At 45.5% G+C, this 144,179-nt stretch overlaps 1 pseudogene; it reads left to right on the forward strand.

Annotated features, from left to right (window-relative positions):
* The first annotated feature begins 62,233 nt into the window (after positions 1–62,233).
* Positions 62,234–113,042, forward strand: LOC128059175 (spindle and kinetochore-associated protein 3-like; annotated as a pseudogene).
* Positions 113,043–144,179: the final 31,137 nt, after the last annotated feature.

Consider the following 144,179-nt stretch of genomic DNA (forward strand, 5'->3'; position numbering starts at 1 on the left):
TTTCTTAAGATGAAGACGGAGTTCTTGAGCAACTAAAGGAAATGAAAGATTGTAGGCATCTTGTCATACAAAAGAGAAGGGATGGCGGAAGGAAACAGCATTGGGTCTAGCACAGGAAAGAGATGGTTTTGAATCCCCGCTTTGCTCCTACTCGCAAGGTGGTCTTGACACTTGAGTCTTTCGTTTCTTCATCTGAGCATTGTGGACTCACAGCAGTGCACAGAGAGATAGGCTGTCATCTGATGGGTCTCTGAAGGTCCACAGGGGCTGATGTGTGAACAGAGCTTGGTCACTACAGCTTTGTGGGTTAAAAATCTTGATTTTATTATTATCCAAGAGTATCTCAGAGATTGATTTCCACTAACCAGCTCCCTAAATAGCTCACATATACATTAGTCTCTACTTTTATTTGACTTGATAGAGGTAGAGTGAGATGGCAAGAGGCACGAGTCTTTTTTTAAAAATTTCTTTTATTTTTGACTTGTGCTGGGTCTTCACTGTGGTACATGGGCTCTTCATTCAGCATGGGGGCTCTCTAGTGTGGGTCACAGGCTTAGTTGCCCCATGGTATGTGGGAATCTTAGTTCCCCAACCAGGGATCAAACCCATGTCCCCTACATTGAAAGGTGGATTCTTTACCAATGGACTACCAGGGAAGTCCCAAGGTAGGAGTCGTGAGTTTTCTGTTTGATGCAGATTTTCCATGCAGCCAACTGCCTAGGAAGCCAAACTATAATAAAAAGCTTCCTGTGCTCAACAAACAATTTCTAATTACCTAAGATGCTCTAGACTTTGGGCTAGGTGCTGCAGGGGCAGTAGTAGCCACATGGACAGTTTCTTTGTGAGTATAATATTAGAATATTAATAACTGTATAGGTAAGTTTAGGAGCTTTGAAGTCAGCTGGTCCAACACTAATTCTTCTACTTGACGCATAACCTTGGGAAAGCCACGTACTCTTTCTGAACTCCATATTCTCTTCACTAAAGTGGAAAGAACACCCACCTCACTCATAGTCTCATTTTGAACACTATACTAAATAACGTATATGAGGTGTGAAGCACAGTGTCTGGCACGTAGACATGCTTGATCAGTGGTACTTTAGCAACTATTGATACACGGCTTTAGCTCGATGCTTAGTTTTGCAACAGGTCCTACCAGGTCTGCTAAACCTGGGCCTTTGTCGAGCTAACCTCACAAGTTAGTACTTGCTTGGGAACATCTGGCTTTCATTTTCTTTTTTCACTTGAAACATTCACTGACCTTTCTGATTATTACCTTTTTTCTTTAAATATGTTAATACTATCAATTAGACCAGGTTTGGTAGACACTTTCTGTAAAGAATCTGATAAATATTTTGGGCAAAAGGAAAAAGAACTGAACCTACAGAAGAAGGTGGGGGTACATGTATCAGATGGGGGTATGGGGGAACCCTTGTTGCTACAGAGGCATTCTTTCTCAGCCTCTTTCCTTGCACCTTCTCAGCCCCTACATTTGCATCTCTATTACAACCACTCAACTCTGCCATGGTGGAACAGAAGAAGTCACAGACTAGACGTAAATGAATGAGCATGGCTGTGTTCCAGTGAAACTGTATGGATATTGAAATCTGAGTTTAATGTAGTTTTAACAATTCAGTCATTAAGTCGAGTCCGACTCTGTGACCCCATGGATTGCAGCACACCAGGCTTCCGTGTCCTCCACTATCTTCCAGAGTTTGCTCAAACTCATGTCCTTTGAATGGGTGATGCTCTCCCTCTGTCACCCCCTTCTCCTTTCGCCTTCAGTCTTTTCCAGTGAGTTGGCTCTTTGCATCAGGTAACCAGTGTATTGGAGCTTCGGCTTCAGCATCAGTCCTTCCGATGAATATTCAGTGTTTATTTCCTTTAAGATTGACTGGTTGGATCTCCTTGCAGTCCAAGGGACTCTCAAGCATCTTCTCTAGCACCATTGGGAAGCATCACTTCTTCAGTACTCAGCCATCTTTATGATCCAGCTCTAACATCTGTACGTGACTACTAGAAAAACTGTAACTTTGACTATACGGACTTCTGTCGGCAAAATGATGTCTCTGCTTTTTAAAATGCTGTCTAGGTTTGTCATAGCTTTCTTTCTAAGGAAGCCTGATCTTAGTGAAAATGAAGGTGGTACATTAACTTTTCATTTGAAAAGATCTTCCTCCTATCTTGAGAGGTAAATTCAGCTCCACAAAGCACTTTAGAGAAATGTATACTTTACTGAAGATATTTTGGGAATACAGGGAGATGAATTCATGAGCCACCTCACACTGCAAAAACATAATAAAATACCAATTAGACATTCCTCTGACTCTCACAAAGTGTTGCTGATTTTGCCAGCTTTCTTATCTCCCTTTCTTCTCTTGCTTCAAAATCTTCTCTACTTTTCTGAGCAAGGCAGCTCAACATTTCTTATACTATTCAAGAGCATCTTTTAGGATCATTTTATTCTTCTAGATGTTGGTCTTTTAGATGATTTTTTGGTTAGAGTCTATTGATGGTAAACTGTCTCAGATTTGTTTAGCCAATATTTTTATTTTATTATCATTTTTGATAGATAATATTTCTGAGAACACAGTTCTAGATTGACAGCTATTTTCTTTCAGTCTGAAAATGTGGCTCCACTGACTTTTGGCTTCATTGTTTCTGTCGGAAGCCCACTGTCACACCACAGTCATTCTGTTATATGATCTGTTTTTCCTTTCTTGTTGCTTTCAAGATTTTCTCTCTGGCTTTGGGGTTCTACAGTTTCACAGAATGTGCTTGGTATGTGATATTATTTTAAAGATTTTACCCTGCCTGGATATATTATACTTCCTGTCTCTGCAGAGCCATGCCTTTCATTAGTTCTGACATTTTCTTAGCTATTAGTTCTTCAATCAGGGTCTCTCTCTCTCTCTCTTTCATTCTTTCTCTTCTCTCTTGTGTAAGTCTGCATATATATTAGAACTTCTCATTTATTCCTCCCTTTCTTTCTCTGTTTTTCTATTTCTTTTTTTGTGTGATGCTTCATTCTGTTTTCTTCAGATCTATCTTCAGTTCACTAATCCTCTCTGCATCCATGTTTATTTTGCTGTTTCACCTATTCATTAGTGTATATATACACATACATATCTACATGCATGTATGTATGAACGTATTGACCTCATGTGTACATATAGTTCTATATTTACTTCCATAAGTTCTATTTGATTCTTTGTCAGATTTGTTTGGTCACTTTTGATAGTCCCTTTTTAAAACTTGTTCATTTTTCAATCTTTCATTTCTTTTAACATTTCATGCATAGTTATTCTAAGTCCTACATCTCATAATCCTAATATTTGAAGTTCTTGGGGGCTTAAATCATGCTCGGTGTTTCTATTGATTCTCACTTATGATGGTAGTTACTTTGTGGTTTGGTTCTCTGTTAAAAACGTTCTGTGTAATCACACTCACACTATGGGAATCCTCATCTGACTGAGTTAGGAAGGCTTTGCTCTAGAGAGGATCTACATTTCTTCCTGCCAAGTGCTGAGGCCACTTTATTTTTTTTTTTTGTAATTTGGGCTTTTTAAGATTAGATGGGTAGAAAATAAATTTGCATCTGAAGTTCATATGAAACAGATTCATAGTTACAAATTCCCAAGGGAGCCATCATTATTATTTACAATTTTTTATTATTATCACTATTATTAATTACATTTTCCACCTGGAGCTGTGGTGAAACAGAAGGATTTATCTCTAACTTGCTTTTACCAGCTAGTGTGTTTTTCTAGCCCACCATTTTTCTGCAGAGATAGCCCATTTGAAGGTTCAAGCTCTGATGACTCTCAGGTTCCTCTCCCACATTGTATGGGTCCAAAGACCCCATTTCCTTGCATGACCATTAAGGGTTTTCTTAAAGTATCAGAGTAAATATTTTAAGCTTGTAGGCCATATGATCTCCATTGCAACTACTCAGCTCTGCTGTTGTAGCACAAAAGCAGCCATGGATGATACATAAATGAATGAGCATGGCCATGTGCCAATAAAACTTTATTTACAAAAACAGGTGGTTGGCTCACATGCTGTGGTTTGCTAATCTCTACTCTAGAATCCTGACTTTGACATTTGTTTCTCGAGCAGCCCCAGGTTTTGAATTTTCAGACTTTTCTGCTCATGGTTTATTTTGTTTTGTTTTATTTTACTTTATGTTTCTGTGAATATCCCTTATTCATCAACTCATTTAATATTTGCAATTTATCCAGCATCTCAGTGTTTCAAAATGAAAGAAGTTTTGAAATATCTAGTCTTCTGTATTTCTAATAGCAGAATTTAACAATATATCTCTCTCTTTAAGCTTACATTCCCTTTCAGCTAGGCAAAACCTGGTAAACTAGCTAAAGGACAACATTTATTTTTCCTTAAGCATCTCCTCCAATCCTTCAGCATCTTATTGCACCAATTTATAGCTCCTCTTCCATCCGAGAGTTTGTAGTCACAAGTTAGCAAGATTTCAGAAGAAATCTCCTAAGATTCTGACCCATCTACTGTCATGTCAGAAGATAGAGTAGAGGGCTTCCCTGGTGGCTTGGTGGCAAAGAATCTGCCTGCCAGTGCAGGAGACACAGGTTCGATCCCTGGTCCAGGAAGATCCCACATACTTGGGAGCAATTAAGCTTGTGCACCACAACTATTGAGCTTGTGCTCTAGACCCCAGGAACCACAACTGTTGAGCCCACGTACTACAGCTACTGAGGCCCACATTCTAGAGCCCTTGAGCCACAACAAGAGAAACCACCACAATGAGAAGCCAAATTGTGCAATGAGGACCAAGCCCAACCATAAACAAATAAATTAAATATTAAAAAAAAAAAAGAAGATAGAGTAGAAATTTTGGGTGTTCTATATGAGTGTGGCCTCCTGTAAACTCTTCTAGCCTGTTTACTGGGCCTCTCCTACACATCTTTCACTGATCTAGGGGCTGAGTTTATAGGTGGAGAAGAAAGAAAAACTCCTCTCTTGTACTTGGCATTTTAATGGGGATAATGGGAGAACAAATAAATGAATAAAACTAGAAAATATCAGGAAATGAGAGTGTTATGTTGAAAATAAAAGAAGTTGTTTTACTAGGGAAAGACTGGGAGGTTGTTTTTGTTTATTTTTTTGATAGGATGGTAGTGGAGGAATGCTTGGTGAGGGGGCAACATTTAAATCTGACTTAAATAAGATAAAGAACCAAGTTGGGTAAAGATCTGAGGCAGGGGAGATTAGCATTAAACATGGAGCAGAGTCTGTGCAGAGCCTGTACAATGGGAATTTTGGGGTATTTTTGGCAGTCAGAGAGAGTGCTAGTGTGACCAGCACTAGTGCTAGTGAGACAGATTAATCCAAAGTCAAAACAGAGAAGTCTCAGAAAGAAAAATGGGAATCTGAGAAACAGTGGAACAAACCCAGGAGTGTCCTGAAAAAGAACCCTGGATGACAGCTGTACAGCAGTGTTAGAAAACAATTGATCCAAATGAGTACAGGACGGCAGAGGGCCCAGGAAAGAGGCCTTTAATGAGAAAGGGAGTGACATTACACACACTGTATGACTAAGAACCTAGATTTTCAAGATAAGACAGGTGCCTGTGTCTTCTGTTAATCAGAAAATGAGAATCCCTTGGACAACAAGAAGATCAAATGTGTGTACATATAGCTGAGTCACTTCCTTGTGGATGCTGCAGTGGGTGATATTTATATAGTAACAGTAATATTATTTTAAAACATTTCTTACTGGAGTGTAATTGCTTTATAATGTTGTGTTAGTTTCTGTTCTACAATGAAGTGAATCAGCTATATGTACACACATATCCTCTCTCTCCCCGACAACCCACCAGACACTATAAATCTCTTAGAGGAAGACATAGGAAAAACACTGTATGACATAAATCACAGGAAGATCTTTTTTGCCGCACCTCCCAGAGTAATGAAAATAAAAACAAAAATACACAATGGAACCTAGTTAAACTTAGAAGCTTCTGCATAGCAAAGGAAACCATAAACAAGAGAAAAAGACAACCCTCAGAACGGAAGAAATTATTTGCAAATGAAGCAACAAACAAAGGGTTAAGCTCCGAAATACAAAACCAGCTCCTGTAGCTCAATATCAAAACAACAAATAACCAGTCAAAAAATGGAGGGAAGACCCACATAGACATTTCTCCCAAGAAAGCATACAGATAGCCAGGAAGCACACGAAAAGATGCTCACCATCTCTAATTATTAGAGTAATGCAAATCAAAACTACAATAAGGGATCACTTCACATCTGTCAGAATGGCTATTATCAAAATATCTACAAACAATAAATGTTGGAGGGAGTGTGGAGCAAAGGGAACCTGCTTGCACTGTTGGTGGGAAAGCAAATCAACACAGCTACTCTGGAAAACTCATAAGCAGAGTACATTATGGAAATGCTGTGCTGGATGAAACACGGTGAACTGGAAGCAAGATTGCTGGGAGAAATATCAACAACCTCAGATATGCAGGTGATACCACTCTAATGGAAGGAAGTGAAGAGAAACCAAAGAGCCTCTTGATGAGGGTCAAAGAGGAGAGTGAAATAGCTGATTTAAAACTCAGTATCCAAAAGACTAAGATCATGGCAGCTGGTCCCATCACTTAATGGCAAATAGAAGGAAAAAAGTGGAAACAGTGACAGATTTTATTTTCTTGGGCTCCAAAATCACTGTGGATGGTGACTGCAGTCATGAAATTAAACAACACTTGCTCCTTGAAAGGAGAGCTATGACAACCCTAGATAGCCTATTAAAAAGCAGAGATACCACTTTGCCAACCAAGATCTGTATAATCAAAGCTATGGTTTTTCCAGTCATGGAGAAGACTCTTGAGAGTCCCTTGGACTGCAAGGAGATCAAACCAGTCAATTCTAAAGGAGATCAGTCCTGAATATTCATTGGAAGGACTGGTGCTGAAGCTGAAAACTCCAATACTTTGTCCACCAGATGCGAAGAACTGACTCATTGGAAAAGACCCTGATGGTAGGAAAGGCTGAAAGCAAAAGGAGAAGTGGGCAGCAAAGGATGAGACAGTAATTAATAAATAGCATTACCGACATGACCATTCAATGGACATGAATTTGAGCAAACTGCAGGAGAGGGGAGCCTGGCGTGCTACAGTCAGCCGGGTTGCAAAGAGTCAGACATAACAACTGAACCAAAACAACAGCTATAGAAAACAGTATGGAGGTTCCTTAAAAACAACAACAAAAAATCCAGAACTACCATATGACCCAGCAACCCCACTCCTGGGCTTATACCCTGAGAAAAACCATAATTCAAAAAGACGCGTGTGCCCTAATGTTCATTACAGCACTATTTACAATAACTAGAACATGGAAGGATGAAATTTAGAGTCAACCCGAAACAATGAAGCAAGAAGGGCTCAACCATAGTTAAGGACAGAAGATAAACAGAAACCTCGATGCTGTAGCAGGGTTCATGGCAGCTAAGCAAGGCTGGGGGAGGCACTCACACTCGTCTTACAAAGCACATTTGAGGGGTGAGGGTGGAGGGAGAATTTAAATTTTAAATTCTTTGGCATGCTTTAAAACTTTAAAAACTTCCTGCCTGTGTTATTTTTATAACTTTCTTTCTACCAAGAATTATCCTTCAGTTGGACATGAACTTGGGCAAAGTCTGGGAGATGATGAGGGACAGGGAAGCCTGGCATGCTGCAGTCTACGGAGTCATGAAGAGTCAGACACAACTTGGCAATTGAACAGCACAACATCCTTCGGTTCTTTTATTTCGCAATATTTATGCAACATTGCCTACGTTTCAGATGCCACGTGCTGTAGAAAACTGGAGAACAAGACCAAAAAATTGTCCTTGCCCTCATGTAGCTTCTATTCCGGTGGGGGAGAATGGGCCCTTCTACGAGTACCCAAAAGACCTAAGGTAAAGAAATGAAGGGTCAGTAGCGTCTTGGCCATGCTTGCCAGCCCCCCAATTTCAATTGCACATGTCAACAGCTCCTCACTGGCTATCTTCACAGCAGATCTTGGTCCTGAGCTTGAGACCTGTGTGTCTACCTGCCTAGCAAGCATCCCTGGGCCTGCTCTTCTCCACCTCCTGCAGTTCTGTCAGAGGACTTCCTCCGCCCATCCCTTTTATTATCATCATTCATGGAGACTGCTTGTGTGATCCCAGGAATGGTCTGCTGGAGTTTTCCCAGTGTGGAGCCCAAACTTGGTCCCACAACAACCTCTGGTTCAGTGGAGAGCTCAGTACATAGTCAGGCTCTGTAAAAAAAAAAAAAAAAAAAAGGAGGAATAAGTGAGGGACTGGGATAGTTACTGTGACTTGACTTTGGAAAGAGCTTTCTAACATTGAGGCTCCTGAGGCCCTGGGCACAGCTGGAAATGTATTCTGCCCTTCTAGAGTTTAGAAGAGCTTAAAAATCTATTTCTTTGTTGACTTTAAAAAAAATACTTGTTTTTAGCCATGTTTCTAAATTACAGATGATTAGGAGATGCCCCCAAATCCTGGGCCAGCTCTCCTGGCTGATGGAGGTTTAGAGCAGGCTTGCAGAGACCATGCTCTCTGAGAACCCTGTGCCTCTCTGTCTGTGTGGGTGGGAGTGGGGGTGGGGTACTCTTTTAAGAGGCAGTGTTGTTCTGCAGGAGCCATAAGAGATGTGGGTTCTATTCCTTGGTCAGGAAGATCCCCTGGAAGAGGGCATGCCAACCTGCTCTAGTAATCTTGCCTGGAGAATTCCATGGACAGAGGAGTCTGGTGAGCTACAGTTCATGGGGTCACAAAGAGTCACACACGACTGAAGCCACTTAGCACACACGCACGTTCATTCGGCTCTCCCCACCACCCGCACACCTGTCACAGGATCACCCAGTGCTCCTCCCTCGACGATGCTGCTCTGCCCTGAGCCTGATAGACCAGTGTCCCAGGGGGTGTGTGTGACACACGCTCAGGCCGTGATCTGGCTCCTTTAAGAGCTCAGATAGGCTCCAGGAGTCTGGTGGCTCCTACCCTCAGCAGAGGCAGCCAGCAGCAAAGCCCAGCTGTCACCGGCCTGCGGGGACCTCACCGTGTTTACATGGATGGTCATGTGGTAGCCTCTCCCGGCTCACAGGCTGGCTGCACAGTTACCTCATCTGCAGTCCAGTGACCTCATGCACGTAAAATGTGGCAAGTGGGAGACAGGAACAGGACAGCCCTGCCTCTCCCTGAGCCCGGAGCCTGGGCGAAGCACAGGGAACCAGCTGGAGAGCTGTCCTCTCCGTAATTACACCCAGCCAGGGGCCGATTCATATGTCAAATGGACATGACTTCCAGGGGGTAGGGCTGGGAGGTGCCTGTGCAGAAATGCCTGCACCCACCTTGGGGAGCTGCTCATCTCATCTCAGGGGATTTGCGTGCCCACCCCACCCCCCAACACCCCCTCCCCCAGCCCCAAGGAAGGACCAGTGACCTCCGGCCAGGCAGAGCCACCATCATCCCCCCTCCCCGTGCCCCAGCCCTGAAGCACTTTGAAGATGTTGACGCACAAACAGGATGAGAAATACACCACAAAAGCAGAGAAGGGCATGTGTTCTCGTGACTTGGTGCTGGGGGGTGGGGGTGCGTCGGAAGCATCACTCAATATTGTGGGGTTTTTTTTATTGTTTATCACTTTCTTTGAATTATATTTGCTCTCCTCCTCCAAAAAAATATTGCATGTGATGACTAGGAATATAAAATAAATTACCTTTGCCATAGGCTGCTGGGTTTATTAGCCCCTTTCAAGCTCTTCACAATGTAAAGGACAGGCTGACCTAGAGTGGTCCCCTTCCTCCAGTCAGCTCCCTCTCCTCTCGGTAACAGGAGCTCTGCTATTTGTGCACTTAACAGCTTAACCCTTTGGACTACCCAGAGCTCTGTACTGTATTCTTTCTGAGTTTTCTTTTGGGAGAGTGTCCAGCTTTGGAATGGCACTCTAACTTTTAAGGCAGCTGATTCATATTACCTGTAATGTGGATATTAAAAAAAAAAGAAAAGTTTAGGAAATATAAACTGAAGAAACAACATGAAGTTTAAATAGCTTCAGAGGTCAAGAATTTGTCTGGATGAGGTCTGCACAATGAAAGTCTTGTCAAGGGGGATGGTTTACTTATTTTGAGGAATAAATGTTAATAAACTTACAGAGACTCCCCCGTCCCCTGCTGCCAATTACATGGAGTTCAATTAGCCAAACAGACGCCATTGTGCTTTTCCTTTAAATGCCTGGACAAAACCTGTTGTTAAAGGTGAGATCTAAGTCTTCCAGGGAGGGAAGCAAGCACTTGGCTGTAATGATCAGAAGAGCAGAGGTCATTGTTTCGATGGGGTGTTTTGCTATTTACTTGCAGTCACGCACTTGACACATTCTTCCTTATTTGCAAGGCCAGGGACGAGCTGGAGAGTGTGCGAATAATTTCCCCCAAATCTGGATTCCAGGACACTCCTCCTGCACACACATGAATGCCCTCTCCTTCAAACTGCAATCCTGCCCCCTCCAGCCTGCTCAGAGTCACCCAGGCTGCTAGCAAATGGTTTTGCAGGGCATGGTGAGCATCACAGAAGACCTGAAGCTGTCTGTTAAAACAATTACGGCTGTGTGTGTGTGTGTGTGTGTGTGTGTGTGTGTGTGTGCGTGCTTCTGTGGCCCAGTCCAGGGTGTGATGGTGTCCTGTGTACATTTTCCATATCGATGGCTGAGGAGGCTGCTTCCAGATGGTCGTACCTATTTCAAAGCCACCTTTTTATGCAGAAGGAAGACTGAGTGACCTCCCTCCAAGTAAATGTGTTTTGTAAGCCCTGGGAATGAGTGCTTAAAAAATGGTCCCGGGCTATATTTCATGTCCAGTCCAACGTGCGGTGTGTGCACAGCTGTCCGTGGCTGGCATGTGGTAGCATATTAAAAGGAAGATTACCATTTCCCATCCCCCCCTTCTGAAGGCTGGATATGCATATATGAAACTTGTGAAAAAAACTAGGCATAATGAGACGAGGAGCCCGGGTCTCCAGACACTCAGGCTGCACATCTGGAGTTTGCAGCATTCTAGAGATAGTTACTTATTCCCAGGAGCCACCAGTGGGGTGGGTATGGGAGCCTGGTCTCCATGGCAGCTCCCCTATCTCACTGCACCAGGTGTGTGCTATGCTATTTCTTGGAAAGGCTGTCCTCCGAGGCAGCGGGGAGGGGAGAGGATCAGAGAGGAGAGGAGGGGAAAACAGAAGGGAGGTAATTAGGCACCACCTTGCCCAGCGGAGCCGGCTCAGGCGGCTGAAATCAGGAGCGGGTATTGGGAGGGCGCTGGTAAAGTCAGATGATGCACAGCGCCGGCTCCCCATAGGCGCCTCTCCAGGCTCGTTTCTATGGGGACCAGAGAGGCCCGGGGGTCAGAAGAGACACAGATAGCAACACCAAATAGGACGGGCCTGGGGAGGTCCTAGCCACTTGCCTCCAAGGCAGTGTGATACTGGTTTTGAACTGACATCCTGAATTCTTGCTGGTATTTTTCCCAGTTAAGAAATTGGAAGTGTTTTCAAACCTCTGCTGGCTGTTATGTAGAACGAGGCTTCCTGGGGTGGCCTTTTTCTGGGCAGCTGACTGGGTGATTTATTCCCTCTTAATGGAGAGAGAAAGTGGGGAGTTGGGAGCTGTAGGGACCGGCTTACAGTAAGAGGTCAATCAGGAACTAGTCTGGAAAGTTTTCCCAGGAAGAGAGTTTGGTCTAGTTTCAGAGCTTCATGATATTGGTGGAATTTTTTTTTTTTAAGCTGCAAGACTGTGAGGTTCCAGATGCCCTGTGTAAAACCATGCCCCCAAGGGAAGAGCCAGGCACGGGAAGTGTGAGGTCCAGCTTGAGGCCACCCTAAGACAGGGCTGTAAACAGCAGCTGCTTCTATTGTGCATGCCAAGTGCTGCCTGTTAGTGGAGGTCGCCAGCCTCCTTGTTTCTTTCTCTTAAACCAGATGTGACCAACAGAAGCTTTGTCTGTTCCTAGGTGGATCCCAGATGGTGGGGATCAGGGGAAGGAAGTGGAGGGAAGCACGCAGGGGTGAGGGGGGCCCAGGTGGGAGATGGCCGTCTGCCCTTTCTTGGGGGCTTGATCTCTCTCTGCCTCCACATCTGATCTGCATTCCTGCCACCTAGCCCTCTAGGTGCCACCACTGAGGCCAAGTAGGGAAGTGACGCTGGGCATGTCTGAACCTGAAGCTCAAATGTGGGCACATGGAGGGCGCAGGGCACACTTGTGGAGGGTGGATGATTCCAAGGAGGACTTCGAGGGGCCATAAAGCAAAGAACTCCACGCTACTAGGACCCTGGAGACCCTGGTGATGAAACACGAGGGTACGGGCAGGAAAAGACGGAAAGAGACTTGCTCAGCCACATCTAGCACAGGGGTCATCAATTCTCAGGCTAGGAGGAGCCCTCGACCTTGGTGCCCTCTTTATTGTGTGTGTGCGTTTACCCTTTAAGAAACCATGGATTCGGATACTGTTCATTAATTCCTTCTTGCTTCTTTTTCCCTCTTGCTTTCCTTTCCCTGGCTAGAGAACCTTTCGGGATATGAATCTGTTGATCAAAAAAAAAAAAAAAAAAAAAAAAAGTACAATGTGAAAATTGCAAGTCAAGTTTTATTTGGGGCAAAATGAGGACTGTAGTCCAAGAGACACACCTCAGATAGCTCTGAGAAACTGCTCCAAAGAGGCAGGGGGAGGGTCAGCATATATGTGATTTTGGTGAAAAGGAAATACATGCAAGCAGGCACCTATTTTTCCAGAAGATTTCTACTAGTCCCATGAAGCTTTGCTAGTCACGAGAAACAGTCGTCACTATGAAAGATTTTAGTGCTTTTTCTAGGTATGGGGAGATACAAGAACTGGGCTCATAAAATTGGCTCTTGAAAATATTGAACTATCTGAAGACCTGTCCTGCCAGTTTTTCTCCCTGAGCACAGAGTGTCTCATTTCTGCTCTACACACTGAACTCCTTTCAGGGGTTATTGAAGGTCAGCAGCTGCAGCAGCACATAATTTAATCCTTGTAGAGGTGGATGGCAAGTGCCCACGCCAAGCGCCCATTTGTAGCTGACACATCAAAAGCAGAGTTTGAAATAAGTTGAACCCTAGCAAGCACAAGTGAGTCGGCCAGGGAAACACAGGTCCCCCGGGGCTCATCCTTGTCCCTATGTTAAAGAGTTGTGATCCAAGGAAATGACCCACCAGAGTAGCTGCTGTCTTCCTGTCCTCTACCTCTTGTGGAGAATTACCTCCCTGGGTGCTCGGCTGTCCCAGTGTGTCTGACTGCTCCTCCTGTGTCACAAGGCAGCAGGTTCTCATCTACAGCTGGTGGAAGTGAGATGGGTGTAGCCATTCTGAAGAGCAATTCAGAAATTGTGTACTACATCTTTTACATGCTATGACATGGCAGTCCCAACACACATCTAACAAACATGTCTAAGGATGCTCCTCACAGCATCCCTTTGGATTCCAGGAGTTGGAGGCAACATAGGTATCCATCATTAGGGGACTGGATAGATGTGGTGTGGTAGTAGTTTCTGGATGTAAAGACCATGCTATAATGAAGCAATGGATAAACATAGTTCTTTAGAAAGAATATTGAATAAAAAATGAAGACTCAGAACAAGATCTATAGCATGATATCATTTTAAAAATGTTTTTTATTGTGGTAAAAATCACATAATATAAAACATACTATTTTAACCTTATTTAACTGTACAGTTCAATAGCACCAAGTTACAGTCACATCACTGTATCATTTTAATAAAGTTAGGAAAAGCATACATACATGAACAATACTCTATCTTGAAGATATGTATGTTTCCAAGGGCAAATTAACACTTGGGTGTCTATTAGGTGGGGGGAGAGGAAGAAAACAAGTCATGAGGATTAATGATACAGGGGAAAAATTCAAATAAAATTAAAGGGAGAGGAGTTTATACTGACCAATTATAATAACGTTCCCAGGTGGAGCCATGGTAAAGAGTCCACCTGCTAAAGCAGGAGACATGGGTTTGATCCCTGGGTTGGGAAGATCCCCTGGAGAAAAAAAAAATGGCAATCTGCTCCAGTATTCTCGCCTGGAAAATTCCATGGACAGAGGAGTCTGGTGGGCTTTTAGACCAGGAGGTCATAAAGAGTCTGACATGACTGAACACACATGCTAAGAAAAAAAAAAAAAAAGCAAAAGCATGAAATGAAGAAATGATGAACTCAACTCTGTACCTGATTCCTATATATACAAATTTATCTCTATCCATCCACCAACCTGAGTAATACCATAGTTTCTGTCATAAGCAGTACTGTAGACATTCATGCAAGCATGTACAATCATCAACGATCGATCATCAGGCACTCTTTAAACCCATGCTATATGTTGGGCATGGTGGGGCCTGCCGAAGCACATGGGGTTGACCTTGATCTCACCACACAACTTGGAAATAGCAGTGTGCAATTTAGAACAGTTTATAATTTAGGCCCAGATGGGGAGAGATATCCCACATGTGCTGTGTGAGACTAGAAAAAAAACAGGAAAATATCATTGGTGAGGATGGTAGAAATCAGGAAAAATTACTGTGGAAAGAAGCTCTGTCCTGAGCCTTGAAGGATGGTGGGCTTGACTTGGAGGAGGGGAGGTGATCTTGCCCATGGAGCCATCAGGCTTCACAGATGGGCTGGTTTGAGATGTGGAGAGAAGCCTCCTGTTCATCCCCTGAGAACTGTGCCCCCCCATCCCCTAGCCCCATCCTCCGGGATCTCCAGGATGCCCGTCTGTGTAACTTCTTGGGAGCTTGTGCTGGGAGGGGGAGGGCACTGGAGAGTGAGATTTGGAATCTGGCCAGAAGGATGCATCTGCCACCCCTCTGCTCCCTTTCACTTTATTTTCCTCCTAAATTAGGGGCTGCCCCCTCGACTCCTGCGTCGCCCTCTCTTCTGTAAAACAATGAGAAACGGGCATGGCTTAAAGTGGCAATCCTACGCAAGCAATTACATGGAAAATTTCCCACTCTGCACACCTTCCCAAGATAATTTTTCAAGATCTTTTTAAACATCAAATCATACATGCATGAGTTTAAAGAGTCAACTAATACCATAAAGTTTGCTAGAAAAAACACAAAACGCCCCTTGCCCCTCCATTTCACCTTACTCAGGGGCCATCACATAGAGCTAGGTTGATGGAGTCCTTCTGTATCTATTTCTATGCGCCTATTTAATAGGATTATGTTGCTGCTTTTTCATTCTTCAGTTTCAGGCATTTAGGATTTAGCTTTCTTTCCTCTTCCTCCTTTGACACAATGAACATTTCCCATGCCCGCCTACCCAGTGGAATTCATATTATAATTTTGATTAAATGAATATTCAGAGTATGTTATTTAAAACCAAGCCATGGAGTAACTACAATGATTTTTTCCTTTTCCAAATAACTTTTTGATCTCTCAGGATTTTAACTGTCCAAGAGCTTCCCAGGTGGCACAGTGGTAAAAGAACCCACTTGCCAGTGCAGGAGACCCAGGAGACTCCTGTTGGATCCCTGGGTTGGGAAGATCCCCTGGAGAATGCCATGGCAACCCACTCCAGTATTCTTGCCTGGAGAATCCCATGGACAGAGGAGCCTGGCAGACTGCAGTACATGGGGTCATAAAAGAGCTGGACACGACTGAGCATACACACATAACATATAACTTTCCAAAACAATAGCAACTAGCCACATGGAGCTTTTGAGTACTTAAAATGTGGCTATTGTGACCAAGAGATTACTTTTTAATATTAATTAATTAAATATTTATTTATTAATTCCTTTACATCTAAATTAAAACTTGATGGCTCTTGGGAAAAACATTTAAGTTTTTGGTACATGAATCACTTTTTCAACTGCAGATTTAATGAAAACTAAATACAGCTGAAATCAAGCATTTCTGAGAAATTTCAGTATGCAAACTGAAATGAGCTATAAATGCAAAATACACACTGGACCTCAAAAGATTTAATACAAAAAATATAAAAATCTCAATAATTTTATATTGACTTTATGGTGAAATAATGTTTTGGATGTGTGTGTGTGTTAAGTTGCTTCAGTCGTGTCTGACTCTTTGAGACCCTATGAATTGTAGCCCCCAGGATCCTATGTCCATGGGATTCTCCAGGCAAGGATACCTGAGTGGGTTGCCATGTCCATTGAGTTAAATAAAGTATACTATTGAAATGAATTTAGTTCTTTCCTTTTTAAATGTTTATTTATTTACTTATTTTTGGCTGTTCTGGGTCTTCGTTGCTGCGTGCAGGATTTCTCTAGTTGCAGCGAGTGGGAGCCATCTCTGGTTGTGGTATGCAGGTTCTCATTGTAGTGGTTTCTCTTGTTGTGGAGTACAAGCTCTAGGGCGATCGGGCTTCAGTAGTTACAGCATGTGGGCTCAATTAGTTGAGGCTCCCGGGCTGTAGTCATTTGGGCTTTAGTAATTGTGACACCTGGGCTTAATTGCTCCATGGCATCTTCCTGGACCGGGGATTGAATTCACGTCTCCTGCATTGGTAGATGAATTCTTATCCGCTGGACCACAAGGGAAGTCTCAGCTCTTTCTGTTTTTAATATGATTGCTAAAAAATTTAAAATTACATTTGGGACTCTTGAGGCTGCCACTCTGAGTTATATTTGTTCTGTTTGTTTATTTATTTGGTTTTCCATGCATCTGTCAATCCCTGATTCCATGCCAGTGTTCCAGATGTCTCTTGAGATGAGCATTCATGTAAGACATCCTGTGTCTTCATCTTCTGGGGGAGTATGTCCAGGAGTCTCTGACAGTCTCTTGTGCTGACTGACCACTGTCATTCTGAGGTCCGCCTTCACTAATGGCCTGGGAAGTCTCTTTATCGTTCTGCTGTGCTGAAGCCACATCCTCGAATCTCATCTTCTTTCTCCTTGGTTCATTCCTTTGTTTTACTTTGTTTTATACTCTCCCACAGCTTCCTAAGAAAAAAGCATGTTGGCGGTTAATTGTTCCTATGTCTGAAAATGTCTTCCTTCTACACATGCTCTTGACTCATAGTTTGTCTGGATAGATAAATCCAGTATGGAGATCATTTTTCAGCATTTGGATGGCATTGCACCATTGCCTTTTAGCTCCCTGTGTTGCTGCTGAGAAATCCTGTCATTCAACTTCTTATCAAGTGTGCATGACTGTCTCTCAATCTCTCTTTCAATCCCTCTCCTTCAGAATCTTGTTCTCACCACTGTGGTGAAGGTTCCTGGTAATGTGAGTTGGTGTGGGTCATGCCCTTCAATTCTGGGAAATCCCCTTGAATTAATTCATTGGTGATTTCCTCCTCTCGGTTTTCTCCATCTGTTCTCTCTGGAACTCTATTGTTTGGATAAACAGATGACTGTTGTTCTATTTCCATCCTCTAATTTTCATGTCTTTTACATTTTCCAGCTCTGTCTTTTGCTCTCTTTTCTAAAAAGTTTCCTCAACGAATGTTCCAAAACCTCTGGTGAATTATTCATTTATTTAATTTCCAAAAGCTCTATTTTTGTTCTTTGACTAGTTTTTCTTTTTGATCGCATTCTGTTTTATGAGTGTGCTATCTTTTCCTCTATTTCCTCTCCAAGGACAGTACTGATTGTTTTGCTTTTGCATTTTCTTTTCCTTGCATAGCCTCTGTTCCCTCTAAACGCCCTCTCCTTCATGTGTTGTTCTCTCTCTTTCTTGGATTGTTTGCATGTTTGGTTGTTGTTCTTTGCCAAGTCATGTCCAACTCTTTGTGACCCTATGAACTGCAGCATACCAGGCTCCTCTGTCCTCCACTATTTCCTAGAGTTGGCTCAAATTCATATCTGTTGAGTCGGTGATGCTATCTCACCACCTCATCCTCTGCCACCTTCTCCTCCTTTTGCCTTCAGTCTTTCCCAGCATCAGGGTCTTTTCCAATGAGTCAGCTCTTTGCATCAGGTGACCAAAGTATTGGAGCTTCAGCTTCAACATCAGTCCTTCCACTGGTTATCAGGAAGGAAACAGGAAATCAGGGTTGATTTCCTTTCAGACTGCATGTTTAGAGTAGGGGCTAAAATCTGATTGGAAGCTGTGTGTGCCTGTGGGCAGGCCCTGCTGAGAGGGGCCTTCTCTGTAGGATGGCTCCAGGAAAGGCCTGCTTTAGGTCTTCCCCTTGAGCTGGTCAGATTTCTCAGAGGATAATTTATTTACCTCCTTTCTGGAGGGTTAATATCCTGGCTGTATGCATTCTGGGAGCTGAACTGGGGGAAAGGCCTTGGGATTTCAACATTCAGCAAGTTCACATTCACCAAACCTGCCTGTTTCTATAAGGCACTGAAGGCTGTTGTCAGCTGCCCCTGCAATTATATCTTTTTTGTTTAACAAACTAATACCTCAAAACTTTGTGGTTTGGAATGACCATTTTATTTTGATACTTAGGGTGAGAAGTTTGGTCGCTGGGCTGGGTACTGTGTCTCTTATCACAAGGCCTCGGTTGGTGCAGGTTGGGTGGAGGGTCCCCTCACATTCTGGCTTCTACTCCCATGGCATGGTCAGACTGCCCCTCTCTCTCCACCCCTGCCCCCACTTCCCCCATCCCCCACCCACCCCACCATGGTATCTCACTCTCCAGAGCCTCCTTGTAACTTGGGCTTTTCACAGTGTGGTGGTTTCAGGATGGTCAACCTTCCACATGGCTGCTGACTTCCAATTGACAGGAAACAAAAGCTGCCAGGCCAATCAGGAGTGATGCCAAACACTGGCCCAATGTCACTTCCAGCATATTCTATTGATCAGAGAAAACTTAGTCTCTCTGCTACCCATGCCCGGTTTGAAATATGTGAAGAGATAGACTCCTCCTCTTGATAAAAGAGGAAGGTCACACTGCAAATGAACGGGGGAGTTGGGAGATTTGCCATCGTTGGAAAATTTATAACTACCTGGGTTAAATTTAATTAAAAAAGAAAAATTCTAGTGAGCATGATTTTCACCAATAGGAATATCTATCACTTATTTCCTCTTTATAGCTATTCTCCATAATGTCCTTTCAACACTGTTGAAAATCTAAATGAAAGATTGTGTTACATTTATCTCCTGTTTTGGACTAAGTTATTTCATAGATAAACATTTGCTCTGAGTCTTCCAAAATGTCTTCTTTCTGTTTGTGTACTAAATCTTTTCATATGTTCTGTGATTTTTATTTCATATTTTGATTTGTTTTCCCTTTGGAAGGAGATCTCTATTCACTTTTGGAGATTTGAGATGGTTTTGTCAGCAATTGTATGGGTTCCTTTTCTCTTAGTCCCAAAGAGGGAATTTTAAGTTTTTATTTATTTTGGGGTTTTATTTTCCTTGCTTAGGGAATCTATTCAGCTAGGAAAAATTGGTAGCAGAAAACTGAGAAGGCATTTTTGCCTCAGAAATTCACTGCTTTCTCACTCCTTTGAAACCTCTGATAGCAGAGGGGCTGATGGAGGGGGTCCCTCCCTCGCTAGGTGTTTCTGGGTGGCCAACAGTTCCGTGTCAGGCACTGGTAGTGTTACTAACTGCGTTCATTTGCTGCCCACCAACTACTCCACAGTCCCATCTGCTTCCGGGTCAACTTTGAGAATTTCCTGGGTCTTCAGGGAGAATTTCATTCACTTGCTTCCTACACAGTTTTTCTTTGTCAGCATTAAATAGTGGTTGTCAGTATTTGGCTCATCATTTTCACCTGCACCAAATCATGCCAACTTCTTCAAGATTCTAGCCCCTTGATATCATCCTTCCTTATTTTACATCAATGTTCTAGACTTTTCTCCCTGCCCAGCACAACTCTGTGATCTTTCAGTGGGATTTGGGAAGGGAGGGGGCATTAAACATGTCCATTCAAATTGCCATCTGCAAGTGTTGTTGGTCTGTTTATTCTCGATTTTCGACAGCCAGATTATGAAGATGCACTTCAGAGATTGGATTATACTTCAGAGAGTGAATATCTTCTTTTCTATGGTTAAGAAGAGATGTGATCTGTCTCTTGATACATTGAGATGTTATTGTCAATCCTGGCTACATATTAATGTTGTCTGGTGGGGAGTAGGATGACAAAATGCTAATGTCTGTATCACATTCCCAAAGTTATTTGATTGGCCTTGTATGGGGCCAGCCATCAGCTTTCATAAAGCCTCCCTGGGTAGTCTTGGTACTGAGAGTGCTGACAACAATGGCTCTTAAGATGATGGCTGTGTGTCCTAAACTGTGAGGCCTTTGAAATAACAACAGGGGAAGGAAATCAGAGGTGGCTCAGAAGGTAAAATGTCTGCCTGCATTGCAGGAGACCTGGGTTCGATCCCTGGGTCGGGAAGATCCCCTGGAGAAGTGAATGGCAACCCACTCCAGTATTCTTGCCTGGAGAATTTCATGGACAGAGGACCCTGGTGGGCTATAATCCATGGGGTCTCAAAGAGTCAGACATGACTGAGCGATGAATACTTTCACTTTTCAGGAGGAGAAAGGAAGACATCATAGAGTTGGGGAAAAAGAGTGAGATTTAGTGTGTGTTCAATTGCCAGCTTCACAAGTGAATGTCTGTGTAACCTCTTGTTACCTTTCGGGGGGGCCTCATTTTATTCTTTATAAAATAGCGGTAATGACACCTACCTAGTGGCATTGATGTAAGAAGAAATTGCATGTCTGTGAAAGCAATTTGCTATTATTTTTTTAAAAAAAGGAAAGAAAGAAAATGTAATGTTAGAAAAGGTAGAGAAATGACATGGAAGAAAATAAAAATCATAAGATTGAGAACAATGGTATCTCTTTTCTTGGCGAACTGACCTTGGCATGAATCTAAATCATTTATTTTTGTTAATTTTTATTTTTCTGGCCTCATGGCATATGGGATCTTAGTTCTCTGACCAGGGATCGAACCTGCACACCGTGCAGAGAAAGCATGGAGTCCCAATCTCTGGACCACCAGGGAAGTCCCTAATCACTTATTTTTTACTGATGAGAAACTTTATGGGACATTCCAGGAAGGGGATCCCAAGGGGCCTCAGTTTAGGTCCCAGATCTCTGGTGCTTCCTTATCTGTAGGGACAGTGACCATTCCTGTGCTCAGCTCACAGATTTCACCCTCATTAAATGTGATTCATATTTCCTGCCCATCCTCCCAGAATAACATGTGCAACATATACTCAGGATTGGTGGACAAATGGTGCAACTGCTGAAAAAAATCTGGTAATCTTTGTAATAAAGTTTGTATGATGACCTCATGTGTCACCAAGAGCGATAGAGGTCTCCAGCAAGAAGTACCCATTCATCTCTGGACTCTGCCCGCTTAGGTCGATTCCACAGATAACACATTCGCATATTTAATTAATATGTGCTCAGTTCTGTTAGATTTTGTAAGAAAGCAAGGATCCTGCTGCTTCTTTCCTTTCCCCTTTGTAGTGAGTTAAATTTTGTGCCCCGCAAATATACATCCAAATCCTAACCCTAGTGGGATGTTTTCTCTAACACCAGCCAATTCTCTGATTCTTAAACACGCAAGCTGGGTGTTCAACAATTCAGTTCAACCCTGACACTAATTACCCCAAATTAGTACAGACCCCAAAATCTTGGGGCTCAGTTCCACAAGGCTGCCCCCACTTAATTTTTCTTTCTGGTTGCACTGTGTGGCATGTGGGATCTTAGTTCCCTGCCCAAGATCGAACTTGCACTGTCTGCATTGGAAGGATAGAGTCTTAACTACTGGATCACCAGGGGTGTCCCTACCCCCACATTAGATGCCAGTCACAAGTCTGCTTCTGACTGCAGCGTGCCAGGCTGCATATCCTTCACTATCTCCTGGAGTTTGCTCAAACTCATGTGCATTGAGTGAGTGATGCCATCCAACCATCTCATTCTTTGTTACCCCTTTCTCCTCCTGCCCTCAATCTTTCCCAGCATCAGGGTTTTTTCCAATGAGTCGGCTCTTTGCATCAGGTGGCCAAAGTACTGGAGCTTCAGTCCTTACAATGCATAGTCAGGGTTGATTTCCTTTAGCATTGACAGGTTTGATCTCCTTACTGTCCAAGGGACTCTCAAGAGTCTTCTCCAGCACCATAGTTTGAAAGCATCAATTCTTTGGCACTCAGCTTTCTTTATGGTCCAACTCTCACATCTGTACAAGATTACTGGAAAAACCATAGCTTTGACTAGATGGACGTTTATTGGCAAAATGATGTCTGTGCTTTTTAATATACTGTCTAGGTTTGTCATAGTTTTTCTTCCAAGCAGCAAGTGTCTTTTAATTTTGTGGCTGCTGCTTTGTCAGGCAAAGGGGGCTACAGTGGGCTAATGGCTTTGAGGGCCATTGTGTCCCCGCTTGGGGAAGACAGTGAGAAGTTTTACATTAGTGATCCAAAGAGGGCTTGGTAAGCTTGTGGCTGTTCTTCTGATGGGTTGATGGTAAGAATAGTAGGAGTCAGCATCATCAACCTTCAGGTCCCACTGGTCTGGGGTCTACATACTTGTGGGCAGCCTGCCATTGTTAATCATTATCTTCTCCAACCTGGAGGGGGTTTCAGTATCTACAAACCCATCAAAGATATTGTTGTGTGTATCCATTGATGGGGAAACAGAACCTTGTCCCAAGGCTGCTTTCGATGGTTTGTTTCTCCCTGGTGTCCCTGATTAACAACTGCTTGACTCTACCCATTGGAACTCGGGGAAGGTCATGGAGGCTGAATGAAGGCAAAGAAATGGAGGACACGGAAGCCCTGTGCCCAGGAGCCCCACAGGGCCCTGTGCGGTATCAGAAGTGACCTTGCAAAATGAGTTAGTGTAATAGCAACGGCACCTGCTGCAACACTAACGCAGCCTGTCTGTGCAGTTTCTAAATTATCCTCAAAGGCAGCACGCCCCGTGTGGCCTTGAGGCTGTGAGTCAGGTGTGTTAGAGATGTTCAAGGTCAAGTAAGTGGGTATTTTGGGGGGTCCTCTGTGTCCCAGCCCATGTGTTCAAAGCTTCACACAGGAAGTGAAGCGTGAGCCCATGTGGTGCATCCGGCCTAGTTGACCAAACCGGAACTGGGAAGGTCAGGTCTTATGAATGAAGAGACATGGCTGGGGGCAGGGAGCCTGAGAAGGGCATCAGGCTGCTGCTGCGGAGCAGCCAGGCACCATGTTCAGAAGAGACGGCTGTCTTTCCTTTTAGAAATAAACTGGGGGCTGCCGCACCTCACTGCAGGAATTTTGTTCCCCTCAGTAGCCTAAACATCTCAAGTCCAAGTGAACACTTACTTCCTCTTGTTCTATTGAATTGAAAAACATACAGTCCCTGCCCTTTTTCACTTCTGGTCAGTGGCCCAAGTTCCTCATTCAATACTTTGCGAAGCACACAAATACAGCCCTCCCCCCGGCCAGGGCAGGATGCGGGGTGGGGAGGGAAAAGCAGAACTGCCGACCTGGGCCCAGTGAGGTCTCAGAGCCCAAGAACCACACGTGCTCCAGCAGCCAGGTTTACAATGCTGGTGCTGTCTTCCTCAGGAGGTGAAGAAACGGGCCTGTTTCCTCTCCTGGGCCAGGGTGGAAGCTTCATTTTTTAAGGATCTTGATCTGTCTTTAACCATCACTTAACTCTTACCTAATCCCTGGAGAAGGAAAAGGCAACCCACACCAGTATTCGTGCCTGGGAAATCCCATGGACAGAGGAGCCTGGTGGGCTACAGTCCATGGGGGTCACAAAAGAGTCGGCCATGCCTGAGTGACTAAACAATGACAAGAGATTATTTCAGTGGGCTTTGCATGAACATCTATTTTAACTTGCTCTCAATTTTGTCCCAATTTTGAAATCATTTTATGTCCCTTCCTCAAGGATAGAATTGTATGGTCAGTAAAGAATTAAGCATGGGGAGTGAGCTGAGTTGTGGCCCCTAGAATACATGCACACATATTGTCATTTCAATTGAGTCTGACTTTGTGGGACGTCCTGGACTGTAGCCTGCCAGGTTCCTCTGTCCATGGGATTCTCCAGGCAAGGATACTAGAGTGGGTTGTCATGCCCTCCTTCAGGGGATCTTTGCCACCAGGAATCAAACCCGAGTCGCTTATGTCTCCTGCGTTGGCAGGCAGGTTCTTTACCACTAGACCACCTGGGAAGCCTAAAATATCAGGACCTGATCCCTGGAACCTGTAAATGTTACCTTATTTGAAAAAAGAGCCTGTGAAGATGTGATTAGGTTAAAGATCTAGAGACGGTAATATTTTCCAAGATTATCCTAAATGCCATAAAAAATTTCCTTATAAGAGAGAGGCAGGACTTCCCAGGTGATCCAATGGCTAGGAGTCCACCTGCCAAAACAGGAGACACCGGTTCAATCCCTGGTCCAGGAAGACCTGATATGCTGCCAAACACCAAAGTCCATGTGCCACAACTACTGAAGCCTGTGCTCTAGAGCCCGTGTTCCACAACAAGACAAACCACCACAATGAGAAACCCACACACCGCAACTAGAGAATAGCCCCAGCTCACTGCAACTAGAGAAAGCCTGCAAGCAGCAATGAAGACCTAGTGCAGGCATAAATAAATAAATAAAATAAAAAAATAGTAATTTTTAAAAAAGATCTTGAGATGGGAAGATTTTCCAGAATTATCCAGTTAGACCCTAAATCAGGAGTCCCAAACCTCTGGGATCTAATGCCTAATAATCTGAGGTGGAGCTGATGCAATAATATTAATAATAGAAATAAACTGCCCAATAAATGTAACACACTTGAATCATTTTGAAACCATCTCCTGTCCCACCCCTCAGTCCATGGAAAAGTTGTCTTCCATGAAACTGGTCCCCGGTGCCATGAAGGTAGGGGGCTGCTTCCCTAACTGCCATCAAAAGTGTTCTTCTAAGAGGGAGGCAGCGGGAGATAACACACAGAAGAGGAGAGAGCCATGTGAAGATGGGGACGGAGATGGGAGTGAGAGGCCACAAGCACAAGAATCCTGGCAGCCACTAGAAGAGGCAAAGATTCTCCCCTAGAGCCTCTGCAGGGAGAACAGCCCCAGGACCCCTTGATTTCTGCCCCATGAGACTGACGTTGAATTTGATATTGATCTATGAGAGAATAAATTTCTATTGTTTGAAGCCACCCAAGTTGTGATGATTTGTTACAGAGGCCACTGGAAGCTATCACAGGGACAGGGAAAAAAAATAATTTAGGCTTCCATTGTTAGAGCAGTCTGGCAAAGCGTCTGGATCTCTCCTCAGAAGAATGGTTTCAGAGCATAAGATAAAATACACAAGATCATGCCGAAAGCCAAGTATACTGATATACAGTTGTTATTCAGTCACTAAGTCATGTCCGATTTTTTGTGGCCCCATGGACTGAAGCACTGCAGGCTTCCCCATCCCTCACTATCTCCCCAAGTTTGCTCAGACTTCTGTCCATTGAGTTGGTGATGCCATCTGACCATCTCCTCCTCTGTTGCCCTCTTCTCCTCCTGCTCTCAGTCTTTCCCAACATCAAGGTCTTTTCCAGTGAGTCAGCTCTTTGCATCAGGTGACCAAAGTATTGCAGCTTCAGCTTCAGCATCAGTCCATCCAATGAATATTTAGGGTTGATTTCCTTAAAGGATTGACTGAAGAGTCTTCTCCAGCACCACAGTTTGAAAGCATCAGTTCTTCAGTGCTCAGCCTTCTTTGTGGCCCAAGTCTCACATCCATTCATGACTACTGGAAAAACCATAGCTTTGACCATATGGACCTTGGTTGACAAAGTGATGTCTCTGCTTTTTAACATGCTGTCTAGGTTTGTCATAGCTTTCCTTCCAAGGAGCAAGTGTCTTTATTTCATGGCTGCGGTTGCTAGAACATAAGAAAATACCTGTCTATAGCTTTGAGCACATTCATCAAGAGAATACATTTCAAATACATGCAAGTTAGAGCTGATCTCATTTCTGAAAAATGCCGATGCAAAGGCCACTGTGGTCCAGCTTGAGTTGCACACAACATCGTGGACTGGCCTTCAGGGGAGAAAGGTTGAGTTTATGAGTGGTCTACTGCAGGGTTTAATACCCACTGTTGTTTTGAAGAGGTGGCTTCCCTGCATAGCTCAGAGGTTAAAGCGTCTGCCTGCAATGAGGGAGACCCGGGTTCAATCCCTGGGTCGGGAAGATCCCCTGGAGAAGGAAATGGCAACCCACTCCAGTATTCTTGCCTGGAGAATCCCATGGATGGAGGAGCCTGGTGGGCTACAGTCCACAGGGTCGCAAAGAGTCGGACACGACTGAGCGACTTTGCCTTCGCCTTCGCTGCTTTGAAGTAGTGAGGAAAGTAAAGTGTTCCAAGATGTGTGCAGGCTCAGTCACTTCAGTTGTGTCTGACTCTTTTCGATCCTATGGACTGCATCCCACCAGGCTCCTCGGTCCATGGGATCGGATCCTCCAGGCAAGAATATTGGAGTGGGTTGCCATGTCCTCCTCCAGGGGATCTTCTAGACCCAGGGATTGAACCAGTGTCTCCTGCATTGTAGGCAGATTCTTTACTGCTGACCCGCCAGAGAAGCCCTTCCAAGATATGGTCAGTAACTGCGATGCAATCTGGTGTGCTCTGGTGATCCAGGCCCAGGGCTGCCACGTACTGTAGCTTGTGGCTGACTTTGGCCATCAGGGGAAAGACTGAACTTCAGAGAGTAGAGCTCAGGCTCAGACAGAGGAGGAAGGAGCTGTGGCTTGACTGGCCACAGGAAGAGTGGAGTTGGGGCCTGGGGAGGCCAAGGAGGGCCGGCCAGGCCTTCTGTGGGGGTGGCAGCCAGAGTCAGAGCTGAATCCCCAGCTTGCCGGCCCGGAGAGGCAGCAGCTCACGGGAGCTGGTGATAAAGCAGGCCCAGCAAATTGGACAAGGTGTCAGGTTGACTATGAAATATGATGGATTAACAGCCGAGGCTGGTGGTGTGACCTGCTTTCAGACACTTCATTTAGAAGTTATCATACTGCTGGGTGCTTCCTATAATTTGTGATGATGCTGATTGTGATAAATCGTGAGTTTCTGGCACACTCCCCCAGCCCGCTCCAATGGCTGAGCAGAGAAAATGTGCAGTTCTGTGGGAACATTCGTGCCACGAATGAGAGCGAGGATCTGGCCGTAACCACAGAATGCCCAGTCAGTGAACAAAGTAATTAAATTAAGCTAATTAAATCACAATAAAAATAATTTTAATTTAATTAATTTCTCTGCGCTGATTGAACATTATGTTGCAACCAGGAGATTCTCTGAACACTAATAGAATTTAGGGGCTGGAGCAGCGAAGTGGTGGTCACTGGTGTGATACGTGGGTTATTGTTGAGGGAATGAAATTAAATATGTCTAATGAGATGCCGAAATGTTGACGGAGCCACAAATACAAAATGCTTTTGGAATGAAGATAATGGGGTCTTTTCCTCTCTCGGCTTTCTGTACTAACTGGGGCAATAAACATCAAAATTGGTAATAATTTTAAAGGTCTAGATAAATTAGATGGTGCATAATTGCGTCACTTGTTGGAGTCGGTGGGAAACCTCAGTAGCGAGAAGTACTGGGGACAATTCCCTGTGTCGCCCCGTACCCCCAAGTCCCTGGTATTTAAGAAAGGGTCTAGAAGCATTTGAACTGGAATCCCATGGGGTCCTGAGTTAAGGACTAAACAAGTGGCAATGGGTTTTTAACAGCAGCATGAAAGACTGAGGGAGGTGTGTGTGCGTGCACTGTGTCTGACTCTTCGCAGCCCCATGGACTGTAGCCCACCAAGCTTCTCTGTCCATGGGATTTGCCAGGCAAGTACACTGGAGTGGGTTGTCATTTCCTTCTCCAGGAGATCTTCCGCACCCAGGGACTGAACCCGCGTCACTTGTGTCTCTTGTATTGGCGGGCAGATTCTTAACCACTGGCGCCGCCTGGGAAGTCCTAGCGAGGCATAGAGAAGGAGTTTCTATCTGCTAATAACCAGTTACTTCTTGAAAAATGAGAGCCATGTGTCCCTCCCCGCCACCACACCTTATCCCCAGGCTAAGCAGAGAGACTTACACTAGCTGGTACTCCAATATTTATTATGAAATTAAATTATTGAGTCCTCAAGGAATTTCTTCCTTTAGCACTTGAAAAATCAGGATGGATACTCTTATTCTGGGCTTGCTCAGACATGGTTCAGTTCCTAAGCAGGGGGATACTCACACAAGGTGACCTCTCAACGTCACCTCCCGGAGACTTATTTTGTCCTGTAAGCGGACCTGGAATCCTGAGAGTGTGGTAGCAGGCGCTCAAGTAATTACCAACTGTCACTTTCTAGGAGTCCTCTGCTTCTGATCACAGTATTATTTATCATGCACGGTATTTTAATTAATATTTTGTGTGTGTGCCAACATTTGAACTGGACCTCCTTGTGACTGGGGCGCCGCGTTGTTTGTTGAGTGGAGCAGCCTTCAGGATGCAGCTGGTTTCCCTCCCCAGCAGCCAGGAGGGCCAAGGGACCAAGCGGCAGGCATTTGCAAAAGCCTCTGTTGACCCAGCCCGCTCGAGCTGGAGCTCCGAGCTCCGTCCTAGATGCTTATCAGCTCGTCAGCGAGGAGGAGCCCTTTCTTCATCCAGAGGAGAGGGATGGAGAGTCCCCTGGGAGGGCCCTGGATCCTGAAGGAGGTACCACCAGGAGAGGGACGCGGAGATCAGCGGTGCTTGCGCGCTGCACGGCCGCCTCTGGAACCAGGGGTGTTCATGCGCCTTTGGAGAGTGAACTGGCACCTTTTCTGTTGTCTGTTGTCTCGTAATTGTGCAAACAGCGTGAAATCCAGGCTAGCGCAATGCTGCTGGTGCTGAGCTCCAGCTGGCCGTTCAGCTCGGCTCACACGATAACTGAAGACCCCCTGCTCCCCAAAACGTCCACCCACAGGAGGTGAGGGCAGGTGGCTCTTCTTCCCGGCAGAGTTGCCCCTGAGGTTAGCACATAACACTTTCCAGGAGATGTCTGTTGTTCTGAAAAGAGAACTTCCTGCTTGACCTGAGACCGTGCAAATCCTTTCGCCACCTCCGTTGGGGACCCCTCCCCCGCCCAGTACTTCCTGATTACCTCCCTCTCTCACAGGTTCACAGGTGCAGAAGGGCATCCTAACCCACCAGAAGGGACAGACGGTATGGATGGTACAAGTGGACTCCTCCATTTTTCTAGAACATTTTCCCCTTTCCAGAACCTGATTTTAGAAAGAGGCTACCCACCAACATGAAGCTTCATATCCGGGTCTTGCTAGTGAGAATTAAAACCCTAAAATTGGGAGTTTCCTGGTGCTTCAGTGGTTAAGACTCCTCCTTCCAGTGCAGGGGTGGGAGGAGTTCAATTCCTGGTCAGGGAGCTAAGATCCTACATGCCTCTCGGCCAAAAAACCAAAAATACAAAAAAGAAAACCAGAAGCAAATTGTAACAAACTCAATAAAGACTTTAAAAAAATAAATAAAACCCTAAAATTGGCTTGAGCCCCTTTCCCTCACTGTTATAGATTCCTAAGACCTAGTTCTATTGCTCTCACATTTTCTTATGTTTCAAATAATACTATCTGACTTTTCTTTGAGGTCAAAGTGGTACCTACCAATGCACTAAGCTCTTTATCAGCATCTTTAGTCTCACAGCAGCTCTGTCAGGTAGGTGCTGCTTTTATTTCCTTCTTGTAAATGAGGAAATGGTAGCTTTCGAAGTCCAATAACTCACCCCACCTCACGGCTAGTAAGTAGCAAAGTTGCTATTGGAATCAAGGTCCTCTTTTCAAAATCCCTCCTCTTCACCGTCCACTGCCTCGGAAATGAATCCACGAATGAGATATATTTTGTCCTTGTCCTTCCTCCTTCCTTCCCAGCACAGAGCTGCCGAGAATACACAAGTGGTGCATCTGTGCCCAGCTCCACAATCTTCCCCAAATCCGATTTCGCAGCCTGAAAAGCTATTTTACAGAATGAAGATTTTGGACCAACTAACAATGTTAGGACTTTTTTTTTTTTCTCCCCCCTCTTACAAAGTAAACTAGCACTTGCATCTATATTGGCCCAAGGATTCTGTTACAGGAAGAAATCTCTTGAAAGGATTCGACTCTCAGACCCTCAGAAGTCTTGAACATGGGCCCTGAAAGCCAGCCCAGCTCCTGCACGTGCCCGGTGGTCATGGTGCTCGGTGCGGTGGACCCTGCTTCCGAATTGACTGGCCTGTGCCAGCCGTGGGCACTGGACCAGCCTGCTCATCTCCACTACCCGCCTGGAGAGTTCTTTCTTGAGTTCCCTCTCTTTGATCTCACTTTCTCTCTCCCTCTGTTTCTTTTTTTTTTTTTCTTTTCTTGTTTTTGTCTCTGAATCAGCTTTGTCAACTCTCACCCCCATTTCTGCGCCAGCCCCTCACTCTCTGTCATTTTGACGGTGCCTTTGGCCCTGTTCTCCACTGTTCAAGTGGCCTTTGCCTGCTTCCTAATTCTCTGCTGAAAACAAAGAATAACAGAAAATCCCAGAAGAGGAAATATTTACCAGTTCTGAAACGGCTTGAATTAATGAAATGTTTGAGGGCATTGAGATTGAACCAGTGTAATTGTAGGTTGCAAAGTATAATAGTTGCTCATGCAGGGCTATCATTTTGTGCTACTTTACTTTCAGGTTTTTGTTAATCCAGTGGGTTTGTTGGAATTAGAGGGTTGCTGTGAAAATAAAAAAAGAGAAGAAGAAGAAGGCTAAGCAACCTGCTGTTGAGAGAACAGCTTTGTCAAATTAGCAGGTAGCTGCACGCTTAGCCTTTATCCGGCACACAATCAGGGCAACCTCTGGGCCTGGAGAAAGAGTATTGAACTGTCGACGCAGGACGTTTTTGTTGAAAGTCATCCTTTTGATTTCATCTTCCCAGACTAATGTAACAAAAACAGCCATTATAGGACACATTCATCTCAGTTTGATGGGGAGCGTGGAGAAGCCCCAGCGATGCCTTCGGTCATGAAGGTTTTCCAGCTGCCGGAAGTGACTGAGAAGATGACTGTCGATCCTGAGGTTGTCAGCATCTCACCGGATTCAGGAGGGTGGCTGTCACTGGAGCAGGCCCACTGGACACACGGTAGAAACACGTTCTGCTATTAGGAGGATATTTAACTTCTCAAACATTGCAAATTTCAGCCACAAAGTCCCTTTTCTCTAATAAGCAAAACTTTGAGGGGTTATCTCTAAGGAAGAAGAAAGGAAAACAGAGTGGAAGAAACTTGAACTTATTTTTCCTGAGCTGATGGCTGTGTTCATAGAAACAGAAGTGGAGGCAGGAACCAGCCCTGGTCAGAAGCGACCAGGTCAGCTTTGCCCACTCCCCATGTTCTCGAATTCCATACTCTGACTCTTCCAATTTATGACCTTGATGGGGACCAACTGCAAAGAAAAAGACCTTCACGTAACTTGAGAATTTAAGAGTTTTCTCACAAACAATAATGAAGCTCAAGGAACTTAGGCTGATTCTGGCATTTGGGACATCCAGACTTACTAAACCTTCTGATTTCTTTAACTGGTTGTAGCTTTCCAAGTTTGCTGTGACACGGTAAACACGACTGCCAATATTTATGTGTGTGGTTGCTACGGTGCTCTTTTCCAGTCCCTTGCTGAAGTAAAAGGATGGCTCTGTTGTTGTTGTTTAGTGGCTAAGTTGTGTCTGACTCTTTGCAACCTCATGGACTGTAGCCCGCCAGGCTTCTCTGTCCATGGAATTTCCCAGGCAAGAATACTGCAGTGGGTTGCTGTGACCTTCTCCAGGGGGTCTTCCTGACCCAGGGACTGAAACTGCATCTCTTGTGTCTCTTGCATTGACAGGCGGATTCTTTACCGCTGAGCCACCTGGGAAGCCCCAAAAGCTTCTCTCCATTGATTGCACTCTGCCAGGAGTTTTGTGCATGTGCGCTAAGTTGCTTCAGTCGTGTCCGACTCTTTGTGACCCCATAGGTAGCATTTTGCTGGGTGTTAGAATGAGACAGGTGAGTAATTGCAGATTGAAATTTGAAACACATATAAACATAATTAGTCAAACTGTACAAAGCATGACCTGAAATTTCTTTGAGACTGAAAAGGCTCATGTCTCATTGTTTTAATAATTACTGTTGAATTCATTGTATGTTATACTTTTTGTTTGATGCTGTGTTCATTGAGTTAACTGTCACTGAGCACTCACTGCAAACCAGGATTCATGTGTTGAATTCTGGGAGTTCACACACACAGGGCAGTCCCTGCCCTCAGGCCAGTTACACTCTAAGGTATAACTAAGGTGCTTCTAAGACCAGAGGAATGGTTGCATTGTTGTATGATAAGATGGCCAGGGGACAGTAGGAGCCAGGAGGGGAGCTGTAGATCCAGCCATGTGTGTATGTGTGTATGCATGCTCATAGCTTTTAGAAATGCATTGTTTAGAAGTAGGCTTCCTGGTGATGATGTGTAAAATAAATCTGAAAGGATAACTGGACTTGAGATAATAAAAGGGAAAAGGATTTCATTCTAGATAAGAGCAAGTGGCATTCAAGAGCTACAAATTACTTTGTTAATGAGAGCTACCCTTACTTGGGGTTATGGTGATGGATGGGAATGACGAAGTTGGCAGTGCTCTTTTGTTTCATTCCAAGGGGCTTATTTTTGGAGGGAAGGAAGAGGAGTGAAATGGGGGAGGGAGGAAGGGAGGGAAAAAGGAAGGAGGAAATGGCAATAGAAGTATTAAAGAATAAGAAAGGACCTAAGGCTTATTTTCTGCTTATGCTTGGTGATTTTTTTGTTAAGCCCATTATGTCTTTTGATGTTTAATCTGAAGTCGGTTTCTTCATTTATGACAAAGATCGATCCCTCCCACATCAATGGTCCCATGAGATGCGGGTATGGGTACTGAGCACACTCCAGGCACAGTGTTGATGTTCTGTTAACAGTGGTCATTATTATGATGATGAGAGTGGAGGATGGGTTGCAGGGGGCGGGATCTGGAGTGGTAAAGAGGCTGGGAAAAATGATGGCAGCCTGACATGGGCTGGAGAGGCAGCCGGTGGTGTGAAAGATACTTGGGGAGGCAGAATCCGGTGGGGGAGGGGGTGGCACAACTGGTGACTGAGGATGTCCTGCGGGGAGAGAGGAGAGTCAGAAATGCTTCTAGGCTGCTTCTGGTCGGCTGCATGGGGGTCTCTCTACTGAGATGGGCACAGCGGGAGCAGCAGGCCACATCTACAAAGTGAAAGACCACGAACACCCAAACCCAAACAAGTCCTCCGTCTGTAGAGCTTGTTTTCAAAACTCTACTCAAATCAGGAGCATATGAGGCAGTGTGTGGGTTGGTGGGTGGGACGCAGAGACATCTGAGTGGGGTGGGGATGCTCAGCAGTTCCTCCCAGGTGACCCCCCCCCCCGCCCCCTAAGGCCGTGCAAACACCTGCATCTCCTCCTCTTGGGCCTGCATCTCTCCAGCTCCCTGGCCACCTGAAAGAATCAAGCCTCTCTCTCTCCCAGCTCCCATCAGCCCAGGTTTATCACCTGGTCATGTAACCTGTGATGCTGGTGAGCTCTGATCCTCCCTACACACCGCCCCAGCGTCGTTGCATATAAATCTGTTGCTGGGGGGCAAAAAAAAGTTAGGAATCCTGCTTCTTTGTATTCTAGCCAAAGCAATAAAATATATTCCCAATACTAATACCGCAATTTAAATTTATTATCTTTGTGCTTTACAGTATCCATAGCAGTAAAATCTATGCCCAAGAGTACCATTACAATTTCCAGCTACTTAAGGAATTATTTTTGTTTATGTTTTAAAGCCACAGCAGTAAAATTTAACACCAACAATAATAATACAACTTTGTCTGCCCCTAAAATATGTCATAAATGATCCTTGGGAGGAGACTGTCAGAAAACATGTAAATGTTTCCAGGAGAAGCAGACTTTTCCATGGTGAGGCCCAGATTCTGAAGAGTGTCGAAAAGCACAGTCCTTTCCAATTAGCCAACAGTCTGGTTGAGCCTGGGCTTCCCAGGCGGCACTAGGGGTAAAGAATTCGCCTGCCAATTCAGGAGACATAAGAGATGCAGGTGCAGTCCCTGGGTGGGGAAGATCCCCTGAAGGAAGGCACTCCAGTATTCTTGCCTGGAGAATTCCATGGACAGAGCAGCCTGGCAGTTGAAGTCCATGGGGTCACAAAGAGTCGGACATGACTGAGTGACTGAGTGCAGCACACTGGTTGAGCCTACCTCCTAAGTGTTTCTTGCTGCTGCTGCTAAGTCACTTCAGTCGTGTCCGACTCTGTGTGACCCCCTAGATGGCAGCCCGCCAGGCTCCCCCGTCCCTGGGATTCTCCAAGCAAGAACACTGGAGTGGGTTGCCATTTCCTTCTCCAATGCATGAAAGTGAAAAGTGAAAGTGAAGTCACTCAGTCGTGTCCGACTCTTCGCAACCCCATGGGCTGCAGCCTACCAGGCTCCTCTGTCAATGGGATTTTCCAGGCGAGAGTACTGGAGTGAGGTGCCATCGCCTTCTCTGACCATCTCTGCTCAGCCCATTTCTTTCTACTCACTGCCCCTGGAGCTACGGGTGACACCATCATGTAGGGAACCCTCTATACTGCCTGGGGGAAACGTGAGTCTCACTGTCCATCCTCCCCGCCTCCAATCGGTTATCTGGACAACAGCTTGGATGACGTTTTCAAAGCACAAGTCTTGCCAGTTTCCAAGAAAACACGGTGGGCAGAAGACAAGTTCTATGATTCTGCAAAGACGCAATCAGTCAAATGCAAAATGTGGGAGTCTGAATGGGGCAAGGGACCTGGTTTTGCTAACAGATCAATGGCCTGAAAGAGAGAGAGGATGATGAGAGGGGATTTGGATGGAAGCAAAGAGGTGTCAGAATGATCAGTACAGGACTTCCTTGGAGGTCCATGGGGTGGGATTCCGTGCTCCCAATGCAGGGGGCCCAGGTTCAAACCTTGGTCAGGGAACTAGAACCCACATGCCACAGCTAGGAGTTCACATCCTACAACTAAAGATCCCCGGTGCCACATTCAAGACCTGGTGCAGCCAGTAAAAAAAGAATGATCAACACATGACCCAGCACTATCTGTGGGAGGAGTGACTCCTGATTCCAACAAGCCTCCTGTACGCAGACCTTCTGGAGAAAATCAGGGATGTCAGACCACAGCACAGGTATTAAGTGAGACTAAAGAACTGTGTTCATTTTGCTGGCATGTCCTTTTGTTCCTAATGCAGAGCCTCCATTGGTTAGAGCTCCGTCCTCGGGTATTTATAGAGGAAGTGACATGATGTCTTGTGTTTGTTTTAAAATACCGCAGCCGTCTCCTTCCCCAAAGTGGACGGGTGGTGTGGGTAGATGAGAATCAAAGTAATTCTCGATGCTGGGGAAAGGCAATGTGGGGTTCATTATATATTCCATCTCCCAGGTGGTGCTAGTGGTAAAGAACCTGCCTGCCAACGCAGGAAACATAATGAGACTCGGGTTCAGTCACTGGCTTGGGAAGATCCTCTGGAGAAGGGAATGGCAACCCACTCCAGTATTCTTGCCTGGATAATTCCATGGACAGAGGAGCCTGGTGGGCTATCGTCCATGGGGTCGCAGAGTCGGACACAACTGAAGCGACTTAGCATACAGCGTGCACTGCCTTTGTGTCAGGGACATAGCATAAATAAAAACAAAAATTCAAGTGAAGAGGCCAGATAAAGCACTGGTTGTTTTCAAGAGTACCTGATTTATTCAACAAAGATGTTTTTCCATCACCTACTTACTTCAGTTCAACAGATTTTTTTTTTAAACAAACACCTACTTCATACAGAATTGAATAAGACACAGCTTCTGGCCTCAGAAGCTTACCATCTGGTTGAGGAGGAGAGACTTACATTTGCAAAAAGAAAACTAATACTAATACTAATAGTCATACTCATACTAACACCAAGAGCTAAATTGACAATATGCAAAACAGTCAAAAACTATCACAAACAAAGTCAAGGTGCAGAACTCTGTGTCTGGTATGCTACTTTTTGAATATATAAAGAGAAAAATAAGAACTGCCAGTTTTATTTGCTTATGTGTAAGTACAGAAAAAGTCAGGAAGGCCATATAAGCAACTATAAAAAATCAATACCTATTTAGGAGAAGACAGGGAAGAGGTTTTGCTCATGTGTGCCTGCGTGCTATGTCACTTTAGTCATGTCCGACTCTTTGCGACCCGACAGGCTGTAGCCCAACTAGGCTCCTCTGTCCATGGAGATTCTTCAGGCAAGAGTACTGAAGTAGGTCGCCAAACCAGGGGATCTTACTGACCCAGAAATCAAACCCGAGTCTCTAATGCCTCCTGCATTGACAGGTGGGTTCCTTACCACTAGCGCCACCTGGGAAGCCCACATCGTCTCATACTTTCTGGTTTTTGAAGACATGTGAATGTATTGCATATACCAAGTTTAAAATAAAAAGTAAAATAAGCTCTCAGCTCCTCCTCCACATCAGACCATGTCTTTCCTCTATTAAAAACATTTTGGGAATTCCATGGTGGTCCAGACAGGATTCAGTGCTTTCATGGCTGTGGCCCGCATTTGATCCCTGGTGGGGGAACCAAGATCCTGCGATCCGTGCTGAGTGGCAACAAAACAAAACAAAACAAAACAAAAAGCTGTCAGATCCTGTAGTCCTTGGTGTATGCTGTGCAGTCCTTTCGGTGGCTTTTCAGGATGCCCATGCTCTGGCTTCTACATCCTCGTATCTCGTGCCTGTCACACAGATGCTGCCGGCTCCCATCTCAGCCCAGCACGCTTGGATGTGCAAAACCAAAAGACTCTTTGCTCCGCCTGGTTCATCTTCACTTCTGTCTGGCCTGACCAAGCCCCGATCATTCAGGTTTCCCTGAGATGCCGTATTCTCAAAGCAGCTCATTCAGCAACTTGCTTTAGATCCCATACATCTCTATTCTGCTAAGAAAATGTGTGGTGTTTGGAAATAATTGTCTCCTTTCATCTTTTATGTTACATGTGAGCTCATTTGTGTTTGACTCTTTGCGATCCCATGGACTGTAGCCCGCCAGGATCTTCTGTCCATATGATTTTCTGGGTAAAAATACTGGAGTGGGTTGCCATTTCCTACTCTAGGGGATCTTCCTAACCCAGGGATTGAACCCATGTCTCTTGTGTCTCCTGCACTGGCAGGTGGATTCTTTTCCATTAGCTCTACCTGGGAAGTCCCATTTGTGAGTAATTGACTCCTTCATCTTTTACACTCTGTAAGCTAGTCTCATGATCTCCCGTGTTCCATCACATATTTCCAAGCGTCCTGTCTTTTTGTTTTGTTTGTTTGTTTTCATCTACTTATTATTTGGCTGTGTTGAGTTTTGTGTTGATTCTAGTTGTGGTGCACAGGTTCAGTTGGCCCATGGCATGTGGAATCCCAGTTCCTGGATCAGGGATCAGATCCGTGCTGCCTGCATTAGAAGGCGGGCTCTCAATCACAGGACCACCAGCGAAGTCCCTCCAAGCCTCCTGTTTAGTTGGATATAGAATGTTTCAGTGAAGGGGCCACAGTTATAGAAAATAAAGACACGACCAGCTAGCATGTTTGTATAGGAAAAGATGGAGTTTCCATGAGGAGGAAGGTGGAAACTGTTAGAACGAGCAGAAAGGAAGTGGCATAAAACAAAGCAAGAGGCAGCTAAAGGACACTTTCTGCAGCAGAGGTCTTCCTTGAATCAAGGTAATGGAAGGCCAAGAGAGGAAACACCCAAGAGAGGAAGGTTGTGGGGGGGGAAATGCATGCAGAGAAAAGTCTTATAGTTTATTAGACAAGGAGCAGGGACCATCCAGGGCAGGGGGTGCTGATGCATGTTTTTGGAGGTCTGCGAACTTCTAGCAACTGCACAGAAACTTCCATAGAGATCTTTATGGTGCATTTTGTTGTTGTTGTTGAGTGAACTTCATAGCTTTTTAAAAAAATTTCTGAAAACCTAGAGATTTAGTGAAGTGAAAGTCGCTCAGTCATGTCTGACTCTGCAACCCCATGGATGGTAGCCTGAAAGTGTCCTCTGTCCATGGGATTCTCCAGGCAGGAATACTGGAGTGGGTAGCCTATCCCTCCTCCAGGGGATCTTCCCAACCCAGGGATTGAACTGAAGTCTCACGAATTGCAGGCAGATTCCTTGCCATCTGAGCCACCAGGGAAGCAGAGATTTAAGGTGGTCCGGTGGTTAAGAATCTGCCTGCCAATGCATGGGACATGGGTTCAGTCCCTAACGCTGGAAGATTCCACATGCGGAGCCTGTTCTCTAAAGCCCACAGGCCACTACTGATCCCTTGCACTCTAGGGCTGGTGCTCCGCAACAAGAGAACCCTTTGCAATGAGGCCACACACCACAACTAGAGAGTAGCCCCTGCTCGCCTCGACTAGCGAAAACCTGCACACAGCAACGAAGACCCAGCACAGCCAAAAATAAACAAATCAAAACATAAAAAGAAGGACTGAAGATCTTTTTAGCCTTAGAGGAACCAGCTGAACTGAGAAGAGAAAATCATGGCACCATGAATGCAGGCCTGCCATCTGGGAGAACCAGGAGGCAGACGTGGGGAGAGGTTCACAGAAAAAGGTGCAGCCAATGGGAGGAGGGCCGTGGGGTCAGTGAAGGTCATGGAAGGAGGAGCCCTGTTGCCGCTGGGATTGTGAGCATGTCGCTTGCCTCACTGAGCCCACTTCCACCGCTGAAAAGGTGGGTGCGTATTACTAAAACACCTTCTCATCTCCCTCACAAGGGAGTCATGAGGGGCTAAGAAACATTCCTAACATCTGGAAAGCTGTGGGCTTTTTTCATTTGTTTTTTTATGCAATTTTCCTTATATTTAATGTAAAAATAACTGCATGCTAAGTCACTTCAGTCATGTCCGACTCTTTGCGACCTCATGGGCTGTAGCCCACCAGGCTCCTCTGTCCGTGGGATCCTCCAGGCAAAAATACTGGAGTGGGTTGCCATGCCCTCCTCCAGGGGATCTTCCTGACTCAGGGATCGAACCCGTGTCTCTTACGTCTTTACCATTAGTGCCACCTGGAACAACAGCTCCACTGAATGGTGGGGAGGGGGAGGTCCTTAGCCTCTCATGGACCTTCTGGGACTAGGAAGAAGGATTTACAGTCTCTCCCCAGACTACAGTCTTTTCCCATTCAGTTTGGAATGGCTTTTGCTTTTTTCCTGTAATGTTCCGGGTATGGACATCAACCCAGGGGCTCCACATTCCAGAGCAGTTTTGTACAGCCTGGGCTGTTGTCCTGTCTGCCTCCCACCGGCTGGGCCCTGGACCTTACTTCACCCTGCACCCCGGGCCTCTCAGCTATGAAAGGGCAGTGACAGCTGTCCTGAGCTCATGGGACGAGGTGAGGATCACCTTGGTAGGACAGACGTGGAGCCCTGGGCAAGGACCCGCCGGTGAAGCTGCTCTGAGCTTGGCTCGTCTGAGTGGCAGGAGGCGGGCAAGCCTCGTCTCAGCCCCTCGTGAGGCTCTGCCCCAGCAACTTCTCTAGAGTTGCCCAGCGTGGGGGTCCACGGGGGTGCCTGCTCAGCCACGGGGGGCCCGCTCAGCCACGGGGGGGCCCGCTCAGCCACGGGGGGCCTGCTCAGCCACGGGGGGCCTGCTCAGCCACGGGGGGGCATGCTCAGCCACGGGGGGGCCCGCTCAGCCACGGGGGGGCCCGCTCAGCCACGGGGGGCCTGCTCAGCCACGGGGGGGCCTGCTCAGCCACGGGGATGCCTGCTCAGCCACGGGGGGGCCTGCTCAGCCACGGGGGTGCCTGCTCAGCCATGGGGGGGCCTCTTTTCTAGTGCTTCTCCCATGCTTAGGAGCTGGACACTCCACTGTCTGTTCAAGGCTCCTGAGTTCAAGCCAGAAGATGCCTTTTCAAGCCTGCTCTGCCTCCCCACAACTTTGATTATGAACAAGGTACTTTCCGTCACTGAGCCTTTATGACCTCACTTCTATTCTGAGTGTTCAGGCTGTTGAGAAGGTGCAGTCATCTCCTTGGGGTGCAAGGTACCACAGACCAGTGTGTGCTAAGTCGCTTCAGTCATGTCTGACTCTGTGTGACCCTGTGGTGGACCCTCTGTGTGACCGCCAGGCTCCTCTGTCCCTGGGATTCTCTAGGCAAGAATACTGGAGTGGGTTGCCCTGCCTTCCCTTCAGGGGATCTTCCCAACCCAGGGCTCGAACCTGAGTCTCTTGCATCTCCGGCATTGGCAGGTGGGTTCTCTACCACTAGCACCACCTGGGAGGGGCGTAAACAACACGGAAATATTCTCTCACAGTTCTGGAGTCTGGACGCCCGAGATCAAAGTGTCTGCAGGCTTGGTTTCTCCTGAGGCCTCTTCCCCAGGCTTGTGGGGGCCATCTTCTCCCTGCGTGTTCACATGGCCTTCTCTTGACCCGTGTCCTGATCTCTTCTTATACGGACGCCAGTCAGAATGGATTAGGATCCACCCCCTACAACCTTATTTTAACTACCTCTTGAAAAACTGTGTCTCTAAATACAGTCATATTTTGAGGTAATGAGAACTAGGACTTCAATATAGGAATTTTAGGGGGTGTGGGGGCACTCTTCGGCTCATAAGTTAAGGGAGAAACTGTGTATTGAAACTTGGCATAAAGCAGCCACTTGATTAGTGCTAATTTGGTATGTTGACGTGTTTTCAGAGTCACTATCATCAAAAAGAACACAAATAACAAATGTCGGTGAGGATGTGGAATAAAGGGAGAGCTTGTGCACCGCTGGTGGAGTGTAAATTGGTGCAGCCGCTGAGGAAAACAGTATGGATGTTTTCCAAAAAATTAAAAATAGAACCGCCTATAATAGAAAAAACAAAAACACCAATTCAAAAAGATACATGCACCCCAGCATCTGTAGCAGTGTTGTTTACAATAGGCAAGATATGGAAGCAACTGAAGTGCCCATCAACAGATGAATGGATAAAGAAGATGTGGTATATATATATATTTATGTATATATGTATGTGGTGCGTGCATATATATATATATTATTAATGGAATACTACTCAGCCATAAAAAGAATGCAATCTTGCCATTTGCAGCAACAAATGGATGGACTTGGAGGGTATTATGCTAAGTGAAATAAGACATAGAAAGGCAAATACTGTGTGATATCACTTACATGTAGAATCTGAAAATACAGCAAACTAGTGAATGTAACAAAAAAGAAGCAGACTCATAGATACAGAGAGCAAACTAGTGGCTACCAGTGGGGAGAGGGAAGGGGCAAGGAACTAAGAGAGATAAACGAGATACAGAGAACCAACTAGTGGTTACCAGTGGGGAGAGGGAAGGGCAATACAGGGGTCAGGAACTAAGAGATACAAACTATTGGGTATAAAATGAGCTACAAGGATGTATTGTAAAATATGAAGAATATAGTCAATATTTTATAATAACTATGAAAGTGAAAGTCGCTCAGTCATGTCCAACTCTTTGCGACCCCATGGACTATACACTCCATGGAATTCTTCAGGCCAGAACACTGGAATGTGTAGCCTTTCCCTTCTCCAGGGAATCTTCCCAATCCAGGGATCGAACCCAGGTCTCCTGCATTGCAGGCAGATTCTTTACCAGCTGAGCCACAAGGGAAACCCATGAAAGGGAAGCTTATAATAACTATAAATGGAGTATAGTATTTTAAAATTGTGAATCACTATATTGTATACCTGTAACATATAATATTGTACAGCAGCTATGTGGCGCACTGGTAAAGAACCTGCCTGCCAATGCAGGAGACAGAGGTTCTATCCCTGGGTAGAGAAGATCCCCTGGAGGAGAAAATGGCAACCCACTCTAGTATTCTTATCTGGGAAATCCCATGGACAGAAGAAGCTGGCGGATTACAGTCCATGAGGTCGCAAAGAGTTGGACCCAACTGAGCACACAGGCACACATACTTCAATATAAAAAGGAAAAAGAGGTTGATGTGTGTGGCTGCGCTCTATTTTGTTGAGGTGACTTACGGTTCATGAGTGGGTATGATGGCAGCTCTAAGCTGAACCGGCCTTGGGCTTCATTTCCGTCTAGCTCATGCCCAGCCTGGCTGCCTGCTGTGCCACCGCTGGAGAGAGGCACCAGAGGGCAGAACTGAGGATTTTTTTTTGGCTGTGATGCTGCTGAGTCAAAAATGAACTTGGTAAGTGTCCTCAGGCCACGTAGCACTAGGGGCTTCAGGACATCGTCCATCTGCCGTCGTACTGGTCGCAAGCCCTATGTCACTGGGGCACAGGTTCACAACAGTCACGTTAAGAATGAAGGAAGGACTTGTCTGGTGGTCCAGTGGCTAAGACTCCATGCTCCCAGTGCAGGGAGCCTGGATTCAATCCCTGGTCAGGGAACTAGGTTCCATATGCCATAACTAAAGATCCTGGGTGCTGCCACTAAGACCTGGTGCAGCCAAAAGAAAAAAAGAATGAAGGAAAATCCATCCTGAGCCATTGAGGTTACTGGTGACATCTTTACAAAATAGCCTTTCAGTGTTTGTTCAGTTAACACAAAAGCAAACAAAGACCAGTGGTAACAACAATCACAAAAATGATGAAAGAGGGAGAGGGAGCTGCCTGGTTCCAAAGATGAGAAAAGCAAAAGTCTCTGGAAAATTTCTGTCCATCCCTGCTTCTGTTCCAGGACAGGGCAGCAGCAGCTCTGGTTTTGGGCTTTTCCTCTCTCTTTTCTCAAATTTCCTGTTCCTAGTTTCCCACATCCCATAAATGTCATCACCCTCCATGGGTTCCTCTGAGTGATGCCTCCGTGGCTCTCTGTCACTCAGAATGTCCCACTGGCCAGGGTTCATGGCTCTCGGTAAGACCTGCCAGTTGGAAACCAGTCAGTCCTAAGGGATATCAACCCTGAATATTCAATTCATTGGAAAGACTGACGCTCGAGCTGAAGCTCCAATACTTTGGCCACCTGATGCGAAGAGCCAACTCATTGGAAAAGGCCCTGATGCCGGGAAAGATTGAAGGTAAAAGGGGAGTGGGGTGACAGATGGATAGATAGCATCACCAATGCAATGGACATGAATCTGAGCAAACTCTAGGGGGGCAGTGAAGGATATAGGGAAGCCTGGTGTGCTGCAATCCATGGGATCACAGAGATGAACATGACTTAGTGACTAAACAAGAAGAACACTTCTTCCAGAGAGAAGCAGGCAGAGGCTTTCAAGCCCAAGAGCCGTTTGCCTGCAACCTTTGACCCCCTCTGTGCTCTCTTGGTTAACGGCAAATATCATTGTACAAGAGACACACCACAGAGGTGAGTGTCCTCAGCTAAATGGGCTAAATGATGAAATGGAGGTGCAGATGTTTTTCTTGTACACAGCTCTGTCTATTCCAACAGCATAAATGATGAATTTGAGCCCCCCTCAAAATGAGCCCTGAAACCTCAATGGAGGTGAGAAAGAAATAAAATTTTAATTCTAGATTTTGGGGAAACAAAAATTTCTGGTTGTAATTTTGGATCCCCTTGATGGATGGATTTGCTTCAGGTGGGGGATGTCAAAGGCTCAGGTGTGAGTGGCAGGGGGAGGGCGGCCACAGCTGCAGTGCAGAGAGGCCAGATGGCTTGCCAGGAAGGAGAGATAACTCGGGGAATTCTAATGATGAGCAGCCCTCAAAGAGCTTTCAGAGAGCGGCCAGACGTGCTGGGGAGCCTGGGAGCCATTGCAATTAACATCTAGAAACAACTGTGGGACATGCTTGCCTAAAATATAGACCTGGGCACACCCAGTGTTTGGAGCATGCACTCAGGGCAAACGATCAAAGTGGTCCATGGATGTATGCAAATATGTACACATTACATACACACACACACACACACATATACACACATATATAGTACATGTTTGTTAAATGTATGTTGATGAGAAAAAAATCAAATGGGGAGGAGACTGGCAGATCCCAGGTTTTCCAAGTCTCCATATTCGATCCACTTCCCCACATTGCCACTGGGAACACGCCCCTGGCTGCAATCTGGGTACGGACCAACTTCTTGCTGCACCCAGCCCAGCCCAGGTGTTCTCTCTACCTTTTGTATGAGCTGTGCCACTGAGGAAAGGTGAGGCTGTCACCTTTCTCAAGCTGCTACTAGGCTCTCTCTCTTCCTGAGCTGAAAAGAGCCTAAGGTTTTTTGGTTTTGTTTTCCTATTAAATAGTATAAGACCACTTTAAATAGCCAGGTGAAGTGAAAATGTTAGTCACTCAGTCATGTCCGACTCTTTGCAACCCTGTGGACTGAAGCCCTCCAGGTTCTCTGTCCATGGGATTTCCCAAACAAGATACTGGAGTAGGTTGCCATTCCCTTCTCCAGGGGATCTTCCCAATGCAAGGATCAAACATGGGTCTCCTACCTTGCAGGCAGATTCTTTACTGTCTGAGTTACCAGGGAAACCCAAATAGCCAAGTGGTCATGGTCAGATGTTTTAGTATTTATGCAGACTTCATGGAAAGGAGCTCACAGTAGTCTCAGGAGTCTTACTAACCCTCAGGTTAGTGAGTGTGAGTGTGTGTGCGTGTGTGTGTAGGATGACAGGAAGTTGGGGAATAGGTTGGAAGGACGGCAGCATCTCTTTTTTTAAAAAACTGAGTGGAAATTCCCCAGAGGTCCAGTGGTTAGGACCTCTGTGCTTTCACTTCTGGGGGTGTAAGTTTGATCCTGGTCAGGGAACCAATGTTCCACCGGCCACAAGCTGCAGCCAAAAAAACCCCCCAAAAAACAAACAAACAAAAAAACAAGACAAGACTCTGAGCATCTGTGCTTTTGCATGGTTTCCAGTAAGAAAATATCTGTATAGTGGACTTCCAGTTGAGTGCTCTCCTGAGGAGACAGACCACATGAGGAGGAAGGGGGCCAGTTCCCCTCTTTTGCTGGCCATGCTGAGGCTGTTCGTTGACAAGGGTTTGAGAGGACAGGTAGAGAGGTGCTCGTCGCCCTGGGAGGATCTGCCTGCCAGCCCCAACCCACCCCCTTCCTGCTTCTCGCCTGTGCTGGTGTCATCTTCAAGCTGGACCACCCTTATCCTTGTCTAGTGAACTTATTTGACTTTGATCCCATAGCTGCAGGGCAGTACCAGGATCCCCAACCAAAGCCCACATGACGAGAGCTGGGCTGCCCCGGGGGTGCTGGCCCCGGAGTGCAGGATGGGGCTGGGGCTTCTTCTCCGAGGCTTTTCAGGGCTGCCTGGCCTGGCTGCTGTCACACTTGGTAGCCAGGAGACGGATGAGGGGACAAAAAGAACTCCTGCCAGGCTTGGGGTGTTACCAGAATTCTATTGACTGTCCCCGCATTTGGGTCTGTTCCTGGTCCTAGAGGAGAATCAGTAAACATGACCCCCCAAAGTCTCAGTGTGAAAAGGAAAAAACCCACAACATAGCAAGCTTTTCTTGGCAGCCTTTCACTTTACCCGTAGTACAGGTTTGCTGACTGTCTCATGTGGCTGCAGTTAAGTTGGTGCAGGTAGTCACTCCCCGGTGCGGCTGGAGAATCTGCCTGCTGTTTCCCTTTTCTGTTCCCCCTGCCCCTCTCCCATATCTATTTGCTCCCAGGGAATTCTACAACACGCAATGAGGATAAGAAAAGAACATGAGTCCCCAAGGTTCTACAGCCCACGGTGGTTTGGGCACCCAGGGGACAGTCTAGTTGTTAAGCAGCCATGATCCTGGGCTTTGATAGGTGTGTCAAAGACAAATGGGCACTTGGCATGGGTGCTTGCCATCCACCTCTGCAAGGATTAAATCATGAGCTGCTGCAGCTGCTGACCTTCAACACCCCCCTGAATGGAGTTCAGGGTAGAGAGCAGAAATGAGGAACTCTGCTCAGGGAAAAAGTGGCAGGACAGGTTTTCAGATGGTCAGGTATACTCAGGAGCCAATTTTATGAGCCCAATTCTTGTATCTCCTCATATCTAGATAGCACTGTAATCCTTGATGTTGAGGACTGTTCCTCACGACTAGCAAAGCTTCACAAAACCAGTAAAAACCTTCTGGAGAAATATGTGCTTGATGGCATATACTCCCCTATCACCAAAATCTCATATAGATCTCCCCACCCACTGCCTCTTTGGAGTAGCTTCTCAGAAGTATCTGAAGTATCATCTCCCAGGCTGCAGTCCTCATTTTGTCCCAAATAAAACTAAACTCTCAACTCGCACATTGTGCATTTTTTTTTAAGTCCACAGGTGTGTGAGAATGGAGGTGACAAAATAGCAGAGATGGTGGAGAGCAGGTGGGGGACAACCGATGGCAGCATTTAAGAGCAAAATCCCCTGCTAAGGAGCTCGTAGGCAGACCAGGGTGTGGGACGCATAGGACTCTGGCTGGTCTGTCCCTCTTGGCTCAGTGTGCCAGGCTGTCGGCCAGCGGTTACTGGGCGAGAGGAGCCTGGGCAGAGGATGAAGAGGAGAGGAAGCCATGTGGGCGAAGCTGAGCCAAGCAGAGAATGGGTGAGGGGTGAGAGAGGCCAGAAATCAGAAATGAGAGTGCAGGAGGGCGAATATGAGGAAGTGAAACCGTGGGGTTTGCAGAGAGGCATTGTGATTTGGGGGCAGGAGACCTGGGTCTCACCTCTGCCCTTTATGAGCTGGGGAGACTTGCAAAAGGGACTTACCCTCTCTGAGCCTCCATTTTGCTACCTTGAAAATGGAGCCAGTGATCATTTGCACCCCGTCTCCTTCAGAAGGCTTGTGGAAGAATTAAACGAAGACATGAAGGCTCTATAAGACAAAACTCACGCTAACACGCTCCTCAGCCAAACCGTTGGTTGGGTCAACAAATTGGATTGAAGGAAGAACTAAATAGAAGCGTAGAAAACAGAACATAGAGAAAAGATGATTAATCCAAGTAAGCGGGAGGGAGCCAGGTGGACAATTAAGAAAGAACCAAACGGTGCTGGTGCTGGTGGAGACGCCAGACTCACTCAAAAATGCAGAAGGAGTGACAGGGTCTATTGGTTGAACAGTGGCACCATGTTTAAGAGACTAGTGTTGGCTACTGTGCAAGTGAGTGGAGGCAGCGACAGGAGGAGGCGAGCAACAGAGAAACCCCAGGGTGGAAGTGGTGAGAGAAAGTCAAGCAAGAGTTTGCCTGAGGGAGGCTGAAGGCAGAGGCAGGAGATTGCTCACTGATGAACAGATAGACAGCAGAGCCATTGTGGGTGGGGTACCGTGGACAGACAGGCAGTTTGAGGCAGGGTACCTTAGTTGAAATTTGGGCTAGATGAAATCTTTATATCCAAAATGGCAATCTAAGGAATGGATGGGATCGTTTTCTTTCAGGAAAGAAAGTCTTCATTGATTTGTTCTGAATCCAATTATTTGGTTCAAACTGGAAGCTGAGTCATGTGTAAGGGAGAGTCCCATGTCTAACTTGAGAGAAAGGTCAAGCTTCTGTGATCCAATGCCATCAGAAGCAAAGGAAGAGCCTCGGCAAGGAGGTGACAGCATTGTTCAGCCTTTCAGGAGGGGAGCCAGTGAAAATGGGGTGATTGTAGTTGACTTAAGGGGTAAAAGTTGAGAGGCGGAGGACAACCAAGGTTGAAAGGGCTTCTCTGAGAGGCCCTTTTGTTCCTGGGTGAGACATCGCTACTGCTGGGTTCAAGGGGAGAGGGAAGGATGATGGATTGCCAATGAACCTATGAAGAATGAGGCAAAGCAGCATGAAACCATTTGTTTGGGCTTTATAGATTTTCTAATAAAAACGTCAAGGTTTTTTCACACCATTTTGAAAATGTCATCAAATGCAAAACAGCCCTCCTTGTGCCAGTGACAAAGGCTGCATTTCCAATGGTAAATTCCATCCTGAGATGCAAGCACAAAGTTTCTCAGGTTTGCCTCCAAGTCAACCCAGGGGTCAGGTCCAGGACCCTCCAGGGTGACCCTTCACAGTAACTGACCCCTCCCCATAGAGCCCAGAACTTTCCTGACCATGAAGTACTGGGGGAGGGAGTAAGGCTTAATGTTTGGGAACATCCCTGTGAACAGGTCCACTTCTGAGCTATGTTTGGGGACTGAAGTGTGTATCTCTGGGTTATTTCTGACTCAGATTATTTCTGATGTTGTCATTAAAAAAAAAATCTTTCAATGGACTTTCTTGTCTCTAGACTCCCCTCCTTGCCTCATACTCTTCCTTGAAATTATTATTTGTATTAATTATTATTATTTTAATGCATCTTTAATCAGGTGACATCCCAGCTCAAAGACTTTCAGTGGTTCCCCTTTGCCTATTTTTGGTTTTCATTTTCATAACATTTTAAGGTTAACCTAAGAAATCCAAAGATATTATTATTATGAAGTATAATCCACATTAGAATGATGAATGAGATATTTTATATCCTTTCTTTGTATTGAGCTTCAAACCCAGTGTGTGTTGTCCCATTATAGCCCATCTCAGGTGGCACTAGTGGTAAAGAACCCTCCTGACAATGCAGGAGATATGAGACTGGGGTTCTATCCCTGGGTCAGGAAGATCCCCTGGAGAAGGAAATAGCAACCCACTTCAGTATTCTTGTGTGGAGAATCCCATGGACTGAGAAGCCTGGTGGGCTACATATGGTTGCACAAAGTCAGACACAACTGAAGCAACGTAGCACACAGCACACACACAATTTTAAAATTCAATTTTATCAGGTATATTTCATCTGTGTTTAGATTTCCTAGGCTTGACAGTTGTAAGAGAAGATCCACAAACCCAGTTGTCTAAACATGCCTCAAACATTTCCAATAACTGAATCAAACATCCAGTTTTAGAGATGAATTTACATTAGTTAAGTCTGAATCAAAGAACAGAAATCTCACCCTTGTTGCAGAGTAGCATCCCACGGTAAGGCTGCACTCACTCCTCTTTGCCTTTTATATCAGTTGCAAACTCCTGTGACCAGCTTTCTGTCCCTAACTCCTCTGTAGCCTTATCTTCTGCAGTTGCTGGGCATGGACCTCATACTCCAGCCAAACGCACCCAGCCTCTGTTCCGCTCCTCCACGTTTTCTGTTCTCCACTGCAGGGCCTCTGTCACCCCCACCATCCAGGGCATTTTTCCCTTCACACCATCTTTGCCTATTAAAATCCTGCTGTTCCTTCCAGACCCCACTCCAGTACTCTTGCCTGGAAAATCCCATGGATGGAGGAGCCTGGTGGGCTGCAGTCCATGGGGTCGCTAAGAGTCGGACATGACTGAGCGACTTCACTTTCATGCATTGGAGATGGAAATGGCAACCCACTCCAGTGTTGCTGCCTGGAGAATCCCAGGGACGGGGGAGCCTGGCGGGCTGCCGTCTATGGGGTCGCACAGAGTCGGACATGACTGAAGCGACTTAGCAGCAGCAGCAGCAGCAGCAGCAGCAGCAGCAGTTCCTTCCAGATTTATCTCAGAACCCACTTCTTCCATGAAATCTGTCCTTATTTTCTGAACTGTGAGTCTGTCAACTGTGATTTCTCCTTTTTTTATACTTCAAAGCACACTGGGGCCAGGACTTCCCTGGCATTCCAGTTATTAAGACAGTGCCTTCCACTGCAGGGGGTCATGGGTTCAATTCCTGGTTAGGGAACTAAGATCCCACATACTGTGATACATGGCCAAAAGTTAAAAAAAAAAAAATCTTTTAAAAAAGAACACTGGTGCCTCTAATTAATCCACGTTGACCTATGTGTTAGTCTAATCCGAGACGCTCATCTCCTCAGCCCCACACATTTTCCAGCCCCTATACCCCATCACCTGCACTAAAGCCTCCTTGAGTTGCCTCCTCCTTGTGGGCCACAAGGATTAGGGGAGAGCAAAAGCTTTCCATTTAGAGTCAGCCTTCTTTTGGGGTTCATCTCTGTTAAGTTGACTTGGTAAAAGGGCCATAGATGGAAGAAAGAAAAGAAGAAAGTGGGGAGAGCAGTTGGGTTTTGACCTGGGTCTGCTCTAGCTCATCAGATGGGCCAAACCACATCTAACTTTGGGGGGTGTCTCTTTCCTGGGCCCAGAGGCAGATAGACGGTCTTCCTTCCCTGGCAGGTCCTCTGCAGCTCCGAGGAAAAAACTTAAAAGACAAAAAGGGGAGGGGGTTTCTGAAGGGACTCTGTCTCACATGTGGGGCTTCTAGTGGGGCTCATTCTAGGAGGGTCATGGTCCAAGCACTTCCTCTCAGATCCTCTGAGTGGGAGGGATACCAAACATAGGAAGGGCTTACTTCCGTGATCCAGGCAAACACAGGAATTACACTCCTTCACTTAAAAAAAAAAAAAAAAAAATGTATGGATCTGGGGCAAAGCCAGGGGAAGGCAGTCAGGGTCACCCATGTTCTGTGGGGATGCTGTGGTCAACTCAGCAGGCCTACCAGCTTCCGATCCCAGCAGCCGCCAAGGGTCTGTGGTTAGATTATCAAGTCTTCACAAGAGCTTTCCAGGGTGCAAAACACCTGGAGAATAATAAGATGAAAGGAGCTCCCGGATGGGATTCTCATGAGGGCAGGAAGTCGCTGCTAGGATAACAGGCCATACCTTAGTCTGTTAGCCCAGAATTTGATGGTTTAGTCCTAGATGGACCAGTGGTTCACGGTAGAAACCTGAATGCGTCCACCTCATGCCCAAGTTTTCCACATGTAGATGGGATTGCAGCCTGTCATTTCTGGCAACCTGGCCAAAAATGACTGATTTAGCTTCAGGCTGGAAAGAAATACAGCTCCCTTCCTTCCTCCCCTCTCCTCCTTCCCTCCCTCCCTTCTTCCTTCCTTCCTTCAACAGACATTTATTAAATGCCTGCAATAACCAAGAGGATATAGCAGTGAGCGAAACAAACTCCCTGACCTTATACACATGCTAACAATAGCTAGATAAGCAAAAATATTTTAATTATAAAAACAAAAAATATTTACTTAATAACATAATAAAAATATCATATATTTGTATATAATATATAATATGTATTATATGTAAATATAAAATAATAGATGAAATTATTATTTTATGTAGTGCTTTATATATATACATATCTCACACACACATACACATATATGAATGCATGCTCAGTCGCTCAGTTGTGTCCAACTCTTTTGTGACCACATGGACTGTAGCCCACCAGGCTCCTCTGTCCATGGGAATCTCCAGGTAATAATACTGGAGTGGATTGCTATTTCCTTCTCCAGGGGATGTTCCCAATCCAGGGATCAAACCTGCGTCTCCTGCATTGGCAGGCAGGTTCATTACCACTGAGCCACCTAGGAAGCCATATATATATATTTGGAACAGAGCCATCGATTTGAAGAAGCATCACCTGAGTCGGTAGCACTGGGACAGAGTCCTGGATGAGACAAGAGTGTTGTTGGGGGAAGTGTCACCTGCAGAGGAAGCTTTGAGTCAGTCCCCGTGGCAGCTGCATGACCCGGGGCAAGGCGATAACTTCTGGGAAGCTTGTTTCCATGGTTTAAAATAAAGCTTAAAGCTAAGCCCTACTGAGGGTGGTGGGGGAAGCTTCCCAGGTGGCTCAGTGGTTAAAAAAAAAAAAGGCCGCCTGCCAGTGCAGGAGCTGCAGGAGCTTCAGGTTCAGTCCCTGGGTCCGGAAGATCCCCTGCAAGAAGAAATATAGTATTCTTGCCTGGAGAATCCCATGGACCGAGGAACCTGGTGGGTTACAGTCCATGGGGTCTCAAAGAGTTGGACTCTACTGAGCGACTGGACATGCATGCAATGACCCTATGGGAGATTAAATGGAAGAAGGCCTGGGGCGGCCTGGCCCCCTGTACAATCTGGACCAGGTGGGTGCTATCTGGCTGAGGGCTCATCACCCCACTCTTCCTCAGGACCAGGGCACCCCTTAATCTCTCTGGGGCTCTTTCTTAATCCATACAAGGGGGAAACAACCCTGCGCTCCTCCTCAAAAGAATGCAAAAGGGCAGCGGAGGTAGCAAGTGCCAAAATGCTTTGACCCAGCTCTAGGATAAAGGTCTACAGAGAATTCGAGCACAGGGGAGAGGACGCCCTCCCCACGGGGGCGTGGAGGCAAGGCCTCCAGCACCTGGAAGGGTTGAGACCCAGATGGAGGGAGCCGGATTTGCCGGCCCGGGAAAAGGCTGGGACGAGAGCCAGTCCCGGGGCGGAGGCACAGCAGAAGGGCGGCTCCGGTGACCGCCAGGAAGCAGCAAAGCGGCAACACAAACAGGAAGCAGGACCGCGGATGAGGGGATGGGGCCGTGTGAGCGCCGGGAAGAGCCAGGCGACGTGGTGAGGGCGGCCGCCCCCGCTCCCCATGCTGGGGGAGCAGGAACGGGGATGGTGCGGGGGGCGGCTGTCAGCCCAGGGATCCGAGTGAGACCGACGTCCTTATCTAAGTACCGAGTAATACGCCTTCTTACTCTTCAAAAAAACAAACCGAAAAACAGAGAGCTGCTGTGTTGCTGTTCTCTTCCCCCTAACCCTGTCGGGAAAGGGTTTTTCTACTTTCTTCTTATCCACTTGGGCTTCCCCGCTGGCTCAGCGGTAAAGAACCTGCTTGCCAATTCAGGAGACTGAGGGTTCGATCCCTGGGTAGGGAAGATGTCCTGGAAAAGGAAATGGCAACCCACTCCGGTTTTTCTTGCCTGGGAAATCTCACGGACAGGTGAGGCTGGCAGGCTACGGTCCATAGAGTCCACAAAGAGTGGGATACGACTTAGTGACCCAACTTACCCACTTAGGCATCTCTCTTTCATTAGTGAAACAGCATTGCATCCCTGCCTGCCATCACCCTCTGCTGATTCCAGAGGCGGGGCACGGGGCCTGCCTGGTTATAGGAAACTGCCTAGAAGGGGCATCTAGCAGATGACTGACGCCCAGTGAGAACAGGATCTGCATGGAAAATAACAAGAGTGGGTTGCAGAGTGATTCATGGGACTGAGCACAGAGCGGCCCAAACTCCATCCTTTCTTCCGAGTTCCATCTCCGGGCTCCTGTCAGCCTCAAAATTGATAGAGCAGCCTGAAGCCATTGAACAGAGTTATGTGGGCAATCATCTTTCTAATTCTTGCACAGAGGTGCCAATACGTCAGGAGGACCCGGGCAAGGGGACAATGGGGTGGCTTTATTTCGCATGATGACAAGCAAACACTTGAATAGCAAAGAGCTCATGAGCTTTGCAGCAGCAGGGAAAAAAGAGAAGGCCCCCCGCATGGATGGCTGGCTCCACTCCAGTAGCCCTGCACAGTGAAAAAAGGGGGCTGCTAACAAAAAGGTCATTCAGTGGCTCCCTGATCAGCCTCAAAGGTAATAAGTATGGATGGAGCTTCCCTGGTGGCTCAGATGGCAAAGAATCTGCCTGCAATGTGGGAGACCCAGGTTTGATCCCTGGGTGAGGAAGATTCCCCTGGAGAAGGGCATGGCAACCTACTCCAGTATTCTTGCCTGGAGAAACCTATGGATAGAGAAGCCCGGTGGGCTACAGTCCATGGGGTCTCAAAGAGTCAGATATGACTGAGTGACTAGCACACGCACACACGCACACACGCACACGGATGGAACAGATGTCAGAAGATGGAGCACTATTTTGGAAAACTGCTGAGATATTTAGAAACAGCACTTTCTTATGAACCTGAGCATGATGCTGAAGGTCCTTTAAAATCATATGTCCCAGGTGCCACCTGTATCTAACATGGTGATAGGATGACTGCCGCGTGCCCACTGATACTGGAAGTGCTCTTAAGAAACAGCCCGGATTGATTGTTCTGGCACAAACAAATCACAGACTAATTTACATATTCCTGCAGCTGCACCCCAGCCCAGGCGAGGAGTTGGCCAATTCACAGTTGACTAGTGCTGCCTCGTTCCTTGCAGATTTTGGCATTTAACTGTAATTAAGATTTATTGTTCACTAGCTCACAGGTCAGGGCAAGCATGACAATACAGGTAACTTTTCTGTTTACTAGTAAAATGTCTGGCAGGGAGGGGAAGCCTCAAACCTTCCAAGCAGAACTTGACAGAAATAAATAGCACCTCTCCACTCCAGGACGGGCGCATGACCGATTTTAATCAGACACGAGGGTTCTGTTTAAGGGAGGGCAGGGAGAAATCGGCAAGAGCTAGTGAAGTGTGCTGTTGCTTTTGCACCAGAAGGGGATGGGCTGGAAGCCAAATCAATTATTGCTGATCTTCTGGATTTGGAGAACGTTCTGTCTGCCCAGTGTGGGAGGCCGGGATGGATGGAGACCTTGATGCCAACAAAGGTGCTGTGGAGAATGAGATCTGCCAGTGTTCACAGCCCCTCCTTCCTACCGAGAGGAGCATCCTTGCTCATCTCTCTCCGCTCTCAAGGATGCCCTTGGACCAAATCAGGTGGCTGGTGGAGGAGAGAGGCAGGGTTCAGCAGTCAGTGACTGTTCACCTGTGTCTGCAGTCTGTCTGCTGAGGTCCTGTGTGGGTGACCCGCGACACAGTGGGTGTGAATGAACCAACGGTCTGTAAGCAGACGGATGAAGAAGAGCATCACATCCCTCCTGGTTGATTAGAAGGCAGAAATGCTGACTCTAATGTCCTTCAGTCTCCTCGCATCTATAATTTATTGTCTATTATTGTTTGTCCTCCGTGGGGTCTCTTTGTCGGTGCCTATGTGAAATAAGAAAACATTACTCACGTGAACCAGAGATTTAGACCCTGAGCTTGCTCTGTTTCTTTTGCTTCCTGACAGAGGATGGAAAAGAAAGACAAACCCTTTGCTCTATAGTAACACCGTTGACTCCAGAATATAATTTGATATGATTTTGTAAACATATCTTTGTATATCATTCTAAACTGTACACCATTCAGATGGTGGCTTATGAAAATGCATACAACATTTTGGAAAAAAATTAAAAGTAAATGAAGGAAAAATTGAATGATTCCAGGGATCCTCCTGTTTCATGTTGTCTATTAATATTCCAGATACCAATTCATGGAAGTTAAAGACAGTTAATTCTGGTCTCAGCTATCCAGGACTTCCCCCATCACTTTAATTAGATGATGTTTGTTTTCCTTTTTACCAGAAAAGGATCTTGAGATTCTAAGAAGTATAAGAGAGGTTTTTGTTTTGATGTTATGAGGGGCTGTAAAAACAAGTATCTTCCCCAAAGGTAAAAGGGGGGGGCGGAGAATGGGTGTGAATTCATGTTAATGGTGGATAGAGACAAAATCTGAAGAAAGATTCAAAAGAAAACTTTACAAATATTTTACCAACCGAAGGTGTTTTCTAGTCCTAGACACCAGATTTCTAGTCTTGTGGAATTCAGTTCAGTGACAGTGATGCTAAATCACAGGAGAGGAAAATATAATTCTAAGAGGGTAGCTCCTAATATTTAGATCTGATTGTTAGCGGTGTTTTAACCACTTAAAGGAAACTAAGACCTACCTTTCACTAAAGTCACTATCACTCGTTTGATTTTCAGATCTTGCCAGCATTCCTCTAGCCCAGGGACACTGAGAAAGGCAGAGGGAGGCTCAAGGGAGTCTCAATTTGACCGTAAACGTGAGCCTAGTTTGCAGAGCCAAGGGCCTCTGGTCCTTGGTGATGCTCTGCAAGGTGATCTCGGGGAACACAGACATCACTCCAGAGCTTCCCGAGTTGCTGATCTAAGCAAAGCACGTTGTTAAACCTCGGCCTGGACTGCCCTGGACACACATGCACGTAGAAAATGATATGGACGATGCTACAACCATTTAACAGACGGGACATTGTGGAGCCCACTGCTCTTGCGTCCAAACAATGGGAGGAGGAGAGAGGGAGCTGCAGTGGCTCGCAACAGGGGGCCAGCTGGAGGAGGCTCACTCTACTCTCATCCAGGGGCTTTGTGGAGGAAGCGGGGTCTCAGGAGCTAGTCGAATGATTGCAGGAGACAGCTTGATGAAATGGGATGGGGCAGGATTCCAGGCTCAGGGACTCATGCCCAGAACGAAGGGAACTTGAAGGAGAGAGGATGCTTAGCTGAAGGGGCAGTGGGAAGAACTCCAAGGAAGGAAGTGGAGGAATGGGCTGTAATGTAGCTGAGTTGCTTATGCTCTTGATGTGTACTCAGTCACTCAGTCAGGTCAGACTCTGTGACCCCATGAACTGTAGCCCACCAGGGTCGTCTGTCCATGGGATTATCCCAGCAAGAATACTAGAGTGGGTTGCCATTTCCTTCTCCATGGGATCCTCCCAAACCAGAGATGGAACCTGCATCTCTTGTGTCTCCTGCATTGGCAGGCAGATTCTTTACTACAGGGCCAGAAGCCCCTCTTGATGGGTATAGGAGACCCTTACCCTCTGAACACAATCGCAGCTTCTCCATCTGTGCTGAAAATGTAACTACTTGTTATATACTTGTTTATAACAATGTATACCAGGTTATAACAATGTATATTTGTTATAACCTCTGCATTTACGCTTTGTTTCTTAAGAATAATATTGTGCCCATATTAGTCATCACATTCTTAATGCAATGGTCAAGAATGAGACAGCATTCATCAAAGAATGCCCAGATTAGGGAGAAAATGGATCAGAACCCAGGGAAAATAACTCCATTGTTTGAAAATTTTAAAAATGTGTTTAAAGAAGAGGAGCATGGAGTAATTATTATTTCCTGAGACACTAACCACTGGGAATTTCCTTTTACAAGGATAAAGGTAAACAGTAGTTTTCTATCTCCAAGGAAGAAGCACACAACTGTCAGAGATTTGGGGGTGCTTTAAGCAGATACTGTGGCAGTGGCGGTGGCGGTGGTTTGGGCTCTTCTGTTGGCTCAGTCGGTAAAGAATCCACCTACAATGCAGGAAACCTGGGTTCAGTCCCTTGGTGGGGAAGATCCCCTGGAGAAGGAAAGGGCAACCCACTCCAGTATTCTTGTCTGGGAAATCCCATGGACAGAGGGGCCTGGCAGGCTACCTCCTCCCCGCCAACGGGGGTCACCAGAGTCAGAATTAGCCCTTAAAAATACCGCAGGAATGTCAACACCCATCGATAGTGTGTGAGAGACTGGCTGCTATCTTCCAGTGCCCTTCCCAGGAATAGAAGTTATCAGTACTTATGACATCACAGGGGAGAGCTGATGTCCTGTTTTTATTCTGGTCTTCTCTGCCTGTGAGGATAAGCCCTACCCAAAATCAAAATCAAAATTGAACTCTCTAATCTATTTGACCACTGGCAACTCTTCTGTGAATTGCCTGTTCAACCCTCTTGCCCATTTTTCTACTAGGTGCTGTATCATTTATTATTTTGCAGAAGTCCTTTGTGTATTAGGGACACACAGTTCATGCAAAAGAGCTCTCAGGCCATTATACCCTGGCCTGCATTCAGTAGAACTGATTTTCTTTTTCTTTCTCTAATTTTATTTTATATTGGGGCGCAGTGGATTAGCAATGTTGTGTCAGCTTCAGGTGTACAGCAAAGTGATTCAGTTATAATATATCCATGTATCTATTCTTTTTCAAAATCTTTTCCCACTTAGGTTGTTACAGAATATTGAGCATATTTCCCTGTGCTATACAGTAGGCCCTTGTTGGTTATCTGTTATCTTCATAGGAGTGTCTCTGTGTCAACCCCAAACTCTCAATCTATCCCTTCCCCTCAGCCCTTCTCCTTGGTAACTATAAGTTTTGTCTCTAAGTCTGTGAGTCTAGAACAGCTTTACTTAATTTGCCAATGTTACAGTTTAAAAAGGCCATTTCAGAGTTTTTGTTTATATTTGTCTGCTTATTAATGAGATTGAACATTTTATTAGGAATTTATATTTCTTTTGCAAATATCCCTTTCTGCATTCTGGTGGGGAGATGCTGACAGTGTTTTTCTTACTGGTTTGTAGGATATGAGCCCAGGGTCTAGGATTTGTGGTAAATAATTTGTCACTCAAAATTTAGGTACTCAGGTATCTGTGAGCTTTTTTGCTCTGCTTGCAGGGGGACTTCTAGCTTTGTGGACAGAGTGGGGAGAAGGTATATGTTTCAACACTGATTTGTATTCTCCTTAAATTTAGAAATCACACAGAACTCTGCTAATGGGCCTTTCTGCCAGCTCGCACCCCATCCTCGCTAGCACCGTGCACTGTCATCCGCTGTCACTGTTAACTTCTCCCTATTTCTGGTCCCCATAAGATGAGATAAGCCACATGAAGCGCAGGGTCTGCGTTGGGGAGGGGCTTTCTGAGCGCATCCTGACATTTCATTAAGGTGCCAGCTCACACCTGGTTGGAATGAGTTCAGCCCGAGGCCCCTGAATCTGTGACATCAGTTTCCAGCCACACCTGTCCCGGGACGTCAGTCTTACAGGAGACCCAGGACTACTCTCCGGAGGCTGCATCTCAGCCCCGACAGCCGGCTCACGAGGACGCATGTGTGCTTGCGCCTTCCACTTCTCCGACAGCCTGTGGAAATGCAGGCTTAGCTTTGGCACCTCCCATCCCAGCCAGGTCACCACCAAGCTTCACGAATATGCAGGGGCTCAGCCCTGGGTGTGGGTGCCCAGTGTGTCAAAGCAACCCCACCGGCAAGGGTAGACTATGTCAGGACCCCTGGAGACAGGCATGAGCCCTTACTGTATACTCGGCACTTTGCGTACTTTTCATTTCAGCAACTCAGCAGAGTAGCCATTTGTGTTTAAAAGTGAAGCCATGAGACTTCCCTGGTGGTCCAGTGGTTGAGAATATACCTCCAGTGCAGGGGGTTTGGCTTTGATCCCTGCTCTGGGAACTAAGGGACCGTGTGCCTCAGGGCAACTAAGTCTGAGTGCCACAACTTCTGAGAAGTCCACAAGCTGCAACTGAGACTCTAGGCAGCCAAAAATAAATAAAATATTTTAAAAAATTAAAGTGAAGCCATTAGGAAATGAGCAACATTAAGAAAATCCAGCCAGGGTGCCAGTGATGGGTTTTGAACCCAGGTCTTCCGGCTGCAAAGTGTGCACATGGAAGTGCCCTGTGGTACCAGCCCTCTGCTGCTGATGGGCTTTCAGCCTTCAGGGCAGGTTCGGGGGCAGGTGGGGAGGGCAGAGATTCGGAGTCGGTGTCCTGGGGGGGACTCCATGACCACAGTTGGAACTGCCCACCCCCATGCTGCCTGCTCCCCACATCAGCACCTGTCTTCACTCTGTCCTTTGTTTACATTCATTATGCTGTCTGTTCACTGCCGTGTCCCCAGCATCCAGGAAGGCATCTTGACTTTGCAAACGAAACATGTCCTGCTTGCCCTGGAAGACGGTCGTCTGGAGAGATTTCCTGCAGACAGCTGTGCTCATCACTGCTCGGGGTTCTTATAAACTGCAGTCACAGAGGGTGGCACTTCCTGCCGGGGAGGAACCTCAGCCTCTCCCTGACCTCTCTCATTTTCCCTTGCTGTCCACCTTGGAATTCCTCTCTCATTTGCATTGAGGGCCTCGTTTTGCCTACCTCAGTACACCTGCCCACCCCTTGTCCACCTCCCAGTCCTCACTGGGCCATTTGGCTGCCCTCAGGCTGATCCTCCCCAGAACCACTCAGGGCCTCAGGCTGGCAACATTCCTCAGCTCCACCGGTCAATTACGTCATCGAGTAAATACAGGTGGAAGAAGCAGGGGTTCCTTCCTGGCCCCTTCCTAGACCCTTCCTTGAACGACATGATTCCCGTCCGCAGCTGCAGCTGACTCTGTGTTTGTGTGTGTGTGAGGGCGCCACTTGAGACCACAGCCCCTCCTTCCCCAGCTCCAGGCTGCATTCTGCCTCTCCCTCTCCCTCTCTTTCTCTCTCTGAGGCCCTCAGTCATCTTCTGACCAGGTTTTTAAAAGGGGAAGGATTGGGAAGCAAACCCAAACTCTGGTTTTTGAGTGGGCAGAAGCCTTTCACATGAAGAAATAGAAGAACGTGAATTAATAGCTCAGAAAACAATGGTAATATTTAATTAACCTTTTGGAATGGCTTCTCTGCATATGTGCACGTGTCAGCTCATCCTCAGAACAGAGGGACTGTGTGTGCCGCTGCCGAGATCAACAGGCTGGTCCGTGCCTTTCTTCCGTGGGGACCTCACGGGGGTGGAGTGGGTGGGGTGGTGGGGAGTAAGGCCCGCTCCCCTCCCCCGCCCCCAAATCCCTTGTTTTACTTCAAAAATGCATACAATCCAGCTGTCAGGGCTGGATGTGGCCTGTGGGGCTGCACAATTGAGGAGCCCGAGTTGCAGCCTGCTCCCCTCCCCTGTCATTGCAACAGACAGGCCGTGGGCTCCGGGGTGGGGGGGTTAGGTCTGCTTTCAGCAGAGATCAGCCCACTCTTGGAGCTCTCCCCAGGCCATGCATATCCACAGGACAAAGGGATTTGGCTCCTCCGCAAGTGTCCACTCTCTGGCTTTCCTAGTGATCTTTTTTCTTTAAAAGGCGGAGTGGCTCTCTTGTGGTGTGACAGGAGGCATCCTGTCATGCAGAGAGCACTGGGGTTGGCTCATTAAAACATCACCTGGTTGAGGTAAATCAGCGTTGATGGGGTTATTTAAAGTATTCTGATCATGGAGCTGGTGTGTCAGGCTGAGCAACTTGTTACTCCCATCATGGGCTAGATGGAAAGCCCTCCTTTCTTGCTCTGCACCCCACACCTGCTTTAATGAGCAAGTCTCACAAAGTGATCAGAAGCCTGAGTTGATAGGTGGTGAACGATAGTTTTCATTTTCTTTTATCAACAGCAGTAGCAGAATGAGTTGGGGAGGGTGGCATTTTGCTCTTTGGGACTTTCAGAAAATAGAGTTCTAACATCAAGAAAATGGATATGGAACACTTGATTTGTACTTTTAAACTGTATGTATCCATCAATCTAGCACTAAGATGCGTTTTGAAATCTTTAAAACATTTCTCTAACTTGTAAAAAAAGACTTTTGTTGTTTCTTTTATGTCCTTTGAACCATCGAGGAAAAAAAGTTTGGGGATTTTTAAGAAACGTGGCCAATCTGTTCAGCTTTGGGGAGAAATATTAAGGCTTATGAAGGCCTGGCTTCCCAGGTGGCTCAGTGGTAAAGAATCTGCCTGCCAATGCAGGAGGCACAAGAGACTCGGGTTCAATCCCTGGGTCAGGAAGATCCCCTGGAGAAAGGGATGGCAACCCCCTCCAGTACTCTTGCCTGGAAAATCCCATTGACAGAAGAGCCTGGTGGGCTACAGTCTATAGGGTCACAAATAGTCGGACACTACTGAAGTGACTTAGCGTGCGTGTGCACACGCACACACACACACACACGATACTATGGGGCAATGGGCTACAAACACAAAGAGGCTTTATTCATCTCTTAAGAGGTTGATTTGGGGCCAGGGAGGAGCCTCTTCACCAAAGGCATCTTCATGATGCTGAAAACCAGAGGCCAACAAAAGGCACTGAATAGCAAAGTCATCAGTGACTGATGATGGTGGAATCACCACCACGTGAAGGGACTTCTCTGCTGTCCTGGTACTCCAGCCCATCTAATTCCCTCAGCTGCTAAACTATCACATTCAGCGATTAGTACTCTCGGCAAATCTAAGCTGACTCCCAGGAGGTGGAGGAAGAAAACTGTGTATGTGCATACAGAAGACTGGAGCCTGTGTGTGTGTGTGTGTGTGTGTGGTGTGTGGGGTGTGTGTGTGGGGTGTGTGTGTGTGTGTGTGGTGTGTGTGGTGTGTGTGCGCACACATTTGTGCCTGCAAGTGCTGAGGGCCTGAGCAGTTTTCTGAGATTCCCCAGAATACAGAAGGCTTGCGGTGCATATGGCAGAGCTGACAAGTACACCAGAAGGTGAGGAAGTGGCTGGAAGCAACGCTAATGCCACTCCATCTGGAAAGAGGGGGACTGTTGAGTACGTCTGGAAAGCATTATTTCTGCAAATAGCTCAACCTCTATCAACTTTCAGGCAGGGATCCCAATCTGCTGCCAAAATGAGATCTCCCTGACGGCTCTGCGGTGGAAAGAGGCCGAGCGAGTGAGCAAGCGGCAGAAAGCAGGAGGTCTGCCGGGATGGCAGCCGGCGAAGGTACCACACCGCAAGCACCTGCCACGCTCCAAAAAGACAGCCGGGGTTTCACATCGCATTAGGCCGGGGCTGTGCTTGGGGAGGGCCGACCCTGGTGGGATCTGGGCCTCGGCAGCCATCTCCGACAATTTCTCACCCTTTTTGGGCTCAGAAAAGCCCCCGATACAGTTAGCCAAATGGCTTTCCTGCATCGATTTTTATCCCCTTGGGTATTTTGGAGGAAATTAAATCCATGTGTTTCTGATTCCGTTGCCATTAGCACGTGAAAATGCTGTTTTGTGAGAGTTATGGGATGCCGTGGGTGCCTTCTCGCGGTGCCGCTAAATGCCGTAAAACCGTCGAGCCAGACGCGAAGGTGCGAGAAGCCGGGTGCGTTCTGCCGCCGCCATTTCTCTGCCTCTCCCGGAAGGCGATGTGTTTTTGTCATTTGCATCCTTTCTGAATGTAGCACAACACGTCTTCTCGTGCCTGCTAATCATCCATCATTTCCAGTTTGAACGAAGACTTATTCGTGTGGATGATGAAAAACTGCCCTTAGCCACGAAGAGCTGGACAGGATTCCTACTGAAGCAGCCACCAAGACTGGGTTTGGTCTCCAAGTCTATGGGCTTTGAAAAAGGCCAGCTGAAATGCATCCCCAGAAAGGCCCTCGCAGGCTCTGGTCTGCAACGCCGAGGAGCAGTAAGCGTGTGCCGGTGGGAAGAGTGGGAGAGTCCTGGGCTGTGAGCACGGCGAGGGGCTTATCTAAACCCTGCTACTTCTGTCTCTGGTCTTTGCACTTCCGCCAGAGTAGTCATCTGGTCGGATGCCATTGGTCTAGGGCCATCTCTACGCTTGCCACTCTATGATTAAGAACTGGCCGCTGGACACTTCCCTGGTGGTCCAGTGGTTAAGAATCTGCCTTGCAATGCAGGGGACAGGGGTTCGATCCCTGGTCAGGGAACTAAGATGCCACAAGCCTCCGAGGGACTAAATGCTCCCTGTAACTGCTGATCCCTGTGCTCTAGAGCCTGAACCACAATTAGAGAATCCATGTTCCACAAAGATCCTGCCTGACGCAAGGGAGAGCCCATGGGCCACGACTAAGACTCAACGCAACCAAATAAATAAATGAATATTTTATAAAAGCCCCCCAAACTGCTCTCTGTTTGCCCTTAGTTAGCACATTCATTGTACGATTCCATGTATTCAGTCCTTAGTGTGTTCAGTGTTGAAGAGACAATGATGAAAAGCATGTTTCTGTCTGGAGGGAGGAGACTAATCTATGAACCACTGGCTGTGAGTCAGACCCAGGACTGGGGGCTTTATTTGCCAATCTCTTGTCATCTTCACAAGAATACTCTAGGCATTATCACCCCCCGCCCCATTTTATAGGTAGAATTGCAAGATCAGGAAGAGTAGACAGTTCATTCAACGACACAGTTTGTAAACGGAGGAGCTGGGATATACAGTCTCTTATCTCTGACACCAAAGCTTTGGTTGTTTTCTCTCCTTACTGTTTCTTGCAGTTTAATGTGATCAGTGTTAAGTGTCTGATCAGATGTATAAAATGTAATATTTTATGCCTGGAATCACAGAGGAGGGAGTCCTTAATTCTGTTGGGGAAGTAAAGGAGATTTCATGTGAAAAGATATTTGTGTTGGATTTTGTAGGGTGAGCAGGGTTGGCCAAACGGAGATGGAAGATGGGTTGGGAAATGACAGAAGGAATGGTGTGTGCAAAGTTTACAGGGTGATAATGAGAGTGAGGTGTTTCGGGAACTGAAAGTACATCACTCACCTCATTTCTGCAAAACTGATTAATGTTTAAACTGCTGAAACTGTTCTGGTCACATCTCTCCTGTGGATACATTTAAATCTCGAGTGTGCATTTTCTTATCAGAATGATAAGACCTCCAGTCTTCTTTGACCTCCAGTCCAGGCTCATTACTGCACCTGTTGGGCCAGGCAGGATGACTTCTCTTGAAGGGCTGGGGTGGATTTTGACTTTGACCTTGGTCAACCTTGATGAGCTCTTGGTGGAGAAGGAGTTCCCTAAATTTTCCTCCACTCATGTTATCCTCAAAGATGCTTCATAATTCACTTGCAGTGGAGAAAGTTGAAAGCACAGCTGGTGGCAATTTTGCTTTGAATTTGGAGGTTGTGGAGCAAACAGGAAATTTCATGCTACAGCCGTGGGGGAGGCCTACCGAGCTTTAGTAACTTACACGGTGTGTCCACAACCTGCTTCCCATGAAATTGCCTATAAGCGCAGACAACCGGGGGCTGGCCAGTGAGCGGCATGTCTAGAAGTCTCTCTGGATTTTATAATGAGGCCAGTTTCAGCACTTCATAAAACTGCATTGTCCTGTGCTTGGACAAGTCAAACTTGCCCTCTACCTGCTCCCTACAGTCACTTTGCTTTCTGAAGCAGTGTAATCGGCAGTCCACGAAGAGCTGTCTGATCCCATCATAAGGACTTCAGGAGGTCCTAGCTGAACAAACTTTCTGACCTTGGTCTAGAATTTAACCTGTGGCTGGAGTGCCTTTGGTGACATGTCTGTGCTTCTAATAATGTCTAAACTGATTCTTTGGGAGCTGGTATCAGCCCATGGTGAGAATCTAGCACTCCATTTAGACCTAGGGGAACTACTTTTGGTTCAGAATCTTCCCCTAAAAAATAAACTTCATCATCTGTCAAGTGAAGAGGTCAGACCAGATAGTTGTTAAGGACCTGCCTGCCTGCTCAGTTGCTCAGTCATGTGTGACTCTTTCCGACACCATGGACTATAGCCCTCCAGGCCCCTCTGTCCATGGGAGTCTCCAGGCAAGAATATTGGAGTGGGTTGCCATTTCCTTCTCCAGGAGATCGTTCAAGACCCAGGGATTGAACCCGCACCTCCTGCACTGGCAGGTGGATTCTTTACCATTGAGCCACCTGAGAAGCCCTGCTAGGGACCTATCCAGCTCTAAAATGTTCCGTTTCTCTTGTTCCAGTTGTTCGATAGGTTGAGAACCGTTGTTTACTCTCAAAGACAAGCTTACTTACCCAGGATCATTCTGAAGACCGTTACAGGTCCCACACCCATTCCAGCTTTCCCTCTTTGCTCCATTAAAGCAAATTCCAATGTCCTTGGCCATGTCTCAGGACAGTTTTCCCAGACATATCTTCAGCCACATGGACGTGAATTGCAGTAGGAGCCTCGCCACCATCCTCACATATCACTCTAGTTGTACCTCCCAAAGAGAATGCCAGTATGGTCTTGACTGCGCTGGGGCTGTGTGACTGGGTGTGGACATGGTCAGGTTCTGCCCTTCCAACCTTCCTTCTGGTTGAGCCATTTTGGGGAGCTTGCAGCCCACTCTCCCCTCCAGTTGGCACCTTTGGGAGTGTAGGCAGCGTTAAATATGTCACATACGTGGCGGCCAATGGTGAGTGTCCTGGATCCCTTTCCCCTCCTGGCTTGTGCAGAGAGAGACCTGTCAGGTGGCATGGAAACGTTGTTGGCAGGAACCATCGCTCCCTCTATTTGGGAATGAAGGACCATAAATGGTGGCTGCCTTCCAAACTGCCAATAAATAAATATAGAGAGTGTTGACATTGGTCTTCCTGCCAAAAGCCGGGCCGCTTCTGTCCTCCTCTGCGGGGTTATTGAATAGGCTGTTGAGAGGTAGCCTCTGATCTGTTTAGAAGCTCTCCTCCTCTTGGAGACTTTTCAGTCGGCTTTCTGGTCCTTCTTTGAGAGTAAGACAGTCTGTCCAGCATGAGCTTATTCATAATAATGGTCAGTAGTGGGTTGAAATGGAGCCATTTCTGAGGATGGACTGTTGTCAACAGATGTGTGCCCACGATCAGTTGCTTTAGTCCTGTCTGACTCTTTGTGACCCGATGGATCCTTTGTCCATTGGCTTCTTCAGGCAAGAATACTGGAGTGGGTTGCCATGGCCTCCTCTGGGGGATCTTCCCCACCCAGGGATCGAACCTATGTCTCCTGCACTGTAGGTGAATTCTTTACTCACTGAGCCACCAGGGAATCCCATTGTCAACAGATATTTAAGCTCTAGTTTGGAATGACCGCTGAACTCCTGAGAGGGTGGTGTCCTTTCAACATTCAGTGATCAGGAGAGATGGACTTAATTTCTTCTTGACCCGCAGACTCATAAGGGTTTTCACCTCTGTCTCCTGCGTTAGAGGATTTTGCACTTTGACAGAGTCTGAGGTCAGACAAGATGGTAGCCATGTTCTCCGTAAGAAAGTCACTGAGAGGAAGGAGCTTGCTCACTTTCGCTTGCCTAGGGTTTAAGGGGTGCCTGTCACATCATGCCCATTTTCTCAATCCATCAGTCATGTCTGACTCTCTGCAATCCAGTGGTCTATAGCCCACCAGGCTCCTCTGTCCATGGGATTTTCTAGGCAAGAATACCGGAGTGGGTTACCATGGCCTTCTCCAGGGGATCTTCCTGACCCAGGGATTGAACCTGCGTCTCCTGCATTGTAGGCAGATGCTTTACTGCTGAACCATGGGGGAAAGCTTGCTGTCACATCAGGGGCACTTAATAAACCTGTGTGAAATGAATGAATTAACTTGGAGTTTCCTCTCTGCCGTGATCTGCTCTCTCAGGCTGTTCCTGATTCTGAGTTACTCCAGAACTGTTCTCCCAGCATGTCTTAAAGCTTAAGAGTGGGTTCTTTCAGAGGCTTCTCTTGCCACCTACTCACGTCTGCCTTCCTTCTCCTCTGGACTCTCACCACCAGCATCCTGCAGGGTTCGAGCCTACCGCATACTCATCCTTGGCCTCTTCTGAAGCAAGGAAGGTCTCAAAAATTTACAAGGAAAAGGGAAAAAGCAGTGAAACATTTTAAACGAAGGGAGACAATGCGTGCCTACAAATCCCAGGTACTTTCTCCCTCCTTTTCTTTTTTCACATTGGCACCACTGCTGTCTTGTTCCTCTTTCCCTTCTTGAAAAATCTCAAGACTCTCCAATTACAAACAACTCACAAAATCTGAGAAACTGAGGAAAGAGAAGGCAAAGGATTAATAGAGAGATGAATAGCACAATGGCTTCATAGCTTTTCTTTGCTCAAGACCCAGTGGGGTTTTCTCTCTTGCTGGCTGGTCTCCTGGGCACAGCCTCTGGCCTTAAAGGGCCGTGCACACTTCAATTTTCCACCATTGTTTTGACAGCTGATGAGCAAAGGAATTAACCCTTTGAAGCCAAGTCTTCCATAGTTCGTTTGTTTACTGCTTTCCTTCAATGTATGATTTATCATCTATCTATTTAGGTATGATGGAAGGACATATCCATGTACACAGACACACTGTTACTGGATTTTTGACTAGTTTAGAAATTACTGCCTTCTTTACATAATCTTGTGGCAGCTGAATGACCCAAAAGTTCCTGTTAATGGTTTTGAGGCAAGACTTTTAGGTAATTAGGGAGATTCTAGTTTCCAAGAAAGGCTCATCTTTTCAGAATCCTGGTTCCAAAGAACTGTGGATTATTGGTACGAAAGGTTCAAAGGACAGCATTCAATTTGGGGACTGATACAGTTTACTTTATCAGTTTACTGATAAAGCAGATTATGCCTCACCGTAACAGTAAGGTTACATAAATGTGCCCCTTATATGTTTTCACACATTTTAAAGAATATAATAAGCATGTTTGTGTCTATAAACAGACATAAGACCACATGACTGTTGGCTTTTTTTCCCCTTCAGCTCAGTTCAGTTCAGTTTTTTCCTTAGGATACTTAATATACTTTCATTATTTATATTTTCTAATGGTGTGAAAGTACCCAGAAGGTGAGTGGCAAAGGAAGAGAGCTGTAAAAATGGAACAAATAAACACACTTAATTTTTAAAAAACCTGAGTTCATGATGTCTGACTTATATTCATGTTATCGCCGCTCTTGTTGCTTTTTGGTTTTTGTTTTGCTTCTTGACTGTTGTTGTTTTCCACCAAAGCTGTCATTTATCGTGAGAACAAGAGCAGCCATGTGTTGATTTTTCTGGATTCTTCTTGGACACTGTCCCAGTGCTAATGAAGGCCCTTCCACAGTGCTAAAGAGCTGGTGCCAAAATCACTTATGCTGAAAACAATAGAGGAGAGGGGTACACAGACAGCGTGTGCATCCCTGCACAGACGTGTACACACCCGAAGAGCTCTGAACCAATACGTGTGCCTGTGCATGCAGACACACACTCACATCTGTGCAAACACAGAACGTGTGCGCTGGAGCTACACGGAGGGGAAGGTGGGGGCTGCGTTTTTATAAAATGACTTTTTGCATCTACTTGTAGACAATTTTTGTGGATCAGAAGATGAGCAGAATTTCTAAGTTTTGCAGGGTCCTTATTTGTATTAGAGACGTATGTTCACCACCTTGGGCTTCCCTGGTGGCGCTAGTGGTAAAGAACCCGCCTGCTAATGCAGGAGACATAAGGGACTTGGGTTCGATCCCTTCGTCAGGAAGATCCTTCTAGAGGAGGGCATGGAAACCCACTCCAATATTCTTGCCTGGATATCTATGGATAGAGGAGCCTGGTGGGCTACAGTTCATAGAGTCGCAGAGTTAGACATGACTTAGCACGCACACATCTACCAACTTAAAAAATTTAGATGTGAAAGCAGCAGAGGCTAAGCTAAGTGCTTTCCAGGTACTTCTTGAAGTAGAATCCTTATCTCTTAATAAAACAAATAAGATCTTTAATAAAGATGATTAGAGATTATTCAAGATTTTTAGAGATCTTATTTTTTTTTTAAGAGATAAGGATTCTGCTTCAAGAAGCAGCTGGAAAACACTTAGCTTAGGCTCTGCTACTGTGCTTATATTAAGAAAGTCCTTAGCACTGAACTTCCAGTACTTTCGAGGTGGTGCATTGCCCCTAAATGGGAAATTTTGTAACTGGGCTCCCTCTCCCCTGCCCCGCACACCCGTCTGCCTTTCACCCAACGTGCAATTATTCTCTCAATTTGTTTACAGGATTTGGAGATAGGGACAGAGTTCTCTGGCGATCAAGCAAGCGAGCAATCGCTCTAAAGAGGAGCATTTAGAAGCCATAAAGCCTAAATGCCCTGCCATGCGTCATTACACCACAGTTATTCAAATTTAGTAAATTAAATTAAATAATCTCAAATAACTGGAGTTCGGGGCTTTAAAAATTCATCTCCATGGTGCCCAGTAGTCAATTTCCTTTATTATTATTGTTCATCAAGTAGAATTTATGTTTTTGAGGAATCAAAATCCTTGCTTTCCTCACCACCAGCCCAAGCGGCTCGGCCGGCTGAGGCGGAGGCCTGGTGCGCCATCTACCGGCCGATTCGGGCACAGCCGCGGGTTCCGGCGCTGAAAGCCGCGTGGCCGCATCGCGCTTGTCACTGTAAACATCACAGGCAGGACTGAGCTCTCAGCTCCTGTGCTAACTGCTCCCTGGGGCTTTGCCAATGTGGGTCAACTTGAAGTCGCGGGGACAACCCAGGGAGATTTGCTGTGGAGGTTGGAGGAGGGTTTTCTGTTTTGGTCTGGTCCCTGTTCCGCTGCTCCCATTCTTCTTTATTAAAGGCCAGATGATCTAATCAAACTGCTGTTTACCAGGCAGATCTGGAAAGCCATTCCTTCATTACCAAACACCAGTCTCTGCCCTTGCCTAGTACTGCTTTGAGAGGATACTGAAGCACAAACGCTCTGCTGATGTCATGAACATGATTTCCCAGATAAAGACAATGCCCAATCATGCCATGGGTTAAGTTTTAAAAAGTATTTTATTTCCAGATAATTTTTTTTTTTTTCCCTTTTAACATCTCTGAAACAGAGTTGAATTCTGGCATGGTCAGGGCAACTGCAAACCAGCCCTTGGTTTAGAGACACGTTTAAACTACGTTCAATGCAGTGATCTTGTTTAGCAAGTCAAAAACCATCAAGGGACGATTGTGTGTTTTAGAAGGGAAATCCCTTCAAAGCAACATCAAAATATTCCTCACTTCATAAGTCAGACAGAGAAGGAGAAATATCATGTGACATTCCTTATATATATGTATATATATATATGGAATCTAAAAAATGTTACAAATGAACTTATGAAAGAAAGAAAGAGACTCACAGACTTAGAAAATGAGCTAATGGCTGCCAGGGCTGGGAGGGTGGGGGAATATGGGAGGAAGGATTAGTTAGGCAGTTTCAGATGGTCATGGACACACTGCTATATTTAAAATGAATAACCAACAAGGACCTTACTGTAGAGCACAAGCAACTCTGCTCAGGGTTCTGTGGCAGCCTGGATGGGAGGGGAGTTTGGGGGAGAATGGATACATGTATATGTATGGCTGAGTCCCTTCCCTGTTCACCTGAAACTATCACAACATTGTTAATGCGCTATACTCCAATATAAAATTAAAAAATGAAAAGAAAAAAAATTCCTTACTTCAAACTTCTTAGACACCTTTTCTTAATCTAAGTTGCTTCTCCAAAGCTACATTAATGTGTCACGTACATGCTTTCACACTTTTTTTTAAAGAACATAGTAATCTGAGCATCCCAGCAAGGGTCCCAGGCAGAGGACACAGAGTGGATATTTATGTGCGAACTTCTGTTTGTCAGCCACCTCCTCTCCCAGTCAAATGGTTCATTGCAGGACAGATGGTGTTTGGGGTTTTTGCTGAGTTTGAGATGGTCTATTTTTGTGTTTTCTTGGGAAGATTTTCACTATTATTAATAAATTCAAATGGTGGCTCATTGGCAAAGAATCTGCCTGCCAATGCAGGAGACAAGGGTTTGATCCCCGAGTCAGGAAGATCCCCTAGAGAAGGAAATGGCAACCCACTCCAGCGTTTCTGCCTGGAGTGTCCCTGGACAGAAGAGCATGGGGTCGCAAAGGTTTGGATACAACTTAGCGACTAAACAGCAACAACAGTAAATTCAAATGAGACCCCAGAACCACCTCTTAAAAGTTAAGCTCACTTCACCAAGCCCCATGGTTCAGAGTGTTTTTTTCTCATCCTCTAAAGTGTTCCTCCCTCTCCTTAAAAGGAAGCCTCTCTCCCTACAGCACTGTTACCCGCAGTTTCTGAGTACTTTCTTCAGATGTTTGTGCAGGAAAAAAGTGTAAGGAAGAAGTTGCCAGGTTGGGAACAAAAGCACATAATTTATAGTCCTTCTGCACGTGTGAGGTTACAAATCTCTGGAGACCATGAGACCACTTCATCTTGCAAGCAAGAGTCAAAACTAAATAACAGCTTTCATTTGGTTCAAAAAAGGCAGACAGAATGGTGCTACAAGGGTTTGTTTTTGAGCTTGCGTTTAGTGCAGAAAATCTCAGTTTTAAAGAACCCAGGGCCAGAGAGCCTTTCTTCTTGCTACTCAGAGGAAAAACTCAGACTGTTTGGTCAGGTCATTAACCTTCAAGGTGGAATCATCTTTGCTTCATCTGGTGACTGAAGGAAAACTCTTCTATCAATAAATATCCTGACCGTGCATTTCATGTGGTGTCGATAATCTTGCCATTAGGATCGATTTTGTCGAAGTTGGGTCACTGCGGCAACGGTCCTATTTTCGGGCGAGTTCCCAGGGCTTTACCAACCAACCAGCACACTGTCTGGGCGCTGTGGCCTGGAGTCACCTTTTTGTAGGTTGGTCTCTCCCCCTTAGCACTATGGCTCTCTTTGTTGCTGTTGGTTGGTTTCGAAGTCATGCCGACTCTGCAACCCCGTGGGCTGCAGCACACCAGACTCCTCTGCCCATGGAATTTGCCAGGCAAGAAGACTGGAGTGGGTTGCTATGCCCTCCTCCAAGGGATCTTCCCGACCAGAGACTGAACTCGCATCTTCTGCATTGGCAGGTGGTTTCTTTACCACTGAGCCACCGGGGAAGCCCGTGGCTTTCTGGTTCCTATCTAATACAATCATTTGTTTCCTGGTTTTTTTCCTCTACTGAATTTAAAGGAGGTGGCAAAGAAACACCAGAGTGAACTAGCTCCTTCAAAGTCAGTCTTTCATCTCTCTGGCTTATTCTTTTCTGGAGAAAACCAGAAGCAAAGTGTCTAAAGGTTGTACTGCATGCACATGTGCTAAGTCGCTTCAGTCATGTCCAACTCCTTGTGACCCCATGGACTGTAGCCCACCAGGCTCCTCTGTCTGTGGAATTCTCCAGGCAAGAATACTGGAGTGGTTGCCATTTCCTTCTCCAGGGGATCTTCCTGACCCAGGGATCAGACCCAGGGATCAAACCCAGGTCTCCTGCCTTGCAGGTGGATTCTTTACCCAGTGAGTCACCTAGCAAACTCTCTTCTATTTCCACTTCACATATCTGGACACCAAAAAAACTTTCATGCTGACAAATCAAACACTTCAAAACACAGTGCTTTATGCATCTTTTCTGCAGACTCTTAAAATAATTTTGAACAGAGTTAAGCTCTACTGGGGCTTTCCAGGTGGCACTAGTGGTAAAGAACCCGCCTGCCAATACAGGAGACATAAGAGACGTGGTTCAATCCCTGGGTCAGGAAGAGTCCCTGGAGGAGGGCATGGCAGCCCACTCCAGTATTCTTTCCTGGAAAATCTCACGGACAGAGGAGCCTGGTGTGCTGCAGTCCAGAAGATCAAAAAGAGCTGAACATGACTGAAGAGACTCAGCGTGCACACATAAGCTCTGTGGACCTGCAAACTGTGTCCTTAGGTACTGCGGTCCCTCAGTGTCTGAGGGGGATTGATTCCAGGACCCCTCATGGATGCCAGAATCCGAGGATGCTCAAGCCCCCTCATTATAAAATAACATGGTATTCAAATATAACCTATGCATACGGACAGAAGGAACCTTGTGGGCTACAGTCCATGAGGTTGCAAAGGAGTCGGACATGACTTAGTGACTGAAACAGCAAAAACAACCACAACCCTCCTGTACACGTTAAATCAACAATACTTAATACAATGTAAATGCTATGTAAATAGTTGACCCCACTGCAAATTCAAGTTGGGTTTTGGAACTTTCTGGAGTTTTTTTTTGAATACTTTGCACCGGTGGTTCATTGACTCTACAGATGGGGAATAGGCAGATATGGAGGGCTGACTATCCTGCTGTACCTGTGTGTACCTCCAGATAGAAGGCTCAGGTGAGAGATTTTGCTAGTACTCTACAAGGTGAGGCCTCATCAACAAATGTTCTGTAAAGACTTGCCTGGTTCATCTTCTCATTTTCCCCCTGATACAGCTGTTTTTCCCAGAGGGCACTTTGTCAGATGCTTAATTCCTTGCTGGACACCATGGGCATGGAGTTTCTCCCATCTGGGGTTTGCAGTGATCTTGCAGAAGCTAAACTGGCTTGGTATCAACAGAACACAATGAGAACAGCCACCACTCCAGTACTCTAGTTGGATCTGGGTTAGTGGACATGAGGAAATGTCTACAACTTTTGGCTGGACTTGGTTTTTCTTTTCTTGTTAGTAGATAAATGTTTCAAAACCATGTCAGGTCATGAGAATTCCATTTCACTCAAGAGTGTTGTATGTATGTAAAAGTGTATACTACTCAAAGTGATTCTTAAAAGGGATGGGAAGGCAGAGGAGAAGTGGAGCAAAGAAACACCTTTTATGTGGACTTGTACTCAGTATACCAAGTTTTGAAAAAGTCAGGTATTATTATTAGTGTCCCTTTAAGAACCTGTGAGGTTACTAATGGATATAGGTCATGGTGACGGCCTTAAATAAACCTCCAGCAATAAACAAATCATGTTGAGTTTTCATCAGATTACCATCATCTCATGCCTGTTCCAATAGGGCAAGGAACACAGGAAGGAAATGAACATGATGGATCATATCCATCACGCTGTCATGACCAAGAGTGAGACAAACACTGTCTCAATGAGACTCATAGCAGCTTCTGATAGAAGCCAACAAGGATGTGAGTTACATGGACCTTGTACTTTACAGTAAACTACTGACTCGCCTGCATCACGCTGTGCTTTTCACACACACACAACTATGGAATAAAAAACAATTCAGTAGACACTAGGCATTTGCTATAGGGGTTTGGAATTAAATACTAAGACGGCTAATCAAATGTCAAAAGTTGGAGTGGAATTAATAAAATGAGTCAAATGAGTTTTCTAACTCAAAATTATATATGTACATCACCTCTGCTTTGGGTCTGTATCACAAGACCCCACATAAATTAAATTTATAGTTTGACCCCTTAAAAACAACTCTCTTTTGCTGTTAAGATCTTTAAGGTCAAGTTCACGAAGTGTCAGCGCCATGATGATTTACTGTTTTGTGTTTCTTTGCTGAATATTTTCTCTACCGTTTGTGTCTGTTTCTGCTCGTTCCCATTTGCACCAGAGCGAATGGATGGGCTGTGTATGTAGAACATTCAGTGTCTGGTTAGAATATGACAAACATCCACATGGTTTTTCATTTTTCAGTTGGCATCAGCATGTTTGAGGTGATATACTAAATATGTTCATATGAAGTCATCTGAGTTACAATAACACTCCCCTCAAAGTAATCTGATTCTAATGTTCACATTCTAAAATATGATCTTGTTTTGTGGTGAATCGACCCCTCTGTGATAAGGTATGGTAGGCAATCAAGAGAACATTTTCATGGCATAATAGATAAGATCCTGATGTCTTTCCTAGCCGGATGGTCCTTGAGATGAACGTGGTGTAAAAATATGATTCGTTTCACAGCTATAGCAGCTGCTCAGAAATCTTTACATGTATTGATGGACTAACAGGTGCAAACACAAGGTGACATCCTTAAAGACAATGACACGGAGGTATTGATTGGACAAATCTGTTTGGCAAGGCAGCAGTGATGTGTAGATAGGGGAGTAGGGTGCTAGGAGAAATCTCTGAATGCATACATTTGAAAATACCATGTGCAATTCACAAATAATAATAGTTACCACAAAGGCTCTGCCAGTGGCTTAAGGACCCAAGAAGTACATTTCACTTCATTTTATTTTGTAGTTTTATTTATTTATTTTTGGCTGTGCTGCATCTTTGTTGCAGTGCAGGCTTCTCTCCAGTTGTAGTTCGAGGGCTTCTCAATGTGGTGACTTCTCTTGTTGCGGAGCACTGACTGGCTCTAGGGCACTCAGGCTTTGTTGCAGCTCCTGGGATCTAGAGCTCAGGCTCAACAGTTGTGGTTCATGGGCTTCGTTGCTCCATGGCAGGTGGGATCTTCCTGGACCAGGGATCGAACTCATGTCCCCTGCGTTGGCAGGCTTCTTCTTTACCACTGAACCACCAGGGAAGCCAGCACTTCACATTGAAGAGAGATTAATTAATGCCAGATCATACAGTAATTCTTATGAAAGTCCTATATATATGACATTAAGGTATATAACAAATGAATTTATTCCCAATGGGATAACCATGAACAACAGTCAGTAAGTTAATAACAACAAGACGTTTAGGATCCCAGGCATTAAAGTAGTGAAGGTAGCAAATTCCTGGCCACTCTGAGGTGTCAGCTGGTGTCAAGATTAGTTCTGGAAGTTCCCTGGCCTTTTTTTTTTTTTTTTTTTTACAAATTTCTTTCTTTTTAATTGGAGGATAATTGCTTTACAATATTGTGTTGGTTTCTGCCTCCCTGACCTTCCAATGTGAGTTACCCAGGTTCCAGACTTCTCTGCTGGCCACTTTGCCTCAGTTGGGCCAAAAATGCTGAGAGTTCTGTCTTGGTTCTTTAGCTCTTCTAAGGGTGCTGGTTGCTAAGGAATCTCCTAAATATCACTTAGGAGATCAGCATCAAAGAAATGCTGATGAACTGAAGCCAATCACTGGGTCCTAGTTAACAAACAATTGGTGAAGTTTCGGGAATGGAGAGTTCTGCTCTTTGGTTGGTCTTTCTAATCCTCGCTGTCTGCTACGCAAGCTGATTGCGTCCTGGAGCTTGCCCTGGTCTTCAGCGGTGTCTAGTAGCAACCTCTCCCCCTGCTCAGGCTCACGATGAGGCTCAGAGACCTGGAGGGACTTCCCCAAGGGCACACATCTGTAAATCCCCAGCCGAGGTTCTTCTTTCTGGCCTCTGGCAGGGCACCTTGACCAACAGTGAACCGGTGTCAAATGGGGAAAATGAGAAAGTGTCTATTATACAGGAGGCCCCATTTGAGAAACCATGAGATCAGATAGTAGCCAGAAATCAGAGATTTCACGGAAGGCATTAATTTTCTGCCCCAGAAGAAGGGCTCTTGATTAGAGCTCCGGATTTTCGAGGTCTGCAAATAATTCAGAATCATTTCTGCTTTGCAAAAAGCAAAGACCTGAGCTGCTTGCAGCTGGTTCTTTATAAATTCACTTGATAATGCATGAGTCCATGAGAAGAACAAAAATAAAATCTAAATATCAAATATTAATAGGTTCACCTTTCCTGTGGCATCTAAGCAGGACCCTTTCTGAGAAGCCAAGAGAGTTTAAATTTCTTTGCATGAGGAAGGACCAGGAAGGGAGAAAACCTTCCCAGACAGGCAGGGGAGATGGAAAAGAATTCGGAGCAGCTGCAATGGTGGCCCTAGTGCTAGAGAACCCTCCTTCCAATGTAGGAGGCATGAGAGACTCGAGTTCAGTCTCTGCGTTGAGAAGATCCCCTGAGAAGGGAATGGCAACCCACTCCAGTATTCTTGCCTGGAGAATTCAGGCAGAGGAGCCTGGCAGGCTACAGTCCATGGGGTTGCAAAGAGTTGGCCACGACTGAAGTGACTGAGCATGCATGCACTGTGCTAGCATCTAGTGCAGGGATAAAAAGCTGACTAAGACCCCTGGACTTCCATAATTAACTTTTAAATTAATGTCAGTTCCTCCCAGCAGACTGTAGTTTTATGGAGGCAGGGCCCAAATCTGTTTTGTTTAATACTCAGAGGGTAATAGCTCAGTAGCTGTTGTTTAGTTGCTGAGTTGTGTCTGACTCTTTTGCAACCCCATGGATTGTATGTGGCCCGCCAGGCTCCTCTGTCCATGGGATTCTCCAGGCAAGTATACTGGAGTGGGTTGCCATTTCCTTCTCCAGGGGATCTTCCCAGCCCAGGGATCAAACCCACATTTCCTGCACTGCAGGTGGATTCCTTACTGCAGAGCCACCAGGGAAGCCCAATTGGTGCTCAGTAATATTTGTCAAATGCAGGAGGGTTGTACTAGTAACAAGGGCTGCTGTAACAAACCCCCACAAACTAGGTGGTTTAAAACAACAGCTCTGGAGGCTGTGTCTGCAGGCTTGTTCCTGCTGAGGGGCTGGAGGGAGAATCTCCTAATCGCTCCACCCCTAATGGCTGGCCGTGTCCATCAGTGCTTTGCAGCCTGAGGTTGCAGGGTAGCACTGTAATTTCTGCGGCTGTGGTCACATGACCGTCCTCCTTCATCTTTCCTCGGCATTTCCCACTCTGCGGGTGCCTGTCCCTATGTCTCTTCCTATAAGAACATCAGTCACATTGGATTAACGGCTCACCTGACTCCAGTGTGACCTCAACTTACATGTGGAAGGATGTGATTTTCTGTGAAGGTCACCTTTAACTGTGCCAGGGGTTAGGATGTCAACATATCCATTTTGGGGAGTGGGTCACGGTTTAACCCGCAACATCTGGGGAATAGCAGCAGGTTTCTGAGATGACCGCTTGGGAGAATCATGACCCAGAACCCGGTGTGGACAAGGACAGTTTCCAAGACCCGCTGTCCGTCCTCTGAGAAGTGGACGTGGGTCGGGCTGGGGGATGTCTAGGGCCTGTGTGAACACTCTCAGGTCCTCCCTGCTTCCTCGGCTCCTTGATCAGGCCCCCGCCAGCCTCCACCTGCTGCCTATGGCTCTCACTCCCTCCACTCGCCCCCTCCCTGACCAGGTATCCCCGACATCCTCCCCTGCTGTGTCCTTCCTTTCACGTGTCTGTTTCTGCTTCAACTCTTCCTGCAGCTGCATGGCCCCTGAGGAGGCTGAAGAAGGGACAGGGTGCCCACCTCTCTCTCCAGCTCTTTTTTTCCCCAAATTTGTTTATCTATTTGTTTTTGTCTGCGATGGGTCTTCACTGCTGTGTGTGGGCTTTCTCTAGTTGTGGCCAGTGGGGGCTTCTCTCCAGGTGCAGTGTGGGAGCCTCTCACTGCTACGGCTTCTCTTGTTGAGGAGCACAGGCTCTAAGTGTGCGGGCTTCAGTAGATGTGGCACGTGGGCTTAGCTGCTCCACGGCATGTGGGATCTTCCTGGGCCAGGGATCGAACCCATGTCCCCCGCGTTGGCAGGCGGATTCTTAACCACTGGGCCACCAGGGAAGCTCTCGCTCCTGATTCTAATGTGTGCCACGCAAAGGGCTCCAGTGGCCGTGAGCAAATGTCACCAGCTCTGGGGACTTCACTTTGGCCTCTGCAGTTTGACTAGGAGACCATAGCCAACATAGTGGCTCACACTTAAGCACTTGACATGACCCAGAGGGAGTGCTGAATGCTTGATGTGTATCCAGAGTCCCAAGCTAAGTAACTGGCTCCAGGTTAACTTGTACGTGAGAGGGGAGTTGGGATTTAACCCGGGTTTATCTGTCACCAACGGTTGACTCCTCAACCCAGACTTTCTGACTTCGAGGCTCCACCTGGCTCTGGTGAGGGTGTGGTCTCCCTGTGAGTGTCTGCCTCCCTGCAAGGCCCCTGCAGCCGCCCCAGGAAACTGGGTCAGTGGTGGGGAGAGGATGGAGGGGAGGGAGGTGGGGCCGGGAGAGCAGCCACTGGAACGTGAGTGGAAGTGAAACTTGTCACTTCTGGGCTGAGGTTTTTAAGAATCAATGATGACTTTACTGCTGTCGTTCCCCCGTCGGTCAGGAGACAGTAGCATCTTGAGATGAACCAGTCTAACCTACAGGGAGCCTTTGTGTTGGACTCTTACTGGGTGAGAAATACATTTTGATCACGTTAAGTCACAAAAATGCTGGTACTTATGTTTTTCCTTAGCTAACATAGGCTGTAAAGCAGGGCAGAAGATCAGGGTGATTTCAATTCCCACATGGCTCAGTCTGACTATCCAACTTCTACAAGTCATGCTAGGGTCTGTGACAGAGGGCCCTCTAACACCTCTCCCCTGTGTTGGAAAATATGTTTGCATCAAAGATCTCCTTAGTAATCACAGAAACCCTTGGAAAGCTCAGTGAATCTCTGACTCAGCCTGGTCTCTAGGGGCCCCATGGACTGCCAATTTGATGACAGGTGAACCCTTCCCTGGGCAGCCCTGGGCCAACCACATAAGACTCACACATCTGCCTCCAACTGGGACTTGCTACTAACAGTACCATGGTCTCTAAACACTTCATTCAGAAATAAAATTTTGGTCTTAGAGAAGAAACGCTCTTTTCCTGGAAACTTAGACTGTCTTGAGGAAGAAGGAAATGAAAAGGCATGAGGAACAAAGTATGAACTGACTAAGTATTTACCTAAAATGGGCTGAAAAAATCTCAAATTGACTAAATTATCATCAATTAGCAAGGGTAAGTTTTCCAGCATCAGTGGAATGGGGTAGCTCCAGAGATAGCTGGTTTGGTTTTAGAGAAATGCAGCTACTATATCTTTGCACAGATAAGGGCTCTTTATTGTTTTTAAAAAGATATTTTTATTTATTTGGCCATGCCAGGTCTTTGTTGTGACCTGTAGGATTTTTAGTAGCTGCACTTGGGATCTAGTTCCCTGACCAGGGATTGAACCCACGCTCACTGCACGGGGAGCAAGGGATCTTAGTCACTGGCCCTCCAGGGAAGTCCTGATAGGGGATCTGCACACACTTCATACTCATCTTCTCACAGATGTAGCTACTGGGAATGCTGGGCCAAGGTCTGCTCTCCTCCCAGGCTCTCAGAATATCCTGACAAAGCAACCCTGGGGGAGGATTCTGCCCAGAGATAGGGAAGGTGGCTGCCAATAAGACACTCCCTTGTTGGTCCAATAATCACTGAACACAAACTCTGTGCTGGGCTGCAGTTTCTCCAATGTGCTGGGGAGGTCTCTGCCTGGTAGGGTGGTTCCTTCTCTCTCTAAAGTCCCCACATCCCTGAGCTGCACTGGCCCGAAGACTTGGCCAAGGTTGGCTGCCATGAAGGCGGGGTGATGAGCAGTATAAAGATGTCAAGTTGGGGGCCAGGCTTCTGGGTCCAGACCTCAGCTGGGTTTGTAACTTTGGGCAAGCTAAGAACCCTTCAGGTTTCTGTCTCTTTCTCTGTAAAAGGAAGATGCTAATAATGCCTACTTCATTGCAGGGCCTCTCTGAGGATTAAGTGAGATCATTTCTGTAAGCTCCAGTATATGTTTGCTCCAAGTCTGCCAAATTCTGAGCAACCCAGTAAACTGTAGCTATTTGGGTGGATAGAAAGGACAGAAAAGTTCTTCCAGAAGAACAGAGCTGGATGGAATGGCAGCTCTCTGGGGGTGGGTGGGGGGACAGAGGACTGGGATGGGTGGGTTGTGGGCAGGAGGGTCACAGGAAGGTAAAGAAGGTGCACGTTTGCTTTGGCTCTCCAGTCCTGCTGCCCAGTGGCCACTGGGACAAACATTGGTGTTTGCTTGGCTCTTAGCAATGGCTTCTGCGACCATCTTCCCAGGAATGAACTCTTCCTCACCCGGTGCAGCCCACCTCCTGCATCCCCCCTCCTCCTCCATCCATCTCCACGCTAGGTTCAGCTGGAGCCAAATGCTAAAAGGGCAACATCTGTGGTTCTTTCGGAGCAAAAGGCACTAGAATAATTGTGTCCCAGTTATTCTAGAAATGTTCCCGTTTCTCTCTGTGCCTTTTAAGAAAAGTCATCATTTCCTGCCTTTGGGTTTCACATTGTTACTCCCTCATTAGTCTGCGTTTGGGGTACTAAATGAGCACAGAAATGCGCAGCAGACGAAATACACCAAACAAATCGCAAAGTTCACGGCTATTGTCTGCTTCCTGCTAAGTCGCTTCATTCGTACCCGACTCTTTGTGACCCTGTGGACTGTAGCCCACCAGGCTCCTCTGTCCATGGAATTCTACAGGCAAGAATACTGGAGTGCGTTGCCGTTTCCTTCTCCAGGGGATCTGCCCGACCCAGGGCTAGAACTTGTGTCTCTTGCATCTCTTGCACTGACAGGCAGTTTCTTTACAATTAGCACCATCTGGGAAGCGTTCCTCACGGCTCTTGAGGAACTTGAAATCTCGCAGTGTGAGTGGCATCAATAATTCAATACAAAATGGGGACAAGGTGCTGAATGGCTTTTCTTGATGTAGGACAGGTGGGGTTTCAGGAGGAGCTGAAGCAGGAAAACATGAATTGGCGTCTGTTCTAAATGAAACAAGAAAATGAAGGGAAAGATACAAAATTAAGATTTTATGACCAAGAAGAAGACTGAAGCTCTTCTGGACTTGTGTGGAAGGGTTCAAGGAAACCAAATAAGATAAAATCAGGGGGCAGTGCAGTGGGTTAATTTCAGACAAGGATACCTGATCTTCACAGATATTCAGAGGCATTGTGAGTTCAGATTAGGGTGAGGGCAGCAGGTGTGCAACCAGCCGGCAAGAGGCGGCCTGGAAGGAAGGAAGGAAGTCTGGACCTAGGGAGTGTGTGCAGCATTGAGGATGACAAAATGGTGCTGTGGGTAAGACCTGCTTCCATGCTGAGAGATGAGACTATGACCTGAGGGTGGGAAGGATGTCCCGAGGCTGAGTCGCGTGTTGAAAAATACCTGCCTCATGTTCTTCACCATTTGAGCCCCACTGGTGCTCTGTTTTCTTAGACCAAGTGGAAGCCAGGATTCAGTAACGGGCTGCCGCTTCTCCAGGGTTTGGTTATCTTGCCTTCACCACCTCCGTGTGTCAGGGTCTCTTTTTGAACCAGCTTTCTGTCACCCTCTGTGAGTAACGCCTGTGATGCAAGCCCGGCCATAGAACGGAGGCTGGGCAAGGCTCTGAAAACCATCAACAGGAGATGTCAGTGACCAGTTAGCTCTTCAGGGGTCCAGCCCCCTCCCCCAAGATCGCAGGCCTTTCAGTTGTTAAAAAAAAAAAACAAACAAAAAACAGGACACTGAATGAAGGAATCAGGGAATTGCTCCCCATGGCAGGAGCACTTTCTCCACTGGCAGGCCTGGGTGTGTGAGACTTGGGGAAGGGGCCCACAGGAAAGGCTGAGAATAGGGAAAAGCTACATTTCCTTCTTCCCCAGGCCTTCTGGCTCCAAGGGCTCTTCTGTCCTTAAGCAGAAGAGTTGCAGTGCAGAAGTCAATGCTGACCCCGGTGGGGAAACCTAACAGGGTGTATTCACAGCCATGTAGCTGTGGCTTCAAAATATTGAGTCGGCCAAAAAGTTTGCTTGGGTTTTCCCTCTCTTACAGAAAAAAATCCAAATGAACTTTTTGGCTAACCCAATACTATGGAACAAAATTTCCCCCAGCTCAGTGCTGAAAGCCGCAGCCTTTCTTTAGCTCTTACAAATCCGAGGGCTGGGGCTCCAGCTGGAAAGGGCTCTGACCGTAGGGTCTTCACCAGGTCCTCTGCTGGGCCAGCTCCCCCAAACCTCTTGGTCATCCCCAAGTTCAAGGGCAGAGGTCAGAGCCAGGATGGCATCAGGCTTTACCCTAGGGCCGCAGCTCAAGGGTCAGAAACCAACAGTTCTTGACTCAGAGCTGAGGAACCAGGAATGACCCTCCCACATGTGGGACACCCAGGAGTCATTGATTAAGAAGTTTTACCGATTTTATGACCAGTGCTCTCTCTTTTGCCATTTTGGGAGCTTCTTTGTCAAGGCTATTGCCAGGCAGATATGAAAGTGAAAGTGTTAGTTACTTAGTCGTGTCCAACTTTTTGTGACCCCATGGATTGTAGCCTGCCAGGCTCCTCTGTCCATGGAATTCTCCAGGCAAGAATACTGGAGCGGGTTGCCATTTCCTACTCCAGGGAATCTTCCAGACCCAGGGGTCCGACTCAGGTCTCCCGATTGCAGGCAGATTCTTCACCATCTGAGCCACTCAGATGTATAACTGAGTTATATATTCAGGTATAACTTTGAGTAAAACTTTTTCAGTGCAACTTAATTTTTTTACCTGCCATTGTTCTCTGGGGAAGTTGTGTTCAGTGGTTCCTGAAATAACTCAATCCAGTGGTTGCAAAAAAGCAGCAGAGACTAGAAAAAGAGAGCTAAACATAGGAGGTCCCCAAACTCAAGATATATCCAATAAATGCATAATAAATACACAATTTGTCTTGAATTTCCACATGTTTTAGGTAATAGAGTCTACTTTTTTTCAGGCTAATAATTGGACCTAATGCTTTAAATTTAAAGCTACTTCATCAGAAAAGGAGTCTGGAAGCTGAAAATTAAGTATTGAGCATATTATTTGAAAATGTATCTATGTATTTTTTTCATTTAAATGATATTTATTTTCCTTTTTCATTAAAGTATAATTGACACACAGCATTATGTATGATTCAGGTATACTACATAATGTTTAGTCTAAACATCTGTTACAGTACATAGTTATAGGGTATTTTTTTCTTGTGATGAAACTTCTAAGGTCTTCTCTTTTAACAACTTTTCAAACGTACAATACAGTATTATTAACTATGACTAGAGGCTGTATGTTATATCCCCATGCCTTACTTATTTTACAACTGGAATCTTGTACTTTTTGGCTGCTTTTACCCATTTCAACCAGCCCCCACCACCCGCCTCTGACAGCCACTATCTATTCTCTGTATCTACCAGCTCGTGTGTTTGTCTGTTTGTTTGACAGTTAGTGGGACCGGATAGCATTTGTTTTTCTCTGTCTGACTTATTCTGCTTAGCATAGTGCCCACAAGGTTCATCCATGTTGTCCAAAATGGACAGATTTTGTTTTTTTTTTTTACTGGCTGAATCATATTCACTTGTGTAAATATGCCACATCCCCTTTATCCATTCATCTATGGGTGAATACTGAAGTTGCTTCTGTATCTTGGCTATTGTATATAATGGTACAATGAACATGGGCATACACATAGATTTTTGTGAAAATGTATATTTAAAAAAAAATTAGTTTCTGATTTTTTTTTTTTTGAATACCTGGAAATTTATTTTTAAGGTTAAAATCTTAAGGATGCAAATTGTATCAAGAAAAAAAAAAAACCCCTGAAATTCTTGGTCTTTAGTCTTTTCTTTTGAGGAGAGCTTCAGATTTCCTATCCTGACCTCACACTAGGATGATGAAGTGGATGGGGGAGCGGAGAGTCTGAAATTCCTCCTTCACCAAAACTGGCCTGTTTTTGCGAGTTCAAAAATCAGTGTCATTTCCTACTATTGTTTGCATTTTCCAGTCTGAAGTTCTGTTTTTTGTTTTATTCTTTACAAAGTAGACTGATAAAATAAGGGCAAGACATCCAAGAGTAGTTTTGTGTTTTCTCAGGCTCACCACCAGGAGAGAAATTGCCAACACTTTGAATATGATCCTAAAGAATAGTTGTTCAGTGGCTGGGGCTCCTGTAACTGGCCCTGGGGATCTGACCTGTCTTACTGAGAGTATGACTGCACCTTCAAGGGGTGGCCAGAATTCTGAAAGGGGAATAAGGAAGGGCTGCTCAAGTGTAATCTTTAATATGAGCTCGGAGATGCAGGTGTCTGCCCAGAGGAACACAGGGACCAGTTCTCTAAGGCACAGGAGGCCTTCCACAGACTCATTTAAAGAATAAAGACCAGGCAGACACCCCAGCATTGATGACAAGTGACTTCTCAAGGAGAACAGAGTGCTAGTAAACACAGACCAGGGCTTCCCTGGTGGCTCAGATGGTTAGGAAGATCCCCCAGGGGCAGGCATGGTAACCCGCTCCAGTATCCTGGCCTGGAGAATCCCGTGGACAGAGGAGCCTGGTGGGCTACTGTTTGTGGGGTCACACAGAGTTGGACACAACTGAAGTGATTTACTGTGCACACATGCACAAATGCAGACCACAAATTCTTTTCCCTCAAATTCTTTTCTTTTTTTTTAAAAAATTACTGCTTATAAATACTATCTTATGTGTGTGCCAAGTCACTTCGGTCATGTCCGACTCTTTGTGACCCTGCGTACTGTCTAGCCCGCCAGGCTCCTCTGCCCATAGGATTCTCCAGGCAAGAATACTGGAGAGAGGTGCCATTTCCTTCTCCAGGGGATCTTCCCGACTCAGGGATCAAACCCGCGTCTATTATATCTGCTGTATTGGCAGGCAGGATCTTTACTTCTAGCACCACCTGGGAAACCCCATCTTATATATAAACTGGTTTAACTTGGCAACGATAGTAAAAACATGTGTTGGAATAAATTTTAATTCAATGACCTTTTTCGGTGCACCTGATGAATTTTTTTATGAGTAGATTGGTCTCTTTAGACCCAGCGTCATGGACTTTGTTGGACTTTCCTGGTCAGGCTCCTCCCTCTGTGATTTCCCGTTCATTCCGATCCTGCTCCTGCCCCTTCCCCACCATCCCCACCCTCCTCACCAACCCCACCCTCCTCACCATCCTCACCCTCCTCACCATCCCCACTCTCCACACCATGCCATCGAGGTCATGGGTCTTCACAGAGGATGTTGATGTCTTATCACTTTAAGTACACTTTGGAAGGCCCCTTAGGAGATGTTGACCCAGAACAAAGGGGGGTGGTAGGGTTGACTTTGTTCCCCCGAAGCCCTGAGGAGGGGAAAGAATGATCAGAGGAAATGAGGTCTTTGAAACTCCAAGATGGGGGTTTGAGAACAATGCAGCCTCCTGGAAACCTGGAGTGTTGTAAGGGAAGTTACCCTCTGTTACAGGAAGAGTGAGCAAGGCGCTGGGTGTTGTGGGACCTCTGGCCCGGGCTCACAGGACAGCTGCAAGGGGTTGGCTTCCTGGGAATCAAGAGACATCGTTTGGTGAGACTCGAACTGGAGGACACACAGGAGCCCCACTCTGCATTGTTCATATTAGAATGTAGCATTAAATTGGACCACAGAGTCGATTATGACTTGGCTTTTAAATTTTAAAAAGCTAAACTAGAAGGTTCTTTCCTTTCCCATCCCTCCCCCGTCTCTCCCTTCCCCCGCTTCCTTCCTATTTTTTTTCTTTAAGAGGAAGAACCAGTAAAACTTTTGGTCCATAGACGGGCTCTGACTTGTCCCCCAGCTCCTGCTCTCTCATTTTCTCATCATGTGCTCTTGGGCAAGGTACTTCTCTCTCTTTGCTCCAGTAATCATTCCTGTAAAATGTGACTGATGAAAATGGCCAACTTGTAAATGTTAAAATGAGGATTGTGATTTCTTCTGAATCTTTGGGAATAAAATACTTCTTTCAGACATAAATAACACCATACAATTTTGAATTCTGCCTTTCTGATTCAAGATTACCCTCAAACTTGATTTAAAGATATCCATCACTGCGGACTCTCCTGGTGGTCCAGTGGTTAAGACTCTGAACTTTGAAAGGGGCACAGGTTCAACTCCTGGTCAGAACCAAGATTCCACTTGCTGCGTGGCTTGCCTCCTGACCACCCCCCCGCCCCAGCTCCCCCGTCAGCCCTGAATTCCATCATTTATATACCTTTCTTTAGAAACGGGAATGAAGTGATTTGCGAATATAAGGTGTCATAACTACCAAAGTGTAGAATATGAATTCTAGTTTCCGTAACATGCTTTTGAATGCCCTTTTATCGTGGACATCCTTTTTTAATCCGTCCACTTGTCTATCCATCCATGCATCCCATCAGACCTCTAGCCGGCCATACGATGAGTATTTCCAAACTCCTGTCACATGTCTGACACGGAACTAAACTCTGGGCCTCTCCAACAAGGAAGGGGAGAGAGGAAGCCTCCACTGAAATCACAGCCAGAATACACAACTTGCATTCAATCAGAGACTGACATTTTCAGTATTTCTTCTCCCATAGCTCCTGCCTGCAGTGCAGGAGACCTGGGTTTGATTCCTGGGTTGGGAAGGTCCCCTGGAGAAGGAAATACAACCCACTCCAGTATTCTTGCCTGGAAAATCCCATGGACAGAGGAGCCTGGTGGGCTACAGTCCATGGGGTCATGAGTCAGACATGACTTAGTGAAACCACCACTAACATTTGTATAAAATATGCCCTATACTGCCATGATACCAAAGTCATGCATTTGAGTAGTAATAAGCTACAATACAAATAGCTGTGAAAAGAAGAGAAGTGAAAAGCAAAGGAGGAAAGGAAAGATATAAGCATCTGAATGCAGAGTTCCAAAGAATAGCAAGAAGAGATAAGAAAGCCTTCTTCAGCGATCAATGCAAAGAAATAGAGGAAAACAACAGAATGGGAAAGACTAGAGATCTCTTCAAGAAAATTAGAGATACCAAGAGAATATTTCATGCAAAGATGGGCTTGATAAAGGACAGAAACAGTATGGACCTAACAGAAGCACAAGATATTAAGAAGAGGTGGCAAGAATACACACAAAAACTGTACAAAAAAGATCTTCATGACTAAGATAATCACGATGGTGTGATCACTCACCTAGAGCCAGACATCCTGGAATGTGAAGTCAAGTGGGCCTTAGAAAGCATCACTACAAACAAAGCTAGTGGAGGTGATGGAATTCCAGTTGAGCTATTTCAAATCCTGAAAGATGATGCTGTGAAAGTGCTGCACTGAATATGCCAGCAAATTTGGAAAACTCAGCAGTGGCCACAGGACTGGAAAAGTCAGTTTTCATTCCAATCCCAAAGAAAGGCAATGCCAAAGAATGCTCAAACTACCACACAATTGCACGCATCTCACACGCTAGTAAAGTAATGCTCAAAATTCTCCAAGCCAGGCTTCAGCAAGACATGAACCATGAACTTCCAGCTGTTCAAGCTGGTTTTAGAAAAGGCAGAGGAACCAGAGATCAAATTGCCAACATCTGCTGGATCATGGAAAAAGCAAGAGAGTTCCAGAAAAACATCTATTTCTGCTTTATTGACTACACCCAAAGCCTTTGACTGTGTGGATCACAATAAACTGTGGAAAATTCTGAAAGAGATGGGAATACCACACCGCCTGACCTGCCTCTTGAGAAACCTATATGCAGGTCAGGAAGCAACAGTTAGAACTGGACATGGAACAACAGACTGGTTCCAAATAGGAAAAGGAGTACGTCAAGGCTGTATATTGTCACCCTGCTCATTTAACTTATATGCAGAATATATCATGAGAAACGCTGGGCTGGAAGACGCACAAGCTGGAATCAAGATTGCTGGGAGAACTATCAATAACCTCAGATATGCAGATGACACCACCCTTATGGCAGAAAGTGAAGAGGAACTAAAAAGCTTCTTGATGAAAGTGAAAGAGGAGAGTGAAAAAGTTGGCTTAAAGCTCAACATTCAGAAAACAAAGATCATGGCATCTGGTCCCATCACTTCATGGGAAAAAGATGGGGAAACAGTGGAAACAGAGTCAGACTTTATTTTGGGGGGGCTCCAAAATCACTGCAGATGGTGATTGCAGCCATGAAATTAAAAGACACTTACTCCTTGGAAGGAAAGTTATGACCAACCTAGATAGCACATTGAAAAGCAGAGACATTACTTTACCAGCAAAGGTCTGTCTAGTTAAAACTGTGGTTTTTCCAGTGGTCATGTATGGATGTGAGAGTTGGACTGTGAAGAAAGTTGAGCGTCGAAGAATTGGTGCTTTTGAACTGTGGTGTTGGAGAAGACTCTTGAGAGTCCCTTGGACTGCAAGGAGATCCAACCAGTTCATTCTAAAGGAGATCAGTCCTGGGTGTTCTTTGGAAGGACTGATGCTGAGGCTGAAACTCCAGTACTCTGGCCACCTCATGCGAAGAGTTGACTCATTGGAAAAGACTCTGATGCTGGGAGGGATTGGGGGCAGGAAGAAAAGGGGACGACAGAGGATGAGATGGCTGGATAGCATCACCGAATTGATGGTCGTGAGTTTGAGTGAACTCAGGGAGTTGGTGATGGACAGGGAGGCCTGGCGTGCTGCAATTCATGGGGTTGCAAAGAGTCGGACATGACTGAGAAACTGAACTGACTGAAGCTCAAATACATTGGCCACCTGATGCAAAGAGCTGACTTACTGGAAAATAACCTGATGCTGGGAAAGATTGAAGGCAAAAGGAGAAGGGAGCAGCAGAGGATGAGATGGTTAGACAGCATCTAAGAATCTGAGCAAACTCAAAGTGAAGGACAGGGAAGCCTGGTGTGCTATAACCCATGGTATCACAAAGAGTCTGACACAAATGACAGCAACTGAAAAACAACAAAAGCCCTTAATATTTTAAAATACTTTCCAATTTTTATTTCTTATTTTGCATAATATAAACCTTACCATTGTCACCATTTTTAAGTATGCAGTTCCATGGCATTAAGTATATTCACATTTTTGTGCAACTGTGATCATCCATCTCCAGAAATTTTTCATCTTTCCCAGGCTGAAAAAGTGAAAGTGAAAGTCACTCAGTCATATCCAACTCTTTGTGACCCCATGGACTATACAGTCCATGGAATTCTCCAGGTCAGAATAGTAGAGAGGGTAGCCTATCCCTTCTCCAGCAGATCTTCCCAACCCAGGAATCGAACTGGGGTCTCCTGTATTGCAGGTGGAGAAGCTCTGTACCAATTAAACATTAGATCCCATTTCTTCCTCCCCTTAGCCCCTAGTAACAACCATTTTCCTTTCTGTCTATGAAGGTGGTGAGTGTGGTAAAGAACCCTCTCGCCAACACAGGAGATAGAAGAGATGAAGGCTTGATTCCTAGGTCCAGAAGATCCCCTGGAGGAGGGCATGTCAAGACACTCCAGTATTCTTGCCTGGAGAATCCCATGGGCAGCGGAGTCTGGTGGATGGACTACAGCCCACTGGGTCGCAAGGAGTCAGACAGGATTCAAGTGACTTAGCTCACATAGAATAGCATGCCCTATGGATTTGACTACTCTAGGTACTTCATATCAAGTAAAATTCTACAATCTTTTTCCTTTCATGATTGCCTTATTTCACTTAGCATGATGTCTTTAAGGTGTCTTCCTTCCCTGGTGGTCCAGTGGTTAAGACTCTTCACTCCCAGTGCAGGGCACCCTGGTTCAATCCCTGTTCAGGGAACTAGATCCCACATGATGCAACTAAGATCCTGAGCGCCTTACCTGAAGAACTGGCGCAGCTAAAAGTTCCTTCATGTCACAGCCTGTGCCAGAATGTCAGAATTTTAAACACCTTGGTTCCCGAAAGTGATTGTTTCTCAAATAGACTGGAGGAAACTGGGACAGCCCTCCAGGTTGGGGGGCCCATAGGCAATGACTGACTGTAAAAGGGTTTGAAAGGCAGGATCTTTTGCATCAAGGTTAGGGGATGACTCTGCAATTCTGTCCGTGCCCTGGGGCTCCCTCTATCACACCGTGGATCAGGCAGTACTGGACTTCTCCCAAGACAACAGCCTCCCTCAGCTCTTTTCTCTCCCTTCCACGCCTCTCTCCCTTGCTTCCTCACCAGTTTTCCTTGTAAGGTGCCCCCTCAACAAATCCTGAGCATCTGAACCTTTGACCAAAACTTTTATCTTCTCCCTCCGTAAGTCCTTTTACCTGGGGAGAAGACACTCTGTTCATTACCCCGTGAACAAAAATAAGAACCCTGGGGAGTGAAGCTTCTAATAGCAGACTTTTTAGAACTGAAAGGTGCCATAGAGGGCAAAATGTATTAAACACCACCTCTTACTTTTTAAATTTAAAATTTTTAAATTGAAGTATAATTAATTTGCAATGTTGTATTAGCTTCAAGTATACAGCAAAGTGATTCTACATATGTAATTTTTTCAGATTCTTTCCCATTATAGGTTATTACAAGATATTGAGTATAAATCTTTGTTGTTCACAGTAGGTGCTTGTTGTTTACCTGTTTTGTATAGACTCTCCAAATTTCTAATTTAGCCCTCCTCCCCACCCTGGCTATCCCCTTTGGTAGCTATAGCTTTGTTTTCTATGTCTGTGAGTCTCTTTCTGTTTTATAAATGAGTTCATTTGTATCATTGTTTTAGATTCCACAGATGAGTGATTTAATATATTTGTCTTTGTCTAATTTACTTCACTTGCTATGATAGTCTCTAGGTCCATCTATGTTCCTGCAAATGGCATTATTACTTCTTTTGTGGCCGAGTAATATTCCATTGTAAGGGCTTCCCAAGTGGCTCAAAGGTAAAGAACAGAGCTGCCAGTGCTGGAGGCATGGGAGATGTGGGTTTGATCCCTGGGTCAGGAGGATTCCCTGGAGAAGGAAATGGCAATCCACTCCAGTATTCTTGCCTGAGGAATCCCGTGGATGGAGGAGCCTGGAGAGCTATAGATCATGAGGTCACAAAGAGTCAGACAGTTGGTGACTAAACAACAAGAACAATATTCCATTGTATGTATATAGTTTTTATGTTCTTTAATGGCAGCATAATGCATGTACTGAAAAGCACACTGAAATATACACCTTGCTGAATTTTCCCAAGAACACCGCAGAAAGAAGAGGAAGGGTACAAGGTGTCACAGACTCTTTTGTAACTCAGCCTAGAAACTGCCATCACTTCCACTATCAAGTCTGGGCTAAAACTTGGGACACAACCCATCTGTAAGTGAAGGGGAGAGCTGGATATGGGTAAGAATAGGAATTCTATAACAACGAGCACAAATCTGGCAAAGCCATTTTGTTCCCCACCGAGTTTTCTTGGGTCTATCAGTTTTTCTTCTCTCCTTCAGTTTTGGTGTCTAGCTCAAACCATCCCAACCCAACACCGACAAGTTGAGAGATTTTGCCTTTATTATATTCTTTCCAATTATGAAATCCAAAGAACTTGATTGATTTGTGTTCAATATCACTAAACGATAGAAAAGTCGCCTTGACTGCGATTTGAGGTTCAATGTGAAACAAAATGGTAGCTAATAAACATTCTACTCGGCATATCTTCTGTAATTTTTAATGGCTCGCCGTGAAATTTTGCATATGGTTAGAGACTTGAAGGACCCATGATGATACCAGAAGACGTGCATCATTTAGAGGCTCACTGATGATACCAGGAAAAATGTAAAGATAATTACAGATGCTTTGATATTAATGCACATGGTCATAATGACTGCCATTACTAGATCCAGGGCCACATTCCATAATGAGCCTTCTTGGGGGACTGAGGGTTGCATAGAGGCGCCAGAAACACTGTTTCTATTAATGAATTCTAAGCTGTGACAATGGCAATACTGTATTATTCTGGGAGCAAATTCTGCTGAATTCACAGATAGGTGACATTGTGTGGGCCCTAATGTATATGGAGCGCTCTGTTGTAATAAGTCTGCTATTATCTTTAGCACAATAACGCTGAATGTGCCCGGACGCATAAGTAGGCGCTGTTAGTTAAGACTGGACTTAACTCTTTGCGGTCTGATTTCAGCAGCTTCTCACAGCCCTATTGGTGATTTCCACCCTCAGAAATTCCCATTCTTGTTTTCATTTTATTTTTTGCTGCATTCACTGTCTCCTCCTTACCTACTCTCAATCCTTTCTTTCTTTCTTTTTTTTTTTTTAAAGTCATTATGCTGAGTAATATTCTATGTCAGCCTAGAGGGGCGGGTTAGGGTAGGAGATGGGAGGGAGGCTCAAGAGGGAGCGGACATATCCATAACTATGGCTGATTCATGTTGATGTATGGCAGAAACCAACACAATATTGTAAAGCAAATTATCCTCCAATGAAAATAAGAGAACTTTTATTGAATTTGTTAACAATATTGCTTTTGTTTTATGCTTTGGTTTTTTTGGCCCTGAGGCATGTAGGATCTTAGATCCCCTACCAGAATTCAAACCTGCAACCCCTGCATTGGAAGGCAAAGTCTTAACCTTAACCACCAGGGAAGTCCCCTTATGTGTATTTCTATAACAACCGCCTTTTGCATCCAAATCCTTCTCTGTTTGGAAATAGGTATTTGCCCATTGGAGCAGAGTGTTGAATTCTGTTTGTATCTGGGGAGCCCGTGAGAGAGGCCTTCCTGTGCTTTGTCTGCACCTCCCATCCCATCCCCTAGCCTCTGAGGGGCTCCACAGGGCAGGATCATTTCTCCCAAAATAACGCATCCTCTAAGCCACGATGACACCCTGGGCAGCAAAGGGACAGTAAACATCACTGCTGATTGGAGTGGCACTCAGTTTGCTGGCCCCACAGAGGGGCCTGGGAGGCAGGAGAAACACGCTGGTTCTCGTTGGCCTGATCACACACGGTGCCCAAGGGCAGGTGGACATACAGTGAGACACTGCCAGGAGGGGACACAGGGCCAGCCGGGGTGGACGCAGGGTCCTCAGAGCAAAGTGCCTTCTCCTCCACGATCTGCTTGAGGATGTCCACTTAGGGGATCAGTCATGGAGCACAGCAGCCTTTGGTCCCTTTGGCCTTGCGCCTCGACTGGCCGCCTCCCTTGCCCAGGGCCTGCAGCTTTGGCATTGTACGGAGGGACGTGGGAAGCAGAGCCTCCTGCGTCCCTGGGCAGCATTTCTGTCAACTGAAGAGGCCATTTAAGCAAAACACTTAATTACCTTTCTGCCTCCCTGCAACCCCTGGGAAGGTCTGAGCCAGTCAGATAATGAGCTTAGAGGGCAAGCAGCTGAGACTTCCATCAGGCTGAGGAGTGACCCCTATCCCATTCCATCACCAAGTAGGGAGCAGAGAGTAGGGAGCAGAGAGGGGAGGAAGGGGCAGGATGAACAGGCGCCGCTGCAGCGCAGCTTCATCATTTCACCCATCACGTGGCAAATTCCTAGGATATTAGAGAGCTGCTAATTCATAGGTGGGGCTTCCCCTGTGGCTCAGTGGTAAAGAACCTGCCTGCCATGCAGGAAACACAGGAGATGTGGGTCAATCCCTGGGTCGGGAAGGTCCCCTGTAAAAGGAAATGGCTACCCACTCCAGGATTCTTGGGGCTTCCCTGGTGGCTCAGATAGTAAAGAATCTGCCTGCTGTGCGAGGACCTAGGTTCGATCCCTAGGTCGGGAAGACCCCCTGGGGGAGGGCAGGGCAACCCACTCCAGTATTCTTGCCTGGAGAATCACAATCTCATGGACAGAGGAGCCTGGTGGGCTGCAGTCTCAAAGAGTCGGACATGACTTAGTGACTAAACAATAGCAACAATTCACAGGAAAGGCAGCCAGGCCTGGCCTTGGAAATGCAGTCAACTTTCAATAGGATGGTCTTGGGAGAGCCTGCAGCTGAGCACCAACACTGTGCGGCCACTGCCACTAACCCAACCCTCCGGGCTCAGATTTCTGGCTGATAAAATGAGGACTGGACAGCGGACCCTCGCTCCACAAGGCACCTTTGGATTCTGTAATGCCAAGGGAAATTGCTCCAGGTACAGTCGGGTTGGGAAGACAGGGCCTCCTCCGTGCTGGCAGCCGGCCTGCCTGCCACCAGGTCTGGGGGACAGTGTGGCTGTTTTCCTGAGTATGTGGGCCCAGCCAGGGAAGCTGCCCTCTAGGGCTCACCAGAACCAGGCCACTGGGATCCTTCCTGAAGAAGCACAGTCAAGTGAGAAAGAGAAAGAGCTGAGCCTTTAAGGTAAGGGCAGGCACTGGCCTTGGGGAAGCCAGGCGTCTTCAGGCATCCATCAGTCCTGGCTGGAAGAGGACTCTGGATCGCTTGTCTTTGGTTAAGCTCACTGGCTGTGTGGGCTCCCAGCCACTTGGACCTCGGGGTGTCTCATGGGTTCTGTCCTCTGTTTCCCCTGCCTGGCCCTGGCCTCTGCCTAGTGCCAGTTCCACAAAAGACTGATGCCACACACAGACTCTGCCCACTGCCTGGCCCTCCCCAGCCACTGTCCACTGGGGCCATCCCATGACCGGAGGGTCAGCCCACCGACGTTTTCCCTGCTGGTCTGGGCTCTGGCCTCACCTCTCCTGGTCGGATATTACCACTGTGTTTTGGCCTAGGTTGTGACTCTGTGTTGTCCCCTGGTCTCTGCAGTGAGAGACCTAGAGGCTGAGACAGGTGAGTGGTGTGAAAGGGCCTTCCAGCCAGTGGGAGTCAGACTGGGGGACTGAGCCAGTCACTCTATTTCATTCATTCCCCACATCATTGAGGACTGGCAGACCAGCACTAGACACACTAGAACACAGAGAGAAAAAACATCTCTCCCTTCATAGTCCAGTGCTGGGGAAACAGACAGGGACAAAATCAGTATGCAAAAAAATTAAACCAATCAATAGGTAAAAATATTAAAAATAAAAAGACTGATGCTGAAACTGAAGCTCCAATACTTTGACCACCTGATGTGAAGACCTGACTCACTGGAAAAGACCCTGATGCTGGGAAAGACTGAAGACAGGAGAAGGGGCCGACAGAGGATGAGATGACTGGATGGCATCACCAACTCACTGGACACGAGTTTGAGCAAACTCTGGGAGATAGTGAAGTACATGCCTGAGCAACTGAACAACAACTACAAGTGAGTTAGAACATAACAACTCCTGTGGGGAAAACGACATCAGTGAAGGAAGACAGAAAGTGCCAGCATCAGGAAGGGTTCTGCACTTCTAAAGACGTGGTCAGAGAAGGCCTCATCGAGGAGGAATATTTGATTCAAATCCGATGGACTTAAGGAAGGAAAGAGGACTCTGGGCAGAGGGGAAAGCAGGTGCAAAGGCCCTGAGGCACGACTGTGCTCTGTGAGAGGAACCTCGAGAAACTGGTGTGAATGGAGATGTTGGTCGGGGGGTGGTGGCAGAGCTTATCAGAGGGGTGATGGGGAGGGGAAGGGTGAGGGTGGGGGCTCTGAGGGGCTGTGCTGATGGCTAGATGAGGTTTATTCTGAGTGATTGGAGAGTCCCTTCAGGAGCTGACCCGAGTAAGTCATCGTCTGACTGTGTTGTGGGTTCATTCTGACAGCTGAGATGAGAGCCCTCTCATCTTGGTCCAAAGAGGACCAAGGAGAAGACGGCATCCAGGTTGGGGGTGTTGTGATCATGCTGCTGAGGCATGACATGACTTGACCCAGACTGGCCAAGCTGGAGGAGGTAAGAACTGGAGTCCAGACAGCCTTAGAACAGCCCGATTCACTGACTGCATACACGTAGCGTGGAAGCAAAGATGTAGGGGGTGGATTTTTGGCCTGAACCACAGCGAACCTGGAGCTCTCCATCCTCATGACAAAGAGAGGGCTGGAGGGGCAGTGTAAGTGAGGGGCTGAGGGCTGCATAGACCCCAGAGGATGGTCCATCACCACAGACAAGGAGCGGAGTCTGAAGCCCATGAGAGGAGAGTCCTCCAGGGATAGACTTGGTGCCTGAGGCACAGAGTTGGCATTCAAGTTAACAAGGCAGGATGAGGTTAGCAGAGCAGGGGTGCAGCAGTGCAGAGAGAAGAGAGTGGTCAAGGCCTGAGCTTTCGGCCTCCAGTGAGAGCAGGTCAGAGAGCCGAGGAAGACCAGAGAGAGAGACTGGAAAAGAAAGGCCCAGTTAAGAGGGAGACAGGACAAGGGGCTGAGCAGGTTGGTATCTTGGGTGGTTGTCCATCACAGCAAAGATAAGGCCTAAGGATGATAGCTGGTCCCAGCAACGTGGAGGCCATTGTTGAGCTCAATTTTGTATAAAGAAAACCCTTCAATACTCTAGCTGTAGCTCCAGCCCCAACCTTAGCCTCTTGGAGAAGGGATGGGTCCAGGCCTGGCCGACCATAGGGATCTCTTCCCTTGGCTTTGGTGCTTATTCAGGTCCAGCCTGGCTGGTCAGACCACACTCTGGCCTTTTCCTCCTGGAGTTGTTAGGGCAGGCAGGCCCATCCCCTGGAGTTGCTAAGCTGTTGGGGTGAACATCCCTGCCTCTGGCAGAGGCTTGCCTGTCGGGTGGACCCACTCCTTCTGAGATGAAGAGCCAGATACCTGATAGGAGCATCTGGACTGGGCCTGGATCCAGCCCTGCCTGAAGCCTGCTCCCTCCTTGGACTCCTTGTCCCTTCCCAGCCGGTAAGCTCTATTTTAAGCTCCTTGGAATCATCCTCTGTCCCTTGCCTCCATGGGGATTTCTCTGATGCCCACTCCTGGAGAGAGAGTGTGAGGAAGGGCATGTTGCCAGCTCGCTGACTGACCAGCTGGGTCTCTGAGCTGCTGGGCTAAGACTCTGGCCATCCTTGAGGGGGGCGACCCTCTCAGTGAAGCCTCACTAAGTAACCCCCGGATTCAGGACTTTTCTCTGCTGCTTGGAATTGCGTGGCAGAGGCTGACCTGGGCAAGACCAGACAGGGTCACCTCCCCTCTGCCTGTGGCAGCTTGTGACTCAGGTCTGCAATCGGGAGCAGGTAGGGTTACAACCAGAGATACTAGGCGAGGGTATCAGGTTCCACCTGTGACCCAGGAGGTGATGTCCTGGGGTCACGGGATTTGTCCAGGTACTGGGAGTTCCCTGGGAGATTATGAAAATCATGATGGGGACTGCCACAGGCCATGGGCCCAGCATCTGGGGAATGCAGATGAAGTAATGGGAGACCAGGGCCTGGGAAGCTGTTGCTAAAACAAACTGACTAATTCTGCTGGCTGACGTTTCTCTGGCTTGGTGCTTTTTTTAAAGGGCCAGCCACACACTCATTGCAGTGTCTTAAAGACACTAGGAACAGAGCGTAATCCACTGGTGCTGGCTTTCAGTGCTGAAGATCCAGGGTGCCACCTGGGGCATCTTCTCCATGTGTTTTTACCCTTAACAGGTCTGAGTGCAGAGGGCTTGTTTGGCTCATCTCATGGCTGTCTCCTATGTGGCCGGATGTGTAAGTCAGCCCTGAGAGAGTCCTGATCTTCTCTGCACCCTGACCAGGTAAACGATGCCCCAGTGATAATTCCTGGTTACCTGGGCTGAAACTAGAACTTCAGAGAGCCCTGGGTATCAAGACCCTAAGGTCTTGATATAAATCCCATTCATCTAAAATCATTGCATTGTAACATGTATACTATCACGTAAGAATCGAATCGCCAGTCTATGTCTGACGCAGGATACAGCATGCTTGGGGCTGGTGCACGGTGATGACCCAGAGAGATGTTATGGGGAGGGAGGTGGGAGGGGGGTTCATGTTTGGGAACGCATGTACACCCGTGGTGGATTCATGTCAATGTATGGCAAAACCAATACAGTATTGAAAAGAAAAAAAAAATCATTGCCTCATTGCATGTGTGTGTGTGTGTTAGTCGCTCAATCATGTCCAACTCTTTGTGACCCTGTGGACTGTAGCCCGGCAGGCTCCTCTGTCCACAGGATTCTCCAGGCAAGAATACCTGGAGAGTGGGTTGCCATTCCCTTCTCCAGGGGATCTTCCTGACCCAGGGATTGAACCCTGGTCTCCTGCATTGCAGGCAGATTCTTTACCATCTGAGCTATCAGGGAAGCCCTATTGCCCCCTTGCTTGTTCCTATTTCAGGATTCCTTGTTTCCTTTGAGAAGACTTCTCTTTCACACCAACCCTTTCATCATCTAACGACACTGAGCCTTCCATCCAATCGTATATATTTTTCTGCCATCATGGAAATGAAGGAGAGCAGCTCAACCAACCTCACTAACCATAGAGCCACCCACTTGGAATCTGTAGCTCTTGACAGAGGAGAAGGCAATGGCACCCCACTCCAGTACTCTTGCCTGGAAAACCCCATGGACGGAGGAGCCTGGTAGGCTGCAGTCCATGGGGTTGCTAAGAGTCAGACACGACTGAGCAACTTCACTTTCATGCATTGGAGAAGGAAATTGCAACCCACTCCAATGTTCTTGCCTGGAGAATCCCAGGAACGGCAGAGCCTGGTGGGCTGCTGTCTATGGGGTCGCACAGAGTCTGACATGACTGAATCGACTTAGCCTTGACAGATGCAGAAACAAAATCTACTTATTGTTCAGATAATTAGGCTTCCCTGGTGGCTCAGCAGTAAGGGATCCACCTGCAATGCAGGAGTGCAGGAGACACGGGTTCAATCCCTGGGTCAGGAAGATCCCCTGGAGAAGGAAATGGCAACCCACTCCAGTATTCTTGCCTGGAGAATCCCATGGACAGAGGAGCTCAGGAGGCTCAGTCCATGGGGTCGCAAAGAGTCAGATACAACTGAAGTGACTTAGCACAGAGCACACTCAGATGACTGGAGATAGTGCACGTTACCAGACTAAACACGCTTGCAGGAAGGGTGGATTTAAAGTGTTTAAGGAAAAAAAATGTTTTAAACACCCTCAAGCACTTTAGACCAACACATTGCACCCAAACGATGGGTGCCAGGTCCACAAAAATCGTCTGGATTCACAAAAGCAGGGTTTTGAGGATTTCTGGAGGCAGCTAGTGTTCATTCTACTTTTTATTCACGGCAATAAAACTACCTAAAAACCCTATCATTTGCTCTTTAAGCTAATTTCCTTTGGCCTTCTCCCACCATCATCTAAAAAAGATCGTTTTAATTTATGACTTAACCCTCCAATGAGATATAAATCTTTTGGGTACCACAATTGGATGCTGCTTTCTAAATCAGATAAAGAAAATGTTTTCGAAATTCTTTCCACACTCCCTGTAGTTGGGACATAAACACAAGAGAAGAAAGTCCTGAGGTTTAGAAGTCCGTAGGTCTTTCTGTTTTCTGGAAGAGTGGGTTTTATTCTCCCAGGTCTTGAGCTTTTTGGTTCCCATCCTGATGCCAGGAAGGTGAGCAGAATCTGTCTTTGATTGTGTTTGTTAAGGAAGTATCAGCTGCTATAGCAGAAAAATCACCCCATGGTAGCTGCCTTACATGTCACAAGTTTGTGTCCTGGTTTCCGGACAGTCCAAGGCTGACTCTCCCAGCCAAACAGCTCTCCACCTTATCTGTGGCTTCAGCAGGTTCAGCATGCGGCTCTTGATACAGTCCCTGGGGTCCACTCATTCCCATGGCTGGAAGAGAAGAGGGCGTGGAAGGTCACAAGTGATTTGTGATCCAGACCTGGGATTGGTGTGGACCAATTCTGCTCATTATCCACTGACCATTTGAACTGTGGTGCTGGAGAAGACTCTTGAGAGTTCCTGGGACTGCAAGGAGATCAAACCAGTTAATCCTAAAGGAAATCAACCCTGAATATTCACTGGAAGGACTGATGCTGGAGCTGAAGCTCCAATACTTTGCCCACCTGATGTGAAGAGTCGACTCATTGGAAAAGACTCTGATGCTGGGAAAGATTGAAGGCAGGGGGAGAAGGGGATGCTAGAGGATGAGATGGTTGGATGGCATCACCGACTCAATGCACCTGAGTTTGAGAAAAGGCTGGAGTGCTGCAGTCCATGGGGTCACAAAGAGTTGGACATGACTGACTGAATGAACAACAACAGTCCTCTGTCCAGAGCAGGATGGATGCTGGACCACAGACAACCACATCTCCCTGAGAAGGATGCAGCTTAATTGCATGCCAGCCTGAACTTGTAACAATAGCGTCTGCTTTCTGTGACCACAGTCAAGAAGCTTTTGGCTCTGCCAGTGGCCAGACTCTTACTCCAAAGGATGTGGGAATAGTTGCCAGGGTCTCAAGAGAGGGTATTAAATTAATTTCCTTGGTTTGCCACTGGGTTTTGCTTACCTCATTAGCTTCTAGATTGGAATTCGACATCTTAAAATCTCAGTCTATAATAACAGAAAAAGACAGCAACCAAAAAGAAAGGAGTCTGTAGCAAAAGAAGTCTGCCTTTCCCTGTTGTGTATATATATATATATACACACACACACACACATATATAAATCATCTGAAAATGAAAGTAGTAAAATAAAATAGTTTGGTGGTATGGGGCAGGCCAGATCAGTCTCTCTTCCTGTCTCTACCTCTGTCTGTGAGACCGGGGTACCATTTATCACTGAGCACCTGGCCCTAGTCGTAAAGAACCTGCCTGCCAAGGAGACTCAAGTTTGGTCCCTGGGTCAGAAAGATTCCCTGGAGAAGGAAATGGCAACCTGCTCCAGTATTCTTGCCTGGAGAATCCCATGGACAGAGGAGCCTGAGGGTGTGCAGTCCGTGGGGCCGTAATGAGTCGGGCACGACTGAGCAACCAAGCACAGACACACACACACACACACACACACACACACACACACACACACACACACCCTGACTCTCATGTTTCAGGATGTCAATCCTTGTCCAGATCCCCAGTCCCTTTCCCCCATGGCTGAGTCATCTCCTGCCCTTGGGCTGATGTAGGAAAAATTCTCCAGCCCACCACATGGTAGCTGGGGAGTTTTGGCAACTTATTTTACCTTATTTGTTCCGTGAAGATGGGGTCAATAATTCCTATCTCACGGTACGTCGTAAAGGTGAGGGCAGATAGTGAAGGAGCAATCACCTCTACCAGTGTCACTACCAGCCTCCTTCCTGCCTGTCTCCACGTGGGGAGAGGAGACCTCCAGGGCCTTTGTCCGGATGGTGGAGCTCCTCTCCTCCCCACCCTCCACTGCCCAGGCTTCCTGCTTCCCCCAGACTCAACTGCTGTGAGTTCTTTCCATTCAGGCAGAAATCAGAGGGTCTGAGGGTGAGAGGGAATCTGAGCCAGACAAAGAGGCGATTACCCCCACATGACTGCCTACTAAGAATTCTGGCTGGAGAAAGGGCTCTTCTGCAACTTATTTTTTTGCTAATTCTGCCCAAAGAACCCAAGAGGGAAGACCTTTGGTCCACAGACTGCCCTGGTCTCATTGTCCTGGTGTAATTCAATGAAGCCAACTCCGGTGTTTACTATGCTTTATCTCTTCTCTCCTGTATTTCCCTGATTTATCAGCAGCTGTTAACCCCAGTTAGCACCAGTTCGGTTGACCAAGTCCTGCTAACGCTAGCATCTTTTACACACACACACACACACACACCCCTCCAAGAAAAACCTCACCTTTAAATGGAGGGTGGGTGGTACCCTGTGTTTCTCGGGTGAGGCCTGAGTATGTGATGGAGAAAAATGAAAATTGCTCCTCATTACCTCCACCCTGCTCTTCTAAACTAAGTTTAGGAGAATCAATTATAATCCTTAAATCTTCTCATTCTTACATGGGCTTATTTCTTACTTAGGTCTGGTATCCCACTTTGAGCCAGTCAGAGGAAAAAAAAAAGCCCTTTGCACTGGCAATACCACACTCTATGCACCCACAAGGATGAGATTCTGGGATCCATCAACAAAAGCCCTGGCTGCTTCCCTAGTAATCCTAAAGATCAACAGAAGAAATTGCTTGAAGTGGGTGGATAAATTCCTTAGAATAATCCTGCCCAAACCCTTCAGAGTTCTTTTACAATGCCTTTATATCTCTCAGCTTTCACCTAGGAAGAATCCAAAGTGTCACCAAAAAGAATGTGCCAGGCTGTTGAGAAGGAGCATGGCAGCTTCCAAAGGACTTGGATTTGAAGACATCTATTTGAAGAGTACTTGGAGAACAAGTCCCATTGATGCTAACTGGAATGCTGAGGGAAAGTTTTAGCCAGGTTTCAATGGGATGGAGAGATAGTCGCTTTTTTCACCCTGTTGAAAATGTCAAGGGAGGCAAAATCACCCGGTTGGCCAGGTCAGCTTCAACCCTACTAGAAACTTGTCTGGTGGGCTGAATTGGAATGAGGCCTGGGGCCAGCAGGCTGCAGTGAAAGGTGTGGTCTGGCAGGCAGAGCTGAGGCAAGTGGGCCAAGTCCCTGGCAGTGGGCATTGTGGACTGCACGCTATGGGTGGGAAATTTTCATGGCATGATGTAGGGTGGGATGTATTCACTGCAAAGAACAAGACCAGAGATGGAAGCTCGGTTGGTGCTTGAGAAGCACATGAGTTCGAGTCAAGGCCAAGGGCCAGATCCTTCTCCAAGTCTTATTTCTAAGCAGAAATCTTCCTACCATAGTCTCCCTTCCTCTGGTCCAGAATATCCCAGACTTCATAGTAACACAGCAAAAGAAGCTAGCTGGAGCAGATACTTCTGACTGACCACCAAGTTCTGTTATTCTCATTATCAGTTGAAAAAAGGGCACATCCTTTTAAAACTGAAATAGAATTGACATACAGTAAAGAGCAAATTCCATGGGCTTCCCTGATAGTGCAGTGGTAAAGAGTCTGCCTGCGATGCAGGAGACGTGGGTTCACTCTCTGACCCGGGAAGATCCCCTGGAGAGAGGAATGGCGAGCCACTCCAGTATTCTTGCCTGGGAAATCCCATGGACAGAGGAGCCTGGCAGGCTACAGTCTATAGGGTTGCAAAAGAGTTGGACCCGACTAAGTGACTAACACTTTCCTCTTCATACTCAAGAAATCGACGGTCCAATGGAAGTCTTTTGATTTTGGTTTGTCTCTAGCCAGTCTGGAATTAGAGAGTTGTCAGTAGTGTAGGGACAAGATTTTGCTTTCAAAAGATCTTGTCTTTTGAAAGACAAGATCTTTTTTTCAAAGAAGCTGGACATGTGCAGAGATATGGCGGCAAATCAGTGATTTTCTCTTGATATTAAAAAAAAAAATCACATTAAGGTGAAACTGAACTTTTCCCCCTCTGTCTGCCGTACGAGAAGAAGGTACCCATGTATTGGTACATACAAACCTGTATTTGATCTAAATCTTCCCAGAGTAAGTGAAAATGTGTCATTACCATTTATTTAGGTTCTATTTAGGTTATTACAATGGGCCATAAACTCTCGATGCATAAACACCTGATGTGAAGAGCTGACTCATTGGAAAAGACTGATGCTGGGAAAGATTGAGGGAAGAAGGAGAAGGGGGTGATAGAGGATGAGATGATTGGATGGCATCACTGACTCAGCAGACTTGCATTTGAGCAAACTCTCAGAGACAGTGAAGGATAGGGAAGCCTAGCTTGCTGCAGTCCATGGGGTCACAAAGAGTTGGACATGACTTTGCGACTGAACCACAACAAAACTCTTGATATAATCCAGCCTATTTAACTGATGCTTAAAGATGAGGAAACAGATTCAAAGAAGATAACTAACTTCTCATCACCATGGAGACAATGCGGGACAGAAGCAAGTTTGAAACCCATCCTGGTGCCCAAAGGCCAAGTCCCCTCCTGAAAGCTCTGCTGCTTTGTATTTTGATTGTTCAATGTGTTGTTTCGGGCTTTTGATTTTTACATGAGAAATAACCTCCCAGACTCTGGTTCTGCTCTCACCACCTCCTCACCCCCAGGCTGGAGACTAGCCTCTATTACTCAGAAGAACTTATGAAACTCTGTACTTCTTCATATTCAAGCATCAGCACGTCTGACTTTTGTTTTCAGTCCAGAACCTGCTCTATTTTCACAGAACAAAATTCCAGCTCCATTCTGAAAATGAAATGACAGCGGGTCCCCAGAAAACAAGCCAGATCCTGGGTCCCCCCTTTAGCACAATCCAAAGTCATGGTTTTCTGGTTAGGTGCTTCCAAGGCCTGTCCCCTTGATAAGGGCTTTCAGACAGACCAAAGCAGGGGAAAATGAAAGAGACCTTTTCTTTTTCTTGTTGTTCCAGATCAGATAACGTTGCCTGATTAGTTCCTCCACTGTGAATTCACACCGCATGTACCCACATGCCAGCCCTCTGCTAAAGGCCATCAGCTGTATTGCTTCCTGCACAATCATTCATATTTGCCTCATGCCTTCCCTCCTCCACCTCTGTTTCCTGCTCCTCCCCATGAAGCAGCAAAATGCCTGCAAAGAAAATGTGTCAACAGGTAAAATTTATAGGAGTTTCCTGGCCCACACAGAAACGTGAACCACAGGCCTCCCCAAAGGAGATATTTTCTTACCCAAGACACTTATCCTCCTGAATACACTGTGATTCATTCACATCTGAGTTCTCCAGAGACACCAGGTATCTTTTTGATAGAATCAGAGTGTGGAGCTCCCGTTTGGGAAGAGTGACTTTGATGAGGGCCAGTTGGGATTATTTAGCTGTGGTTACAGAAAAACCCAACCCAAACTGTCTTAGTCAAAAAGGGAATTTATTGACTCAGACACGGAAAAGAGAATGCTAGCTACAGACAAGACTCAATTCAGGGCTCAGACTTCTCAGTGGCACCTGCCTAATTTTAAAAACTTTATTCCTTGCTCTGCCTTCCTTTGTGTTGACTTCAGCCTTGGATTTTATGGCAGAAAGGTCCCCACTAACCCACTTATTCTCTTATATTTTATGCCAAGGGTTTTATGTGACAGTCTCTTCCCCAGAAGACGCAGTGAAAATGTCATTGCATTTCATTGGCTCTGACTAGGTCACATATGGTCCACGAAGATCGAAGGACAGGGAAATGAGACATGCTGATTGCTTAGACCTGGATCACAAGATCCACCCTGAGACTGGGTGCGAAGTCCACTTTAATGGGACGGCATGGAAATCAGGTACCGTCACCAGGAAGACTCTAGTAATGTTCACTGCATTGTGTGTTGCCTTATAACAAATGATGCATGTATATTATATAATGTTTAATGTCCACTGTTGAAGTCAGCTGCGTACCTTGAAAGTAGATAGAACCTGCTCATGTAAAATAAGAATTTATGCCCAAAGCCAGGCTAGTTGGAGAAAAGGTTATTTGCTATTTAACTTTCAGGAGTGAGCCTAGAAAACATGCAAAAGTTCTTCAAAGTCTACAGCAGGACTGGCTTGCATTCTTAAAGCACAATGAGCCTCTGCCGGCTTCATAGTGAAAACTATGGCAGTGAGCCTTTCTTATTGGTTTCACTGAGTTTTTGTTTTCTAAGAAGACTGTGATGTTTTAAAAATCTTTGTAGCCTGGTTAGGCTGGTTTTACAGGACTGAAAGAGTTTACGGCAGAAAGTTGAGAGGTGTTTGGAGGTATTTTGACCATACAGACACCAAAAGATATTCCCTAAAATATTCTTTCTTCCAATCATTCAACTTTCTCATTTGTCTTTCTAAATAAACATCTGGGATTAGGTTATTCATTGTTCTTATCAACTCTTAATGATAAATATTCATCCTTTTAACCACTGAACAGTTGTTATTGGTTATGTACTTCCTTAGATCAAACACTTGGTTGACTATATCAGATCTTCTCTAAGCACTTCACATGCATTATTTCATTTATGCTTCATAACTATTCTATGGCATAGAGACTATGATTACCATTCGAATTGTATGGAAGATGGAACAGATATAGAAGAGTTTACATATCTTGCCCAAGGTCACATAGTTTGAGCCAAAGATTTTAAAACCATACTATATAAACAGATTTTGCCCCTGCCCCCCAGGATATGGCATAGGAAGACGTTGTGCGTACTAAGTCACTTTAGTCATGTCTGATTCTTTGTGACACACTGGACTGTAGCCTGCCAGGCTCCTCTGTCCATGGAATTCTCCAGGCAAGAATACTGGAGTAGGTTGCCATGCCCTCCTCCAAGGGATCTTCCCGATCCAGGGATGGAACTCATTCTCTTGTGTCTCCTGCATTGGCGGGCAGGTTCGTTGCCACTAGTACCACCTGGGAAGCACACAGGAAGACAGACCTATAAATAAACAAGTGCATTTGGTATTGTACTTGCTGTGATAATGATGTGTACAAGGGACAGTGAAGAAGAGAGAGAGAGAAAGCAGTCATTTCCCTGGTCAGGGCTGGAGGATTTGAAACAACTGAGTCTTGGGAAACGTTCTCTAGAGGAGCTGAGGTGGATAAGAAGATGTTTTCCATCTGGAAGGTGATGGGGGCTGAGAACAGCATCGCAGAAATCAGAACCCGAGCAAGCAAAGCACAGATGCATTATGGGAGAAATGCAAGCTACCTGGCCTGGGTGGAGCCTGGGGTTCAAGAAGGACAGACATAGCAGGACCCAGTCCAGGAAGGGCCTGGTTGGGACTTGGTCAGGAGACAATGGGGAACTGTTGAAGGACCTTAAGGAAAAGGTACTGTACTGTACTCAGTCACTTTAGTCATGTCTGACTCTTCGCAACCCATGGACTGTAGCCCACCAGGCTCCTCTGTCCATGGGATTCTCCAGGCAAGAATACTGGAATGGGTAGCCATTCCCTTCTCCAGGGGATCTTCCCCATTCAGAAACTGAACCTGAGTCTCCTGTGTTGCAGGCAGATTTTTTCCCCATCTGAGCCACTAGGGAAACCCAAATGGATTATATGCATATGTGTATACCTACATAATACATTTATGATACCCATATGTCTGCATACCTACAAACATACACACACATATTAGTGCTATGACACATGCACATGTATACTGTCATTGACACACAAAGTGTGTATTCACTCATTGTATGTATATGTATGTACAAGCCATATATTTTGAGCACACAAAAAATTTCCCAACAATAATCCAAACCATTTTTTAAAAGCTCCCACTTTGGATTCAGTAGCTTCCTCCAGGCCTCGTGCTATTTTTTTTTTTTTCTGGTAAACAAAGTTTTCACTTTTATTTATTTCCTATTTTTCCCATTCAGTTTGCAACAAGACAAGAGTGACTCACTCAGCACAAAAATGACTAAGTAGCTACCACGCATGTATCCGTGCTCAGTTGTTTAGTTGTATCTCTTTGCGACCCCGTGGACCGTAGCCCGCCAGGCTCCTCTGTCCATGGGATTTCGCAGGCAAGAATACTGGAGTGATTTGCCATTTCCTTCTCCACGCGGGACACTATATATATGGAAGCAGGCAGAGTTGTATAATACACCACAAGGAATCTTTGCAAATAACTCATTGTCTGATGTCAGCAAATCCTCTATAACCTTTTTCTGTTTTTAAAAGCAAAACATTCACAGGCAACTATGCTCCATATTATGTAACAACCTAATTGGGAAAAAAATTTTGAAAAAAATAGATGCATGTATATGTATAACTGAAAGAAGTTTAATCTGTATGGAGGATAGGGAAATAACACTCTGTTTATTGTAGATTTGGAGCAAAACTCAGAAACACTTAATTAGAATATTGTAAGCAGAAATCACTTTTTGTTTCAATTCTCATTAATGATATTTTGTGAAGGACAGGGAAGCCTGGTGTGCTGCAGTTCATGGGGTTGCAAAGCCCGACACAACTTAGCAACTGTACAATAAAAACAACAAAAATATTTTGTAAATTTTTAGGCTACTTTGCTCAGCAATGACAGTCTATATAGTACAATTTAGTTTTAAGTTATATGTGAAATCCCAGTGTGTCTTAGCTATTCAGGACACGAATGCTCAGAGGCAGCAGAAGTGTGAGTGACCCTCATGCTATTTAAATATGGCGGTGACCCCGGGGCTGCAGAGCAGAGGGAAGATGGGAGTGCTAACTGTCCATCCCCCACACACAGCAGTGGGTGCAGAGCTGGGACCGTGGTCCCAGTAAGAGGTCGCCTTCACGCCTATGATGCCCGAAGACAGACCCGCAGTCCCCCTCAGCAGCTGATTAGTTAGAAGACTATTTATAGACCTCAGCGCTTTTCTCAAGACTCCTGCTTAATTCCTGCCCTCCCCGGCTCTCAGCAGACAAACTCACCTTGTGAGTCATTGAGAAAATTGAGGTCATGCATGTACTTTCTGGTAACTTCCCACCCTTTACCTACAATTTACCTACACCCACTTCTGTCCTCCCAGCCTGACCTCCAAAGGTAAGGTGGCCCCCTCCCAGGCACGCAAGCCTCTCTGGGGGATCTGCGTCCTCTGGGCTCCTGGGTTCATCTCCCACTGCTTTCCCTTCCAGAAAGCTCTCCAATTTCCACGTTCATTTCCACCATGGATGCCCCTCTGCCTGTGGAGAGGCTGTGCTCTCATCGGTTTCCTGGACTCTGAAGTAGCCTTCTGACCTGCCTCGCATTTCCATATGCCCTCTTCCACAGCAGCAGCCACACGGCATCTTTTAAAATGCAGGATCATGGACAATTCCCAGCATACCAGCGCCAACTCTCCTACATTGCATTATTTCCAGAAATCACATCAGAATATAGGTAACTACTGGTGATATTGTGTGCATGAGTGCTCAGCGGCTCAGTCCTCTCCCACTCTTTGTGACCCCATGAACTGCAGCCAGCCAGGCTCCTCTGTCCATGGGATTTTACAGGTGAGAATACTGGAGTGGGTTGCCATTCCCTTCTCAAAGGGATCTTCCCATCCCAGGGATCCAACCCATGTCTCTTGCATCTCCTGCATGGGCAGGTGGATTCTTTACCACCAGTGCCACCTGGGGAGCCCAAGAGTTGTAGTAAATCCTCTCTACTTTCCCCTTCCCTCCCTTCTTTTCCTCCCTCCCTTGGAAAGTAAGCCGTTTGCATTTGTGAGTAGCCATTAATAAGTAACACAGTTCTCAGGGTCCACCTTAGAGCAGATGTCTTGAGCCAGTCACCAGGCTTCCTTCCATGTGCCTTGTCAGGCACCTCCCCGTCCTCCCCATCCTTCCCCGGCTCTGCCCTCAGCACCTCTTGAAAATTAGGGACGCTAGCACCTCCTTGGTTGCTACCTATCTTTGTTCAGTCTTAATGTCCCTGGTCCCTGCCTGTTTTCAGACGTCCCAGCACACGGCTCCCTTCCCCTCCCAGCACTAGAAAGGTTTCTTTTCCCCTCCCTGGATGTCTCTTGCTCTGACTTCCTCTTGAATGCCTGTGTTTGTGGGATTCTGAGCAGAACCCCTCTCTCCGAGCTCTCCCGGCTTTCTGCGGGTGACTTTATCCCTTGGCATGTTTTGTGTATAGTCCTCATATCATGCTTATTATCCTCATCATTTTAGTTTCATCCGCTGAGTCTTCGAGAGCTGAAGTTTGTCAGCAATGAGGTTTGCTTACTGGGCTGTAGGTATTAATCCAAGAAGAATTACAGCTTGGTTTTTCTAAAACCTTTCTTCTTGTTTTATTGTCAATACTATTAATATATTCCTGAGGACAATGAAGGTTTAATGACATGTTGAGATAAAGCAGCACATTTTCTCAAGTCTTCAAGAATATCTGGTTGCAAAGAAGGCCTTTCACGCCTCCCGGAGCCTATGGCATTTCCGGCGCTGGGATTCAAATGGGCACGGGTGCTGAGGTGGAGAACCAGGCTCTTCTGTGGATCTGATCTCAGGCTTTAGTGGGAAGCTGTGCTCTCTGGCCATCCCCCTGGATGGGGAGATGGCCAGGTTGCAGCTAGCGCTGCACAGAGAGGACAGCGACTTTGAAGATTGTCCAACAAGAGTTTTACATGACCTTCACTCGGAAGTACGAACTCTGAAGGATGAAGTCAATATTATTCTTGATAAAGCAAGCTTGCAAAGTCAACAAAGCGTTGGTTTCATAAAGGCAACAAAAATATTGATGAAAAAGAATTCAGTGGATATCATGAAAATAAAAGAGTTTTTCCAGAAGTATGAATATAATCTACATGCCAAGAAAAATTCAGTGGTTGAACAAGGAGTCGCTGACTCTAAACCAGAGTCCAGTTCAGGTCAGTTCAGTCACTCAGTCATGTCTGACTCTTTGTGACCCCATGAACTGCAGCATGCCAGGCCTCCCTGTCCATCACCAACTCCCAGAGTTCACTCAAACTCACGACCATCAATTCGGTGATGCTATCCAGCCATCTCATCCTCTGTCGTCCCCTTCTCCTCCTGCCCCCAATCCCTCCCAGCATTAGGGTCTTTTCCAATGAGTCAACTCTTCGCATGAGGTGGCCAGAGTACTGGAGTTTCAGCCTCAGCATCAGTCCTTCCAATGAACACCCAAGACTGGTCTCCTTTAGGATGAATTGGTTGGATCTCCTTGCAGTCCAAGGGACTCTCAAGAGTCTTCTCCAACACCACAGTTCAAAAGCACCAATTCTTTGGCACTCAGCCTTCTTCACAGTCCAACTCTCACATCTATACATGACCACTGGAAAAACCATAGCCTTGACTAGATGGACCTTTGCTGGTAAAGTAATGTCTCTGCTTTTGAATATGCTATCTAGGTCGGTCATAACTTTCCTTCCAAGGAGTGAGCATCTTTTAATTTCATGGCTGCAATCACCATCTGCAGTGATTTTAGAGACCCCCAAAATAAAGTCTGACTCTGTTTCCACTGTTTCCCCATGTTTTTCCCATGAAGTGATGGGACCAGATGCCATGATCTTTGTTTTCTGAATGTTGAGCTTTAAGCCAACTTTTTCACTCTCCTCTTTCACTTTCATCAAGAGGCATTTTAGTTCCTCTTCACTTTCTGCCATAAGGGTGGTATCATCTGCATATCTGAGGTTATTGATAGTTCTCCTGGCAATCTTGATTCCAGCTTGTGCTTCTTCCAGCCCAGCGTTTCTCATGATGTAATCTGCATATAAGTTAAATAAGCAGGGTGACAATATACAGCTTTGACGTACTCCTTTTCCTATTTGGAACCAGTCTGTTGTTCCATGTCCAGTTCTAACTGTTGCTTCCTGACCTGCATACAGATTTCTCAAGAGGCAGGTCAGGGGGTCTTGTATTCCCATTTCTTTCAGAATTTTCCACAGTTTATTGTGATCCACACAGTCAAAGGCTTTGGCATAGTCGATAAAGCAGAAATAGATGTTTTTCTGGAACTCTCTTGCTTTTTTGATGATCCAGCGGATGTTGGCAATTTGATCTCTGGTTCCTCTGCCTTTTCTAAAACCCGCTTGAACATCAGGAAGTTCACGGTTCATGTCTTGCTGAATCCTGGCTTGGAGAATTTTGAGCATTACTTTACTAGCGTGTGAGATGAGTGCAATTGTGTGGTAGTTTGAGCATTCTTTGGCATTGCCTTTCTTTGGGATTGGAATGAAAACTGACGTTTTCTGGTCTTGTGGCCACTGCTAAGTTTTCCAAATTTGCTGGCATATTGAGTGTAGCACTTTGACAGCATCATCTTCCAGGATTTGAAATAGCTCAACTGGAGTTCCATCACCTCCACTTGCTTTGCCCATAGTGATGCTTTCCAAGGCCCACTGGACTTCACATTCCAGCATGTCTGACTCTAGGTGAGTGATCACACCATCGTGATTATCTGGATCGTGAAGATCTTTTTTGGCTCTTCCTTCTGGTTGTTTACTGCTTGGGGTGAGTTTGGCAGAACTTGGGATACAATGCACTACTCAAATCCAAAATCAGAAAGTTGTGAACTACGCGGTGACTTCTCAGAAATAGAAGTGCTTAGAGCACTAATACTACTTGACTAGTACATTTTATCCCAAGTTCTGCCAAACTCACCCCAAGCAGTAAACAACCAGAAGGAAGAGCCAAAAATTTTAACTCCATTTTCCAAATAGTCACTAGTAAAAACTCCAAAATGTGCACTAATGATGGATGATTTTGAGTGTGTAACTCCTAAATTAGAACACTTCGGTGTCTCTGAATATACTATGTGCTTAAATGACGATTACACAATTGGACTTAAAAATGTGAAGACTAACAGTGAGGAGACCATAGACATAGAAGAAGGGCCCAATGATAATGTCTTTGTCACTCCTGGCCTTAAGACCCAGCCGTTGGAAAAAAATGATGCTGAGCACACCCATTCTCCCTTCTGCACTGGTTTGAAAGTCCCTTCTGCAAAGAGCAGCACGGCTTTGGTATCCACAAATTATCCATTATCGAAAGCAAACTGTTCATCAAATGATTTGGAAATGAAAAAAAGTACATTGTTAGTTTCAAATTCAGGCAAGTGCTTTGAGAATTTTGCAGGTCCCTCTTCTCCTACGATTTCTTCTTACGAGAATCTTCTCAAAACACCTACACCTCCTGAAGTTACTATAGAAGATTCCAAAAGATATTTGCCAGATTTTGTCAAAAGAAAGCTGAGCACCGAAGAATTGATGCTTTTGAATTGTGGTGTTGGAGAAGACTCTTCAGAGTCCCTTAGACTGCAGGAAGATCCAACCAGTCCATTCTAGAGGAGATCAGTCCTGGATGTTCTTTGGAAGGAATGATGCTAAAACTGAAACTCCAGTACTTTGGCCACCTCATGAGAAGAGTTGACTCATTAGAAAAATCTCTAATGCTGGGAGGGATTGGGAGCAGGAGGAGAAGGGGACGACAGAGGATGAGATGGCTGGATGGCATCACTGACTCGATGGACGTGAGTTTGAGTGAACTCAGGGAGTTGGTGATGGACAGGGAAGCGTGGCGTGCTGCAATTCATGGAGTTGCAGAGTCGCACACGACTGAGCGACTGAACTGAACTGAACTGAACTCAAACCTAGTGACTCTGGTAGCAGTTAGAATGGTGTCACCCAGCAAACTGTTCCTTCCTCGGCGTGGAGGACAGAACGTGTGAGATGCTGGCAACAAAGAAAACCGGTGAAGAAATGATGTGGGTCCATCCTTCCATTATAGAAACTGAGCAGAGATGAAAGCAAATCTGGTCTCATTTTGCTTTTGACATTCCCCTACATCTTCCCCCTTTTGAAAAACTGACTCATATTAAAGATGAATATGGTCACTGATGTCATAAAATGCTTTTTGTTAAATATGATTTAATCTAACCTGTCTTATTGATGTGTAGATCAGCTACTCACTTTTGAAAGATCATTATTATTTCATTGATTTCAAGTTTACCCTGCCTCGTGAAACTGTGTGGTTTAAGTAATATTAGGAAGCAGGATAAATAATCTTTTAAATGTAAAAGTTACTGTTTGCCACTCAGATGAGACCACCTTCAGTCTTCTCAGGGCTGGACAGTTGTTGCTAGAGCTGGGCTTCTTCCTTGGGACTGTCTCTGCCCACTGTCTCCTCTGATGACTGTCCCAAGTCTTCTACACCTTTTATTTCAATAGTGCTCTTTAAGACACTGCTGTTTACAAAAGACAGCCTAAACTGATTCAGAAAAAGAGGAATTTACAGGCCTCGGTAGCTGAACTGAAGTGGGTGTCCCAAACATTTGGACTTAGACATTCGCCTGCTGTCATGTCAGGATGGATGTTTTCCTCTAACTTGTCAATTTCATCCTCTCAAGTCAGCTCTTCCCAGCACATGACTGTGACCTCCTCAGACTCCCATGTAGCTCAGCGCCCAACAGAGCCCGAGCCTCTCCCTCTGGAAGATCCTGGGCGTCCTCCTGAGTGGGTGCTCCTCTCTGGACGGTCAGCTGTGCCTGTGGACCTGTCTCTGAGAGCGTCAGGCTGCCCTGTCCATGGAGCCCAAGAGCCTTATGATCTACATCAAGCTGATTCAGCAAAGATTATCCTCTTTTTTGGTTGTGCCTTGAAAGTCATATGGGAAGACCCATCACGTTGTGTCTCTTCATTTTGTCAGAAAATTGTCACTTAAAAAAACTTATTCTCTGTCCTAGGAACTACTGTGTAGTTATAATTTAAGTTTTACTAAGTATAATGTTACCTTGGTTTTCAAGGTAAGCTCTGGTCAACCTTATAGTATATGATGCTAACTCCCAAACTGCATCAACCTTTCGTACACTGTTTACCGTGGCTTGGTATATACAAGTCCATAGAGTGGACAGGATTGCTTAAGGAGGAGTGAGTATATTCACAGTGTACTAAGGACTGAATCCAGGAGTTCTCATTTTAGAAGATGGAAATGGGCAGAAAATCTAGCAAAGGATATTGAGAAGCAGCTAGGGAAACAGGAAGAAAATATTTCAAGAAGAGTGATCGATTCTATCAGTATAATTGAGAATTCAAGTAAAAAAAGACAGAATTACCGGACTTGGCAAAGTCACTGTTACTGACAGCACTGATGAATTCTGATGGAGTGCTCAGGACTAGTGTCTAGAGTTGAGTGGAGAGGTCGGAGGTGAAGAAGCAAAGACAACGAACTGAGATGGCTCTTTTCATGAGTTTTGCTCGGGGAGGGAGAGAGGAAATGGTGTGACAGCCAGATGGGGTATGAGTGAAACAGGAGTGTTGGAGATGGGAAATAAAGAACATTATATGAAAAAAAAAAAAAAGAATTTCTGGTTGTTTCCCATCCTCCACCCCCTGCTGACCTTAAAATTTGCTCCTCAAGTTCAGAGGCCCGAGTCCCAAACAAAAATGTTCTCATGCCTGAGCCCTCTACTTTGACCTGTGCTGAGTGGTGTCACCAATCCCCACTTCTCCCTTATCATCATCAAGCCTCCTTCAAGCCTTCCTTCCCATCCCCCTGAAACAATTATGACAGATCAGTCTGGCACCTCTGCGTTTATCTGGATAAAAACGTATAAGCACCCTCCAGTGCTGACAAGGTGCAACCTCTGCAGAGGCTGCCAGAGGGGTATCAGAGTTGAGCCAACAGGACCATTTCTCAGATGCATGAAATAGATCCAAATGAAAATGAAGTGACTTTTACATCCGTCACATCTTCCTAACTTTTTGCTATGATTGAAGCTACTCGAAGTATGATGCAAACAAAAGTATTTCCCAAATTATAAGCTAATTTATTTATTTATTATTTATTTATATATCTTTCCTATAAGAAAATCACTCGATTTTTTCTCTTTCTTTTTTATGTTTTAAATTATGAAAGTATGATACCGTATTTACAGGAGACTTGGAAAACACAGAACAAGGGTACATATAGTTCCACTATTATATTAAAATCACTTTTCTAAGTAGATAAACTAAGATTTTTAGTTGGAGTTTCAATATCAAACTCTCAGAAATGAATAGAACAAATAAACAGAGAAGTAGAAGGATAGAGTAGACCTGAAAAGCACTATGAATCAATTCAACATAACTAAGATTTACACAATTTTCATACAATAGTAGGATACACATTCTATTCAAGTTCCCATAGATTATAAGCTAGGAGACACTGGAACATATCCAGGGACATGAAACAAGGTGCAGAAATTTCATGGTCTAAAAGTATTGAAACCATACTGAGTCTGTTCTCTTAACACTGTGGAATTATGTTAGAAATCACTATCAAAAGATATTTGAAAATAACGCACATAGTACAATGTGCTTAGTCGCTCAGTTGTGTTTGACTCTTTGTGACCACATGGACTGTAGCCCACCAGGCTCCTCTGTCTATGAGGATTCTCCAGGCAAGAACACTGGAGTGGGTTACCATGCCCTCTTCCAGACATAGTACAGTGAACACACCTAAATTGTGATTGCTCATGAATGTGAATGATTGGTTGAGTACTGGTTTCCCTCATTTATCCTTGCTCCCCTTTCCCACATGCTCTTCTCAGAAAATACCCAGGGTGTCCTGGGCCATATTGACTAAGCATTGCTGCTTTGGTTACCAATGGAATATGGTGGGCTCCATGGCTTGGACCACAATGCCTCCTTCCCTGCTTCTTTTTATAGTTCAATCAATTCAAGTTCAGAGTACTCTGTTTTCACATATCCTATTTAACTTCCTTCTTCCCCTACATCTTTCAAATCTTTCCAAATTAGATGAGAAAAAAATGTAATATTTGATTTTCTACCAAGAGTTTGAGGCTACGGAATGAAACGAGGACTGGTACCATACGTGATTCTCACCGAGTTTAAAATCTAAAGTAGAGAATTATTTATTTTGGATTTCCCTGGGAGTCCAATGGTTAAGAATTCATCTGCCAGTGCAGGAGACCTGGGTTCGATCCCTTGTCCAGGAGGGATGCCTTATGCCACACCACAACTAGAGAGTAACCCCCACTCGCTGCAACTAGAGAAAGCCCCGTGCAGCAGCAAAGACTCAGTGCAGTGAAAAATAAATGAATAAATTAAAAAAAAATATTTATCTCTATGGATGTCTATGTATCTATGTACTCAATGTGAAATAAAACAAGGAGGGTACTCTGATCTGATTCAAAAGAAAGTTCTCTTAAGGAAAAATCAGTTCTACACATTTCTTTCTTCTTTCATTTGTTTGTTCTCTCTTGCTTTCTCTCTCTCTCTCTCTCTTTTTTTTTTTTTTTTGGCACCATTTTACAGCATGTGGTCTGTTGATACGCTTTTGCCTTATTTACATGACCCTGTCCTATTTTTTAGTTTCACACAGGGATGGAAAGTGTGTGCTTGCCTGGTGGCAGCCTCTTTGTCTCCCACTTGCCTTTTCCTCCTCTCTGTGAAATCAGATCTCTGCAAGAAAGGGCCAAGATCACAGCACGTGTTAGGGAACGCACAGAGTGACCTGTAATCTCTCTCTCCTTCTGTCCTTCCATTTCCTGTCTATGGAACAGATCAGCCTGAATTTTTCTGCAGCACTGGCAGGATCAAAAGTCAGGCAAAGTTGAGCTGTGTTCCACTTCTATTATGAAATAATCATCATATCTGCATCTGTGTGATAATACAGGCACATATGCCCATGAAATTATCTACCTCCTAAGCATCCATTCACGCTGGGAGAGGATGATGAATGTACCAGATGCTCCCATGTCATGGTGAGCTCATGGCGATGGGTGGAGCAGGGCAGCTTGCCAGCTGTTTGGGTGGCTTCATCAGGAGAGTGCGTCAGCTCAGTGGCTCCTGCTGTATCACCCCGATACCCGTTCTAATATGTCCCATTGGAAGAAGGCCAGAGCCCTGACACTAAGATTTAGGCCTATTTTTCATCTTCTGGCAATCATGCTTTTCCTCTCTTGTCCTCTCCCCTTGCAAACCTCCAGCTAGGCCATTACTGTCTCCCCAAGTGCTACTAAGCCTTACTCTCAGGCTAGGGCTCCTGTTTCATATGGTTGTATTTGGTCCTTGAAATATTTACCAAAACGTATTACTGGGTTTGGGCCAGACCTTGGCCTAGAAACCAGATAATCTCCTTTTCCCAGAATCAATAGCTTTCATCTATTCCTGAGCTCCTAAAAGCCAGCAAGTCCTCCAAAATGAAACACTCGCCAAACTTTTGCCAGCAGACCGAGGCCTGAAGTCAGAGCTGGATGGGGAGGAGTGTGAGAGCAAGCTCCTTGGATCAAGCAAAGTGCTTGTCCAGGCTCCCCTCCTGCAGCTGGCAGACCATCGGCAGCCTCAGTGGACCCTGGACTATGCTGGAGCCACGTAACGACGCCCGGGGCCTACGAGTCTGTGCCGTTGGTGTGGCCTGCGGTTGCCAGCTCCCGGACTCTGTCCTCCTCCCACAGCCTTTGTGTTCTTGAGCTAGACTGAGCTGGCTTGACTTGAGATCAGACCGGCCCTGCAGTCCTATTGTTTTAACAAGTAGTGCTGGTGGCGGGGGAAGCTGAGGGGCGTGCTGATCTGAAGTTTTAAATAGAACCCCATCCGGACTCAGGACTAGATCCTAGATAGCATCTGTGTCCACATGGTCCACCCAATAGGGGTGCTTGTCTAAAGGGCGCACCAGGCAGCTGATAAAAGAAGCTGTGTGTTACAGGCTGTGGGAAGGAGAGGGGTTTATTTGTTTGACATTCTGCAGTGTGGTTATTTTAAATATCTGGGGGACCAAGACATACACACACACACAGGAATTGCTCCCCTGTGCTGTGTCATGAGGCACCAGTGATGACTTTGTTCCCTAATTTGGAGTGGGATATTTGGGTGCTGTGTTTGTATATTTGTTTATCTGCCATCTCTGGCCACAGGGCCATGGCAGGGAACAGGGTGTGGAAAGAGATAGTATCTTGGTCAGAAACTATGGAAATTTCTAGTTGTAGCTTATACCTATTTTTTATGGCCATTTTGATTTGTGTTACCTGCTAGGTTTTCTATAGAGTCTGAAAGGCATACAAACTGTCAAGATTCAGAGTGAAACCTCAGAAGATTTAATTTAATTCATTCTAAAACTGGTTGTATTTTTCACTTTAACAATAAATCTAACAAGTTCAAGGACAGTTGTTGAACTCAAGAATTATTCTTCCCTCATTTTTGATGCTGGTCTGTGAAATCCACCAGTGTAGAGACCTCAGGCATTTTTGTGTATATCGGGCCATTCTTTTTATCTTACTTTAGTAACTACCGCAAATGATGTTTCCTCTGAAATTTTCTAAGAATTAGATACTGTTAGGTCAAAAGAGTTCTCTGCAGGCACAGCTCACCTTATTGCACTTCACAGATTATTGCTTTTTCATAAGTTGAAGGTTTGTGGCAACCTTGAGTAAACAAGTCTACTGGTGCCAGTTTCCAGTGGTGTTTGCTCAGTATGTGTCTTTGTATCCATTTTGATTGCTGATGTTGTTTAGCTGCTCAGGTCTGTCCGACTCTTTGCCATCCCATGGACTGCAGCATGCCAGGCTTCCCTATCCTTTACCATCTCCCAGAGTTTGGTCAAACTCATGTCCATTGAGTCAGTGATGCCGTCCAAACATCTCATCCTCTGTCGCTCCCTTCTCCTCCTGCCTTCAATATTTCCCAGCATCAGGGTTTTTTCCAATGTCAGCTCTTCACATCAGGTGGCCAAAGTATTGGAGTTTCAGCTTCAGCATCAGTCTTTCCAATGAATATTCAGGGTTGATTTCCTTTAGGACTGACTGGTTTGACTTCCTTGCTGTCCAAGGGACTCTCAAGAGTCTTCTCCAGCACCACAATGCAAAAGCATCAATTTTGATAATTCTTGAAATACTTCAAATCTTTCCATTACCATGTTTGTGATGATGATCATGATCTTGGATGTTACTACTACAAATTTCTGAAGGCTCAGATGATGGTTAGCATTTTTTAGCAATAAACTGCTTTTTAACTAACATATGTAGACTAGTTTTTTTAGAAATAACACTATTACACACTTAATAGACCATAGTTTAGTGTAAACATAACTGTTATATGCACTTGCACTAGAAACCAGCAGATTTGTGAGATTCACTTTCTTGCAGTGTTAGCTTTACTGTTGGAGAAGGCAATGGCACCCCACTCCAGTACTCTTGCCTGGCAAATCCCATGGACAGAGAAGCCCAGTAGGCTGCAGTCTATGGGGTTGCTAGGAGTCAGACACAACCGAGTGACTTCACTTTCACTTTTCGCTTTCATGCATTGGAGAAGGCAATGGTAACCCACTCCAGTGTTCTTGCCTGGAGAATCCCAGGGACGGGGAAGCCTGGTGGGCTGCCGTCTCTGGGGTCACACAGAGTCGGACACAACTGAAGCAACTCAGCAGCAGCAGCAGCAGTAGCAGCTTTACTGTGGTGGTCTGGAATCAAATCTGCCATGTCTCTGGATATGCCTATGCGTTTTTCTCATTAAGTTCAAATTTTTCAAAACCAATATCCTTTTATATGATAAATATTCAATGTTAAGATGAACAGCTGCAAATTCAAATTAGCCCAGTTAGGGGCTATTTATATTTGAATTTTCTGAAAACATTTGTGAAGGTTGAAGAAAAAAAGTAGGTAGGAATAATTGACCTAAGATCAAAAGCATGCCAAAGACTAAGGCATTATTTCTCTGAAAGAGGTTATTTGGAAAACTCAAAACATCTGGTTTATATTATAAAATATAAGCTTCGAAAGAGTAGCAGTCTTTGAGACATCAGCTTTTATATTTCTGGAATTTTACAATCTCTCTGTTCCCTGTTTCTTTAAAAACAAAATGAAACGTCTGTTTTACTGTTTACATTGGTTTCAATTGGGGAGGGGCAGTGGTGTGAGGCAGGGGGAGTCATGTCACTGATGATATTAAAGGAGACCTGTGAGATTTCTTTCTTTACTTTTCATATCTCAATTCCCTGGCTGTTCAATTGAGTTCCTGAGGTGCTGACAGCTGGTAATACGCTAAACTGCAATCCACTTTCCCCAAGTTATTGATATTTCCTAACTGAGGTTTAATGGTGTGACTTGGCTTAGGTGAAAATGTGCCAAGGTCTTGGGTCTCCTGTGTTTCATCCAGGTTTGTTATAGTTCCAGGAACGTACTTGCCAGAGGCTAGAAAAACCATGTCACCTGCCGGTCCTCCCAAGGCAGATGGCTGTCAATTGCCTATACTCTCAAAATGCCTCTACACAGACCAAAAAAGGGATTTAGCAGTAATTCTTTCTTTTGGGCTTTTTGTCCTATTGACAAAAGCTGGTGCATCTCAGAGACTGACAATTTCAATTTGGCAAAGTTAATAGCTATTTACATTATAGAAAATCGTCTTTATTTATTTTAGAAAAAGCATTAAGAAAATAAAAGTAAAAATATCTGGTGGGCTTCCCTGGTGGCTCAATGGTAAAGATTCTGCCTGCCATTATAGGAGATGTGGGCTTGATCCTTGGTCTGAGAAGTTCCCCTGGAGAAGCAAATGTCTACCCACTCCATTACTCTTGCCTGGAGAACCCCACATACAGAGGATCCTGGCATGCTACAGTCCATGGGATCGTTAAGAGTTGGACATGACTTAGCAACTGAACAACAAATATCTGGTGCTAGTTAATACTGATGGCTGCATGGCACTATGAACGCATTAAATGTCAGTCATCATGAATCTTACATGTATTTTATCACAATAAAAAAATCAGTAGAGAAAATTTATCTTGCTCTAGCAGCTGAGAATGTTGATGTTGACTATCACTGTAGCTGTGTGGTTTCTAGTGGAGGTTAAGCTAGTGGGGCTAAGGGGGAATATTCCACACCTGGACTTATATATTGCTGGCACTAAAGCTTATCAATGGCAGGTGGTAGATAATTTGTATGTATATATATATGGTATCTTAGTAAAGTAATTTCTTCACAATAAGGATTTAACAATTGAAAAACAGTGTGAAGTCCATAATTTATAGTAATTTGTTATTTTGGGGAAATTAAAAAGCCTAACAACACATATTGCGAGGCTCACTGACTGCCAGTATCTTTCCTGGTTTGTTGTTGTTTAGTTGCTAAGTCATGTCCGAGTTTTCTATGACCTCATGGACTGTAACCTGCCAGGCTCCTCTGTCACCTACACCAAGCACATGTATAGTAATATTCATGAAGTGATTAAAAACTTTGTTCCTTTGAATAAAATGGCCATTAAGTAAGAGAGAAAATGGAGTTAACGTGTGGAGAGTTGGTCAACACATAACTTTTGACAGAGATGTAACGAAGGAGGAAGAGGCAGGTGGGGCTTCCTTGGTGGCTCAGCAGTAAAGAATCCATCTGCGAGCAGGAGACATGGGTTTGATCCCTGGGTTGGGAAGATCCCCTGGAGGAGGGCATGGCAACCCACTCCAGTATTCTTGCCTGGAAAATCCCATGGACTGAGAAGACTGGTGGGCTGCAGTCCATGGGGTTGCAAAGAGTCAGACACGACTGAAGAAGTTGAGCATGCATGCATGCAGTAGGTAGATGAGCATTTCTGAGGTCTACTATTTGAGATTCATCTGATCCCCATTCCTTCTTTCCCTTGTGAATGTCAGGGGTATTGTATCATCTATTTTATCCAATACATCAGAACCATAATGACTGTGCTGAAACCCATGAGTTGCCTTCTTAAAATAACACGATTTCAATTAAAGATATGTTTGCTGAGCGTGTACTGTTTGCAGAGCATAGTGTTAGATGTTATGGAAGAAAATGGAGATTGGTATGGCACAGATTATCTCAAGGAACTAGAAGTATTATAGAAAAGGCAGGTGTCTGAAGGACAATCACACTCTAATAAAAGAGGGTGTTAAATGCTGAAAGTGAAAGTGACCTGGAGGTTCACAGAGGAGAGAGAAAGGGCCACAAGAACTAGCTTTTAGTTGTGAGGTCATGGTGCATGTGGTGGGTCCTTTGAGAAAGGAGATGGTGTTGGAACAGTGGCTAAGAATTTGGCAAACTGAGAAAGAATTTTAAAATGGCAGAATTGAAAAGATAAGGCAAAGGTAAGGAATAGAAAATGCCCAGGTGTTGGGAAAATGCTGTAATTTTAATTTGGCTGGCAGAAGGTTGTTTGTAGGGAATCAGTAAGAGTTAAGATTAGGAATGGAGGTTGGCTCTACACGTCAGGATGAGGCATGTTGTGTTTAATCCAGAAAGCAATGGAAGACACTGACAGTTTCTGAGGAGGCAGTGACATGATCCAAGTCATGCTTCACTGATAGTGAGGACTGAACTGGGATGGTTTGAGAAGAGACCTGCCGAGCGGAAGCTGGTAGAATGCCCTGTGAGGAAGAGAGAGCAGAAGGAGTCGGGACCTGGGCCAGGCTGGAGGCAGCAGGGGAGGTGGGGGGGAGAAAAAGAGAAAAGGCAGAATCTACATTTGGTTTGGCAACTAATCGGGTCCAGGTGGATTAAAAAGAGTTCTGGAAAGATGGCAACTTGAATGTGTCCAGGCTTCTTCTCCTGAGCCAATGCTTGCTGAAGCCAGCAGGCATGCCAGGCTGGAGGGTATGAGGCTGGATGGCCTCGTCTCTGGTGGATTCCAAGGTTGAGGCAGGATTTCTGCTTCATTTGTTTGACAAGAGCCTGGAGTTAATCGGGAGAGCCTGGGTGAGGCAAGTAAATTGTATCTTGGTCTGCAGAGATAAAAGTATTCTTTTTATTTTTAAAAACTTTTTATTTTATATTGGAGTCTAGCCAATTAACAATGTTGTGATAGTTGCAGGTGGACAGCAAAGCAACTCAACCATACTTATATAAGTGTCCATCCTCCCCCCAAACACCCCCCTCATCCAGACTGCCACATAACAGAGCAGAGTTCCCCTGTGTTAGACAGTAGTGTTCTTATTGTTGGTAGAAACAGAAGGGAGGATCCTTGCCTTTCAGTATGGCTTATAAAAAGCTTAGAAGTCATTATTCCAGTCCTCACAGCAAGAAAAAAATTAACAAGCTGAAAATCGACACCACTTATTAGATCCATCAGAGACCAAAGTCAAAGGGCAAACTGCGCCCTCTGCACTATAGGCAGATTCAGAGGATCACAGTTTATTGGAGCAGAGGTGCTGAAGCAGAAACCTCCACAGGAATCAGAACCAGGTTCCTTTTACCTAGTGCATCATACCCAGCTTTCAGCAAAAAATTACAAGACATACTAAAAGACACAACACACAATTTGAAGAGACAAAGCAAGTATCAGAACCAGACTCAGATATGGCAGATGTTGGAATTATCAGACTGGGAATTTAAAACAGCTATGATTAATAGGCTAAAAATCCTAATTCAAAAAGTGGACAACACGCAAGAAGAAATGGGTAATATAAACAGGGAGATGGAAACTAAGAACCAAAAGGAAGGCTTGAAAAAAAAAAAAAATGAAGGGAAAAACCAGAAATGAAAAATGCCTTTGATGAACTCTCCAATAGTCTGGACACAGCTGAGGAAAGAATCAATGATCTTGAAATGTCAGTAGGCACTTATGAAACAATGCAAAGAGACAGAATGAAAAAGTTCAAACAGGATATGCAGGAACCATGGGACAATTACAAAAGGTGTTACATATGCATACTAGGCAAGAAGAAAGAGAGAGGAATGGAAGAAACCATTGAAACAATGATGATTGGAAATTTCTTAAAATTAATGATAGACACGGAACCACAGAGCCAGGAACTTCAGAAAACACCAGGCAGGATAAATACAAAAAGGAAAAAAAAAAAAAAAACCACTTAGACATAGCACATTTAAATTTTAGAAAATCAAAGATAAAACAAATCTTTAAAGAAGCCCCAGGGTGGGATGGGGGCTGCAGCAGCAGCAGCAGCAGCAGCAGCAGCAGCAGGGTGGAATGGGGGAGTACATTATTTATTTATAGAAGAGCAGGAATAAAAAGGGCTTCCCAGGTGGTGCTAGTGGTAAAGAACCCACCTGCCAGTGCAGGAGAGATAAGAAACATGGATATCATCCCTGGGTTGGAAAGATCCCTTGGAGAAGGAAATGGCAACCCACTCCAGTATTCCTGCCTGGAGAATCCCAGGGACTGGTGGGCTGCAGTCCATGGAGTCACAAAGAGTCGGACATGACTGAAGCAACTTAGCAGGGATGTGGGGATAAGAAGTAGTGATACATCAAACTTTTATTCAGAAACCAGACTAGACTTGGATTGTTTACATGTCACTCTTGTGCTGGAAAATAGGCAATAATGTGCTTCGGCTACTGTGAATACAGAACTAAGACCAGGAATTCAATGCTTAGCCAAAAATTATGATTAACTGACAGAATGAAAGGAAGATATTGGTGGATTTGTAAGGATTTAAAACTCTTATCACCCAGTGGGATGACTAATTTGTCTTGGTATGTCCAGAACTTTGTCCATCTTAGCACTGAAAAGTCTGTCTCCTGGAAAACCCCTAGTCTTAGGCAAATGAGACAACTGGTTTCTGTAAAATATTACACAAGAAGAAAACCAGTATCAAGTGAAAAAAAAACAAAAACGACTTTGAGGTGGGTAGTTGTTATCAGTCAGGAAAGATTTTGTGCCCCCTCTTTTACTGGAACCCCTCTTTTCCTTTCCTAGAATTTGATAGTATCTGGAACTATTTTGGGTTGGGGGAGGTGAGAATTCAGGTACTGGCATTTAGGGGTGGAGACCAGAGATATTGCTAAATATCCTATCCTACAATGCACAGGACAGCACCCCTACCCCCCAAATGAAGAATTGTCTTGTTCAAGATGTCAGTAGTGCCAAGGTTGGGAAACCCTGGATTCAGGGAAGGTAATTAGAAATGGAGAGAGTTGTGAGTCCAAACCTCACTGCAGTTACATATAGAAAACTTAAATGTAAGTGGAGAATCAAAGATTGTCTTGGGACGTGCACTGTAAGAGCTAATAAAAGGTACTTGAAATGAAAAAGGTGAAGTGGGCTTCCCTGATGGTCCAGTGGTGAAGAATCTGTCTGCCAATGCAGGGGACATGGGTTTGATCCCTGGTCAGGGAAGATCCCACATGCTGCGGAACAACTAATCCCACGAGCCACAACTACTGGGTCTGTGCTGTAGAGCCCACTGAACCTCTGCTACTGAAGCCCGAGTGCTCTGGACCCTGTGCTCCCAAGAGAAGCCACTTCAGAAAGAAGCCCTGGCACCACAACTAGAGAGTAGCCCCTACTTGCCACAACTAGAGAAAACCCACGAGCAGCAATGAAGACCCAGCAAGGCCACAAAAATAAATTATTTTTTTAAAAAAGAGGTGAACTGCAGAGAAATCCTCATGGTACAAAGCTACCTCTGCAAAATCTAGTCACTGAGGTCAGGACAGGAAGCTGGTAGGTAAGGCATTATAGTGTTTTAAAAGGGATGACCAGTGACCACTGGGATGGGAATGGAACCCATCAGGGTCTAAAATACCTTAGAGAAGAAAATTGTAGGTATCTTGTTGTCAGTAGGTCCCAGGAAAGGGACTCTGTGGGATGGAAATGTACTTTGGAATTTCCATATTAACAATGGGTCTAAAAGAATAGAGCAGCAATTTGATCAGATCTTTGATAAGAAGAGATGTGGTGTAGAAGGTCAAGGGATAGCAAACTCCTGCTTGCCTTAGTTTTGCCAACTGAGGTTCTAAGATGTCACTGTTTTATTTCTATAGAATATAATTCAGAAATCCATGACCTTTTAATACATACATGAGATTTAGTTCAAGGTCCTTAATGAAATAACACAATAATAATTGTTTCTTCCCCCTCATCTCAAAACTCATTCACTGTATCTGAAATTCAGATAATTTTTTGCACAAGTATACTCCAAATATTTCCTGGGGGAGGGCGTGGCACCCCACTCCAGTATTCTTGCCAGTGCAGGAGAGATAAGAAACATGGATATCATCCCTGGGTTGGAAAGATCCCTTGGAGAAGGAAATGGCAACCCACTCCAGTATTCCTGCCTGAAGAATCCCAGGGACTGGTGGGCTGCAGTCCATGGAGTCACAAAGAGTCAGACATGACTGAAGCAACTTAGCAGGGATGTGGGGATAAGAAGTAGTGATACATCAAACTGAGAAAACCCATGGGCAGAGGAGCCTGGAGGGCTATAGTCCATAGGGTCACAAAGTGTCGGATACAACTAAAGTGACTTAGCACAGCGCAGCACCCCAAATATTGGAGAAGGAAATGGCAACCCACTCCAGTATTCTTGTCTGGGGAAATCCCATGGACAGAAGGACCCTGGCAGGCTACAGTTCTTGGGGTCACAAAGAGTAGGACATGACTTAGCAACTAAACAATAACAACATCCCAAATATTGCAAAACTACCATAGCCCATAATCCAAAGCAATATGTTTTGAACAGCTAGATATGATCATTCAGGAAAATGGCTATATTTTTTAAGTTAGTAATTAAAAATATTATTCAAATATAACACTAATGTTTTTAAGCAGCAAACATCTTCTAGAACTTTTAATTCCTGTGCCCTTTTAATTATATTTTATTTTCCCCCAATTTAACATTTTCTAAGAGATCTTGATCTTGACTTCCGTGGCTATTTTCTAGACTATAATCTCCAAGATTGTCAAGGAAGTGCTAAATAGTCAAAGCAGTAAAAACAAATAGGATTTGCATGGTGCTTTACTTCTGTATCCATCTAACATTCACCATAGTGAAGCAGGTAATATTATGCCCATTTCATAAATGAGGTCCAAAGTTATTGGACCTCATCATAAGCTTATGATGGTTGCTGTGATGCGTGCGTGCTCAGTAATGTCCGACTCTTTGCAACCCCACGGACTGTAGCCTGCCAGTCTTTACCACTAGCACCACCTGGGAAGCCCATAACAATGTCTTTATCAATTTTCCTGTCAATAGACAGCTGGATTATTGACATTTTTGCCATTATATGCCACATTGTCTTAAGCATGTTTAAAGGTGCCTATTTGCAAGAGTTCAGTTGGGGCATATACCTAGGACTGGGATTACTGGGTTGTATGGTATCACTCTTTAATTTTTGCCAAATTGCTTTCTGAAGTAGTTGATTGCCACTTTTTCAGTGTCCACCTTACCAGGAGTGGGGCCCTGACTCAGGAAAGACAGTTCTTGATGCCATTAATTTCCAAAGCAGTGATTAAGAATTCTCTAGGAAGCAGGTTCCATGGCTTCATGAACCATCCTGCTGTTTGTTTGGGATCCTAGGAGGAAGCTCTTCCTAATGCCTCCTGTGTCATTTGAGCCTCCCTCCTTTTAAGAATTATTCTCTGTTTATTAATCATAAAAGCATCCTCCAGGCAGTCCAGCTTTTACTTTCTAGCATTCATTCTGACTTTTCCTATAAGGATATATATCACAGTTGAAAGGTCTTTCAGATAATATCGTGTTCTTGTGTATAACTTGAGATTTAAAGGTCTGACATGCCTTAAATCCACAGTTAAGAATGTGGAATGATTGCATTCTGTGTGTATAGTGCTTTATAATAACGTAGATAGCCAAGTCCACCCTCTAGAAGTCACGTTTCCCTCTCTTTATTAATTATCCTGTCCGTGTGATCTGTGGCAGGCTGAATAATGGCTCATAGGCTTTGAGAATGTTATTCCAGCAGGCACACTGCCACTTGGATGGAAAGGGACATAAAGAGGATGAAATAAAGTAAGGCTGGTGGGCTCCCCAAACTCCACAGGTTGGAGACAGGCTGGTAAAAGTACTCAGCTGCAAACATGCAGTATCCTTCAAGAAAAAGGGTGGAGTTGCGGACTGAGAGCCACAGAGAGTCATTCCCAGGACCTAAAATGTCATGGAGTTTGCCTGGTTGCATGTGGATATTCACTGACTGAGACCCATGTACTCCTTTTCTTCTTTGGTTTTTACCCTTTTTGAATGGCACGCCTGTAACTGCTATCCTATGTATGTCCCATCGTTGCTATTGTGGTGCTGAAGACTCTTGAGAGTCCCTTGGACAGCAAGGAGATCAAACCAGTCAATCCTAAAGGAAATCAACCCTGAATACTCATTAGAAGGACTGATGCTGAAGTTCTCATACTTTGGCCACCCGATGCAAAGAGCTGACTCTTTGGAAAAGACCCTGATGCTGGGAAAAATTGAGGGCAGGAGGAGAAGGGGGTGACAGAGGATGAGATGGTTAGGTAGGATCATCAACTCAATGGACATGAGTTTGAGCAAACTCTGGGAGTGAAGGGCAGGGAAACCTGGCGTGCTACAGTCCATCAGTTTGCAAAGAGTTGGACACGACTTAGCAACTGAACAACAACAACAACAACAACAAAGGAGGAGTCGGAGACAGAGGAAAAGGCCGTGAGAAGCAGGGATTGGATTGGTGTGGCCATTAGCCAAGGAATGTCAGCAACCTCTAGGAGGTAAAAAAGAGAAGAACAAATTCTTCTCTTGAGCCTCTAGAAATGACCAGATTCTGTTGACACTTTGATTTAGACCCTATGAGGCTCATCTTGCTCTTCTGATCTCCAGATCTGTAAATGATACTTCTGTGTTGTTTTAAGGTATTACGTTTGTGGGAATTTATTACACAGAGCAGCAATAGGAAGCTGATACACTGGCTCTTAAGCTAGGGTCCTTAATTGGTCTTGTAAATTCAAGAACATGAGCTAGAACTGTTGTATGAAAAGACATGAGAGAAGAGACCTTTTCCCTAAGCAAGCCATTTCGTTAGAAGTGGTCAATTTTCTTTTTCTGAAATAAGACATCTTTAAAGGTACTAGAAAGAAGTGACTAAATTACAAAACCTTTTATAAAACAAATGTTCTATAATCTAGCAGATCCTACCTGGGATAACATACTTCAGCTTTTACTAAAGGTCTAAACTGACTCCATTTAAAAAATCCTCTCTCTAGAAAAACTACGGCCTCTTGGGAAAGAAACTAAGGATAATGTATGACATTATTTTTGCCAAAATGACAGCAAGATCACATTATTGATATTCTTGTGAAATCCTAACAGGGAAAAATGCCATGGTTAAAGCTTGAGAGGTGTTTTTGATGGCACTGGTTATTTAGGACAGGTTTGGGCAGATCTGGCAAAACACTGAAGTTGAATGTATGTGCTTTTGATTTTAGGAAGAACACTCTGTAAGCTGAGGTCTTCATTCCCATGTTTACTTTCTTGTTTTAATTGATGAGCGATGCAAGCATACAACATTTAATTTATTTACATTTAGTATACGAATGCAGATTCCTTCACGCTGGAAATTCTTCAGAGGGAGAAATTTGAAGATTCTATTTAGACAACTAGCTTATTAGCTAGCATTTTGTCTGTTAGTGTCTGACCTTTTTGACTAAATACCAGTTTGCTCTGATGGTTCTTATGTCGTCACAGACCAGTCAGGAAACCAGACATGTGGGTTACACAGGGGATGAGAGGTTTGAGAACCGGTCAGGGGCAGCAGGGAGACCCACCAGGCAGCAGGAGGTTGCCTGCTCCCTTAGCACTAGAGGCCACAGGGGTGGCATGGTGAATAGTTTCTATGGCTGCCGTAACAAACTGCCATAAACTAAATGGCTTATGATAACAGATTTATTATTTTTTTGCTTTTAATTTTTTTTTTGACCAAGAGTCATGTGGGATCTTAGTTCTCAGACTGGGAATCAAACCTGGGCTCCTTACATTGGAAGTGTCAGGGAAGTCCCAACACAGATATATTGATTCTTATAGTTTTGTAATTCAGAATTCTGCAGTGGGTCTCCATGAGCTAAAATCAAGGTGTCATCAAGGCCATGTATCTTCCTGGAGGCCCCAGGGAGAATGGTGTGTCCATCATCTGGGAGGCCACTTGCATATCTTGGCTACTGACTCCCTCTCTCCATCTTCAGGGCCAGCAATGGCTGGGTTAGTCTTTTTCATATCACATCACTCTGACACCATGTTTCTGCCACTTTTTCTGCATTTAAGGGCCCTGTGTTTACATTGTGTGTGTGTGTGTTCAGTCATGTCCAACTCTTTTTGACCACATGATGGACTGTAGCCCACCATGGGATCCATGGAAATCCATGGGATTTCCCAGGCAAAAATACCGAAGCAGGTTGCCATTTCCTCCTCCAAGAGATCTTCCTGACTCAGGGTTATAACCCTTGTCTCTTGGTTCTTCTGCATTGGCTGGTGGATTCTTTCCCACTTGTGCCACCTAGGAAGCCCTTGGGATTACATCAGGTCTCATCTGGAAAATCCAGGCTAATCTCCCTGGTTTGAGCTCAGCTGACTAACGACCTCTGTTCACCTTGACTTTCTGTTGTAACCGGTCACGCTTTGGGGGAAATTAGAACATGAGCATCTTTGGAAGCCATTATTTTTCTTGGTGTTCTTGGGGCTGGCAGCGAGGGCGATACAGTGGAAGCTAGGCCAAGGCAGGAATTATGATCATAGATGGTGAGGTGTAGACAGAGGGAAAAAGAAATTCCTTGGCCCCACCTTGCAAAATGGGACGTTTTTACTAAGTAAGCATCTAGTGCTAAAGATCTGACATCTCGCTTTTCCTTTAAAAAATTTTTTTTTTACTTATTTATTTGACTGTGCCACACCTCAGCTCTGGCAAACCCAGGCCCCCTGCATTCACACAGAATCTAGTTCCTTGACCCGGGATCGAACCTAGGCCCCCTGCATTGGGAACGTGGAGTCTTCACCACCGGACCACCAGATAAGTCCCTCCTTTTCTTTTTTGTTTTTTTTTAATGTGGAATTTCAGAATTTTTTATTAGCAGCAACAGAGTGTATTGTTCTTTTGTTTTACTTTGCTGTATATGGGACAACTATACACAATTTTATGAAGTGTACCAACGTTATGGAGAAAGAAAGTGAAAGTGAAGTTGTGTCCGACTTTTTGTGATCCAATGGATGGTACCAGGCTCCTCCATCTATGGGATTTTCCAGGCAAGAATATTGGAGTAGGTTGCCATTTCCTTCTCCACAGGAGAAAAGACAAGCCCTATTGACATTGCTATATTGACCACACACAAATCCTTTCCTTAAGTCAGGTGAGAGTCTGAGTTGCTTGTGTGGGAAAATCATGTGATTAGAGCCATTGTCCATTGGAGTTTTTTGTGACAGCAGACAGCATCACAGTTTGTAATCCAACGTCTGTCTCTTTAGCATTCTTCCTGGATGCAGGCTGAAAGAGGTCAGTTTGGGTGTGTTAGCTTGTTCAACTCCCCCCCGCCCCCTTGCCCCCTCCCCCCAACACACAATACTGGGAAAAGATAGCTCAATATAATGTGCCTATTTAAAAAAAGTCTTTTATATCACTCTGTAGAAATTACAGCAAGTGGAATTCCAAGGATCACTGCATGAAGGGAATGTCAATGTTAAATCCATAGATAGTCTCTTTGGTACCGAGTATCATAAATTAAAAGCAAGCCCCAGGGAGCCTGGAAGAGGAAATGGCAACCCATTCCAGTATTCTTGCATGGAAGATTCCATGGACAGAGCAGCCTGGTGGGCTACAGTCCATAGGGTGGACTGACATGACTGAAATAACTTAGCACACACATACACACCAGAGAGAGGGTGAAGAAGGAAATAGTGGGGCGCCAAGTTGATCTGTTTGTCTTTCTTTCTGGAACACATTTGCTTGGTTGTTTTTTCTTGGGGCCCTTTTCCCCTTCAGAAGAAATTGCCACCCTTTCCCGCCATGGTTTCATGGGCTGTCTTAGCAATGTTGTCTCAGCAGCTGGCTGCTGTGCCAGTGTCAGGGATGGCAGCCACTGGGTGACTGGGTGAACGGCCATGCATTTTCACTGGAGAAACAGGGACGGAAGGCCTGCCTTTGTCATCGCCAGGATAGCTCCAAACGTGAAACTCCACCCCAGCAGTGTGCCTGGGAGAGTGGGGTGCCAGTCACCCGGCCACTGCTTTTTCTCTTTGTGACCAGCTCTGTGCACGACTAGGTCTTCTTTGAGGGAAGGAAAATTCATCTCTCTTTTCTTGTTGTCATCCTGGATCCAAATTTGGCTTGAAGTCTAGAAGTCAGAATTTTTTTTTTTTGGCCGTGTAGCATATGGGATCTTAGTTCCCTGCCCAGGGATCGAATCTGTGCCCCCTGCATTGGAAGCGTGGAGTCTTAACCACTGGACCACCGGGGAAGTCCATAGATGTCAGATCTTTAAGTGGACCCTCCTCTGCTGGAATTTCCTGTGGATATAGCGATTTTCTGCTCTGAGATGATTTGTGTCAGAAATGGGACAAGGGTATGGAAATTGTGTTTTCATCTCTCTTTTTCCTTTGTCCATCACTCCCAGTGCCGTCTTTCCCACTCAGCAACGCAGGGCAAGGACGCTGAGTGTGTCCATAGGTGTTATCTCCTTCCTGTGCCTTTGTTGATAGTGGCAGAGACCACAGCTAGCATTCCCCAAGCTCTACACACCCTGCTAAGTGCTTTACTGCCTGATGGCAGCTTATCATCAGAACAACTCACAGGCTATTACTATCACCATTGTTTTAAATGTGAGTAAACTGAGACTCAAAAGGCTGGGTAACTATTACCTGAATTATGTCTCCCCCACCTGGCTCAGAGGTTAAAACGTCTGCCTGCAATGCAGGAGACCTGGCTTCGATCCCTGGGTCAGGAAGATCCCCTGGAGATGGAAATGGCAACCCACTCCAGTATTCTTGCTTGGAGAATCCCATGGAGGAGCCTGGTGGGCCCCAGTTTATGGGGTCACAAAGAGTTGGACACGACTGAGTGACTTAACTTTAACTTTTCACCCCAGGTGGTGCTAGTGGTAAAGAACCCGTCTGCCAATGCAGGAAAGGATTTTGGTTCAATCCCTGGTTTGGGAAGGTCCCCTGGAGGAGGAAATGGCAACTCACTCCAGTATTCTTGCTTGGAGAATTCCATGGGCAGAGAGGCCTGACGGGCTACAGTCCATGAGGTCGGAAAGAGTTGGACATCACTGAGGTGACTTAGCATGCAGGCATGCACACCCCAGGTCATAGGCTGAATCCCCAGTGCCTCAGAATATGGCTGGGCTTGCAGATAGGGTCTTCAAAGAAGTAATTACGTTGGAATGAGGCCATGAGGTTGGACCCTAATCCAACATGACTGGTGTCTTTATAAGAGGGGATTAGACACAGACACCAAGGGAAGACCACTTGAAGGCAAGGAGAGGGCTGCCATCTGCAAGCAGAGGAGAGAGGCCTCAGACAACAACCCTCCTGACCCCTTGATCTCAGACTTCCAGCCTCCAGAACTGGGAGAAAGTAGTTTTCTCTCATTTAGGGGTCCCCTCACCTTTGGCTAAGATCAAGTGGTGGCTCAGACGGAAAGCGTTTGTCTACAATGTGGGAGACCTGGGTTCGGTCCCTGGGTCGGGTAGTTCTCTGGAGAAGGAAATGGCAACCCACTCCAGTACTCTTGCCTAGAAAATCCCATGGACGGAGGAGCCTGGTGTCCATGCGGTCGCAAAGAGCTGGACACGACTGAGCGACTTCACTTTTTTTCACTTTTCACCTGTGGTAACCTGGCTTCCCTGGTGGCTCAGAGGTTAAAGCGTCTGCCGCTAATGAGGGAGATCTGGGTTCCATCCCTGGGTCAGGAAGATCCTCTGGAGAAGGAAATGGCAACCCACTCCAGTATTCTTGCCTGGAGAATCCCATGGATGGAGGAGCCTGGTGGGCTACAGTCCACGGGGTCGCAAAGAGTTGGACACAATTGAGCGACTTAACTTTAACTTTCACCTGTGGTATGTCATCATGGGATCTTTAGCAAAAAATCCAGTAACTTTCCTATGCCTATACACCTTGAAGGTGTATACACTGAAGCTCTGATACTTTGGCCATCTGATAGGAACAACCAACTCATTGGAAAGGACCCTGATGCTGGGAAAGATTGAAGGCAGGAGGAGAAGAGGGATGACAGAGGATGAAATGGTTGGATGGCATCACTGACTCAATGGACATGAGTTCGAGGAAACTCCAGGAGATGGTGAAGGACAGGGAAGCCTGGGGTGCTACAGCTCATGGGGTCACAAGGAGTTAGACACGACTTAACGAATGAACAACAGAAAATACCAGGCAAACCTGATTGCAGAACCCATATTTTCAATGTAAGTTTCTGAATTTTTCTATAATGAGTTCCAAGTAATACATTTAAGCTTTATTTTATATTCTGAAAGGACATGTTATAAAATACTAGATATGGTCTCTCCTTTCCTATTAATAATATAGTTACCACAATTTGAAAGTAATCACTCCCAAATCTGACAGTGCTACCCTGGTGTCCAGGTTTGTCTAAGTGAGCTGTGAACATTTCAAAACAACACTTACTCAATTTTTCTTTAATTAAAGGGACAGAAACAACTATGCAAAACAGCTTTTGGTTTTTAGGGGCAGAAGGCAGGTTTCAGGAAATTAAACAAACAATAAGGTTTGGAAATTCCCCCAAGAGTGGGGCTTTCTGACCCCAAAACAGGGGCGGGTAACTCTCAAGAGGTGGAGCACTTCTTATTTTCCCAAAGGATTGAGAGCCTGGGCAAAGATGGGTGAGGGCTGGGGTGGAAAGTCCACCCAGAGGAGGCCTCAGAGGACTGGACACCAGCTGGTGTCTTTTCCCAACCGGAAGCCTTGGATAGAAATGGGATGAGTGGGCGGGTCGTGGGCAGCGCTGCCAAGGCCATGCCCCAGGGCAGGCAGGTGAATCTACTGGTTGATCCTGATCTGCTGGTTGGAAGTGTTTGCCGTAGAGGATCTTACGCAACAGAGCTGACCATAATGGCATTGGAGACTTGCTCTCACCGCATTCTCTGGCTTACTATGGGTCTTCACAGTAATTAATCATCACAGAGACCCCAAGCACAGACAGTGGAATGCTCGGTGATTCAAGGCACATCTGCGTTTTATTTTTAATACTTTAAGAAATTTATTCCATTCCATATATATATATGCACACATAATATGTATATTTAAATATAAGTTTAAGATATAATTGCATACATTATTATTATTATTTTTTATTGTTAATAAAAGGCAACATTAGCCCAGTTTCCTGGTTTCAGCTATAGATCATTCATGGCTTTTCTGAATTTTCACTGTGTTAGTTAGCATGGGTTCTTTCTTCATTGCTTTCTTTCTAAAATCTACCTGGGAAGGACAAGAGAATACTAAACAACAGTTTGTGTTGCATTCATGTAGATTTCAGCAGAAGGAAAATAAAGGATTCAGTGTGTGGTCCAGGTAAAAGGAAAAATGTGACAGTGGGGGCTTGAGCTGTGACCTTGCATGTAATCAATAGGCTGCTTCTCCTTCCGTCAGGCAGAACCGATTTCTGCGTTTCTTTTTTTTTTTTTCCTTCAGCAAACGCAGTTACCTAATGATATTAAAATTTTAATTGATTATGCTAGATGTTCTGGAAATGAAAGCAGCAGCCAGGCTTAAACGCACTCAACCCAGTCGCCCTCCAGCCGCCATTGAAGGGAAATCTGACAGCTGTAAACAAATGCTGCCACCTACAGGAAAGAGTCGGGACGTGCAAGCCAGGGTCATCCGTCCTCCGCCATCAGGCTCACTGGACTTTTTCTCTACCCACTTCCCAGTGCGATTCCAAAGAACAGAATCTGTACTTATTTGAATTTTTAAATTTTGCTTCAGAATGCAAAGTGAAACCTTGTATTCTGTAGGAAAAAAATTCTTCTTTATAGTAGAACTTCAAATTCTCTAACACTTCCTTTTCCAACTCTTGCGACCCCATGGACTGCAGCCCTCCAGGCTCCTCCGTCCATGGCGTTCTTCAGGCAAGAATGCTGGAGTGGGTTGCCATTTCCTTCTCCAGGGGATTTCCCTGACCCAGGGATAGAGCCTGCGTCTCCTGCTTCGTAGGTGGATTCTTTTTTTTTTTTTTTCGTAGGTGGATTCTTTACCACTGAGCCACCTGGGAAGCCACTTATAAAAAACAGGATAGAAATACTGAAAGAGGAACCTTGAGAGAAGGACTTATTCGACAGTGTCTGAACTGGTAAGGCAACCACTTCAAATTTTTCTTTATTTTTTTTCCCCCTTATTCTGTCAGCATGAGACTCAAGAATGCTTTTCACTGTAAAATGTCATTTAAAACAATTTAAACCACTCATAGTAGCCTCTGCTCAAGTTCAGGAAGTGGCCAGTGGCTAGGTAACTCCAGCTTGGGTCAGTGTGTTTAGGAAGCATGTCCTTCTATCGGATTAAGCTGTGTCAGCCTGCTGGGCGTTGGGCCTGTTTCTGTGCTATGGATCCACACAAAGAAAGCAGATTTCCTCTCTTCACATTTATGAAGAAGTCATTCCAGCTCCCAGGGCTTCATCCTTCAGGCTGCAGAGCCTGGTTTCCGAGATTTGATCCCTACATCCTCCACCCCGTGGCCACCTGCATGCACCTGGCTGTGCTCACTCATGGCCAGTCCTGCCTGGACTGCTGTACTCGGGTATCCATGGCAGACTCCCATGAGGTTGATGGACAGCATCATCTCCATTTTGAAAACGCTGCTCTTTATAGCCTGTCCAACTGAGACATCAACTTGACCAGCAATAAGGCTACTTTGCACAGCTGGAGTGATTCTAGGCCGCTGAAAAAGAGTGTAGGCAGTCATCTGAGAAAAGGGTTGTGAGCGTGGTTATGTGTGATAAGCTCTCACAATACGCTGCCTTTTCACCCACAGAAACTAGGACAGCAGTGCTGATCACTGTCATCCCTCCCCAGATTTCTAGAGCATGTGGCTTGTGCATTTTCCTGGGGGGTGTGAGCAGAGGCTCTGGAGGAAGAGGAGAGTGTTCTCTGTTGTGCAGACTGTGCTCCGTGTGAAGCTGGGAAGCCAGCTGTGAGGTCTCTGGGTCTCTCCTTTCTCATGCAGCCTCTGTATGGTGGAGGAACTCACCGTCATGCCTGAGCTTGAGGTCATGGGTTCTCTCCTCTCTACTGAAACCTGTGCTGAGTGGAGGGTGGGGTCTGCAATCAGTTACATCATTGTGCTGTGTGCTCAGTCATGTCTGACTTCCTGTGACCCCATCGACTGTAGCCTGTCAGGCTCCTTTGTCCATAAAATTCTCCAGGCAAGAATACCGGAGTGGGTTGCCATGCCCTCCTCCAGGGAATCTTCCTGACCCAGGGATTGACCCAGGTCTCTTGCATCTCGGTGGACTTCATTCCCAGACTGGGTGCTCTGCTGTACTACACTGGGCATTAATTGTATTTTAAGTCTTCTCTCTAATTTGAAAAGGGTTTTGTTGTATTATTAAAGGAATATCAAGAATCCATGACCATGTTGGGAAATGGTTTGGAAGCAGTGGATCTTGAAGCCCTACGAGTTCTCAAAAAAAGCTCATCTTAAAGGAGCTCACAGGGCTTTCCTGATGGTCCAATGGTTAAGAATCTGCCTGTCAATTCAGGGGACATGGGTTCAATCCCTGGTCTGGGAAGATCCCACTTGCCGAGGGGCAACTAAACCCAAGCACCAGAGCTACTGAAGCCTGTGTGCCTAGAGCCCATGCTCTGCAACAAGAGAAGCCAACAATGAGAAACTCGTGCATCACAGCATTCACTGCAACTAGAGAAAGCGTGCACACAGCTCGGAAGGCCCAGTGCAGCCAATACGTGTATGTATTCGGGGCTGAGAGCCTCATGGGAATCCTGGGTCAGGATCTGGGCAATAACTACTAACTGCCTTGGGGCATGAATGGGATCATGCATTTACCCGTGGTGATTACGAAGCCTCTGCTCACAAGATGAGTTAGTTTGGTGTAATCATGCAATCAGATTTAAACCCCCTTTTAAGTTTAAAATTTAGAAATGGTATCTATTTGAAGATTAGTCCTATGTTATATTTGAGCTCTGACTGTGGTATTGGTGGTTAACTCAGACCAACGTTCCTGCTGGAGCTTTTAATTATGCATAATAACCCTCATACTTTGTTCTTCTGTATCTTTCATCCAGAGGTCCCCGTGCTCTCCAAGTATTATTAACTCATTAATCCTTGCAACACTCCAGGGAAGCGGATCGGAGACAAGGTGATTAACCCATTTTCCAGACAGGGCCATAGAGGCACAGAAGATTTCAGCAGTTCCCTGGGGTCGCATGAGTCAGGGCTGGGTAGAGAACAGAGCCTTTCTGTGTTCCATTCCCAGTCTGCCTCCTCCTGGGAGTGATCACCAAGGATTTTGGGAATTGTCTCTACCTGCTTTCTTACTATTGGTGTGGAGCAACACAATGAACATCTTGCGGAAAACAAGGCCAAAATATATATTTTTTCTGAAATGTAAAATGTGTGCACTTTAAGGGAAAAGAGATGTACATATTAATCACCCAAGTAAAATGGGGTAACGCTTAGATAGAGGCCCAAAGTCCTCAAAGTCTTCTAACATAGACCATTCAACTTTTCTTACATAGAATCAGGAAATTCCATCTGGCCCAGCAGAAATGAAACTTGAACTTCACAAGAGCTAGGATTCAGTTTGAAACTGAGAAGTACTAACATCTGTCTTTTGAGTTTGACAACCTTTTCTCCTTGGTTTCACTTGAATGCAGGCTGGTTTCACATGGACTTCATTGTCGTTTCAGTGCAGCCAGAGGAGGGGGCCTCTGTGTGATCTGGGTGGGTGTCCAAAGGGCTTATGTCCACGGAGGCATTGAAAGGCTGCGACCTGGGGTCAAAGGGCTCCAGAGACTGAGTTGAAAAGCAGAGTAGCAAGTTCAGTGGGAAGCACCATGCCTTCATTGGCCATTGTCTTTATTTATGATTCATTTATTTATTCAATAAACACTCATCGAGTATCTTTTATATGCCAGTCATTAACAGGGTGCAAGCAGTTCTAACATCTTGAGTAAGGCATAATGCTCATCTTTCAGGGCTTTGCAATCAAGGAGCAAAGATAAACAAACAGACAATTATTACATAAAATAAAGAGTAACTGTAGAGATTTTTACAAAGTCTAATTAAGGCAAATTAGCTTGAGTGGCTCAGAAAAACCTTCCAAGAGGCATTTCTTGAAGACCATATGGGGGGTGAGTCTGAAGGATGAAGAGTTTGCTGAGGGCAGTGATGGAGTTAAACTTTCAAGGTTATCTATTTGCCGAAGGTCAGCAGTTAGGACCGACAGCATCATTTACAGCAGCAGCAAGTGGTCCCTGAATTCTTACTCTGAGTGAGATGGGAAAACCAGACCACCTTACCTGCCTCCTGAGAAACCAGTATGCAGGCCAAGAAGCAACAGTTAGAACTGGACATGAAACAAAGGACTGATTTAAAATCGGGAAAGGAGTACATCAAGGCTGTGTATTGTCACCTTGCTTATTTAACTTATATGCACAGTACATCATGCCAAATGCTGGGCTGGATGAAGCACCAGCTGGAATCAAGATTGCTGGGAGAAATATCAATAACCTCAGATATGCAGATGACACCACCCTTATGGCAGAAAGTGAAGAGGAACTAAAGAGCCTCTTGATGAAAGTGAAAGAGGAGAGTGAAAAAGGTGACTTAAAACTCAACATTCAAAAATTGAAGATCCTGGCATCTGGTCCCATCACTTCATGGCAAATAAGATGGGGAAACAATGGAAACAGTGAGATATTATTTTGGGGGTCTCCAAAATCACTGCAGATGGTGACTGCAGCCATGAAATTAAAAGACGCTTGCCCCTTGGAGGAAAAGCTATGACAAACCTAGACAGCGTATTAAAAAGCAGAGACATTACTTTGCTGACAAAGTAATGTCTTTGTCATATAGGCAAAGCTATGGATTTTCTAGTAGTTATGTATGGATGTGAGAGTTGTGATAGATTATGGTGAATGATGTAGGATTCGTGATCTCTGAAGAAGTTTTAGTTTTAGGACCAGGGACTGGCTTGATCACTCAGAGCTTTTGTGTGGCAGAAGTTTTATTACAGTGAAAAAGGACAGAGGAAGCTTCTGACATAGACATCAGAAGGGGGATGGAGGGGGCCCCACTCACTAGTCTTATCAAGGCCTTATATACTTTTACAGACCCACTCCCACAACATACATTTTAAATTAACAAGATTAGAACTGACAATACAAAGGTCTTACCAGACCCACTCCCACAACAAATGTCTTAACAAGATTAGCCAGAAGTTTCTTGTTAAGGAGAAACATGTCTTCCAGCAAGATACATTGTTGCTACAAAATCATTAGTACAGAGCTTAAGGAAAAACAGCTTAAGGGCTTCCCTGGTGGCTTAGAGGGTAGAGCATCTGCTTGCAATGCAGGAGACCAGGGTTCAATCCCTGGGTCGGGAAGATCCCCTGGAGAAGGAAATGGCATTCCACTCCAGCACTCTCGCCTGGAAAATCCCATGGATGGAGGAGCCTGGTAGGCTACAGTCCATGGGGTCACAAAGAGTCGTAGTGACGACACCTTAAGGAAAAACATACCCTTGATCAAGATAGTTGTTTTGTTGTGTCATTTGCTCTGGGCTTAAAGAAAGTTAGTCTTAAAGACTGTTTGCATAACAACTCAGAGTTTAAGAGAAAACATCTTACATGACTAAATCAAAGCAGTGTAGAAAAAAACGTTTGTCCCTTTCTCCTCCTTGAGAGTCCCAAATCCCTTTCTCCTCTTTGAGGGCCCCAGACTCCTTATCAACCTACCTAAGAATTAAGGCTCTCAGCTGGACCATAAAGAAGGCTGAGCACCAAAGAATTGATGCTTTTGAACTGTGGCATTGGAGAAGATTCTTGAGAGTTCCTTGGACTGTGAGGAGATCAAATCAGTCAGTCTTTAAGGAAATCAATCTTGAGTATTCATTGGAAGGACTGATGCTGAAGCTCCAATAGTTTGGCCACCTGATGCGAAGAGTCCACTCATTAGGAAAGACCCTGATGCTGGGAAAGATTGAAGGCAGGAGGAGAAGGGGACAACACAGGATGAGATGGTTGGATGGCATCAGTGACTCAATGGTCATGAGTCTGAGCAAGCTCTGGAAGATGGTGAAGGATGGGGAAACCTGGTATGCTGCAGTTCATGGGGTTGCAAAGAGTTGGACACAACTGAAAGATTGAATAACAACAACACTTCTAGACTCCTGAGAAAATGAAGACACTAGAAATGATTCTGGTCCTCAAGCAGATTATAATCTGTTTGAGAAAACAAGGTATTTGTTAATGGATGAGTAGGAATAAAATGTGATGTGTAGTTAGTGCCACTGAGGACTCAGATGATAAGCACAATAGACATCCAGAGAAGTGAGGGTGTATCCTGAAATGCTAGAAATAGGGATATTTATGGGAGAGATGGGGGCTTCCCAGGTGGCAATAATGGTAAAGAACCTGCCTGTTAATGCAGGAGATATTAGAGACACAGGTTCAATCCCTGAGTTGGGAAGATGCCCTGGAAGAGGGCACAGGAACCCCCTCCCATATCCTTGCCTGGAGAATCCCTTGAACAGAGGAGCCTGGTATACCACAGTCCATAGGGTCCCAAAGAGTTGGACACGACTGAAGCAACTTAACACAGCACAATGATTTCTTATAATCACTTCAACTGTATTTGGCTCCAATTTTCTTGTTTTATATGGATTAGGCTAGGCTATGCTGTAATAATAAATTATACCATTTTAAACAAATAGAGTTATTTTAATGTTGCACTTATATATCAGAATGGGTTTACTTGATTACAGTGACCAGCAGATCATGCTGGAGACTTGGACAGACCATTACTGTTTTAAACTCAAAAATGATAAGTATCCATTCTGGTGACATTTCATGGCCAAAGCAAATCACATGACCAAGCCAAACATCCTGGAGTGAGGAATACAACACTCCACAGCATTTGGAAGGCGAGAACAAGCTATCACTGGTATCCATGTTTTCAGTTCAGTCCAGTTCAGTTCAGTTGCTCAGTTGTGTCCGACTCTTTGCGACCCCATGAATCGCAGCACACCAGGCCTCCCTGTCCATCACCAGCTCCCAGAGTTCACTCAGACTCACGTCCATTGAGTTGGTGATGTCATCCAGCCATCTCATCCTCTGTCGTCCCCTTTTCCTCCTGCCCCCAATCCCTCCCAGCATCAGAGTCTTTTCCAATGAGTCAACTCTTCGCCTGAGGTGGCCAAAGTACTGGAGTTTCAGCTTTAGCATCATTTCTTCCAAAGAACACCCAGGGCTGATCTCCTTTAGAATGGACTGGATGGATCTCTTTGCAGTCCAAGGGACTCCCAGTGTCTTCTCCAACACCACAGTTCAAAAGCATCAATTCTTCGGTGCTCAGCTTTCTTCACAGTCCAACTCTCATGTGCATACATGACCACTGGAAAAACCATAGCCTTGACTAAACGGACCTTTTTTTTGGATATCCACAAATCCATGTTTTGACCAAGACCTTCCTTTTTTTTTTTAAATTTAGTAAAAAGAATTTTGTTTTTCTTGGTTGCACTGCAAGTTATGTGGGATCTTAGCTCCCTGACCAGGGATTGAACCTGTGACCCTTGCATTGGAAGCATGGAGTCTTAGCCTCTGCACTGCCAGGGAAGTCCCAAGACCAAGTCTTAAGTGGTTTAAGTGGGTGCTGGAGGAGAAGCCATATGTCTACACCCCTGCCAGCAGGGAGCAAGCAGCTAGGAAAGAAGTGTCTCTGCAGGAAAGGGTTTGCAAATTGCATTCTCCATTCTCGCTTCTTACCCAGAACTTGGTCATGTGGCCACACCTAGCTTCAGGGGATGGGGGAAGTATACTGTTTAGCAGGTAGCCACCTCCACAGCTTCCTAAGGAACAACAGAAAAGTGGGTATTAAGGGACATATAGCAGTCTCTGTCACCATGAGTTAAAGGACTTTTCAAAAGAGACAATAAATGCTGTTTTTTCAAAAACACAATATTTGGTGGATTGAATGCTATTAATTACTCACAAGCCTCCAGTTTTTCTCAGAGCAATGGGAAGGGTAAGCCTGAGATACTGGAGACACCCTCTTCCACCTGCTTTTCACTCTCAATCTCATTGAATCCTGCTGCAGATTCCTGGATGACAAAGCACAAATCTCTTTGAGTCCTGACCAAAGAATCTCTTCTAAAGTGTTTCCTCAGCACCAGAATTTAACTGAAAGGATAGACTTCTGAATATTTTCATTAGGTAGGACAAGAACCTAAGGTGGAGAAGGAAATGTTAACCCACTCCAGTACCCTTGCTTGGAAAATCTCATGGATGGAGAAGCCTGGTAGGCTACAGTCCATGGGGTCGCTAAGAGTCGGACACGACTGAGTGACTTTTTACTCTCAGGAATTGGAGAAGGAAATGGCAACCCACTCCACTGTTCTTACCTGGAGAATCCCAGGGACAGAGGAGCCTGGTGGGCTGCTGTCTATGCGGTCGCACAGGGTCGGACATGACTGAAGCAACTCAGCAGCCGCAGCAGCAGCACCTAAGGACCATGACAATGGCTACCACTGATCAGGACTCTCACAATGACCTGTTGAAGTGTAGAGTTTGGTTAATTGCTATTTTGGCTTCCCTCATAGCTCAGTTGGTAAAGAATCCACCTGCTGTGCAGGAGACCTGGGTTTGATCCCTGGGTTGGGAAGATCCCCTGGAGAAGGGAAAGGCTACCCACTCCAGTATTCGGCCTGGAGTAGCAAAGAGTTGGACACGACTGACTAACTGTCACTTCACTTATTAATCACCATTTTATGACATAAACAAAAATGATACAAGTAAAGCAAATGACTGGTAACTTGGGAACAAATCCCAGCATTAGAAATTATACCAGAACTTAAAATTAGTGTCCTAAAATTTTTAGAGTATTCTGGAGAATTTGCTTTGTCTTTTCCACAAAGCTTTGATTTTCAAGCTATGACTTACTTCTTTTAAATTGTTTCTTTTTTATTCTTTTTTTTTTTTCAAAA

This window comes from Budorcas taxicolor, chromosome 14 (genome assembly GCF_023091745.1).
Source record: "Budorcas taxicolor isolate Tak-1 chromosome 14, Takin1.1, whole genome shotgun sequence".
NCBI classification, from domain to species: Eukaryota; Metazoa; Chordata; class Mammalia; order Artiodactyla; family Bovidae; genus Budorcas; species Budorcas taxicolor.